The sequence below is a fragment of the Puma concolor genome, chromosome B4 (genome assembly GCF_028749965.1).
Source record: "Puma concolor isolate L17-30 chromosome B4, mPumCon1.1.hap2, whole genome shotgun sequence".
Lineage (NCBI taxonomy): Eukaryota > Metazoa > Chordata > Mammalia > Carnivora > Felidae > Puma > Puma concolor.
The window spans coordinates 24,114,971-24,236,866 of record NC_141673.1 but is presented as its reverse complement, the minus strand read 5'-3'; the positions used below and the strand labels follow the sequence as shown (position 1 = coordinate 24,236,866).

Sequence of the window (121,896 nt, the reverse complement as noted above, 5' to 3'; positions counted from 1 at the left end):
TGGTTTTGAATATTTTTATACTTTTTATTAGAAAAAGGTCAACGTCAAGAAAATATATGGTGGCAATATGTAGTACATTAAACATCTTGAAAGCCATTTACAATTGAAAAAGTATTCTGGGATCAGTATAGATTTGGTTCAGTCTCCTTTACATGATTTAAATCAGTAGCTATGGAAACTCCTACTTGAAGTTTATTGTAATAAGCATGAAATGCTAACCTCTGTCATCAAAGGAAGATTCAGCTGTGCTCAGGGTGGTGAAGGGAGCTAATAAGGCATCTTAGAAGGGTTTAAAACAGAGGTCAAAAGCAAAGGTTCCAAGAACATTTTGAACACTTTTTATTAATATAAAATTGAACATACACATAAATGTAGAGAGGATGATATAATGATCCTGAGGTTCAGTTAGATTCAAGTCCAGTCTTTAGGCAAGACTTTTTCCTGGGTAGTGCTCTTGCTTCCTGTTGCTTCATATCATGAAGCCATAAGTTCTGGTTGTCCCACTTGAGGTGATGCTAAGATCTGTGAGTGGGGACAGGTGTATCAGTCTCATTCCTCCGTTATGAAGTTTCTGTCCCTTGATGATTGTTGTCTAGATCTGTTATTTCACTTAAGTGCTTGGAAAAGGTGACTTTCTAGTTCTCTCATTCCTTCTGCATTTATTAGAAGAAAATTTCCAAAAAAAGAAATTCCTTCATTGACTATTTGATTACCCTGAAACACATAAAATACACCATAAAGTACAGAAAGGGCAGAATAAATATCTCATTCATTCCTTTTATTTATAAGGCTTCAGAATCATTTTTTTGGGGTCCCAATAATTAGATTTGTGGCCACCTAACAAATGGGACCTGGGGATTTATTTTTAAACTCTGTTTGCTAAGGTCACTGATGAGATGCTTTTGTCCCTACCGCCCATTCTAGAATTATATTATTTTTCTTGGTTAACTGTAACCCTCTTACTTCCCACACATACCCTTCCTTCAACAAAAACTAGTTAAAATTCTCAAACAGAAGTGACAGTAGAGATGTTGAATTGAAGGAAGAGTTATGGTTTTCATGTTCTTTCTTCAAGTATTTTATGATTTGGGTTTAATGCAAGGACCTCCCAGACCTGACATTGCAAGGGTAGGTTTAAATATAAATTCTTGATGTTGAGAGGTGATGTATGGTCTCCTTCTTTCCCTGTGGCAGGCCTATTGTAAGGATGTGCACATGCCTGTGATATATGGACAGGGAGCTGCTATAGCAGGAGCATCTCTCTGCATTGGGCCTCATGCATCCTGGTAAGGATGTACTTGGTGTTGCCAGCATGCTCCATCAAGTATTTTAGGAAGTAACAATAGCATGCTTCTATGGAAGGCTTCCATCATACTGTAAAATGTACTGTTAAATAGGTCTAACCCAAGGAATCATTGGCAATACTAACACTGGGAAATGTACTAACAACATTGGTTAGTACTTTATTTTGGGGATTGAGTGGCCCAGGGGGAAAAAGAATTATTTGAAAGAGAAAATAAATGTATTTATTTGTTTTTGCTTTGCCTCTTTTTTCTCATCCCTTGGGCTTCTGAATTCAGTTTGGTGACCACAGAATAGTAGGAGTAAAAAGCTTCTGGGATTTGGATAAAAAGTTTCGTGAAATTTAACTTTTAGAAGCTGTTTGTGTTAAAACCTTTTGGGGAACAGGACTAAAGGCAATACCAAAGAGACCTTGGAGGATAGGCTTGTGGGGTGAAATACAGAATTCCCAGCCTAAATTTGAAATTCAGAGAACGATTACATTTTTAGTAGAAGTATATCTCAAATATTGCATGGGATATAATTCTACTGAAAAAAAAATTACTCATTTATCTAAAATTCAGCTTTAACTGGATGTCCTGTACTTTCATTGGCTGAATCTGATAACTCTACTTGGAGGGCAGAGGGAACAATCTGAGAGTTGTTTGTGGTGCTGTGTGCTGAGCCTCCAGCCCTTTAATTATCTCAGGAAAACTCAAGGGAGTGCTAGTAATGACCATGAATATTCCTATACCATGTGCTGCTGGTATTCATCAGAGCAAAGCCTGCTGTTCCCTAATAGGCATACTTTTTAATGTCCCCCTTACTTTAGAAAAGTGAATATCAATAGGCATAACATTTTCTGAGGGTTAGAAGACCCCAGGCTAATCAGTCTTTCTCACTGAGCATCTTAGTTATATGAGATCCTAATCTGGGAACAGCAAAACACTAGGAGCCAGAGCAGTTGTCTTGAGCTTTAACTGGGTGAAATGGATGTTAAATAAAATTTTGTTTAACTTGTTCAGACATCCAGTGAAGAGGCCAGTGTGAAACTTGACTTGCATTTTTCATGACCTGATTATAGAACTAGAGAAATTAAAGGAGGTGGGAGTATCTATTTGTTTTAAATGTTGTTGCAGTAAATAGACCACATCAAAGCCTATATTTTTGGTGATCTTGAGGAATTTATACCTAGGATTTCTTTGTACTTTCAGCAATGTCTAGAGGTGTTCCTTTTCCTTCCTTACAGCACATGTTGATTTTTGTAGTATATGTAAATCTGAAATAGAAACAGGGAGACCAGCCATTATCTGTATATGATGTTGAATAATTCTCAAAGAGGAGCCTTACTTGTAAGATAAAAAACTTGGGGCGCCAGGGTGGCTCAGTTGATTAAGTGTCCGACTTCAACTCAGGTCATGATCTTGCAATTTGTAAGTTCGAACCTCTCATAGGGGTCTGTGCTGACAGCTCAGAGGCTGCTTCAGATTCTGTTTCTCCCCCTCTCTGTGCCCTTCCCCCACTCGCTCTCTGCCTCTCTCTCTCTCTCTCTCAAAAATAAATACACATTAAAAAAAAGAGAACTAAAAGTTTACACAGTTGAGCATGCAGGACTTAATGGTTTTATCTGTCTTTTTGTAAATGGTGTTTCCTTTATTTCAACCTTCTGTCTATAAGCTGCCATTTTTGTAAAACATGTATGCAGGTTCAGCTTCTATTGATTGGTCCAGGGATGTTACTTGATTAAAAACTGGACCAGTCATAATAGACCTTTGTCCTTAACCCTTTCTTTTTTTTTTTTTTTAATTTTTTTTTTCAACGTTTATTTATTTTTGGGACAGAGAGAGACAGAGCATGAATGGGGGAGGGGCAGAGAGAGAGGGAGACACAGAATCGGAAACAGGCTCCAGGCTCTGAGCCATCAGCCCAGAGCCTGACGCGGGGCTCGAACTCACGGACCGCGAGATCGTGACCTGGCTGAAGTCGGACCGACTGCGCCACCCAGGCGCCCCTGTCCTTAACCCTTTCTGTGATCACCTGAGGTGTCTCCAGTATTCTTCCAAAAAAAAAAAAAAAAAAAAAAAAAAACCCAATAAATTTCTGTTTTACTCTAAACCAAAATATTCAAGTTGGATTTGTAAAATTTGCAACCAAAGGAGTCCCAACTAATAAAACCCAGAACTAAATTTTTACAAAATACAGCGTATAAGCCTTTTGGTTGCTTTAAAAAAAATAAACAAAAACAAAAAAAATTAAAGCCCAGCCTCCCCTCAGTCTACTCTTGAAAACATTCTGTTTACATTTATTTTAATGCTGGCCCACCCCCAGGAATTTTTTTTGATCATTCTTTTGGAGTTCTTTTTCTTTCAGTAAACTATCAGATTTCACTATTTGTACTAGTCTCATCACACTTAATTCATATTGTATTATATCACAGTTATTTTTGTTCACCTTTTTCTTTTGTACTTGTGAGTAGGGACCAATCTTTTATTCATTTTAGTAGTGCTTGCAATATCTACATTGTAAGTCAAAAAATTATTCATCCATTTGTTAAATGGATGAATACATATTCTATTGGTTATTTGTTCTTAAGGGAATGTAATAGAGGTTTGGGTTGTTCTATATCCCAGAAAAGCTACTTATGATAAATTTTTTTTTTTTTTTGTTACTTAGAGATGTACACATATGCATGTGGTGTATTTAATACAAAATAGAAAAACTCATTTTTAAAAATCTGATTCAAAAGGCAGTAGAAAGATATGTCTGGCTTGTGGAGAAAGGGAGTATTGCTCATCTACGTTCTCTGTATGCTCTGAGAAGGCCAACCTCCATCAGTGACAGAAGACACAGAGGGGCAGAGGGAACTTAATTGTCATGGGCCATTAGAGCCAGTGAAAAAGATTCCCAGCCACATCCTTGAGTTGTTTCTGGGAGGAAAGCAGAATGAGGCTCATCAATGGAGTTGGGCTGTGGAATGGATTGGATTCCTAAAGGAAGCCATACTGGAGGGAGGCACAGGAGGGACTTAAGTAAAATCACCCAGAGGGAAGACATCTGGAGATTATCCAGAATACAGTGGCTGGAATGTCAGAGAGAGCATGGCTCCAGGTATAAATACCTTGATGGTCCCTAACCCAAGCCACTCATGCTGGCATATTGTGGTGTATAGGGAAGAATTGTGTCTCTGGGGCCTGTGAACTATTCTGTGGGAAAACCCTTAAATAGCTTTTTATGGGAAGTAGAAGGAACTGTTTTCTTGGCCAGAGATGAATGCTAGAAGTTGGCCTTTCTCAAGAGGCTGGCAGAGGTGAGGATAGCTGTAGGAAAGCTCTGGATGGAGATAAGGAGAGTGAGGTGAGGAGGAGAGGGGCTGTGGGGCTCATTTCCATGGCCATCTTCCTTCCAGTTCTCCTCTTCTGTCCATCCTAGAATCAAAGAGAGGACAATTGGGAGAGTGATTCCTGGAAAAGTCTAGACTTAGTAATAATGAAGCCAGCGAAGCTTTATAGGCTAGTTTATGGTAAACATGAGATAGTATATACCACTTACATAGTATTACAGTATATAATATTGTAGCATATAGTATTATAGTATATAGTGTTATCATATTATAATAAATACAGTAAACACGACATGTTTGTATTCACCTGGATGAAGTTAAAGGACATTAGAGTGGCATGTATATGAACCATTAACTATTTCCAATTATCTGACAGTGTAATTTTTCATTGTCATCAATAATATGGCTATGAATTCATTGTATATGTAAATCTCTGTCCTTATCTGATTATTTGCTTAGGATAAGTTCCTGGAAGTAAAGTTAAATCTAACAGTATAAATAATTTTGTGGGTCTTGATACTCACCACCAAGTTACTCTTTAGGAAGGGTGTACTAATTTATATATCAACCCAAAGTATATAACAATTCCTATTTCAATGATAGCATTATGACCCTCAAGGGTTATCATGAAAATACAAATCTTTGCACAGGTGAAAAATGCGTATGTTATGAATTTCCTGTATGCTTTTTGCTCTATTAATATTTTTTGGGAAGGAAAAATATTTCCTCCACCATTCTAGGTTCTTTTGGCTAGCCTATTAATTAAATTGACATAGATTAACAAGAGAAAAACAAATTTAGTTATGTATGTATGGGAGCCACCTAAGAATATGAGACCCACATATGGTCAAGCAGTTGAGGCTTGTATGTCATCATGTGCTGGAGAAGCAGGTAGGGATCTGAGGCTTCAAAGGGGAGGAAGGCAATTTACAGAAAGATGAGAAGAGAAAATATTTGGTAGCAAATTTTTGCCATGCAATACAGACACAGTGGGACACAGAGAGGAATTTGATCTCCGAGCCCTGCCAAACTCCCTACAGTTGACCACATCTAGCATATATTCTTTGTAGTTATCTGTGGTAATGGTTTTCTTTCTGGACCAGGCCCTCTATCTAAATTCTTCTAAGAAGTTGAAGGGAGGTAAAATCTCTTTCTGAGTCTTTGAGCCTTGATTGACTTCAGCTCAAAGTAATCTATGTGCCAAAGTAACACATTTTGGGAAAGCTTGTTCTGAACCCCTTCAGTATGATGTATTATATTAATAAAATTTCCTTTATTGTACTTCTTAGATAAACCATATTTGTTTGTGGTAGAATTGTTTTTAAAAAAGAGAAACTTGATTTCCTTTTTATAAAAGAAGTATGTTGAGGATAGAAAATACAGGCAAGCAGAAAGGAGAAAATAAAGATTACTTATAATCCTACCTCCTGGAGATAACCACTATTAAAGTTTAGGTATGTACAGTTGATTCTTGAACAATGAAGGGCTTAGGGCTGCTGACCCCCTACACAGTTGAAAATCTACATATAACTTTGAATCTTCAGAAACTTAACTACTAATACCTTACTGTTGACTAGAAGCCTTACTGATAACATAAACATTTGACACATATTTTGTACATATGTATTATATCCTGTATCCTTACAATAAAGTAAGCTAGAGAAAAGGAAATGTTATTAGGCAAATCATGGGGAAAAGAAAATACATTTATAGTGCTGTATTGTATTTAATGAAAAAAAAATCTGTATGTAAGTGGACCAGTGAAATCCAAACCTGTTTTGTTCAAAGGTCATCTGTATATGTTTAGTCTGTTTTTTAATGAATACATCTCAATGGTTTTCAAGCCTGGTTTCACATCATAATCACCTGTGTTGCTTTAAAAAAAATACAGATGACCAGACCTCATGTGTGGAGATTCACATTCAGTAGGTACTTTCTTAAAACACTTTCTACCACTGTGTTTAATGGTATTGCACTCACCATGCCTTAGAGTTTTATTTACCCACCTTCTCTGGGTCATGTCATCAGCTGTCAACTTTTTGATAATCTGTTGAGAAGTAACAATTCCTACCCTTACTTCAGATGGGTCTACCAAGTATGAGAACCCTATATCCCAGCAAGTATTCCCCAACTCAACATGGTGTGCTACAGGTCCCCCAAACTCAAAATATCCAAAACTCATCTCATTACTTAATAGCAAAAACTGGTCATTACTTCAGTAGTCCCAGTAATTCAACTGTCTACCCTCTAATTCATCTCAATCCACACAGCCAGTCAGACTCAAAGATAGTTCCAATTATCCTTGAATTCTGTCCTTGTGTAATCCATGTCCTTGTAGAATTCCCTCCCCTTGAGTATGAGCTTGCCTAGCAACTTGCTTGTACCCAATAGATAGCATGTCATTTCCATGATTAGGTTATAAAAATATATTGTGGCTTCTTTCATGCCAGCACAGTCTATCCTTGCCAGCTTTACTGAAGCAAGCTGCTATGTTGCAGAGGAATGTTCTGTATTGCAAGGAACAAAGACCCTCAGTCCAACTGCTGCTAGGAACTAAATCCTGTCAAAACTGCATGAGCTTGAAAGCAGACTCTTGTCCAGTTGTAACCTTCAGATGGGACTCTTGCCCTGGCCAACACTTTGACTGTAGCCTTGTGTGAGACTGTGAAGCAGAAGACATGCCTGGATTCCTGAACCATTGAAACTGAGATAAAAAATGTGTTTGTACTAGATTGGTGGTAATTTGTTATACAGCAATAGATAACTAATATACAATTAATCCCCATGTCCTGTTGTTTCAGTTTCCTTGATATCTCTCAAATATGATGTACTTTTCAAGTCTACAGCCAGCTGTCTAGGTCAGTCATGATCTTGAATCCCCTGAATTGTTATACCACCTTCTCACCCTGTTATTAATCTTGTGGCCTCCATTCTTTCTTTTTTTTCCCTCTTCATTTTGTCTTTTCAAAATCATCTTTCACAATGGAAATTGGATCATATTCCACTGCTTAAAAATCCTTCAGTACTCTTTGATTGTTCTTGGGTTGAAGTTCAGAGTTTTAAGCATGAGTCACAAGGTTCTCTATGACTTGGGGCCCTGCTTGCCTGTTTTTCAAGTCCTAACTGCATCATGTTCTCTTGGTTCTTGGCTTAACCTTGCTGCTTTCTCTGCTTGAAGTGCTCTCTTACATACTTCCCCCCTTGCCCTGACTCCAGATCTTTCATGTATTGCAACTAATTTTTCACATGCAAACAATTTCCTTTAGTAAGTCTTTCCCAATTGTGGAAATCTGATCTGGATGCCTATGTGGATTATCTGCTGGCTCCATGTTTTTCACCTATTTATCTATCATTGCCATCACCTATTTATTTGTCTCATGTTCCCTATAGACTAAGCTTTGGAGCACAAGGATCAGGCTATTTAATTTCCTAGTTGGTTGGTAATAAATATTTGTTGAATAGATAGATAGATAGATAGATAGATAGATAGATAGATAGATACCAGTAGAGGATCTTTGTTCTCTAGGTTTGGTGAAACCTAGAAACAGAGACCAGTTTTCTACATGCACCATGTCTGGATCAAGCTATGACTTGATACTTACAACCAGTATCCAGCCCACCAGATCTCTGACACTGTGTCAGCTTTCTGCTTTTGTTGTTAAATGGATCCTGGGGCCACATTCTTTCCAGTGTTAATGCTCATGAGGGATGAAATGGAGTGCATTTGGCTCAAGGTTGTCCTAAATCCAGCCCAGGCCTCCAGCTTAGGAATGTCAATAAGCTTCAGCTGGGGCTTCCTTCACTTACATCCTGGGTTTGCTGCTCTTTCTTAGGTAGGGGCTGTGTGAATGGAACACATTCTGGACCTTCTCTCAATATCTTTATCTTTATTAGATGAGAATGTTTTTATTTATTTATTTATTTTTTTTTTTTTTTGATTTATTTTTTTTTTTTTATTTTTTTTTTATTTATATATGAAATTTATTGTCAAATTGGTTTCCATACAACACCCAGTGCTCATCCCAAAAGGTGCCCTCCTCAGTACCCATCACCCACCCTCTCCTCCCTCCCACCCCCCATCAACCCTTAGTTTGTTCTCAGTTCTCAACAGTCTCTTATGCTTTGGCTCTCTCCCACTCTAACCTCTTTTTTTTTTTTTTTTTTTGTTCCCCTCCCCCATGGGTTTCTCTTAAGTTTCTCAGGATCCACATAAGAGTGAAACCATATGGTATCTGTCTTTCTCTGTATGGCTTATTTCACTTAGCATCACACTCTCCAGTTCCATCCACGTTGCTACAAAAGGCCATATTTCATTTTTTCTCATTGCCACGTAGTACTCCATTGTGTATATAAACCACAATTTCTTTATCCATTCATCAGTTGATGGACATTTAGGCTCTTTCCATAATTTGGCTATTGTTGAGAGTGCTGCTATGAACATTGGGGTACAAGTGCCCCTATGCATCAGTACTCCTGTGTCCCTTGGATAAATTCCTAGCAGTGCTATTGCTGGGTCATAGGGTAGGTCTATTTTTAATTTTCTGAGGAACCTCCACACTGCTTTCCAGAGCGGCTGCACCAATTTGCATTCCCACCAACAGTGCAAGAGGGTTCCCGTTTCTCCACATCCTCTCCAGCATCTATAGTCTCCTGATTTGTTCATTTTGGCCACTCTGACTGGCGTGAGGTGATATCTGAGTGTGGTTTTGATTTGTATTTCTCTGATAAGGAGCGACGCTGAACATCTTTTCATGTGCCTGTTGGCCATCCGGATGTCTTCTTTAGAGAAGTGTCTATTCATGTTTTCTGCCCATTTCTTCACTGGGTTATTTGCTTTTCGGGTGTGGAGTTTGGTGAGCTCTTTATAGATTTTGGATACTAGCCCTTTGTCCGATATGTCATTTGCAAATATCTTTTCCCATTCCGTTGGTTGCCTTTTAGTTTTGTTGGTTGTTTCCTTTGCTGTGCAGAAGCTTTTTATCTTCATAAGGTCCCAGTAATTCACTTTTGCTTTTTTTTTTTCTTCTGTCAGGTGTATTTATTTTTGTATCACAGTGTGTACATTTTACTACCCCTATTAATATTTGTAACATACTTCTTTTTTTTTTTTTTTTTTTTTTTTTTTTTTTTTTTTTTTTTATTTATATATGAAATTTATTGTCAAATTGGTTTCCATACAACACCCAGTGCTCATCCCAAAAGGTGCCCTCCTCAGTACCCATCACCCACCCTCTCCTCCCTCCCACCCCCCATCAACCCTTAGTTTGTTCTCAGTTCTCAACAGTCTCTTATGCTTTGGCTCTCTCCCACTCTAACCTCTTTTTTTTTTTTTTTTTGTTCCCCTCCCCCATGGGTTTCTCTTAAGTATCTCAGGATCCACATAAGAGTGAAACCATATGGTATCTGTCTTTCTCTGTATGGCTTATTTCACTTAGCATCACACTCTCCAGTTCCATCCACGTTGCTACAAAAGGCCATATTTCATTTTTTCTCATTGCCACGTAGTACTCCATTGTGTATATAAACCACAATTTCTTTATCCATTCATCAGTTGATGGACATTTAGGCTCTTTCCATAATTTGGCTATTGTTGAGAGTGCTGCTATGAACATTGGGGTACAAGTACCCCTATGCATCAGTACTCCTGTGTCCCTTGGATAAATTCCTAGCAGTGCTATTGCTGGGTCATAGGGTAGGTCTATTTTTAATTTTCTGAGGAACCTCCACACTGCTTTCCAGAGCGGCTGCACCAATTTGCATTCCCACCAACAGTGCAAGAGGGTTCCCGTTTCTCCACATCCTCTCCAGCATCTATAGTCTCCTGATTTGTTCATTTTGGCCACTCTGACTGGCGTGAGGTGATATCTGAGTGTGGTTTTGATTTGTATTTCCCTGATAAGGAGCGACGCTGAACATCTTTTCATGTGCCTGTTGGCCATCCGGATGTCTTCTTTAGAGAAGTGTCTATTCATGTTTTCTGCCCATTTCTTCACTGGGTTATTTGCTTTTCGGGTGTGGAGTTTGGTGAGCTCTTTATAGATTTTGGATACTAGCCCTTTGTCCGATATGTCATTTGCAAATATCTTTTCCCATTCCGTTGGTTGCCTTTTAGTTTTGTTGGTTGTTTCCTTTGCTGTGCAGAAGCTTTTTATCTTCATAAGGTCCCAGGAATTCACTTTTGCTTTTAATTCCCTTGCCTTTGGGGATGTGTCGAGTAAGAGATTGCTACGGCTGAGGTCACAGAGGTCTTTTCCTGCTTTCTCCTCTAAGGTTTTGATGGTTTCCTGTCTCACATTCAGGTCCTTTATCCATTTGGAGTTTATTTTTGTGAATGGTGTGAGAAAGTGGTCTAGTTTCAACCTTCTGCATGTTGCTGTCCAGTTCTCCCAGCACCATTTGTTGAAGAGACTGTCTTTTTTCCATTGGATGTTCTTTCCTGCTTTGTCAAAGATGAGTTGGCCGTACGTTTGTGGGTCTAGTTCTGGGGTTTCTATTCTATTCCATTGGTCTACGTGTCTGTTTTGGTGCCAATACCATGCTGTCTTGATGATGACAGCTTTGTAGTAGAGGCTAAAGTCTGGGATTGTGATGCCTCCTGCTTTGGTCTTCTTCTTCAAAATTACTTTGGCTATTCGGGGCCTTTTGTGGTTCCATATGAATTTTAGGATTGCTTGTTCTAGCTTCGAGAAGAATGCTGGTGCAATTTTGATTGGGATTGCATTGAATGTGTAGATAGCTTTGGGTAGTATTGACATTTTGACAATATTTATTCTTCCAATCCATGAGCAGGGAATGTCTTTCCATTTCTTTAAATCTTCTTCAATTACCTTCATAAGCTTTCTATAGTTTTCAGCATACAGATCCTTTACATCTTTGGTTAGATTGATTCCTAGGTATTTTATGCTTCTTGGTGCAATTGTGAATGGGATCAGTTTCTTTATTTGTCTTTCTGTTGCTTCATTGTTAGTGTATAAGAATGCAACTGATTTCTGTACATTGATTTTGTATCCTGCAACTTTGCTGAATTCATGTATCAGTTCTAGCAGACTTTTGGTGGAGTCTATCGGATTTTCCATGTATAATATCATGTCATCTGCAAAGAGCGAAAGCTTGACTTCATCTTTGCCAATTTTGACGCCTTTGATTTCCTTTTGTTGTCTGATTGCTGATGCTAGAACTTCCAGCACTATGTTAAACAACAGCGGTGAGAGTGGGCATCCCTGTCGTGTTCCTGATCTCAGGGAAAAAGCTCTCAGTTTTTCCCCGTTGAGGATGATGTTAGCTGTGGGCTTTTCATAAATGGCTTTTATGATCTTTAAGTATGTTCCTTCTATCCCGACTTTCTCAAGAGTTTTTATTAAGAAAGGGTGCTGGATTTTGTCAAAGGCCTTTTCTGCATCGATTGACAGGATCATATGGTTCTTCTCTTTTTTTTTGTTAATGTGATGTATCACGTTGATTGATTTGCGAATGTTGAACCAGCCCTGCATCCCAGGAATGAATCCCACTTGATCATGGTGAATAATTCTTTTTATATGCCGTTGAATTCGATTTGCTAGTATCTTATTGAGAATTTTTGCATCCATATTCATCAGGGATATTGGCCGGTCGTTCTCTTTTTTTACTGGGTCTCTGTCTGGTTTAGGAATCAAAGTAATACTGGCTTCATAGAATGAGTCTGGAAGTTTTCCTTCCCTTTCTATTTCTTGGAATAGCTTGAGAAGGATAGGTATTATCTCTGCTTTAAACGTCTGGTAGAACTCCCCTGGGAAGCCATCTGGTCCTGGACTCTTATTTGTTGGGAGATTTTTGATAACCGATTCAATTTCTTCGCTGGTGATGGGTCTGTTCAAGCTTTCTATTTCCTCCTGATTGAGTTTTGGAAGAGTGTGGGTGTTCAGGAATTTGTCCATTTCTTCTAGGTTGTCCAATTTGTTGGCATATAATTTTTCATAGTATTCCCTGATAATTGTTTGTATCTCTGAGGGATTGGTTGTAATAATTCCATTTTCATTCATGATTTTATCTATTTGGGTCATCTCCCTTTTCTTTTTGAGAAGCCTGGCTAGAGGTTTGTCAATTTTGTTTATTTTTTCAAAAAACCAACTCTTGGTTTCGTTGATCTGCTCTACAGTTTTTTTAGATTCTATATTGTTTATTTCTGCTCTGATCTTTATTATTTCTCTTCTTCTGCTGGGTTTAGGCTGCCTTTGCTGTTCTGCTTCTATTTCCTTTAGGTGTGCTGTTAGATTTTGTATTTGGGATTTTTCTTGTTTCTTGAGATAGGCCTGGATTGCAATGTATTTTCCTCTCAGGACTGCCTTCGCTGCGTCCCAAAGCGTTTGGATTGTTGTATTTTCATTTTCGTTTGTTTCCATATATTTTTTAATTTCTTCTCTAATTGCCTGGTTGACCCACTCATTCGTTAGTAGGGTGTTCTTTAACCTCCATGCTTTTGGAGGTTTTCCAGACTTTTTTCTGTGGTTGATTTCAAGCTTCATAGCGTTGTGGTCTGAAAGTATGCATGGTATGATTTCAATTCTTGTAAACTTATGAAGGGCTGTTTTGTGACCCAGTATATGATCTATCTTGGAGAATGTTCCATGTGCACTCGAGAAGAAAGTATATTCTGTTGCTTTGGGATGCAGAGTTCTAAATATATCTGTCAAGTCCATCTGATCCAATGTCTCATTCAGGGCCCTTGTTTCTTTATTGATCGTGTGTCTAGATGATCTATCCATTTCTGTAAGTGGGGTGTTAAAGTCCCCTGCAATTACCACATTCTTATCAATAAGGTTGCTTGTGTTTATGAGTAATTGTTTTATATATTTGGGCGCTCCGGTATTCGGCGCATAGACATTTATAATTGTTAGCTCTTCCTGATGGATAGACCCTGTCACTATTATATAATGTCCTTCTTCATCTCTTGTTACAGCCTTTAATTTAAAGTCTAGTTTGTCTGATATAAGGATGGCTACTCCAGCTTTCTTTTGGCTTCCAGTAGCATGATAAATAGTTCTCCATCCCCTCACTCTCAATCTAAAGGTGTCCTCAGGTCTAAAATGAGTCTCTTGTAGACAGCAAATAGATGGGTCTTGTTTTTTTATCCATTCTGATACCCTAAGTCTTTTGGTTGGCGCATTTAGTCCATTTACATTCAGTGTTATTATAGAAAGATATGGGTTTAGAGTCATTGTGATGTCTGTATGTTTTATGCTTGTAGTGATGTCTCTGGTACTTTGTCTCACAGGATCCCCCTTAGGATCTCTTGTAGGGCTGGTTTAGTGGTGACAAATTCCTTCAGTTTTTGTTTGTTTGGGAAGACCTTTATCTCTCCTTCTATTCTAAATGACAGACTTGCTGGATAAAGGATTCTCGGCTGCATATTTTTTCTGTCTAGCACACTGAAAATCTCGTGCCAATTCTTTCTGGCCTGCCAAGTTTCAAAAGAGAGATCAGTCACAAGTCTTATAGGTCTCCCTTTATATGTGAGGGCACGTTTACCCCTTGCTGCTTTCAGAATTTTCTCTTTATCCTTGTATTTTGCCAGTTTCACTATGATATGCCGTGCAGAAGATCGATTCAAGTTACGTCTGAAGGGAGTTCTCTGTGCCTCTTGGATTTCAATGCCTTTTTCCTTCCCCAGTTCAGGGAAGTTCTCAGCTATTATTTCTTCAAGTACCCCTTCAGCACCTTTCCCTCTCTCTTCCTCCTCTGGGATACCAATGATGCGTATATTATTTCTTTTTAGTGTATCACTTAGTTCTCTAATTTTCCCCTCATATTCCTGGATTTTTTTATCCCTCTTTTTCTCAGCTTCCTCTTTTTCCATAACTTTATCTTCTAGTTCACCTATTCTCTCCTCTGCCTCTTCAATCCGAGCCGTGGTGGTTTCCATTTTGTTATGCATTTCGTTTAAAGCGTTTTTCAGCTCCTCGTGACTGTTCCTTAGTCCCTTGATCTCTGTAGCAAGAGATTCTCTGCTGTCAGCTATACTGTTTTCAAGCCCAGCGATTAATTTTATGACTATTATTCTAAATTCACTTTCTGTTATATTATTTAAATCCTTTTTGATCAGCTCATTAGCTGTTGTTATTTCCTGGAGATTCTTCTGAGGGGAATTCTTCCGCTTGGTCATTTTGGATAGTCCCTGGCGTGGTGAGGACCTGCAGGGCACTTCCCCTGTGCTGTGGTGTATAACTGGAGTTGGTGGGCGGAGCCGCAGTCAGACCTGATGTCTGCCCCCAGCCCACCGCTGGGGCCACAGTCAGACTGGTGCGTGCCTTCTCTTCCCCTCTCCTAGGGGCAGGATTCACTGTGGGGTGGGGTGGTCTGTCTGGGCTACTTGCACACTGCCAGGCTTGTGATGCTGGGGATCTGGCGTCTTAGCTGGGGTGGGTAGGCAAGGTGCACAGGGGCAGGAGGGGCAGGCTTAGCTTGCTTCTCCTTAGGTGATCCACTTCAGGAGGGGCCCTGTGGCAGCAGGAGGGAGTCAGATCCGCTGCCGGAGGTTTGGCTCCGCAGAAGCGCAGAGTTGGGTGTTTGCGCGGAGCGAGCAAGTTCCCTGGCAGGAACTGGTTCTCTTTGGGATTTTGGCTGGGGGATGGGCGGGGAAGATGGCGCTGGCGCGCACCTTTGTTCCCCACCAAACTGAGCTCTGTCGTCCGGGGGCTCAGCAGCTCTCCTTCCCTTTGTCCTCCAGCCTTCCCGCTTCCTGAGCAGAGCTGTTAACTTATGACTTCCCAGACGCTAAGTCGCGCTTGCTGTCGGAACACAGTCCGTCAGGCCCCTCCGCTTTTTGCAAGCCAGACTCGGGGGCTCTGCTTGGCCGGCGAGCCGCCCCTCCGCCCCGGCTCCCTCCCGCCAGTCCGTGGAGCGCGCACCGCCTCGCCGCCCTTCCTACCCTCTTCCGTGGGCCTCTCGTCTGCGCTTGGCTCCGGCGACTCCGTTCTGCTAATCCTCTGGTGGTTTTCTGGGTTATTTAGGCAGGTGTAGGTGGAATCTAAGTGATCAGCAGGACGCGCGGTGAGCCCAGCGTCCTCCTACGCCGCCATCTTCCTCCGAGCCTGAGAATGTTTTTAAAGTTTTGCCTTATGAATGCTATTCTTCCCTTCCAGGGCTTACTGATAAAGGATGTCCCCTGGTTTCATTGGGGAAGTAGGGAGGAAGAAATTAAATGACTGTGCTCAATGCCATTTGACCTGAAAAGAAATTGCAATTATTTAAGCTTTACTTTTTAACTCTGGAATGCTCACCAAAGTCTTCTTATACATGATTACCTGATTTCTAGGTTCCTATTTTTAATTCATCTTTCTTCATAGGAATGTATCTTCAGTGTAGCTTTAGATTTCTTCCATTTCTGAGAATGTTTTTAACTTTGCTTCAGACATGGATAACAAGTCAGTGGAATAGAAAATATTTAAGGTAGTAACTTTTTCTGTTCAAAGTCTGTAGCTATTCATCTGTAGTCATCTGACCTTTGCCATAAAGAGAAGTCTGAAGCCAGCCCAATATTTTTCCCTTGTGGATCACCTTTTTCTTTTTTTTTTCTATCTGGTGGCTAATGTGATTTTTTTCTTTATTATTGTAATTAAACTTTTTATTCTAAAACATAATATCAAGGAAGCCTTGGTGGCTCAGTCAGTTAAGTATCTGACTCTTGATATCAGCTCAGGTAGTGATCTTGCAGTCGTGAGATCAAGCCCTGCGTCAGGCTCTGCGCTAAGCATGGAGCCTGCTTGGGATTCTCTCTCTCTCCTCTTTCTGCCTCTCCCCCACTTGCTCTCTCTTTCTTTTTCTCTCTCAAAAAATAAATAAGTAAACATTAAAAAAAGACTTTAAAATGTAATATCACTTCTTCATTTTTTTCTAGAATGTAGTAAGCCCACTTGGTCTGTATAGGCATATTTCAGAGATATTGTGGGTTCAGTTCCAAACCTCCGCAGTAAAATGAATATCCCAATGAAGTGAGTCAAATGAATTTTTTGGTTTCCCAGTGCATATAAAAGTTATGTTCATACTACACTGTAGTCTATTAAGTATTTAATATCATTATGTCTAAAAAGAAAGCACATACCTTCGTTAGAAAATACTTTATTGCTAAAAATGCTAAGCATCCTCTGAACTTTCAGTGAGTCATAATTTTGCTGGTAGAGGATCTTGCCTCAGTGTTGATAGTTACTAACTGATCAGCGTGGTGGTTGTAGAAAGTTGGGGTGGCTGTGTCAATTTCTTAAAATTAGACAACAGTTAAGTTTGTTGCATTGATTGACTCCTCCTTTCATCAGTTATTTCTCTGTAGCGTGTGATGCTGTTTGATAGCATTTTACCCACAGTAGAACTTATTTCAAAATTGGAGTCAGTCCTCTCAAACCCTGCCATTGTTTCTTTAACTAAGTTTATATGATATTCTAAATCCTTAGTTGTCAATACTCTTTACACCATCTCCACCAGGAGTAGATACTATCTCAAGAAACCACTTTGCTCATTCATAATAAGCAACTCTTCATCCATTAAAGTTTTACCATGAGATTTTAGCAATTCAATCACATCTTCATGCTCCACTTATAATTGTAGTTCTCTTGCTGTTTCCACCACATTTTTGCAGTTACTTTCTCCACTGAAGTCTTGAATCCCTCGAGGTCATCCATGAGGGTTAGAACCAACTTCTTCCAAACTCCTATTAATGCTGATAATTTTGATCTCTTCCCAGAATCACAGATGTTTTTAATGGCATCTCCAATGGTGAATCCTTTCCATATTTTCAATTTATTTTGCCCACATCCATCAGAGGAATCACTATTGATAGCAGCTATTGCCTTACAAAATGTGTCTCTTAAAGAGTAAGACTTGAAAGTTGAAATTACTCCTTGATTGATGGGCTGCAGAATGAATGTTGTGTTAGCAAGCATGAAAACATCCATCTTGTTGTCCATCTCCATCAGAACTCTCGGGTGATCAGGTACATTGTCAGTAAGCAGGAATATTTTGAAAGAAATCTTTTCTGAGCAGTAGGTCTCAACAGTGGGTTTAAAATATTTGGTAAGCCGTGTTGTAAACAGATGTGCTGTTGTCCAGGCTTTGTTGTTGCATTGATAGAACACAAGCAGAATAGATTTAACGTAATTCTTGAGGACCCTGGAATTTTCAGCATGGTAAAAGAGCACGGGCTTTAACTTAAAGTCACCAGCTATATTGGCTTGTAACAAGAGAGTCAGCCTATCCTTTGCAGCTTTGAAGCCAGGCATTGACTTCTCCTCTCTAGCTATGAAAGTCCTAGATGGCATCTTCTTCCGACAGAAGGCTGTTTTGTCTATGTTGAAATCTGTTGGTTAGTGGAGCCACCTTCACTAATTATGTTAGCTACATCTTTTGGATAACTAGCTGCAGCTTCTGTATCAGCACTTGTTGCTTCATCTTGTACTTTTATGCAGACAGCTTATTTTTTTAAACTTCATGAACCAATCTCTGTTAGCTTCAGACTTTGCTGCTGCCACCGCTGCTTCTTTAAGTTTATTTGTTTATTTTGAGAGTGAGAAAGAGTGTGAGAGGGAAGGGGGCAGAGAGAGAGGGGCGGAGAGAGAGTGGATCCCAAACAGGCTCCATGCTGTTAGTGCGGAGCCCAGTGTGGGGAACCATAAGATCATGACCTGAGCCGAAATCAAGAGTCAGAAGCTTAACCAACTGAGCCACCCAGGTGCCCTCCAAACTTTTCTTCTGTAGCTTCCTCAGCCTTCACAGAATTAAAGAGAGTTAGGGCTTTGCTCTGGATTAGGCTTTGGCTTAAGGGAATATTGTGGCTAATTTGATCTTCTACTTAGAAAACTAAAACTTCCTCTGTATTGGCAATAAGGCTGTTTCACTTTCTTATCATTTATGTGTTCACTGGAGTAGCTCTTTTAATGTCCTTCAAGAGCTGTTCCTTTGCATTCACAACTTGGCTACCTGGACCAAGAGGCCTACCTTTCAGCCTATGTTGGCTTTTGACATGTCTTCCTGATTAAGCTTCAATCATTTCTAGCTGTTGCTTTAAGCTCAGAAATGTGTGATTCTTCTTTCACTTGGACACTTAGAAGACTCTGAAGGGTTATTAATTAACCTAATTTCAGTATTGTTGTGTCTAAGGGAATAGGGAAACCCTAGGAGAGGGAGGGGAATGGGGGAATAGCCAGGTGGTGGAACAATCAGAACACACACATACCATTTATCAATTAAATTTACTGTCTTATATGGGTGTGATTGGTGGCACCCCAAAACAATTACAATAGTAACATCAAAGATCACATGATCATAGATCACCATATCAAATATGGTAATAATGAAAAGTTTGAAATATTTTGAGAATTACCTAAATGTGACACATAGACACAAAGTAAGCAAATGCTGTTGGAAAAGTGGCACTGATAGATTTGCTTCATGCAGGCTTTAGTTTATAAAAAACACAAAATCTGCAAAGCACAATAAATTGAAGTGCAATAAAATGAGGTATGCCTATATACTCAAGTCATTTTTTCTACCTTTGGAAAGTAATTTTTAGTCATGTATTGTTGCTTCTGTTTCATTTATATGGGTTTCCTTTTCAGATACACTTATAAATTCTTAGATGGAATCTCCATGTCAGTTGTGAATTTTTTTTTTTTTTTTATGTCTGAAGACTGCTTTTGTGCAGAGAAAAGGGCTATGTTTTTATTCAAGGTTTTAATTTAATATTCATTTATTAAATTAAATATTTATTAAATTAAATTCATTAAATTTATTAAATTAAATTTATTAATTAAATTTAATAAATATTAAATTAAATATTTATTAAAGGTACAGTTTTTTTTTTTATAAATCTGGCTTCTCTCAAATCTTTAAGTTCACCTTACACACTGTATTATTTGATTTATGAATCTAGTAAATTTTAACAATTGCTTCCAAGGGAGCCTTTGAATAATGTTTGATCAATTTAAGTTGAACACATTCAACTCCCAAGCAGGTCCCTTTACAACTTAGTTAATAAAATCCCCTTAAGTATTAAAATCCATTTATACATTTGATACATTCAGTTCTCTTTTTAAGCTTTTCAGATGCTTGACCTACTAGTCAAACCTTAACAACTCCAATAAATCTAATAAGTTAACCTTAAATAACTAATCATATGTTCTCCTAACCATTCCAGTACTTTTAAACTTGATTAAATTTTCTGAATCTTCCCACTTAAAGGTAAAAGTCTAAAATCCATTACTCAATTACACCTTTTAAATGGAAATCCCAAGACTAATCTGTCATATTCCCTGATATGCCACATTCTCTTAAATATTAAACCTTTTTATATACCACACACATAAATATTGTCCCATGATTAGAAACCTGTCCCTACATTTCCCACAAAAGTATTAATTCTGCAGGTTTGATTTATTTTATCATTTCGACATTTAGTGCAAACCTTCCTGGAGGGAAAATACCTATACCCACTAGATTGAAGTATCTAAAATAAATTAAGGTTGCCATTCCAAACAAGTTGGAGTTACCATGTAGGGAGAACTGGATGCTGAGCATGCTTATTGGCCAGAGATTTTTGACCAGGATGCATAAGGGCCTGGTGTGACAACATAGTATTATTGTTATGACAACAGGGGACTCCCAATCCATTGCCTGTAGATGAAGTTGGCTGCTTCTGGTTGAAATTATGTAATGCACTTTCCTCTTAGGACTACCTTTCCTGCATCCCACAGGAGTTGGACTATCATGTTTTCACTTTCACTTGCTTCCATGTATTTTTTTAAATTTCTTTTTTAATTTCCTGGTTAACCCAATCATTCTTTAGTAGGATGTTCTTTAACCTCCATGTGTATAAGGGCTTTTCAAATTTTCTCTTGTGATTTATTTCAATGTTCCCTAGTTTTGTGATCTGAAAATTATGTAGTTCTTCCTTTTGATTTGAGTAGGTGGGATCCTGCAGTACCCTCACCCCCCCAAGGATTGCAACTAATTCCAAAACTGCCTGTTTGAAGTTTGCATTTCTTTGGCTTCTTTAATTATTTTAATGTATTTCTCTTCATCTTTAAGGCCATGTATATAATTCAGATTTGAATAACAGCAGTAACACAACAGCAACTGACTTATGGGGCATTTGCTCTGAACCAGATTCAGTATTTTGTGTGACATAACTCTTTCAGTCCTCACAGCGGTCCCATGAGGAAAGAACTATGATTATTCCCATTTTATAATTATAATTTTAATTTTTTTAGGCAAAAAGAAATAAAGCAACTTGACCAAGGTTGCATAGCAATGAATCCAGGATTTCAACCCTGGCAGTGTCTCTCGGATGACTCACCATGAAATGCCATTTATTTCTCTGTTGTAGCTCAGACCAAATGAGACTTTGTATCCAACTCTTTACAGAGGAGTGACCTCTCCAAATTCAGGTTATGCCTATAGTTTTGTAATACTCCTGGTAAGGTTGTAGTTAACTTCCTTCCCAACTTCTTTGTTGCCAGATTGAACTCTTGATTTCATTTGCAGGATCTTCATGCAATGAGAGCAACTAGTAGGACTGCATTGTGATCTCTCCTAAATTGTCTGCATCTGTTATCACAGATGCATGTTGATCATGTGCTATTGTTTGCCTAACCTTCTTATCTGTCATTGGTAGAGAAGGCAGTACTCATGTTCTCATCTCTTTCTGATTTGATTTTCTGGAGTGTGAATTCCACTCTTCACCAGGTTCAATGTGTGTTTAAATTTTATTATGGCAATTTTAGTTTTCTTGCAAATCTTCCTTGGGTCATCCAGCTTCTTTTGCACTTAATACACTGTTTTCAAAACTCATCCTGTTGTCTTTTATTCTTGACCCTTTCTCTCCTTGATGGCCTCTTGTCTGGGTGTCCTTAGAGGGCACAGCTTCTTGGACAGTATCCAAGTGAGGTTGCCAAACTAATTCTTAGAATTCCTTCTGATTCCTCTAAGGAAAGAATTTTCAAGACTGTGCTCTTCCTCTGAGATCCTGGATATTTTCCCACCTTTTTCCATGTGATTTTTCTGAGCATTCTTGGGGAAAAGAAGAGTTCTTCCCAGGGTGCAGCAACAGAAAAGGAAGTAATGCAACATTCACTGTCTAGTTCTTGCCTTACTATTTTCTGGGAGTATTAGTCTGAGGAAAGTGGTGGATAGAGATTGGTGAGTTGGAAGAGGTGGGGAAGTAAACTGCATCTGGCTCTTCAGGCTTGCAGTCCTTCAGACCAAGGTCTCTGAGGCCCTGCAAGCATACATTTCTAATCATGTTTGTGAGCCATATGTTTATTTGAAATACTTCTTAGAGTCTAGTGGTAAATTGTCTATAACTCTTATTTTTTTATGGTGGTATGGTTTTATATTTTTCTTTGACTGTATATGTATTTTAGTAAGGAATCAGGAAAGGCCATATCAAGGGTTGCCAGCCAGGCTCCATTTAAATCACAAGTATTTTGCTATATTCTTGGAGATCTTTATGGAATATGTTGGATATCCCAAATGACTTATTTCCTGGATTTTATAATGGACTTGGATTTATCTCAATCTTTTTTCTTTTTACCTGAAAGATAATGTTAAAAATCTTGTATTTATAAACATCCAGACCTGAGTATTATTTACTTTTGGTTACTCATTCACGGAAATCCAAGCAATGTATGTGACTTGAAAAGACACACATGAAATCTTTAGCTCACCTGTTATGATAGAGAATAGAACAAAGAATGCAACATTAGATTCTATAAGTGTAAGAAATAACGAGAGGACAGTTGGCCAGAATGAGAGGGTAGGGAAGGGAGTATTCTCGAAAAGTTCTTTAAAATCCCACCAGAAAAACGCCATTAGCTTTTCATGGTAGACAGTAGAGTCTAAATCCCTTTGTCTGGCATTCAAAGCCTCCTACCAATTGTATCCCATCTGCTTTCGTAACCCTGTCTCTTATCACTTTCCTATGTAGGCCCTGCACTAAAGACTAAACTCGGTTGAACTTTGCAACAAATGGTAGTGTTCTCCGCCCCCGACATCTTGGCTCACACTCTCCCTTGGTTGAATGCTCTCCCAGGGTACCAGAGTCTGCTCATTTCCAAGGCCCAGCTCTTGAAACACTCCAGCATTTACGGTTCAGCACTGCCTTATTGCAGCTCTCTGGGTTCTTTTCTTATCTTTCACCTTGATTGTACTTTCCAGTCTGACAAGGACCCCACATTGTATTCATGTGGTCCTAAAGCACAGCAATGTGACCTGCACGGAGTAGGACCACAAGGAATAGATCATTTGATTGAAAAGAGAGTTATAGTGAGAAGGCAAATGAAAGGGCAAAAAAATAATAAAATAAAAAGAGAGACAGGGCAGGGGTGCGTGGGTGGCTCAGTGGGTTAAGCATCCAACTCTTGATTTCAGCTCAAGTCATGATCTCATGGTTCGTGAGTTCGAGCCCCACTTGGGGCTGTTTGCTGACAGTGTGCAGCCTGCAGCCTGCTGGGGATTCTTTCTCTCCCTCCCTCCCTGTCCCTACCCCACTCTCTCTCATGAGCTCTCTCTCTCTCTCTCTTTAAATAAATAAACATTAAAAAAAAAAAAAAAGAGAAGTAGGGCAGACCAAAAATAGAGATTATAGAAGAAAAAAAGGAAAAGGCAGATAGGGAGGAGTGAGATACACAGATTTAACTTTCTTTAATTCAAAGATACATATCTTCTTTTCGTTGAAATGCTTGTTAGCATATGAGCACCTTCAGCATTGGAGAAAAGAACTGTCTACTTATATTTACACATTTCGAAGCTTATATTGGAAATAAACATTTATTTTCCCACGGAATACCACAAATTTTGTATTATGTCACAGAATGTGTTAAGATTTTTAAAAGGTATTTTGGAAACTCCAGGACGTCTGTCAATTTTCCTTTTATTCCTGTGAGTCTCTTGGACATTCACGTTCTATCATTTTTGCCTGATCTTTGTTATTTGAGAGATTAGGCCTGTCTCATTTCATAGTACGTGGAAGATTTTATTTGAGACCAGCATTTATTTCATGATGTGGACATGTTTTTAAATCAAAGCTATCATTTTCAAGTATAGCCACTTTTTGTTTTGTTTTAATTGTTCATGGTGGGGATTATATGGAGAAGAAACCAAAAGTAAAACTGCAGAAAATCATCAGGAAGAAATGAGTGGCTCTTGATCGCAGCTCATAAACTGTTCTTGTTAAATCTCTAGAGCTTTAATTTTGAGCTCAGGCATCTCAGAAGCTTGCTACAGCCAGCTTAGGCTGTGGGTCGTCATGTTACCGCTAGTCCAACACTACCTCATAACAGCTTTCCTCGCGCCAGATGAAATGAAGGCTAAATGTGATTTCTAGGCTACTTTCCACTTTTGCTTACTCTCAGCTTCTAGTCAGTAAGAGACGTAAACATCCTGAAGACTCTGTGATGCATGTCACGCCTCTAATGGGTAGAAGTGACTTTAAGACTTCTTCAGGGGCGCCTGGGTGGCGCAGTCGGTTAAGCGTCCAACTTCAGCCAGGTCACGATCTCGCGGTCCGGGAGTTCGAGCCCCGCGTCGGGCTCTGGGCTGATGGCTCAGAGCCTGGAGCCTGTTTCCGATTCTGTGTCTCCCTCTCTCTCTGCCCCTCCCCCGTTCATGCTCTGTCTCTCTCTGTCCCAAAAATAAATAAACGTTGAAAAAAAAAATAAAAAAAAAAAAGACTTCTTCAGTTTACATCATTCCCTTGTGGGAATGAGTCTTCAGATTTTTCATCTGGGTCCACTGCATAGTGACAGATATTAAGGTGGTGATTCTGGGATCTGGTTGGCAGCCATGTTTCTTCCCTCACTTCTGGGGAAAGGTATTTTTGGTATATCTGGAAGGTGTATCTTGCTGGGAGCTCCGTGAGAAGCCATTGAGCATGGCATGTGGTGGAAAAAGCTTTCAGTGTTATGGTCAATTCAGAATGAAAGAAACTCCTGCATTACCAACAATTTTGGCATTGGAAAACCATGTTAGAAGATGAGAATACAGCAGTGCAGATGGAGGGTGGGAGAGGAAGAAAGATATTTCAGACAGAGGCATCAGCATTTATAAAGACCCATGGAGAAGTGAGAGTGTGGGTAGACCTGGTGTGCGGTTTGGAGAAATGGAGAAGATGGGTCAGGAGAGATAAAACCCAGGAGCCTTGTAGTCCAAGAGAAGAAATTAGCACTTTGAGTTTCAGAAAATGAGAGCTGGCTGGCTCTGTGAAATGGGAGTAATGGTAGAGTGTACCTGAGGATTCAGTTTGGTAACCACAGGCTGGCACAACATTTAGAAAGGGCTTATGTCACAACTGCTGCTCACCTATACAGAGCCTCTGTGTGAGTTAGAAGTAGGTCCTGGTGGACGATGTCCCAGTTATCTGTTGCTGCCATAACTAGCCGTTCCAAAGCAGAGTAGTATAAACAACCATGTTAGTATGCTCTTAGACACTGTGGGTCAGGAATTTGGACAGGGGCCACCAGCAATGGCTTGCCTCTGCTTTACAATGTCTGGGGTATCAGGGCACCTGGGTGGCTCAGTTGGTTGAGCATCCAGCTTACGATTTTGGCTCAGGTCATGATCCCAGGGTTGTGTGATCAAGCCCCATGATGGGCTTTGTACTGAGCATGGAACCTTCTTGGGATTCTCTTTCTCTCCCTCTGCCCCTCTCCCCTGCTTGAGTTCCATTTCCCTCTCTCTCTCAAAAAAAAAAAAAAAAAAAAAAAAAGGGTTATCAGATGGAGAGAGTGGAAGGCTAGGTGTGACCCAACAGCTGAGTGTCATCGGGAGGTGTCTGTACATGCATGTTTGCGGGGTGATGCTGGCTATTTGGCCAGGGCCGTAGCTGAGACTGTCAGGCAGAACACCTGCATGTGGCATCTCCGTGTAGCTATCAGGGAATCGTAACTAGGTTCCAAGAGCGAATATGCCAAAAGGCAGGAAGAGGAAGCTTGCACTGTGTCACTTTGAATTTTCTATTGATCCAGCAGCAAAAATCTTAGATTCACAGGGGATGGACCATAGATCACTTGTTAGGAGGAGTATCAAAGAATTTGGAAGTCATTTTTAAAATTGCCACTTGTTGGGGCGCCTGGGTGGCGCAGTCGGTTGAGCGTCCGACTTCAGCCAGGTCATGATCTCGCGGTCCGTGAGTTCGAGCCCCGCGTCGGGCTCTGGGCTGATGGCTCAGAGCCTGGAGCCTGTTTCCGATTCTGTGTCTCCCTCTCTCTCTGCCCCTCCCCCGTTCATGCTCTGTCTCTCTCTGTCCCAAAAATAAATAAATGTTGAAAAAATAAAAATAAAAAAAAAAATAAAATTGCCACTTGTTAATTAGAAAAAGATGCTCCTCCAGGCAGACATATCCCTCAGGCAAGGGAAAAAAAACTACCCCTTTCTCCAAACACATACTGTCCCACACCACGGAACACAGGTTGGATTCAGTCGCACTTGTCACCTTCGCTGGGAGCCTTTGTACAGTTCACAACCTGCATAACCATACATAGAAGCCTTGGGCTAAGTGAATCTTAGGTACACTTCCTCTGTCCTACTCCTCAAAATCAAAAGGAAAGCTACCTTTCTCCATGCAACTTTCAGCCTTGCTCCCTACATCTGTTTTTTCCCCGTTGTGATTGATTCAATTTACTTAATATTTTTTTTTTCCTGTGGCTTATGGTGACCCTGGGCTTTGGTTGGTCATTTTAAAAAAGACTTATATTGCTTATCGCTGAATATTCTCTTGTTTTCTACTTGGTTCCTACACTCCCCTCCCCCCACCCAATCCCTTTTCAGAACATGCTTCGAACAATACAAATAACAGGCCTAGTTTCAGTGATTTGAATTTTCTCTCTTAGATCCTTTTGGGGGCAAGTATTTTTAAAGTGCTAATCCTCTTTTCAGAACTTCCAAATTTTAAATTTTTATCAAGTTAGAGAAGTTAAAAAGTTTTTTAATTAAATCACACATTATAGTATGTTTGAACCTTTCCCTAGATCTTCCCTGAAGCAACTGGCATTAGGTGAAAGTGGTCAAGGAAATGAGTTTAAGATAATGTGTACTGGTGAGAAATGGTTATGGAGGTCAAATTAATTGAGCTATAAATAACTGAAGAATGAGGAAATGGGCGGCTAGGATAGCATATTCATGATCCTACTGAAGAAAGAATGGGAAGGTATGAAGAGAATTAGGAGCAGAACACCATCCTGTACCAGCCACTAGCTGACCCTGTTAGGCACGGACAGCTTGGATATTGCACAGGTGGTGGTGGAAGTCGGAGCGGAGGGAGAAGGAATGGAGGCATCATTTGGGGAGGAAAGGACATTGGGGAAGAAAGCGTATACTGAGGGATTGATTAGCAGTACTGCACTCTAAATTAGTCTCTGATTATTTCCTGATTATAAGTTATCCAAGGTCTGGAATTGGGTCATGTACTTTTTTTTTTTTTTAATTTTTTTATTATTGTATCCAGAGCCAACACCAGACCTGTAATAAGACCATTAAAATATAGACTAAAATTCAACAGTGATTTCTAACCATCGGGCATTGCAGTGAAAGTGTTTGTCTTTATTCTTTTGTGGATCCTCTTCTCTCTCCTTTTCAGATTAGGAGTTCTTGATCAGTGTGGTGGGAGGACATTAAGGGAAAGGAAAAATGACTTTAGGAGTCATAAATGTAAGTACTGGCTCTAGATGGTCTTAGAATCAACTGAATATTCATATTCTAAGGTCATTGAAAAGTCACAAATACATTCTGTTTATTACATATAAATTGAAAAGAACTGTTTTTATAGCAAATGGAAAAATTTGTGCAGAAAACATTTCATGCTCCTAAATGCTGACTTTTGGAAAATCCCAGATGAAATCAGAATGACCTACTATTTTAAATGGGCTCACTGGGAGTCAGCATAAGCGTTCTACTCTCCTGAGCCCTGGAGCCAAATTTCAGCTTCCTGTAAGTATTCAGTTACTTCATAACACCAGAGAAACTGCCTTCCTGGGCCTGCTCTTCCTTCTAGGTGCAGAAGGAAGATTGGTTTGATCAGGGCCTAAAGTTGCTAGTGAGATGATAGCAACTGAGGCAGGAGAAATCCTTTGTTGTCTTGGTCTGGTTGTCTGCCTAAGGGTTGCAGAAGGGACGATGAGATACTCTTATTTAAATTGCCCTCCAATGTGAATTTCAAGGCATGACCTCTCTTTTAATTCACTTATAAGACTATAACACTGTTAGATTATTTGTCTACTGGATGACTCTGTCCTAATAGATCCATTTTTTTCCCTGCACACTTTTTTTTTCAAACCCACTTTAAAAAATGTGAAAAAGACTACTGATTTTTATTTTTTTTTAAATTTTTTTTTAACGTTTATTTATTTTTTTGGGACAGAGAGAGACAGAGCATGAACGGGGGAGGGGCAGAGAGAGAGGGAGACACAGAATCAGAAACAGGCTCCAGGCTCTGAGCCATCAGCCCAGAGCCCGACACGGGGCTCGAACTCACGGACCGCGAGATCGTGACCTGGCTGAAGTCGGACGCTCAACCGACTGCGCCACCCAGTCGCCCCAGAAGACTACTGATTTTTAAAGCTCTGTCTTCTCTTCAGTTGGATGCACCATTTTCAGTGGGTAAAAAGCACTTTTGAGGGGTATGATATTAATATAATACCCTATCTTATCCATTTGAGGCACCATCATTTTATGCGCCGTTAAGAAAAGAAAAAAAACAAAACCCTGCCAATTAATTGTGAGATATCAGATGCCATCAATTATAAGATGCATTCTGATTTCTGAGATATTAAAAGGCAAAAAAGAATGTCTTAGACTCAGTGAAATAAGATACAAATATTTGGTTTTTTATCACTATATACATGCATTTAATTTTACAGAACTACAGTATTTCAGTGCAAATTGTTTATCCCCTCCCTCCCCAACTGTTGTTGCTATATCCATCCGTCCATTCATCTATCCATCATCTCATATAATTAAATTGTATAAAATAATGTATAAAGGTGTATATTGTATATAATCCATATTTATTCATATGATCATACAACCATGTGCAAACCTAGGCACACAAACACATAAATGTAACATTTTAGGAAGTTTGATCATTGTTTTATAATACTGTGATTTTATAAGCATTTTTTCTACATTTAGGTTTTATCCCAGTTGGTAGAGCTGTGATTCATTCTTTTTCATGGCCGTATAATATTCCACGATGGATCTACTATCATGGCCATGTTCTATTCCACAGTGGATCTGCTTTATGGATGCTTATTTTTCTTCCATTTTGTTGTAGTTGTCAGTGTTGGCACTTATTGGCTCTTTTACAAACAGTGATGCATTAAACATCCTGTACCACGTTCTTTTTTTTTTTTTAAATTTTTTTTTTCAACGTTTATTTATTTTTTGGGGGACAGAGAGAGACAGAGCATGAACAGGGGAGGGGCAGAGAGAGAGGGAGACACAGAATCGGAAACAGGCTCCAGGCTCTGAGCCATCAGCCCAGAGCCTGACGCGGGGCTCGAACTCACGGACTGCGAGATTGTGACCTGGCTGAAGTCGGACGCTTAACCGACTGCGCCACCCAGGCGCCCCATGTACCACGTTCTTATACGTTTGAGCTTTTATTTCCTTGGCCAAATCCCCAGGAGGGGCAAGTTTTCAGTCAAAGAGGTATATATTCTTAATAAATGTGGGCAAATTCTCTACCAAAAAAGCTGTTGTAGTTCACATTTCTTTTTAAACATACTTTTACCTTTGGGCACATTTTGTCCTCTTTAAGAAATGTAAAATAGACCTGTTTTAAAAGTTTAACAATAGTAATTATTTTTCTTTCATACTTTGTCAGTCAAATGAGCATAATGGACATTTAATTTACTTCCATTTACATTTCCTGTGCCACTAGGGAAGTTGAACATTTTTGAATACTTGTGGCATTAAGTCTTCCTAACTAATAACATGGACCAAATTTTAAGTGACATTGTATTAGCAGGGTTTTTTTTTTTTTTTTCTGTGATCTTATCACAATTTAGTATTGCAGTAAAGCTAGATTCCACTAGTGAGATTTCCTTCATTTTCTGTGCCCTAGAATAGTTTAAATAACACTGGCATTATCTGTTCATCAGAACATTTGCAGTTGTCCAGGTGTTTTGGTTATCCCAGTGATGGTGGGATGCTAATGTCATTGTGTACCTAGGAGCTAGGAATGGGTTAATGCCAAGCAATGTACAAGACAGTCCTATAATAATAAAGTATTCAAAAATACTGATAATGCCCCAGCTAAAAAAACACTGGGTGGCTCAGTCAGTTAAGTGTTCGACTTCAGCTCAGGTCACGATCTCACGGTTCATGGGTTTGAGCCCTGCATCGGGCTCTGTGCTGACAGCTCAGAGCCTGGAGCCTGCTTCTCCTTCTGTGTCTCCCTCTCTCTCTCTCTGCCGCTCCCCAACTGGTGTGCGCGCTCAGACACACACACTCTCTCTCTTTCCCCCCCCCCTCAAAAATAAATAAATATTAAAAATACTTTAAAAAAACAAACACTGGGTTTGAAAAACTCAGCTGAGAACCCATCAGATTTCAATGCTTCTTTCTAATGATAGCTTTTTAAAATTTTTTAACCTTTCAAACCTCTGTGCTAATGGATCTCTTTCCCTTAGGTTTAAAAGTACGTTCCCATAGATTTTGGTATGAAACATTCTTCTTTTCAGTTTGTAATTTTTCTTTTGATTCCTCTTTGGTCCAAGAATTTTCTTTAAAAAAATTTTTTTTTGAATATCTATTTTTTGAGAGAGAGAGAGAGAGGGAGCAAGTCAGGGAGGGGCAGAGAGAGAAGGAGAGAGAATCCCAAGCAGGCTCTCCACGGTCAGTGAAGAGCCCAACACGGGGCTCAAACTCACAAACTGTGAGATCATGACTTGAGCCAAAACCAAGAGTCGGATGCTTAACTGACAGAGCCACCCACGTAACCCCTGGTCCAAGAATTTTCTAAAAGTATGTGTCTTAATTTCCTAGTAGTTATACCTTTTTTGGAGGAAACTTTTTATTATTTGTTTCTAATTGTATCATTTTGTAATCAAAGAATGTATCATGTGTCTTTTAAAACTATATTAGAGGTTTGTGGTTAATATATTTTTTTTACAGATGATCCATTGATCATTTCACTCTCCAATCACACACACACACACACATTCTCTATTTGAGAAGATACTTTCTAGTTGTGAATTAACAGATTCAGTATAGATTGTTATTAGTTTGCAAGGCTGTCATAACAAAATACCACATATTGAGTGGGCTTAACAGATATTTCTTCTCCCACAATTCTGGAGGCTAGAAGTCCAAGATTATGATGCCAGCAAGTTTGGTTTCTTCCGAGGCCTCTCTTCTTGGCCTATTGATAGCCACCTTCTCATTGTGCCTTCATGTGGTCTTTTCTCTGAGTATGCATCACTCGTGGCACTTTCTGTGTCCAAATTTTCTCTTCTAATAAGGACACCAGTCAGACTGGGTTATGGCCCAACCGTATGACCTCATTTAATTTTAATTACCACTTAAAAGTCCTATCTCTATATACAGTTACATTCTGATCTTTTAGGATTAAGACTATGTGAATTTCTTTGTGGGAGGTGGGGGAGACACAGTTCAGCCCAATAACATAAGATTTATTAAGTAAAGCTTATAAAATTGAAGTATTCATTTTTTCTCTGATCTTATTTTTTTATAAGCTAGAGTTGGGTGATGCTCAAAAGATATATTGATATTTCAAGCTCAACTTACGTTTTTATCAAGGTCTCCCATTTCTAATAATTTTTGCTTTTTATGTTTAGCTTCTACCATATATGAAATTACAGTTATTTTATCTTCCTTATGACTTGTATGAAAACCTAATGACCCTCTATTTCCTTTTTAGGGCTTTTAACATTAAATTCCAATTTGTCTAATGTTAATGTCCTCTTTGCCTTTGTCCATACATTTGTACTCAGCCTTTCTCAATCACTTAGTTGTACAGTTGTTTCTTTTCAATTGCATAAATCAAAGTGTTCTCTTTTAATCCAGCTTGACAGTCTCATGCAGTGGGAGAATTTAGTCTAGTTTTAGTGTAATGACTTAATTTTATTTCTGTCTTCTTCCATTATGATTTGTATTGTTGTTCCACTTTCCCCTTATCCTAATTTTAATTCATTTGATCATCTTCTTATTTATTTGGAAGATCTACTGTACTATTTTGATCCTTTCTCTGTACTTACAATGTTACATGTATTTCTCTAGTATTATTTCCAAAATAAGACACTGTTTACTTTAATCTTAGCAAGCCCTTCTTCTTACCTTCTATTTGATGTCTCCCCTGACCAGATAGATCCTCATCACTCTTTCCTCTCCATAGTCCGTGGATGTTAATTCATCATCCTGTGAGTATGCGTGTTGCAGAGGAGAGGCCTGATACCTGTCTGATTTCTTTTTCCTTTGTGGCAAACTGTTTTGTTTTGCTTCTGTCTAGAAGTTTGTTAAATTTTCTCTTTATCCTTAGAATCCATAAATTTATTGGGATAGTCTTAAACCCTCCTTTTCTTATTAATCTAGGCTTGAACTGTGTCCTTTCATTCTGCAGACTCCAGTCGTTAACTAGTACAGAGAAAATTTTCCCTGTTATTTGTTTAAACACTGTATCTCTGTCCTCTCTTCCTGTCTTCTTCTAGGGTGGGGGAAAGCTAGGTTCTTGACTTTATCCTCCAAAGCTTTTGTCTTTTCTTGTAATATTTCTGACCTTTTATAATTTCTATGTCTTCATGTTTCTTTTTATTTATTTTTTTCCCAACAGCTTTGTGTTTTGAGATGTTTCTTATACTTGACTTCCAAGTCACTCATTTGGATCTTAACAGTGAACATCCAGTCTTCAAATTCATCTGCTAAATTGTTTATTTGTAAAATCATGGTCTTTGTTTTGATTTTCCTCCAGAAAGGTTATTTTTGCTCTTTGCTTTTATTGTGATTGCTATTACATATTTTTAAATAAAAAAACACATGTATTACATCATTATCATTTATTTTTCCTAGCCATTCTGTTTTCCTAGACATGTATTCTATTTGTTCTGATCTTACTCTCTCTGGCTTTAATATAATTTTTTAAAATATGTATTGTTCGTTCACGTATTTATTTTCCAACATCCTCAGCGGCCCTCAGATGTGGCTGTTGGAGATCTCTGGTGGTGGCAGTTCAGGAAGAGAGGGATAGAAGGCAGTGTGGTGTCTACATTCTGGGCAGTTGGTGTACCCCCAGCTTCCCACGGAAGCATCAAAAGAAGCCTCCTGCCCCAATGGTTTTTGATTCTGCAGGGCTGGGGACAGGGAGGACCAGGCCCGCATGCTTTGTAACTTCTTCACCACTTATCTCCTACTTCTTGTCTGAGGATCCCAGGCATGCTCATGGATGGGGCTTAGAACCTCCTGAGTTCTGTGAGCCATGCTGTCTCCAGCATCTTAGGAGTTGTGATCCTCATGCTAGGGCTCTCTCACATTTACCTCCTGTAGTCTCTTGCTCCTTTAGTCCCTGTGGGGAAAACTTGAACCATTTCCTTCTTTGAGGACTCACTCTGAGGGGATGCCTCACTTCTACCCAGTACTCCTTGGACCCAATAGAAACAGATACGCTGGAGTTGAGAGTATAGCCGTAACAGACCTTTGCAAGACCTTTGCTGTAACAGACCTCCGTATTTTCACAATCCCTAAGAGGCCTATTTTAAAGTGGTTACCTTATAAATCAGCAAAATCTTAGCAAAATTCAGAGTTTCCTAGCCTTTTAAATCAGGAGAAGTATTCAATCTAGGCTGATTCTTTGCCTTAATGCATACTGGCAATGAGAGCTTAAATGCTAAATGATGTTCTTTCTTTCACATGTGTGAGACAGAGGAACATTTATTGTAAAAGTTAAACAGAGTGACAGCTTGCTTTGGCTAATGTGTAAGAGTTCTTGACTGGGCTGCTTTCCTTTCTTCCATAATAAGTAGTTAATAGAAATTCACTGACCTGCAGTGCAGACTTAATTTATCGCGTATATCAAGTTGATTTAACAGGAATGGAATGTGGTGGAACAATAGCTTCCCTCTCTCCCCACATCTTGGTGATCCTCCAACATTTCCCCTGAAAAGAAAATCAGGTTTAACACCATGTAGAACCTTTGTGATTTTAAATAATTGGACCATGTTTGAAAAAAAGTATTTAATCAATGGCAATCATCTGTTTATTTGAAAAACTATTGGGTGGGGGAGGTGGTATTTGTCTTTAAATTTTTCGCTTGTAGGAAAAGCTAAAGTGACTGAGTACACTATGTACTTTGCACTGTGCAAAAGAAAAACTGAAAATCCTGAATTGCTTCTTTCTTGTGTGGTATGTTCTCTATTTAGAAAATCCTTAATTAATTTTGTGTGAAAGCAGACGGTCAAAGGATTTAAAGAAGCAGAAAAACATCTTGAATTCCCTACTGCTGGCAAAGTGGGGAAAGAGAAAATGGTAAACTGATTAACAGAAGTCATCTTGAAGTCTGCCATCATAATAAGATGTAAATAACAACAGCCACAAATCTGAACCACTTACAGAAGTTTGCACAGGATTTTTCCATTTTAAATGCATTTCTCCCCCAACTTTATTCTCCTGAGACATCAGCCATTTAAAAGCATGATATTGGAACTAACCCAGCATCACTTTTAATTAGCACAGAGATGCTAATTATACTTTTTCTGTGTGATGCTTAATGTGAGCTGTCAGGGCACTGCATTTTTCACATCAGCTGCAGTGAGGTACACATGATCACCAGACCCGTTTTAAAATTATAAAGGCCAAATACATCCAAACTGATTATTATTTTTTAACAGTAGGAATCTGCTAGAAGATACATGAAAATAATGGCATCAAAGTGAAAAAAGTGAGCTTTTTTCCAGACACAAGCATATTTTATTTTATTCAATATTTGTGGTCTGAGCAAATCAAATTTCTTGCCATTGCATCATTTAAAATACCATACAAAGCTTGACTTGAAATAAAGCTACACTTTTATGAAAAAGAGTCTGTTTTGAAAAGCAAATTCCCTTCCATTTTATAGGTTTAGGGCTTTGCGTTTTAGATTTTCTTAAAGGAAGGCCTACCTGTGTTCTTGACATGATTTCATTGTTAAAGCTGATAGCTCTAGGAATGCAATGAATACTATCCTTTAATAAAGTCTGTTGTGTGAATTTAATTAAGCACACATTTGATTAAATTTATTTTAATTATTAAAAGACAGTTAGATTGAATTCTTCCCAGTACTCAAACACATAACCCTCCCCTTGACCAGACGTCAAACACAAAATGAAACAAACACATCCAACTATAAATTCTAAGCCTTATGTTTTGCTAACATTTATCAGAATAAGGATGAGAACCTAAATGACGTTAAGGTCTATACTCATTGTGCAATTTATTATATAATTCTATCTAACAAAAAGGATTCATTCTACTTTAAATTATTTTTTAAAGTATTGATGTAATGAACACTGGAGTTAGCCAGAAATCTGGGAGGAGTAACTCAACAAAACTGTCTATTTTGGGGGGCACAAGTTTTTTCCTCAGCTAAAGTGAATCCTCTGTAATTTTAACTCACTTGGAGAAAATTCTGAATTATTTTCTAAAAGTCTAAATTGCAGAATATTATAAAAGAAATTGAATTTGATGGCTTTTGGTATACTTGGCCTACTGTATAACGATAATAACACAACAGTGATCACTGTAATGTTTATTCACTGTCTGCTATGGTCCTGGCACTGCACTGTGTGCTTTACATAAAAACCATACCAAGTAAGAGCCATTATTATCTGCATTTTATAACAGAGGACAGTATGGTGCTGGACATTATGGACTGGCTCAAGGCTTTGTAGCTAGCAAGTGGCAAGAGTGAGTCGCATCCAGGCCTGTCTGGTACTAAAGCCCATGTTAACCATTGCACTATATGATGAAATTTATGGTTTTGGTCATATGGTAGAAAGTCCTAGATGTATTTTTTTTTTCCATCCAAAATCAAGTTTCGTATGACTGCATGATCATGTTTTCACTATTCTCAGAAGGCCATTTCTTCATATCTATGGTAAAAGCAGATCTCTGTCCAGTATGCTTTGAATGCTGACTGCTATGGACTAAATTCCATAATTTGAGGTACTGCATTCCCCCCAAATTCATATGTTGAAACCCTAACACTTAATGTTATGATATTTGGAGGTGGATGCTTGGGGGGGGGGGAGGGGGTAATAATCTAATTATTACATTAAAAGAGAAAAAAAATACCTTTAGGACTTTCTACCATATCCCCCCAAACACATAAATGAGGTTGTAAGGGTAGGCCCCCATGACAGGATTAGTGCCCTTATAAGAAGAGGAAGAGAGGGGCGCCTTGGGCGTTCAGTAGGTGAAACAACTGACTTCAGCTCAGGTCATGATCTCATGGTTCATGAGTTTGGGCCCGTGTCGGGCCTTGTGCTGACAGCTCAGAGCCTGGAGCCTGCTTCAGCTTCTGTGTCTCCCTCTCTCTCTGCCCCTCCCCCACTTGCATTCTGTCTCTCTCTTTCAAAAATAAGTAAACATTAAAAAAAAAAAAAAAAGAAAGAAAGAAAGAAAAAGAGGAGAAGATACCAGGGCGCCCTCTGTCTCTCTACCATGTGAAGACCCAGCAAGAAGGTAGCTATCTGTAAGCCAGGAAGAGAGCCTTCTTTGGGGAGCCAATGTAGCCCACACCATGATCTTGGCCTTCCAAGCCTCCAGAGCTATGAGAAATAAATTCCTGTTGTATAACCCACACAGTATTTTGTTATGGCAGCCCCAGCTAACTAAGGCACTAATAAAGTGCAAATGAGTGGAATACAGAGGAATAGTCAATGCAGGATGTTAAATGACAAGAACATTAGTATAACAATATGAAACACTTATGAGTCCTATGTACTGGGCACTGGTCTGTGTGCCTTAACAGTGTAACTTGCTTGACCAGTCCTCATAGTAATCCTCTATGTTACTGTTATTAGTAATGTATAATATATAGTGTCTGTGTGTGTGTGTGTGTGTATATATGTATATGTATATATACATATATATATGTTACTACAGTAATATTATAGTAATATTACTACATATATATGTATATGTATATATAGTAATATTACTGTAACTAGCATCGTCTTCATTTTACAACTGAAAATACTGATGGACAGAAATGTTGAGCAACTTATCCCAACGGTACACCTCTAGGTGGAACCATAATAGAACTAGAATTCAAACTCAGGCAGTCTAATCCAGAACCTATAGTCTTTCTTTTTCTACCAGAGGGTTTTGTCAGTTTTCATACCTGTAAAATGGGGATAATGGCTGCTTTATTTGTAGGGTAAGGAGAAATAGGTGAGGTCATGAATGTGAAACTACTTAAAAAAGCAGCAAAACACAATATAAGGTATTATTATTTATTAGCATAAGTTTTCAAAATTGATAGTTAGCAAATTTATTTCTACCCTTGCTCCTTCAACAAATAAGTTGAGACAAGCTACAAAAAAAAAGGACATAAAAATAAGGCCAGAAAACCAGATTCAAGCAAAGAAGAAAGACAGGACAACAAATAATGGCAAGCCTTCTAATACCCAAGACAAAAGGTGAAACACAAGCTACATAGTTTTATCAATAAAAAAGAAAATAGAGTATTTTCTCAGGAGGAAGAAAGTTTATTTTTTTCCCTACCATTACATTTAAAAAGAAATTTCTCATGTTGGAGCTCCTAAGTGAACATAATGATCAGTGGTTTCACAGAGTAAGCAGTTTGATTGATTACAATATCATCAGTTTTGTTTCTCTCTTCTTGTCATGGTGGAGATATTAAGGAGCCATGAAACTTTCAAATTTGGTCAGCAGGAGGGAAATGTTGTAGAGTATAAGGATATAGATAATTTAAGACTGGATAATCAACCTTTAAATTGTCAGAAATTGACTATTTTTCAAAGAAGGCCTCCCAAGTGTGCCAGATAGATCTGCCATGGCTGTGACAATGCAAACCACCAGGTCATTTCACACTGATGCCATGTAGGGCATGATGCAGGATGCGTAATTGATGATTCGATGCGGTTTCTGCTTTTGGGGCCCAAATTTTAAATTAGACATAGCGTATTAGTGCAGAAAATGGATCAGAATATAGATAAGATATGCATTGTGGAATATTTAGAAAAATATAAAAATAAATAAAAATATGAAGTCAACATTGATCAAATTACCATCGTTGTTATCTTTTGGTGTGTATTTCTTTCTAGTCTCTTATTCTCATTCTCTCTGTAAGTAGACATATAAATATTGAAATGATATAGGTAGATATAGATGCACACATGTATTTATACACATGTCCAGAGGTTCAGAGATTCACATGGGTTATGTATCTTTCCCATGGTTTCAGAGCCAATAAGTGGCAAAGATGGAGCTCAGATCCATTTCTGTCTGATGCTAATGCCCCATTCTCTTAATCACTATTCTGTATTTTGAGTATGTCAGGTTTTTGAACCACGTTATTTTATGAAGGTAGAAGCATGCATTATTTAACACTTTGTACTCTTATGCCCTCCCCAATCACCTTGTATTGGGAGCACAGTTTCAGGTTATTAGTGTTTTTCTTTTTTTAAAATTTTTGATGACTTTTGATACTGTTTAGTATTCTGCCATGGACCATCATGTATTTAATTGTATCATTAGGGGTGGCTCAGCCGGTTAAGCATCCGACTCTTGATCTCAGCTCAAGTCATGATCTCATGGTCATGAGATAGAGCCCTGCATTGGGCTCAGGATGGAACATAGAACCTGCTTGGGATTCTCCCTCTCCCTCTCTCTCTCTGCCCTTTCCCAGCTCATGCTCTCTCTCTCTCTTTCTCTCTCTCAAAATAAATACTCTTTAAAAACTTATATCATTATTTAAAATTTTTAGGTTTCCAGTGTTCCCAAGTTGTTATATATTCCCCATAAAGCAGAGGTGAAAAGCCCTGCTTTTGTTTGTCAAGGAAGGCTTCATGGGAAAGGCAGGCACTAGGGATGATCAGTCAGACATACCTAGTGGAAGAAAAAAAAAACATGGCAGATCTGGAGAACTAAAAGTAGTTCAGTGTGGCAATATAGTATAAGAGATGAGGCTTTCTTTCCATATACATGCGTCTGAATTCCATTAGCACATCTTAACTGTGTGAATTTGGGTAACTTACTTGGCCTCTTTAAGGCTGGATTTTCTCATCTGTAAAATGAGTATTGCAATAAGGTTGTTGTAAGGGCACAGAGGTCTTTTTATATAGAACCTGGGGCCTCATTAGAACTCAAGAAATATTATTGTTTTTTTATCATTGTTAGTATGATATCAACCACTTTAGGGTGTATGTTTGGGGAATGCTGAGAGACAAAGCAGGGCAAATCCTAGAGATCCATAAATGTTCTGCTAGGGAACTTTGTCTTTATGTCACATGTATTCAGGCACTGATAGATTTATAAGCTAGGCAGTGCTGTGATAAGATTGAAATTGCAGTACGGATGCAAGACTCTAAGTAGGGCCATTGCAGTTGCAGGTGAGACATTAATTCATTAATAGTGGTATCTTAAAGGAGACAAGTAAGGGACATGTTAAGGTTAGAGAATCACTGGAACTAAGCAATTCTTTGGATCAAGGGGTGAAGGGAGGAGGGTCCAATATGATATGGAAAAAGTATGTGATGTTTTTGCCTGCACTGTGTTCCTCCTTTTCTCTCTCTCTCTTTCTTTCTTTCTTTCTTTCTTTCTTTCTTTCTTTCTTTCTTTCTTTCTTTCTTTCTTTCTTTTCCTTCCTCCCTCCCTCCCTCCCTTTCTTTCTTTCTCTCTTTCTTTCTTTCTTTTTCTTTCTCTTCCTTCCTTCCTTCCTTCCTTCCTTCCTTCCTTCCTTCCTTCCTTCCTTCCTTCCTGTTGTTGGTGTTGTTGGTGTTGTTGGTGTTGTTGTTGGTGTTGAAATAGTATCTCGGTTTTCCTCTGGGTGATCACTTCTTTCCCATACTCAATTTCCCATTTCCCTTTATCCAAGATGTGTGAGGATGACCCAACAGTTCCATATCCCTGGGCACAGTAAGGACTCAGGAATGAGTCAGTGAACTGAGTTGGTCCAGCAAGACCAGGACTCTTGCTAAAATTATTAGGAGGGAGAACCTCTTTCTTTTTGGGATTAAAACAAGATGGATATAAGCTTATCATACACAACCCAAGAGGAGCTAACACTGGAGAAGAGCTGAGAAGAAAAAGAGAGTAGGAGAGTAATTTTATAGTACTGCTTAGCTTTAGACTTCACACCTAAGTGATTCAATAAATTATGTTTTCTAGTCCAGCCAGCTTCAGTTGAATATCTTTACTTGAAACCAAATTTGAAATTCTAGCAAATACAGGTGATTTCCAGATTTTTTCATTGGGCAATTGGGTGGACTAACCACTATGTGAAACATAGAGTAGATACAGGTTTGGGAGAAAATGATCACTTTGGTTTGGAGCATGTTCAGTCTGGATTACTCACGGGGCAAGTAGGTGGAGATGTCTGATAGACACATGGCTACAGGTATCTGTAACTTAGGAGAAAGATCACAGCTGGAGAAAAAGGTTTGAATCCATCTGATTTTGTGGTTTGGAAAGTGTTTCTTTCTTTTGGAAGTTCTACTTTTGTGGTGCAAGGCTGATGCCATGGCAAGCGGTCAGGATATATTAGTAAACTAGAGGGAGAATGGCAAGCAAATCAATACCATGTGTAGGATTGTTTTGGAATGTGTTGTACATTTGATGTTCATTTGTATCATACTATTGATAGTAGCATTATAAGGTAATTAAGCCATCAGTTTTCCATCTCAGAAAAAACAAAATATGTATTTTTTTTTAATTTTTTTTAAAGTTTATTTTTGAGACAGAGAGAGACAGAGCATGAACGGGAGAGGGTCAGAGAGAGGGAGACACAGAATCTGAAACAGGCTCCAGGCTCTGAGCTGTCAGCACAGTGCCCGACGTGGGGCTTGAACTCACGGACCGCGAGATCATGACCTGAGCCAAAGTCGGTCACTCAACCGACTGAGCCACCCAGGCGCCCCCAAAATATGTATTTTGAAAGCATTCTGTGATTTTCTTTTTAGGGACACAGTAATGGATACCGTACTTTTATAAGACAGAGAATAACTGTAGTAAGCCTGACTGCTTTTATGGTAGAGGTACAGTAAATAGAGATGAGTTGGTATAAAATGACATTTGCTGTTTTGTAATCACTAGCTATTTAAATTAAATAACATAGCTGTTTAAATATAAAAAATGAACAGGTATGTCTGCCCTCATTCCTAAGTTGAATATCTAGCCAATAGCCATGGACAGTGTACATCAGGGCTTCGTTATCATTAGTCTCTGGATGTTTGGTATTTGAATCATCTGGGGAACTTCTTTTTTTTTTTTAATTTTTTTTTCAACGTTTTTTATTTATTTTTGGGACAGAGAGAGACAGAGCATGAACGGGGGAGGGGCAGAGAGAGAGGGAGATGCAGAATCGGAAACAGGCTCCAGGCTCCGAGCCATCAGCCCAGAGCCCGACGCAGGGCTCGAACTCACGGACCGCGAGATCGTGACCTGGCTGAAGTCGGACGCTTAACCGACTGCGCCACCCAGGAGCCCCTGGGGAACTTCTTAAATCCATAAGATTTTGGATTCCACTTCCCAAAGAGTCTGTTTCTGCAAGTCTGTGTGTTCAGGAACTTGTACGTTTATTAATAGGTGACTGATGGTTGGCCAGGTTTGGGAATTAGTTAAAGCTGGGAAGTTATGGATGTAGTCCCCAATCATGTGTCCTTGAGCTGGCTGTTTTGATTCTTTGCATCTTGCTTCCTCATTGTTAAAGTGAGAGGATTGGAATGATGATCTCTGAGGTGCCTTCCTGCTCTTATCATACCTTCATTTCATTCACCAACCAGTTCTTTTTTCCATTCGTATGTGAGTCTTACAAAGTGTTTCTCCTATTCCATAAAGGAGATAAGACAGATAAAATTCAAACCAGCATTTCAGCTGTCTTTTGACTGCCAACAAGATGACAGATTTAGGAGTGTCTTGGTTTAGTGATGTGTAGTAGTAATGATAGTGAGCTATGTTGTGTATAATTTAATCCTTAAGCATGCATACACCACTTAAAGTTATTTCTATACACGTAAAATGATAAAATTGCAGAATTTTCTTTAACTTTCTCTGTTTTGTTGTTGTATATTGTGCTATTCCCAAAGGAGAAAGTATAGTGATTTTTTTCTTCTTTCTTTTGAAAATCAAGTTCATGCAAAGTGACAGGTTTAGAACTTATTTCTAAATCAAAGAATGACCATTATAGGACTCGATCATACAAGTTACTTCCCTAACTACCATTTATTTGTGCTAAAATTGGCTACATTCCTGATGATAATTCTGCAAGACAGCAGTAGGATATGACTTGCCTTCCCACCGTTTGATATAAATCTCCACTGATATGAATTGAGTTCAGCTGCAGTGAACTTAAATGCTAATGTTGAAAACATAAGGCAGCCTGCTGTTTCATTTATACCAGAAAGTTTTAGCTTCTGCAGTCTTCTGTATCCCCCTGCTCCCACCTTAAGTTAGACCAAATTAGAACTACTCCATTTCTGTCTGAAGGGTGAAATGTGCAAGCATGATTTACATAACTCAACATGAAAATAGAAGAAGGAATTAATCATAAGGATTGGTGGCCCATTCTTGTCCTTGAAAATATACCACAACAGTCATGGGGAAACATTTGGTGGCATAGCATTTATCAGATAGCCAACCAGTATTCGTTGACTACTGACTCTGCCCGGTACTGTGTAAAGCATTCGAGGGTCTGCAAAACAATAATAGTCAAAATGATAGTAAGGGAATTTGTTGAGTGCTCACTATGTATCAGGCATGGAATCCTCAAAGCAACTTTATGATGTAGGAACCTGTTATTATATAAATTTTACTGATAGAAAAACAGACGCCCCAAGAGATTAAAAAAAAATGGCCCAAGGACTCCAGAAACCAGGATTTAAGCACAGGTATCCATACTCTTGGCCTCTTGATTTTCCCTAACTTTAAAGAGTTTACAACATAGTTTTGAACACAAGAAGCATAGCTCTTCTGGAAAAGGGTCGGCATTGCAAGGTCTGCGTAAAACAAATAGCATCAGGGTTTCTCCCCAGTCATGTGATGTCAACAGAGGTCAAAGTATAATTCTGAAGTGGAACATGGGCCAGGTTAAAGAAAAAAACATGAATGGGAAAGAAGAGTCAGTTCAATTGGACAACATTTATTCGGTTCATACCTACAACATTTCCCTCAAGCTTTTTAAGTTCATGTGTTTTTCTCATTGTACTTTTCCTGTGACTCAGAATCGATCTTTGGATACCCTAATATTAGGCACACCTGGAATTTTATATGATCAATATAGCTGATACTCTGAGTTTGAAAGAGAGAATGGGATGAGATGAGAAAGGAAGGTAGGGGCCAGATGGTGAAAAATTTGATCTGTATCCTAAATGTGGCAGTGGGGTGATGTGCTCAGAATTGGGTTTTGGCAAGATTATTCTGGATGTGGGATGGGGAATAAATTGAAGGAGATACAAGAATGATACACATGAGCAATGATAGTGGTTTAAACCTGAGTTGAGATGGAATAAATGAGACGTGTTTGGGAAATATCGAGATAGTGGAGCTATAGGATTTCTGGTTTATGACTTCATCATTCTTTCACACTGCCTTTGTCATTGCTATAGTTACTTACTTTTACATTCCCTTTTTAGTTGACAGTATTCTGGATAGTTGGCCTCTTGACTTTTGGACCCCATTTTTTCTTTTATTGACTTTTCTAATTTTTACCTTATTTTTACCTATTTCTTTTCTTTCTAACCTAACTTTTCAGTCTCTTTTTAATTACTTTGCTCCCTTTTAACCACCCATAATGGAGCTCATCAGGGTTAATTCTATGATTGCTTTCCTTCTCTCTCTATGGTGTAGTGTCTACAGTTTTTCCAGGTGATTTTATTGTCTGTATGCTGTTGACTCACAACTTTATGTGTCAGCCCTAGACTTCTCCTTGAAGTTATAGGCTCATTACCCCAACTGCTACTTGCAAAACCCATTTGGAAGCCTAACAGACATTAACTCCGCACATCTAAAACTTACTTATTGGTTCCCTACCTTTCTACAACCTCAGATAATAGCACTACTATCCACCCAGATACTCAGTCGAGAAGCTGGAAATATTCCTTGATTTCTCTCTTACTTTTGATGCCTAAATCCAATCAGTCAGGAAAACCTTTCAATTCTGCCTTCCAAGGTATCTCAGTATTTTTTTTTTTAATTTCTTTGTTGCCCCAACTCTAGTCCAGTCATAGTTATCTTTTAACTAGTTTTCTTTTTCTTTGTATTTCTTGCTTTCTTATTTGTACATTTACTTGTTTAGTAACTACTGTTTTCCACACTAAGCTATAAGTTTCATGAGGGCAGGGAATTCAGCTGTTTTGCTCTCCATGGCACTGAATACAGATGATAGATTCAATAAATGTTTGTGGAATGAAATAATAAACGGTCTTATGGTTGATTTAATGTGAGTGGTGAGAGACAGACAAAGGAGAAAAAGGTACCAGAAATCATTCCCAGATTTCTGATTTGAGTAAGTGGTTACTTGTTTATGCCATTTACCAAGATAGGAGCAACTTTGGAGGGAAGAAGTTAAGTTCCTTTATAGACATCCTTAAGTCTATAAGTTCCTTATAGACTTATAAATTTAAGATTCTTGCAAGGCACCAAGTAAAGAGATCTAATTGGCCTTTGGATGTATTGGACTAGAGCTTAGAAATCAGTTCTGATCTAGAGATATCGACTGCAAACTCATTAGCCTAAGGATGGTACGTGAAAGCTATAGAAGTGTCTAAGTTCGTTTAAGTGAGAACAGTGAGCCCAAGGAAACATCAACATTATGGAATCAGTAGAAGATCAAAAGTAGCCAGAGTGGTAGGAAGCAAACTTTAGAGTATGTGCTGTCAAGAAAAAAGAGAATTTCATGAAGGAGGGACTGGACAATAGTGTCATATGCTTCTGCGACATCAGAAAATTGTAACTGAAAAGTGACCATCGGCTTTAGCAATATGGGGGACAGTGACAATCTTGGGAAGCAGTTTCAGTGAAGTGTGAAGAAAAGGTCCAAATTTAAGGGACACAAGGAGTGGTAGACATAAGGAAGATGGCACAAAATTTGTTTTTTACAGAAAGACACATTGTCAACCGGAGGTTGGACAGGTTGATGGATTTTTTTTTTTTTTTTAATGTGGAAAGAGATGTAAGCATATTAAATGCTGTCCAGGAAGAGAGAGCAAGTCAGAGGTGGGGAGGAAGGAATGAATAGAGGGGAAGGGGATGGGAGAAAGAGGATAACACAGAATGAAACATTGAGAAGAGAGATAATAACCAGGAGAATCAGAATGTGGGAGAAGATAGAAACCAAAGTACAAGTAGGAGTGGCTTTCCACTGGAGTAGGGCTAGAACCTGTGTTCTAACCAAAAGGAGCAGAGGCCATGTGCACTTTTGACTGATAAGTAGATTTGGTCAAAACTGCAAGAGCTCCATCTAATGGCTTCCATTTTCTTTGTGAGGGAAGAATAGAGATCTGTTCTAGGACTACCCATTTTAGGGGCTTCCCTTCCTTGCAATGACTACCCTAAAATATTCTGTCTGGCCAAGTCCTCTTGAACTACTACCTTTCAGTGGTAGTCCAGAAATGAACCCATATGCTGGACTTACCTCTCTTAGTGACATTACTACTCTATGGAAGATCTTCAGAGAATTGTGACCAGTTTAGTGTTTTTGTGGACAGGCTTTCATCACTCCCATGACTAATATAAAGTTGTCTATTTATTTATTTATTTTTTTTTTAAATTTTTTTTTCAACGTTTTTTTATTTATTTTTGGGACAGAGAGAGACAGAGCATGAACGGGGGAGGGGCAGAGAGAGAGGGAGGCACAGAATCGGAAACAGGCTCCAGGCTCCGAGCCATCAGCCCAGAGCCTGACGCGGGGCTCGAACTCACGGACCGCGAGATCGTGACCTGGCTGAAGTCGGACGCTTAACCGACTGCGCCACCCAGGCGCCCCTAAAGTTGTCTATTTATTATTCTTTTGTTCCCTCTTCTTTTTTATGGCTACTTTGCATTTCACTTTCCTGTGTGTTGCCAGGCATGATAAGCTGGAGCAGAGATACTTGGTATAATGGTTTCAAATTATAATATCAGTACACTTTTGATGCCCCTAGATAATTAATGCTGAAATTCACAGCCAGCAGTGGTAACAAGAGTCAAAAACAACTCTTAAGAATAATGCAGTGTGCTTAATAATCGGTTCATTTTTTTTTTCTCTGCCTAGTAATCAACTTTATTTTTACCTGCTATGACAAAGACTGGTTGGGGAAAATTCTTATTATGTGACAGTCTCCTCCTTGACCTCATCCAAGTATGAAAGACATTTTATCTGTTCAGTGGGTGACTGGGAATCCCAGACAGTATTGTAGTCATGGCTTTTCTATTTCTATTTGGAAATAACAGTAACTACAATATCACTCAACTCTTTGGAGACCTGAGCTGCAGCATTAACAGTCATCTCACGTTGGTTTATTGCATGACCATTAAACAACTTTGAAAATCAGATTTTCACTGTTAATAATTAAGTAATTAGAGAGTTACGAGCTTTGACAAGAGTTCTTCATCTTTTGATCCCTACAGGGGAAATAAAAACAACAAAATGAAAGTTAATATACTGAAACCGCTCACTGGTTTTCAAGTCCTACAAATGTCCTGCCATTGAAATTTCAGGGAGCGATGGACCAAGCACCTCAAGTATGATTATTTTCCCTTTACTCTTCCAAACTTATGTCTTATTGGAGATATTCTCTGTCTTCTCCCAGAGATAAATATGTGTGACATTGGCTGGGCAACCCTTTGGAAATTTCCCACATTCATTCAGAGGTTTGCAGAATACTGAGAATCCGTTTTGAATGTTGATAGAGTCAGAAGAACGGTGAATGGGGTAAGAATTGAGCACTAGGAAATAAGAAAGACCTTGGAGTGTTATTTTGCCTTGAAGTAACACAAACTGATCTTGAAGGCTCCATGTCTTATTATCTTTCTCTTTGGCAAGTTGCTTAACTTCTCTGACCCTCGGTTTCTTACTTGTATAAAGGGATGATAATACCCGTTTTAGGGATTCCTGGGATTAAATAAAACAGTTCATGATAAGCTCCCAGCATAGGGTCCAGCAAATATAATTCTCAATATATATGAGTTTCTTTGTCCTTCCTTCTCAAAGTAAAATTTCTTTGCAACTCCTGAACACATAAAACTTCCTTTAAAGATTTGTTGCTGTCAGATGTACTCCTGTGACTGTCTCTCGCATCTATATCTTCCTTTCCATTCCTGTTGCCAGGAATGGCAGATTGATATCCCAAGTTCAGATCGAGATCCTTAGGATATGATTCCAGTTATTCGATAGGCCTGCTTTGAAGCCTTCAGTGGTTTTCCATTGCATGCCTGGAAATATCCCAAACCTCTTAGCTCAGGGAGGTGGGGCCTTCCATGTTTGAATCTTCTACTTCCCTTTCCAGCCTCTTCCCTGAGTTCCCTACACATGCTAATTAAATCATGCTATTCCTTTCTTTCTGAACATTGCTCATCGTCATCTGCTTCTTTGCCTTTTCTGCTTTAGAATCTCCTCTTCACCATCTTTACTTGATGAAGTCCTATCCTCAGGGAAGGCCATTGTCAGTGTTCTGCGCAGTCTAGGATGTACCCTCTCTCCTTCCCAATCCCACCTCAGAAGGATTTCTCCCTCTGAAAGCTCCCCTAGCATTTTTTCTTTATTTGACCATGTCTAGAATGTTCTTCCCCATCCTCCCAGCCTTATTATCTCCTATTCATTCCTAAATCATGTGTCCAACTGCTGGGTCTACATCTGTCCCCTGAGGTATATGCAGCCTTCAGGGCACTTCATGTTGTTAGTCTGATTATCCCATTAGTGTTTGTCACCCATTCGCAGGAGTAGAAGCTCTTCTAGGGGAGGAAGGGTGCCTGTTTTTCTCTCTGCTGTTTCCTCAGTGCCTGGCAGAGAAAGCACTCTATAAATGCTTGTTGAATCAATAAGTAAAGTATACTACTTGCCACATACTGCCTTTCTCTATAGCTATTTGTATCCATGACTGTCACATCTGTGTCACTGAGACACAGGGGCTGTGTCATATTAAACCTAATCAGCCCCACAGCACCTAGTTCAATGCCTTGTTGATCATAAGTGTTCACTATTTGTGTGGTAAAAACTGAGTGAACACAGAAACAGAGAGTCTTAGGCTGAAGCCTACTGCAGGCACTTTGAGTGATACAGCAGCTCTCTGTATGGGGCGAGGGAGACTAAGTCCCCTTCAGGTCTAGTAGGAGTCTTCTCGTTTTAGTAAACAAAACACTTGGCAGTGGCTTATGAAAACCTTGATTTTCAGATCTCATTCGTAAATGGCAAAATTTTTTTTTCAAGAAAAAAAAAACCATTCTTAAAGCAGAGGTTAAAGCATAAACCCTTTAAATAACAAAAACAAAAGCGTGCCCCTTCAGCCCCATGTTTCCAATGGAATGGGCTTTCTCTGGAGATATAATTTCCTGTGTTCACCATCTTTCTTTTAAATTGCCCAATCCATCAGGAGGGGGGGATTTGTGCCCCACCTGTGGCGAGACATTTTAAAAACACGAGACATTTGATTGCTATGTTTAGATTTATGGGGATTGAGATGACCCTGAAGATTAAATGAAGAAGCAACTGTGAAAAAGAAACCGAAACGGGGAGAAAATTGATTTTTAAGTTGAAGACATATTGGCGTTGAGAGGTTTACGTGAGGAGATAGGTCAGAATGATAAGGGCCAGGTAGGTCTGGGAGGGACACCCTGAGGGGAAGCCACGTTGTTTAATTGCTGCTGGTATAGATAGTCCCGGTTGACCTTCAGGAGGCTCTGAGAATGATGATAGTGTGAGACTTGGGTTTTAGAATCACATTTAGTGAACACCTCACCAGACCTACAGATGGACCTCGGATTTGATCTTCCTGATGAAGCTGAATTAAGACAGGGTAGAAGACAGATAATCAAGAGTGCCCATGAGATGAAATCCCTCAGAGTTATTTTTCAAAATGAGACAGCCAGCAAAAATACATTGCCTGCTAAAACAAAAGAAATTTAATCAGTGAAGATAAAAATATGATTTTTTTTTTCCAAAGGGGGGGAAAATGTCTTGGGAACTTTCCCAAAATATGTGAGTTTCATTAAGGGATATTTACTCCTGCATACCAAAGTTGATTTATTTCTGCTTCCTTCTAGGTCACTGGTCTCTCATCTGTTCTACATTTTGCACTGTAACATCATTCCTTTTTTGCCTTTTCTCCATCATGTTATGGTGACTTCAAAAACACCTGGACTGATTGTGGAACTTCAATGGCACCCAGTCACATTCAGTATGTTTTGAGTAATTGCTGTTTACTGTTTAACAATACTGTAGGATTTAAGCTATAGGTCCTGTCCTCAAGAATCTAAAGGACTTTTGAGGATACCAAGCACATACGTGAAATAATGAATAAGCGTTTAATCCATAGACGTTAACTTAATAGGAGCTCATGAGAAGGAAGAGGGTCCTTTGGGCCGGCCCATCATGGTAAAAGTACCTGAAGCAGATGGGACTTAGCACACTGGAGAACAGAGAAGTCATGGAAAGCTCAGTGTGGGGGGAAGTAGACTAAAAAGTCATGGAGCCCAAATTGAACATGGAGGTGATGAGTGGCCATTGAGGAGATTGACTTGATAAGACTAGAAATTCATTAGTAAGGAAAAGGGAGTATCAAGTGAAGTATAATTTGTGGACTTTGGGTAACTGTAGCAAAGGGAGTTATATGTTCTGAGAACATAATTATATAACTTAAATCATTTATATTTTGCATTTATGAATTTATGCGTAAATACGTGGATGGGAACACTGGATCCTATAATTGTGTTTCTTTGTTTCTCATCCTTGAAGCCATTCTGTTGATACCTGCCCCCCGCCCCCCACGCACACCTCACACACTATGCAAAGCACTGTGTTAAGCATAAAGCTCCATGCAATGCTTATAAATATGATTGATTTTTCAGGGGGGAGGGGAGATAGCATATTTTGTTCTGAGCACATCCTTCTTACTAGATAAATGCACTAAAAAGACTACTATATGGCCTTCTGCATGGGGGATAGAAATTACTAGATACAAAAATTCCATTAATGAATTCAGTGAGAACAAAATTATGGTAACTAAGTGGTTTAAACACCAGATTGTTCTTTAGAAATGTCCACTTAAAAAAAATGGACTAAGATGCTTGGGCAATTAAAAACATATCAGGAATGATATAAGAATATCTCCTGATATATAGGTAAGAGAGATGAGTAAGGAGAAAGAATTTGCATTTAGTTATATTATAAAAAGAATAATGAAGGTTATTCAAGCCCCGAATTTTAAATCATAGCAAACTAGAGTGATAAAGAATAAGAGAATAAAATTCAGTGGCTATGGAGGCAGCATGAATTATTGAATAAGGGAAGCACTGAACTGAGAATCTATAAAAATTTTGAATTCCTTGTGCAAATTCAGTTCCTCTGTTCTAAAGGGATTCTACAATCATCATCAACAACCTCATCATCATCACCACCACCACCACCATCACCATCACCATCACCATCACCACCACCACCTTTTCCAGCTAGTTCTTGGGTTATTTGCTCTCAGACCTCTTTCTTAAACTTTTCCTGTTCTACCCTGAGGAGCAGGAGGCCTGACTGCATTTGCAAAGGTCACATGTCAGCAAGCATTTTGCAGTGTTGTCAGGAGATTGGAGGGTGGGAGGAAGGGAGGAGAAGTCAGGTTATTTCTCTACCCAGCTCTCTGCCTTGGCTGCTGCTTCTCTATTATTCTAGTCATTTCAGACTGGCCCTATTGCTCTGGCTTTAGTTAGGTGACCCGGGCCCTGGGCTCTGGAACCACAAGCACCCCTCCTCTACTGGGCTTGGAGGAAGAGATTTCCTGTGTTGCTGAGCTCTCAGTTGCTTCATTGTTTCCTTTGGCTATTCATCTCTTTCATCATCTGTTCTATAAAATCCCCTCTTGTTAAATTCCCTCTGTTTTAAATACTGTTTTTCTGGTCTTACCCTGACTGCTATGCTGGTTTCCCATGGATAATGCAAAGAATGAAATAGTATAGTAGATCAGTCTTAGATATGTGGAGAAAGGCACTCATACATGTTCAAATAATAATTTTTATATGATACCTCATGAATCTAGAGTAATCATATTTAACACTACAGGCTTTCACAGAAGTATTACAAGGCTTACTCACGGGATAAAAATCTCCTGGTGGCTTGAAATTATCTCTAAGTATTGCTTTCTAGATTGTCATAAAATATTGATAAATTCCCAGGTTCTGGAATGTATCCAATGTATATAATGTGAAAGCAACCCAGATAAATGCTTCTCAGTGTTAAATTTATTTCAGCTCCTTTAATAGGGATACATGCTTATTTTTGTATGGACAAGTTATTGTAATACTTTCTCCGTTGCTTAATTGATTTGGCCAAAGAGCGGCACATCGTGGTTGTATCAGTGTGTACCTTTGTGAATCAAGTATATCTGAAAACAGTACTGCTAATACAGGTAATATTGTTAGAGCTCTGTTAGTCTGATATCCTTAAAGTCCTGATTCTTCTGGGAAGCCTTTTTGTATGTTGTTGCTTATAATGGGTGAACTTGCTTCTGGTCCTCTGGTACTTTGACTCCATATAATTTTTGTTACAAGTGTAGTTAAAAAAAAAATCTACTCTTATGCTGAAATCACCTGGGGTGGGGGGCGCTCCTTGTTAAAAACACAAATGCTGAGTCAGAACCTCTGGAAATAAGGCATAAAAACTTAAATTTTAGTACGATTTTTTTAACGTACTAGAGTTTGCAAAACGTTGGGTACCAATGAATGCAGAATTCCCATTAGTCTGTATTTTATCTCCTCAGTGAGATCAGTGGCTTCCAGGGGAAAGTTTTCTTCTGCTAATCTGTCTTCCCTACATTGCCTGTCAGAGTAATAAGCAATTAGTAAATGTGCAGTAAGTATTTGTAGAATTGATTTGAATTCTTTTATCAACCCAAATATGAGGAGTAATTTCTTAAGCATTATCTTAATGATAATGATTATTGTTGTTCTTGAAAACAATGAACAACACTGACATAATTATCTAGCAAAAGCAGGTAAATCTACATTGAAAGAATAGAATGAGCATTAATAGAAAATTTGCAAGCATTGATGAAACATATAAGGAAAACGATAATGGACATTATAAAACAGGAATTTAAAAAGAACAAATCATGCCAGAAGAATTTGATTGCTTTTTTTGATAGAGCTGCAAGATCAGTAGATAAAAGTGATGTGAAATTGTAGATGCAATCTATCTCAATTTTGGTAAAGTGTTTGATAGTGTCACATGAAATTTTCCATCTTGAATTAATTGAAATTGGCTTTGGTGTGAACCTCTTGTCTGCTAGATGCTACAAAATCTGCTAACACAAAATAATGATACATCTTGTGATGAGATATTTCAGAAATGAGAACTAAGTTTGCCTTCAGTTGCCATCTTAGTGTTTGATTTGGAGACTGTATTTAAAGAAGTCGGTGACATTTTCCGTTTGTGTTGCATTAAAACTTGTTGGAATCACTAAGGAAAGAGAAATTATACTCAGATGTGTTAAAATATCATAAATATTCATGTTTTATACCATTGACAAACTTTGTGCTTTTAAACATTCTACCAACTTGCACAGTTATGTTCACATATAGCCTTTTCTACACTGCGAATATATAAACATATGCCTATTTCAGACATATTAAGGGTTGCCAGATTTATCACATTAGAATACTAAATGCACTTAGAATTCATTCTCAAACACAGATGTATTAGGAGATCCTAAGAAGTAGTTATAAAAAATGCTTATTCATCTAGGGTTGCTGGGTCAATTCTTTTAGGTCTAACCTGCTTTTATGGACTGATAGAAGTGTCTAGTGTGAAGTATAATATGGCTTTCCAAGTAGGTATCTTTGGGTATGAATGAGAAATAGCAGATTGAAAAGGATATTGTAATTTTCCATTTTCTATAATTCTGAGGAAAGTGTTATCTGAATTTAAAAAATCATGTTTGTGGAAAGCGATGGGAATATTTAGCGATAAAGGATTTGATTCACATAGGTCAGAGAGATGAAAATAAATTAAAAAATAAATATTTATAGTTGATTAAAATGGTAACTCAAGGGATGTGGTGGGTTGAGGGGGTTATCTAATAATATCCAAAGGATATGAACACTGAAGAATTAGTTACCATGGTACATAAATATTAATGAATGGCATTAAGTAAATGAAAATTTAAAGAGAGTGATACCAGGGTGAGTTATTTTAATTCTAAAACTCTTCTGAGAAATTGTTGGGTATTTAAATATGTTAAATATATATATATATATTTTAGTATATATTTATGTATTTTAATATATTTACATTAGACTAAGACCCAGCATATATGCAGAGAGACTTTTAACTAGAGATAACAACTTATTTCTTATTTTCTCTCTAATTGCATTAATTTTGTATTTTTCTGTTTAAGAGAGCTAATGATAATCAACTTTAATTCAGTGTTAAGTGTCAGAACTTCACTAGGCACATTTGTGGGGATTAGCATTTTTACAGAGATTTTATGAATCCTCCCCACAACCCAAGAGGTATTCTTATCATCTTCATTTTATAGAGGAATCTGAGGCTTTGATAGTTAAATGACTCGGCCAAGGTCACATAATTTAGAAGCTGGGATATAAGCTGGGATACAGGCCTGCCTGATTCCTAAACCTGTGCCTTTATTTATTTTTTTTATTAGCGTTTTAATTTTAATTACAGTATAGTTAACATATAGTATTATATTAGTTTTGGGTGTACAATACAGTGATTCAGCAGTTCTGTATATCATTACTCGGTGCTCATCATGATAAGTATACTCTTAATCCTTTTTACCTGTTTCTCCTATCCCCCACCCACCCCCTGGTATGCTGTATTGTATTGTATTTTTCAAAGTTTTTATTTAAATTCCAGCTAGTTGACATACAGTGCAATATTAATTTCATATGTAGAATTTAGTCATTCATTACTTATATACAACACCTAGTGCTCATCACAACAAGTGCCCTCCTTAACATTGTCAATTTAGCCCATCCCCCTGCCCATCTTCTCTCCAGCAACCCTCTGTTTGTTCTCTGTGGTTAAGAGTCTATTTCTTGGTTTGCCTCTCTCCCCCCACCACGTTCATTTGTTCTGTTTCTTAAATTCCATTTACGAGTGAAACCATATAGTATTTGTCTTTCTCTGACTGACTTATTTTCCTTAGCATAATACTCTCTAGCTCCATGCACATCACTGTAAATGGCAAGATTTCATTCTTTTTTATGGCTGAGTAATATTCCATTGTAGATACAAGCCACATTTTCTGTATTGAAATATTTCTCTTTTTTATTTTTTTTTTATTTTTCTCAGTTTGTTTGTTTGTTTCTTTCTTTTACATCCAAATTAGTTAGCATATACTGCAACAATGATTTCAGGAGTAGAGTCCTTAATGCCCCTTACCCATTTAGCCCATCCCCCCTCCCACAAGCCCTCCAGTAACCCTCTGTTTGTTCTCCATATTTAAGAGTCTCTTATGTTTTGTCCCCTTCCCTGTTTTTATATTATTTTTGCTTCCCTTACCTTATGTTCATCTGTTTTGCCTCTTAAAGTCCTCATATGAATGAAGTCATATGATATTTGTCTTTCTCTGACTAATTTTGCTTAGCATGATACACTCCAGTTCCATCCACGTAGTTGCAAATGACAAGATTTTTTGATTGCTGAGTAATACTCCATTGTATATATATACCACATCTTCTTTATCCATTCATCCATTGATGGACATTTGGGCTCTTTCCACACTTCGGCTATTGTTAATAGTGCTGCTATAAACATGGGGGTGCATGTGTCCCTTCGAAACAGCACACCTGTATCCCTTGGATAAATACCTAGTAGTGCAATTGCTGGGTCGTAGGGTAGTTCTATTTTTAAATTTTTTTAGGAACCTCCATACTGTTTTCCAGAGTGGCTACACCAGCTTGCATTCCCACTAACAATGCAAAAGAGATCCTCTTTCTCTGCATCCTCGCCAGCATCTGTTGTTGCCTGAATTGTTAATGTTAGCCATTCTGACAGGTGGTGGAAGGTGGTATCTCACTGTGGTTTTGATTTGTATTTCCCTGATGATGAATGATGTTAAGCGTTTTTTCATGTGCCGATTTTTGCGTGCTGAGTTTGGTAAGTTCTTTATAGATTTTGGATACTAACCCTTTGTCTGATATGTCGCTTGCAAATATCTTCTCCCATTCTGTCAGTTGCCTTTTAGTTTTGCTGATTGTTTCCTTCTCTCTGCAGAAGCTTTTTATTTTGATGAGGTCCCAGTAGTTCATTTTTGCTTTTGTTTCCCTTGTCTCCAGAGATGTGTTGGGTAACAAGTTGCTGCGACCAAGATCAAAGAGGTTTTTTCCTGCTTTCTCCTCAAGGATTTTGATGGCTTCCTATTTTATGTTTAGGTCTTTCATCCATTTTGAGTTTATTTTTGTGTATGGTCTAGGTTCATTCTTCTACATGGTGCTGTCCAGTTTTCCCAGCACCACCTGCTGAAGAGACTGTCTTTATTCCATTGGATATTCTTTCCTGCTTTGTCAAAGATTAGTTGGGCATATGTTTGTGGGTCCATTTCTGGGTTCTTTATTCTGTTCCATTGATCTGAGTGTCTGTTCTTGTGCCAGTACCATACTGTCTTGATTACAGCTTTGTAGTATAGCTTGAAGTCCTGGACTGTGGTGCCTTCTGCTTTGGTTTTCTTTTTTCAAGATTGCTTTGGCTATTCAGGGTCTTTTCTGGTTCCATACAAATTTTAGGATTGTTTGTTCTAGCTCTGTGAAGAATGCTGGTATTATTTCGATAGGGATTGTATTGAATATGTAGATTGCTTTGGGTAGTATTGACATTTTAACAATATTTGTTCTTCCTATCCAGGAGCATGGAATCTTTTTCCATTTTTTTGTGTCTTCTTCCATTTCTTTCATAAGTTTTCTATAGTTCTCAGTGTATAGATTTTTCACCTCTTTGGTTAGATTTATTTCTAGGCATTTCATGGTTTTTGGTGCAGTTGTAAATGGGATCAATTCCTTGGTTTCTCTTTCTGTCGCTTCATTGTTGGTGTATAGGAATGCAGCCGATTTCTGTACATTGATTTTATATCCTGCAGCTTTGCTGAATTCATGAATCAGTTCTAACAGTTTTTTGGTGGAATCTTTTGGGTTTTCCATATAGAGTATCATGTCATCTGTGAAGAGTGAAAATTTGACCTCTTCCTGGCCGATTTGGATGCCTTGTATATACAAACCACATTTTCTTTATCCATTCATCAGTTGGTGGACATTCGGGCTCTTTCCATAATTTGGCTATTGTTGATAATGCTGCTGTAAACATTGAGGTGCATGTGCCCCTTTGAGTCATTTTTGTACAAAAGTATTTTTGTATCCTTTGGGTAAATACCTAGAAAGTTGTGGGGTAGTTCTATTTTTAACTCTTTGAGGGACCCGCACCCTGTTTTCCAGAGCAGCTGCACCAGATTGCATTCCCACCAGCAGTGCAAGAGGGCTCCCCTTTCTTCACATCCTCGCCAATACCTATTGTTTTCTGTGTTGTTAATTTTAGCCATTCCAACAGGTGTGAAGTGGTACCTCATTGTAGTTTTGATTTGCATTTCCCTGATGATGAGTGATGTTGAGCATCTTTTCCTGTGTCTGTTCAGCCATCTGTGTGTCTTCTTTGGAAAAATGTCTACCCATTGCTTCTGCCCAGTTTTTAACTAGATTATTTGTCTTTTGCATTAAACCTGTGCCTTTAATCATGATGCTACACAGACTTCCACAAAGACAATGGGGGCTTTGATTCAGTTCACAAAAGAGATTATTATTGTTTTAAACAGTAAACTTCATTGTTGCTTTTGAAATCCTTCAGTTTACTCAAATTTTATTTAAGCACAACTCTTTTTTTAATGTTCTATATATTTTAAACTTTTATTATGTTTTTTATTTAAATTCCAGTGTAGCTAATATACAGTGTTCTGTTAGTTTCAGGTATACAATATAGTGGTTGAAGCATAGCTCTTTAAAGGAACAGATCTGTGGGTAAAATGAGATCTATGTCTGCAGTTCTCAGATTTCCCCTGATGGTCAGAGACATCAGTAAACCCTACCTCAGTCATACTCTATATGGATAATTATGTGAGATTCATGAGCATAACATGCAATTTTTAAAAAATTCCTGTGGATGATCCTTCAGGAGTGGTGCTCCCAGGAATTGTATCCATTCCCTCAGAAGAAAATCTGATAGTTGAGCCTAGTGGAAAATATTTCACCCACAGAAGATCTGACTCTACTTCTCCTGCTCCTTTCTAATACCACTGTACACATAATGGTATTTTAGGGAAAAATGTATTAAAAGGAAAGAAGGGAACCTGGGTGGCTTGGTTGGTTAAGTGTGTGACTCTTGATTTTGGCTCAGGTTATGATCTCGTGGTTTGTGGGAGCAAGACCCACTGAGGGCTCTGTGCTGACAGCAAGGAGCCTACTTGGGAATCTCTGTCTGTCTCTCTCTTTCTGCCACTCCCCTCCTTGTGCACGCATGCTCTCTCTCCTCTCGCTCTCTCTCTCTCTCCTCTCTCTCTCTCTCTCTTTCTCTCTCTAAATAAATAAACATTTAAAAGGTAGGAGATTTTTTTTTTTTTAACCTCTCTGGTCTGAACTACTTCATAAAAATGAGGATAAGCAGTTCTGGTCTCAGTTTCTGAAAACTGAGTGCTTGGCTCCATATCTGAGCTTGAGGACATCTGCTTCTGTCTAATATTGAGTGAAGGAACTAGATTTACCTTCCTTCCTCAAATGTCTAGAAAGTCAGCCAACATATATGATACTGGATAGTTTTTAAGAGATTGGACATCATGTCATGATGGACAGTGTCCTTGAGATATGGGAAACAAATGAGGTGAGTCCTATAATTGCACTTGCTCACTGCCCAGAGAGCTTCCAGGCTAAGGTGTAGGCAGGGGGAAGCTGGGTAGATCAGGGCAGTCTCCCTGACTTGAAAAGACAGAGCTAAGAGTTAAGGGAAGGCAGGGCCAGAATTTATAGAGTAAAATATTGTAGAGAAGAAAGGCAAGGAGAGAGAGCTCCAGAATTCTGCAGAGGGTCCCTCTTGAGTCTTTGGCTGAGTAGTAGATAACCAGATCATTGATGAGAGGAAACTACCAAGGATAGGGAGGGAACTACCTGAAAGTTTTAGGGGGTAATACTAGGAGCTCACACAGGCCTGGGACCAAATCCTGTTTCCACCAGCCAGAGTATAAAACCTTATAATTAATGGGGTATCAGATGTCTGAAATTCTGAAAAATTTTGCCTTAGTTGAGGAGAATATTTAGCCCTTGATTAAACACTGCTCTGACCATCCCTGCAAAGCTTAAAACCAAGACCTGAAAGAATTGAATTATTCCTAAGTAACTTTACAGCATTCCAGAACACAGCTCAAGAAAAGAATACAAAAATATACAACATCCAGCAATGTAAAATTCATAGTAACTTCCAATAAAAAATTACCAAATCTAAAGTTGACCCCTTACCAGTGGCACCTTGAGTAACTATTCAGATTCTCTAATCCTCTGTTTTCCTTCAAAATAAAGATGATCATAGTACATTTCACAGAACTGTGAAGGGCAAATAACTTCATATAGGTCAAGGACTTAGTGCAGTGCATGGTATATATTAAGTGCTCTGTAGATAATAATCATATATTACTGTTACGGTTATTTGTGAAGAACTGAATCTCTTATGCAGACTTTAGGATTTCTGTTGAAGACCCTTCTGCTCATACATCTACATGTTCATGAAGTACAGAACAGTGCTTAACATTGTTTAAAGCCCCCTTCACTATGGTACACTTTGGTTTTTAGCAGCACCCCTCAATTTTCTGATGATTAAGTATTTGGGAATTTACTTAGGATAACAAGAATGTAAATAGTTTCTTGACAGACAAAAATCTGAGTTTTGTCAGTTACAGATTTTTATCTGATGGAAATAAAAAATAACAAAAAGAAAATACTGCCATAAAAAAATGTCATTATTTGAGAGCCTTTTCTGACAGGAAAAAGGGAGACCAAGATTGACCAGAAGCTTCGTCTGACTGCATCATATGCCAGAATCTCAGTCAGCTCTGTTATAACTGCCTCTCAGGACCTCTCATCCATCCAGCATCATCCTGTGGTCTCCCATAAGTTTTTTCTCTGTCACCAGTCTTATTTTAATCCCACCAGGATCATGGGACCAAGGTTGCAAGAAGTTCATAATGGAGCCAGTGCTACCTCAGTGCTGATGATCCCGTCTCTGATTCTGATCATTATGATTTGGAATATCTGTGGCCAGATCTATTAATTGTCTTCCTAGTGCAACTATATTTTTAGCAAAACAGAATAGAATCCATTATATTTAATTTGGTGCTATGGAACCTAACATAAAAATGTAAACTAATTGAAGCGATTTTAATTTAGAATGATTTGTTTCCTTTCATTTTAGTGTATGACTGTTAATTTGTAGCATTAAGCAGATTTCCAATACATTTTTTTAAATGTTTAAGGGCCCTACCCTATTATTTCCTTTCATGACCTTTCTTTCTTTGGTTATTGGATTCTTCATTTTATTGTATTTGTTTTTTAGATGCTGGCACACTGCACCTCCAAAGGTTGTTAGCATTTGTCAGCTCACAGAATGACAGTTCTATTCACTATAGGAGACAAGTCATTTTCTTCCTGAAGAAAGGGGAAGCTAATCTCCTCCCACAGTAACATGTTTTGAGAAACATAATGCAGTGGGAAAATGTACCAATTATTTCGCTGCAAATTGTCTCCATTCTGCTAGATAGACAGTCATATCAACATTTTCGGACATTTTTTTTCTTTTTTTTTTCTTTTTTTTTTTTTGCAGTTTTATAACATAACTTGCTTCCTGCAAAGTTAAACTTGATGTTAAAGAAAATGAATGAATGTTCCATGAACTGTATTAGTGATAATGTATTGCTGTGTGGTTCCGGCCAGCTATCATTGAAGATTTCATTCCTGTTGATAGCTTCCATCCAAGCCCTTTAGCAAGAATATTTGTTTTCTATCATACAGGAGCAGGAGTGGGAAAGGCACTGGATCAGTTACTTATTCTTCATGAATTCAGTATAGATAGAGGGTGTTTATTATATAGCCACTTCCCTCTGACCTCTTTAATGACTAGAGGGCGGTGGGAAGAAGGGAATAACTTCATTCTTGAGTCCATGTGCAAACCTGACTGTGCGTAGCTTTAGATTAGAGTATGACCTGAGTTGAAGTCCTGGCTTCAGCATATGCCTGCTGGGTGGCCTTGGACTAGTTGCCCAGCCTCCCCAAGGCTTACTTTGTGCATCTGTAAAAGGGAGATGGTCATTGTACCTTCTCCCTGTGGGGCGTTTTGGAAGATTAAGGGCCCAGCATACTCAGTGCCATACCCAGTACTCAGCAGAGGCTTTGGGTCTATGACCGCTGTGATCATGACTGTAGTCTTAGGCACATATTTCAGTTAAATGAGTTTAAAATGATTATAGCCATTTTTAATGTAAAATTAGCCCTGCATAAACTAAATTTGGTATTTTTTTCCCCAACAGAGTATATTGATACTGCAGACCTATTCAGTGTATGTAGAAGAGGCTATTACAGTTCCTGATACATCAGAAGTGTCTGGCCCGTGTTATTCCCCTACCATATCTGAAGGCAGGTGAAATTAAATAATGAAAAGTTTAGCTGTTTAAAAATTCAGGTGGGGCGCCTGGGTGGCTCATTCAGTTGAGCGTCTGACTGGCTCAGGTCATGATCTCATGGTTCACGAGTTCGAGCTCCACATCAGGCTGCTCACTGCTGTGAGTGCAGAGCCCTCTTTGGATCCTCTGTCCACCCTCCCCTCCCCCACTTGCACTCTCAAAAATAAACATTAAAAAATACAGGTAAAATTTTTAAAAATACATGTACAGTTTTCAAATTGAGATTAATAATTCAACCTGATAGCTGTAAAGTATTTGTCCTGCTGGGCCCACTTCAACAGTTAGATAAGATCTTAATTTCTAGAGATTGAGGAGACTTCTGTGGCTTATCTATTTCAACCATTGAGTTTGATAATTGAGAAAACTGAGATCTAGAGTGTTTAATTTTTTTTCAAGATTGTGTAATTTCCTATGAACTCAGATTTCTTCCAGCCTAGTTGAGCACTTTTTCTATGGTATTTTCCTATCACCCATTGGCTTTTTTGTAATTTTAGCATCATTTTTATGCAAACAGTGTGCACATCAGGGGTCTCATAAAAATAAAAGTAAGTTACCTATCCTTGCTTACTGTTTACCATATTAATTTGCCTTAGAATTCTTTGTTCAGTGAAGTTCTAGTCAAAGAGTTACAAATTTGGAATTACTGTTATCCAAATGGCTATTACTTTATTTTAATAATGTCTGTAATTTCATCGTTCTTTGCATGGTTTTTAACAGGAAAAATTTCATTTGCATGCCTGTGCATTTTCCCATCTTAAAAAGATAAAAATTAAGCTTTTCATAGATAATAACTCAAGGAGAAACCCAACCAGGTTTTAATTTGACAACATGAGTCACGTGCATGCTAGACTCACAGCTTGCATTTTCCCCCTTACTATGCAATTATCTGTAAATACTATATGTGCTGGGCTAAAATGCTAGGAAGTCTACAATTACATTAATGTAGCTCCTTAATTGCATGTAATGGGATTTTCAGGCTACTGCAACGTATCACATTTATCATATCCCTAATAAAATTACTCAATTTTTTTTGGTCAAAGATCTTTTTATTTACTCATTTAATTTAGCAGAACTTTAAAAATAATTTAATTCTTGAGAAATTAAATCATTTACAATGAAGGAGGAAATTATGCAGTCCAGGTTAAGAGCTGAACCTACTTAAGAGGCAGTTACCCAAAACCCCATGTCTTGTTGATGAGACACTTTTGTGCCCGGGGCAGCAAACACTTAACAAGTGAGTCATGCCAGGACTCTGCTTAGAAGATTCCTAGCTGTCCTTTGGAGAGGAATATGAATGCTCGTAACTCCTTTGATGTCAAAAACAGGTATCCCTTGATTATATAGAGTAGATATATTCCCCTCCAAAAGTTAGCTGCCTTTAAGGCAAATTTCTTCATGTTAGTCCCACTTGTATTGATGGCCATTAAGAAATTCAACTGGTATTTCAAGACCAAAGAGTCTCCAGCATTTATATTTTTGAGTTCCTAATAAGAGAAAGACACTGCTTTATAAGAAAAGGGATTTCAAAAGTCACTGAAAAATACCCATGCTGACCCTCAAAATACCAAACTCGGTTTAAACCTGTAGTGGAGAGGAAGGAGAGAGTCACGTACTAAGAAGCTGGATAAGCCAGAGGGAGACACCACAGGGGGGCAGAACCTGTGTGAGGTAGGCACAAAAGTGCCTAGTTATGTACTGACCTGCTTCCTCTCTTCTGTTCTTTCCTGTTCTTTCTCCTTGAATCTCTAACCTCATTGCACTTGTTTGTTTGTTCAAAGCTTTCCATTCTGATTTATCCAACCCTCTGGTTGAATCATCCTCTTCTTATAGTCTGGCTAGAGCCCTTGTGTACAAGTGTGGCAGCAGCCAATCCACTCTTTTTTTTTTTTTTTTTTTTTTTTCCTGCTTCTGGGGAAACCATGGCATAGAATGGAAAGTATGTGCTTGCTTTTTATCTCCCTGATCTCATCACCTCTGTATTCTGAGACAGTGGTAACCTCTGGCTGCTCTTCCAGGCTTAGTGGAAGCTTCCTCTGGCTTGTGGTCTCTGGCTCCTGAGAGTTTCATTTGTGTCCTGAACCACAAAATCGGTAGAGGAGTAACATCCTGTTCTAGCAGTGCTAAGCTCCTCAGAAAACATCTGGACAGTGATGCTTTGGTCAAGGAGCACTGGGAAAAGGAGAGAGAGAGAAAGGGGATAGGGACAGAAAGAGAGAAATAGTGAGTAAGTACATGTATGTTGAGATGTGGAGGACAGATGGTGATAGGGAGCTATTTAAAAGTAGAAAGTTTCTAATCAAGGTCTGATTCATACAAGTGCATTGAATACCCTCGGGGACGGTACAGCATTGAGGTAGCAAGCCCAGGTGCTTGAGCTAAGAGTTATACTCCCATACCAGTTCTTGTTGGCTGTGTCACTTTTGACAAATTAACTTATCCCTCTGTGCCTTGGTTTCATCATCTGGAAAGTGAAGGTAACAACCTTTATAGGGTTGTGGTGAAGCATTCTTAAGGGATAGAGGGGAAGTGTTAATACAGATGAGCCATTATTACTAGCAGCCCCAGAGTAGAATATCCACTTCGCTCTTTCTTATTACATGCCTTGTATTAGTTTTGGGGTCAAAATGAATAGACTTGGATTTTTAGCAAATGTAGGTAGTATCTCTTTGCTTCCTATTAACGTGTATACTGTCACTGAGAAATGCTGCTTGGTAGTCTGCTCTATCTTGAGAAATGTTTGCATTATATGCAGTATATATTTAACATACATGGGGGACAAGGATGCTCAAACACTAGAGGCTTTAAATTGTAGCATCTCTAATGATAAAAAAACTTTAAGCCTTTCTCCCCTAGAATTATGTCTGCATATTTTCTATGGACCACATGCTTTCCTTCATGAATTTTTAAAATAATATCTCAGTCACCCCAGTCTCTAATTCTAAGTACTTAATACCACATCTGCTAGTATTATATGGAGGTCAGATGGTGCAAGTCCTTGGATTTATCTTTATTTTACCAAGAACTTATCATTTAGGTCTTATTGGTGAACATAAGGGTGATGAAGTAGATGCTAGGAGAATTTCTTATGTTCAGTTTCTTACTCTTTGCCTTTTGTAGGGATTCATATTGTTAGTTAGACAAACAAAAAACAGTAGGAAAGCTTGGGATAATTTTTTTTCTCAAAGTAATGGAATTATAGTTTTGAAAATGTTGAAATAGGGTGTGATGTGTGGAGGAAAGCTCTTTGTGGCTGCCTGGAGAGTGTGAGAATGTTTAGGGCCAGTGCATTATTTGCTAGCCTGCCTGCCTGCTTGACCTGATGCATTGGCATCTGAGAGAAATGAATCTCAGGGGAGAATTTATTTGGGTCACCATAGCAACAGAAGGGGGGTGCAAAGATCGGTCTGGAAACCTATAAAGAATGCACACAAGTCGGTATGACAACTGCAATACCTACTTCGCTGAGTTTAAATGTTTCAGGGAAAGTCTAATATTTAACTTTTCCAGTGGCATTCAAACTTTTCTCTGGCCATTGGTGGTTAATGTGGCATGACTCAGACTTTGATGTCTGATGTCTTTTTAAGAAATTAGATTCCCGTAGGAATTCAGTGACTATTACATTTTGAGTCATAATACTCTTGTGGCAGTCTAGTAGGAGTAAACTTTTTCTTTTTTAATTATCTTGTTCTATCTTTTTGGTTTCTGACTAATAAAAAAAAAATGTTCTTTTTACTGATGTGTACTAACACCGGGTGCCCTTCTTTATCATCCCATTACTGAGCTGAACATTTTAAATGTCATTTAGAAGAACATCATATTGAGCTGCTCACAAAGAAATGCCTTTCATGTTGAGATTCAATATGGGAATTTAATTCAGTCTTGCACTGAGATACTGGAAAGATTAACAGATTATGGGATGAGAATGGAAATGTAAATGACAGATTAGACAAGTGGAGTAGCTGACGTCTTGAATTCCCCAATAAGAGACGGATGAGTAAAATAAGGCACATGTATTTGAATAAGAGCAGGTATAAAAGCAAATGATACACATTTGTTTGAAATCTCTATGCTAGAACTTGGGTGTTGGAATATGTAGATACATGGAAATCTGAAGAGGGTGAGGCTTCCAAAACAACAACCTTCTTCCAGCCTTTCATATATTTTTATCTTCACCTTGTCCCAAACTCAGTGTTTTTCCTATCTTGATTTCCTGCTTCAGTTTCTTGAGTTCCTTCATGGCATATACTTTTACTTCCTTCTAGGCACTGAGTAGGTTGACCAGTAGTTCTAGTTTGCCTAGGACTGCCACATTTTTGTTCTCAAAAGTCCCATGAAACTCCACAGTCCCAGTCATACCAGGCACGTTTGCTATCCCAGTGCTATGTGTTCTCTGCATATTTCTTCCTGCTTCCCACTCTCTGTTCCTCTCGGGGCTCTGTTCTCTGCCACTTTATGATTTGCAAATGGTCCAGACATGTACTACACAATATGTTAGCTACTAGCTACATGTGACTATTTAAATTTAAAACAAAGTAAACTAAAAAAGTCAGTTTCCCGGTCTCTCACTAAGTGCTCAACATGTGGGTCAGCACAGATACAGAGCATATCTAGGACCTGAGAACATTATGTTGGACGGTGCTGATCTGTATAGCTGAGAATGGAGGTAGCGGCATGCGTTGAAGTGTTCCCTACAATCTATGGCTTAGATATAATGTTAGCTGGAAACACAAAATGCTGAAAGAACCAAGTCATCCTTAGGTTCCACTTTCTTTGAATTTCTCCTTATACCAACTATGGAACATGTAATAAGGCTATCTGTCATCCTTATTGGGTCATTCGTCAAACAGGTATTGAACACCTGTGCTGAGATACCATGATGAATGATGACGTCTGCCTTCTAGTAACTTATGGTCGAAAATGAGAAGAGTTGTGATAGTTATCATATAAGAAGACTCTTCATGAGACACATACGAGGGGTTGATGTGTGATTGTGGTTGGTAGTCAGAGAGGGCTTTGCAGAGGAGATGATACAGAGCAAGGAAATGAAGAAGCAGAAAGAGGTCAATGCATGTGTGGTGAAGGGAACAGACATGGAGCTGGACTGTCTGGGTTCGAATCTTGCGTCTTCCCTCCCTCCACCAGTTTACTGGCTGTGTGGCTTTGGGCAAGTTTCCTAACTGATTTGTGCCGTTTTCATCATCTACAGAATGGAGAGAATAATAGTATCTGTCTCACAGGGTTGTAATGATTGAATGAGCTAATACTCACAAAGCTCATTGAATAAGACCTGGCACATAAAAGCTGTATAACTCTTTGTTAACTACAGTAAACAAGAAGGACACGTAATTAAGATGCAGAAGGTGATGAGTGAGATTACAATAGCATGGGAGGATTAGAGAATCACGGGCTTTCTAGAACTGTAGAGTTAAGATAGTAGTGGTGGCCATGCTGGAGGGTATGTGTGTGGGTGGGTGGGAAGTGGGGGGGGGGTATTGAGGAGAGAGGAGAGAGTAGACAGACCTATAAGTGGGGCATGCCAGAGAGTGGGGATATGATTCTGTAAGTAATGGGAAATTGTTGACTTTTTTAAGTAGTGGGGAGGGGGAGGAGATAAGATATACAGTTTACAAGGATCCCAGTCCAGTGGGCTAAGAGGATACATTTGAGAAGATAGAATATGAAGAGTCCTGAAAGGAAATTACAAATTTGAGAAAGATTCAGGAGGTTAAAAAAAAAAAAAAAATTGGTGGCGAATTGGCTTACTGGGAATGGGTAAAAGGGTGAAGTCCTGTGTAACAATATAGTGCTAGTTAGCCTAGTATACTTGAAAATAAGAAAAAAGGTTAAATTTGGGGGCTAATTTTAAAGACGGTTTAACCTGCCTCTAGAAGATGTTGTCACAAAAATATGCTTTTATTCTTACTTATTGCTCTATTGTAAACTCGTAAGTGGAGTTTTAATTTTTTTTAAGGAAGTTTTCCTGTGATATGGAGAAAGAAAAAGAGAGAATTTGAGGGTTGAAAGCAATAGAAAGTTTAACATCATTCTGTTATTCTAAGTTATTGCTTTGTCTCTGGAAAAGTAATAAAAGCTTATTTCCCTTATAACTTCATCTGTGTACTCAGGGCTGTCACATTAACCCTACATTAGTATTAGATTTTAATAAAGGACACAATACAGTAGGAAGAAAGATGTTTGCTAAATCTAGAGAGTGGGCCATATAATTTCGTTTTTGGAGGGTTTCTAATATTGTTTTCATTTTTTCATTGTCTTGAAAATGATATTTAACTTTGTCAAATAACTGCAACAGAAAACAAAGGCTGTGTTTGAATAGTACTTGGGAGGTGTTGCTAAACAACATAAGCCGGGGCTTCTGTTTCTTTACTAGTTTACTTCTTGGTAGCATTTTGGAGCCAAAGGGGAGTTGGATCCCTTGCTTGAAACAGAGTTCCTTACATTCATTTCTGGGCTGAGACGTGTTTTTGAGGATGATCTTTGCCAGCGTGCGCCTTTCTTTTCTCCTCCTATTCTTTACTTAGTGAGTTTGGTAATTCCATTTTATGACCTCATACGATCTCTGAGTCTCCAATGACTAATGAGCTTTGGTGCCCCCCCACCCCCCGCCCCTCCGAGCTGGTTCCTCATGCTCAGGAAACTCGACGCTGTCCTTGGCATGTTCTTTCTGAAGCCCTTCTTTCCTCATAGCTCTTTCTGTGGGTCCCAGGCTTCCCATCCCAGGTCATTCAAGCCCAGGTATTTCCGTGGATGGGGGATCTTTTCATCTCACCCCACTACCCCTGGGTATAGATATACTACGGCTCAGACCATTAGTATTTTTTGTTTCCCCTCTTCATTTTGCTTCTTGGCTTTAAGATTAGAAACAAAGGGAGAAGCATAGGGCTGCATATTTGTATTTCCGATAAGGCTTGTTGGAATATACGGGAGAGGCTGAAAATGTCTGGTGAAATGGAATTAAGCAATGGCCCGTGGACTTCATTTATCTGTGGAATACCCGTCTTATGGTAATAATAAGCAATTAATGGTTGTGAGATTATTTTGGCATTTTTCCAAAAATATTTCCCTTGAGTTTCTGATTTCAAGTGAGGTCAGTACTTCCATAATTTCCTTCCCATGGCAGGTTCCTTGATCCTTCATTAGTATCAAAATATAATAATGTTAGCGGCTAACATTTTGAATTGCTTCCTGTGTTTCAGACACTGTGCTAAGTACTTTATATTCATTATTTGTTTTAGTCTGTAATATAATCTCCTGAAGTATGTATAATTATTATCTAGACAAGTAAGGAAACTGAAGGTCAGAGAGGTTGATAGATTTATTAAAAGCTACCCAGCAGACAGTGGAGGAGCTAGGATTCTGATGTAGGTGGTCTGGCTCTAGAATGCATGCTTTTAACCAGTATTCTCTAAGTATTACTTTCCCTGCCAGCCACCAGCCTTTCCCACATACACCTTGCTTCCTAGGAAGTGCTACATATAGTAATGAAGCCTACAGAGATGTCACTCTTCAGGATCTTGCAGAAGTATGTAGCGTCTTGCAGAAACCAGACTTCCTTTGCTTTTCCTGTTAGTCTCGATGAGCATCTAAGTCCTGCTTCTCTGTGGATTCCAAAGTGCTCTTTGGAGACAGAGAAAATTGCCAAAACTCAGCACCTAAGTGTTGAGTTTCCACAAGAGTAACTTCTTTTTTAAGTTTAGTTATTTATTTTGAGAGAGGCAGAGACAGCAAGTGGGGGAGGAGCAAGGAGAAGGGAGCATCATAAGCTGGCTCTGTACTGTCAGAACAGAGCCCAACACAGGACTCGAACCCACGAACCACGAGATCATGACCTAAGTTAAAACCAAGAGTCAGACGCTTATCCAACTGAGCCAGCCAGGCACCTCATGAGTAACATTTTGATAGCAGTAGCTCAGACTCTTTGAGGAGCAACTCACAATATTTATCATCCCCATTTTTATAGGTGGAAAAAGGGACCCAAAAAGGCAAAATCACTTCTCCAGATTTGAGTCGCAAATCTTCAGAGGTGACAGAAGTGTGGCCAGGAGATCAAGGAATCTCAACTTTCTTTCAAAGTCCTCTAAGTTTGGGGATTATAGGATTCTTTTTTCTTCTTCAGCTTATATAATACCACCTGAGTATCTGACCTGACCTCTCCTTTTTTCCTGGGAGAGCTAATGCAGTCACAGCAACAGGTTCTCCTGTGGGCCCAGGTTGGTTGATTCATTTTAAAAACCGTCTTTTGTTGTGCTCTTTCCACTCAGGAAGGGCTCTCGCTTTTTCTCCTGTGTTTCCTCAGTCATGCTGCCTGCTTGCTGCTGAGAAAGGCCACGGAGTATTTTTATTCTGGTCATTCTCTCATTACCCTTGCATAAAGTAGCCACAGTCACAGTGTAAGGAGCATTTACAGTGCTTTGCAGTAGACTTGGCATTCATTCCTTTCTGTTTTTCCAAAATGCAGCGAAGAAACATCTCCTGATAGTCGGAGAGAATGGAAGCTGCTCACCCATGGGTCAAGTCCTGTTACAAAGAACGCTGCTGTGGCCAAACCACCACCTCTGTGTGATGAAAGGGCCTTTTGGCTAGAGCACCCACCTCTCAGAAAGCAACAGGACAACCATTTACAGCTTCCAGCTACCGTTTCATCTCCTTCCTTTCATCTTGATCACTTTCTGGAGCAGTATTGCATCTCAATATGTGCAATTCCCAGAGCCCCTTTCAGAATAGCTCTTACTCTCCCAAACTGCACGGCACTCCACAGAGCCCATCCCTGTCTACGAAGATTGCTGAAGCCTCCTTCAGCCCGTTAGATTCAAAGGCAGCTGCTTAGCCCCGCCACCGCTTCTGGTTCTGTGAGCCGCACCTTCATCCTGCCCTGGCCTGCACGCTCTCTGAGCACCTCACACAGTGCCTGGTATGTCATAGGAGCACACAGAGAAGTCGCCCACAGTGACATGGCCTCTGAGGAATGGCCTCAAACGGGCTGCCTGTTATTTCTCTGACAGCCCGTCTATACCTTCTCCTTCTCCCTTAAATACCTCTGGAGCTTTAGCCTGCATGTCTAAGCTCTCTGCCTATTTGTACTCTCTCTCTCTCTCTCTCTCTGGATTTATCATCAATATCCTCTAGCTACAGTTCTCTCTCTCAACCTCTACAGTTCCTCATTTGAGCACCTCTGCTGCTCCTCATCCCCAACCCACACACACACACACACAAGGAAATACACAGACTAAATACTCTTGCAGACTATGTCCACCCAAGGAGTTAAAAGTTTTCTTCCCTTCAGGAAGCAACCTTGTCCCCTTTTCTGATCACATAGTTCCCTCTTCTGTTGACAGATTATGTAAAACTGACTTACCGATTCTGAAGGACTTCGCCCTTCCAACCTCCTGGACCAATGGTCAGCAAATTGTTTTGTGAGGGACCGGATAGTAAATATTTTAGGCTTTGAGGGCTATACAGTCTCTGTGGCAACAACTCAACTCTATGATGTGAAGGCAGCCATAGGCAATGAGTAAATGAATGAATGGGTGTGGCCGTGTTCCAATAAAACTTTATTTACAAAACAAAAAAAAGCCAGCAGGCAGGATTTTGTTTGTGGACCATGGTTTGTTAACCTCTGAACCAAACTGTGTGTTTTTTTTTTACCCTGCAATCTTTGAACCAGTGAATGGGATTCCCAGAGTAATTTCTGTGATCGGGTCCAATCCAGACAGACTTCTATGTTTTTTCCACAGCACTGTTACCCCTGAACTCTTCTGGAATGTTTGCCCAGATACTTTAAAACTTCTCTCTCACCCTAGTTGAAACTCTCCACTGGGTTCTGCTTTCTACTGCTTTTTCAGATCTCTGTTGATTTAATCCTTAACAGAGTTCTTGCCTTAAGCAAGTTTTTCTGTTTAACTTCCTTGGTTCTTTATACCCTTTCAGCCATAGCTATGTTGCCTTAAAGTCACATCTTTGGTTTTAGGAAGCCAGATACAGATTTGTTTGTTTTTTGCCTCTCTTGCTAATTTATATTAAAAAGACAGTTTGTAATACTGGGAAAAGCATTGGCATGGTAGGTAAAGCATGGAGTCTAGAAGATCCATTGGTTCAGCCTCAATCCTTTAGTTGTAGACAACAGAATTCACTCTAGGTTGTTTAACCTGAAATGGCTATGTTATAGGGTGTTGGGAAATTTATATACTTTCCAGGCCTAGGAAACAAGTCTGCTTGCTATGCAGCCAGAAATAATGCAGCCAGCAGAAACATTCCAAAATCACAAGGGTCTTCTTTAGAGAAGACTCCGCTACCAACTCTGCCTTCCACTCATCACTCCTGTGAATTGAACACATAGGCTCCTCCACCACTGCCCTCAAAGAATGAAAGGCTCTGCCCTGTGCTTGCCAGAGAACCCTGTCTCTCCACTTGATGCTCACATCCACCTTCCTTGTCTTGCATGGGTGTATCTACTTGTCAAACCCAGGTCATATATAGAACCAGAGCTATAAGAGGGTCTGGGAACCAGCTCTCTAGTCTCCATAGTACAGAAAGGTACAATGGAAGAGAGTAGAGCGGGTTAATGTAAATAACCATTTACTGGCCACAACCTTGGGTGATTTAGGTTTGAATTTTCCTGTAGGTAAAAATGGGGATAAAAGTACATTTCTTAAGTATTTGTCCAATTATTTTCAAAACACCTAAGACATAGTAAGCCTCAATTAATGGCCATTATAATAAACAGACAATAAATGAGTATTTGTAACTATGTAAGAATACCACGAGCATGTTAAAGAAAGTTTTCCTTACGCTTAGAAGCCTACAAAAATAATAAGAATGGAGCATGCATGTCACCGTTATAATTTGAGTGTTCTCACTTGCTGACATTCCATCCTTTGGTTGGTTCACACGAATGTCAAAATACTCTTAACTCATATATTCACTGACTCCAGTGCCTTCAGTTTAACTCCAACCTCTAATATATACCCACATCTTTTTATTCCTAAAACATGACTATAAAATGTGTATGTGACCACTGTAGAAAAAGTGAAAAGTACAGAGTATAAAGAAGGTAAAGATCACAGGTAATCAGTGTTCATTCATGATAAAATAAAAAGATATTCATGGGTAGCCAGTTGAGGTGTTCATGGCTTGATGCTAATGGAATTGAGGGTCAGGTCCAACAGAAATTCGAGTACAGGCCACTGTGGGTGGTATTTGAACCTATGTTATTGATTTGTTTCTCATTAACAGTTGAGGAGGCAACTGTAATTGTCACCCTCATTTTACAGTGGAAGAAACCATGACAGGAGGAGACCACTGTGTGGTTTCCTAGTTTGCATCTTGAAAAGCCAGGATTCAAGCTTGGGTATTCAGACTCCCCAAGTCCACGTCTCTTTCCATTGTCCTGCACTTCCTCTTTTTTTATGAGTTGTGTCTCCCTGTGGTCGATCAGTCATGCACAGGGAGCAATTCCATTATGTTCCTACTGCTTATACTCTCACAGTGAGCCATTCTTACGCAATCTAAGATATAAAGAGTGAATTAGTATCACTCTGGCACTTTAGGACAACAATGTCTTGCCAAAGACTGTGCCATTTAGTTACTCAAAAATAACTTTGAGATGTTGACAAAATGACAGCACAGCAAAAAAGTCGTTTATTATAATCATGAAAGTGTGAATTTTGTTTTTTGACTACACGTGCTTAGTGTATCCTAGCATCTCAGTTAAATATCTTTTGAATTCAATTCACATTTATAACAAAGTATGTGACCTGTGGGAAAACATGTTTCCAAATTGTTTACTAGTAATTGGCCTATCCTCAGGAGTTATTTCCTGATATGTTGATCAAGTAGAAATAAAAGACAACAAAGGAGTATCACCTAATTTAAATTTTTGACTGTTTAAAAAGTTTTTTTTAATGTTTATTTATTTTTGAGAGAGAGAGATACAGAGGAGGCAAGGAAGGGGCATGGAGAGAGGGAGACAGAATCCCAAGCAGGCTCCACACTGTCAGCACAGAGCCTGGTGCAGGGCTCAAACTCACAAACCATGAGATCGTGGCCTGAGCCGAAATCAAGATTCAGATGCTCAACCTACTGAGCCACTCAAGTGCCCCTGTGTTTTTTTAAATGTTTTAAAATGCATTCCCACATGATACTTGAGTTTATAAGTGGGTAAAGTAAAAATAAAAAGGATACCCTGGATATGTGCAAGATGCATCGATATGTCCCTTTTACATGTTCCTTGTAAGCTGAGCCCCATCCTTTTCCTTTCCGTATTTAGTGACAGTACATTCAATAAGGTGTCTAAGCCCTGGTGTTAAACCTACACAAGTAGCTCACCATGTATAAATCTGTTCTCAACGGACTCAGTCTCACCAGAGTTAAAAACAAAAATGGAAAGAAGTCACCCTGTGTCGCTGGTTGATAGAGGACGGACCTGATTGATTTCTAGGGACATTGGGTCCCATACCAGGGCTGTGGGAAGCAGAGCTGATTCTCTAAGTGCATCATCAGTCCATGAGATCTGGCAGAGCTAAAAATAGCCTCTGTGTGCCTCAAGTCTAGTCTGTGTGCACTGAGGATGCGTCATCGTCAAGAGAAAATGGCGTGGCTGCCAGGGCAGCAGTTGGGATGCTCTACCATCAAGGCATCTCCTCTCCACTCTTGGTAGGACTGTTTGATTTCCTGTGCTGGATACTCACAGAGCTAGGATTTCTTCTGGAATGCCATATCATCTTAGTCTCTCTAAAGAAATCATTCTTACGAAAAGGCAACTCCTCCTTTAGGAAACTAAATGTCAGATATTTCAACATTTCTTTCTCTCTTGTCGTAGATACATTTATTGTTTTCTGTGAAATTTAATTGCTTTGCTCCTTAGCTAGCTTTTTCCTCATTACATTTCATACAACTTAAAGAAAAAAGGTCACTCAGGGCGCCTGGGTGGCTCAGTCTGTTGAGCGTCTGACTTCGGCTCAAGTCATGATCTCGAGGTTCACGAGTTTGAGCCCCGCGTCAGGCTCTGTGGCGACAGCTCGGAGCCTGGAGCCTGCTTAGATTCTGTGTCTCCCTTTCTTTCTGCTCCTCCCCCACTCACGCTCTGTCTCTGTCCCTCAAAAATATAAATAAACATAAAAATAATTTTTAAAAAAGGTCACTCACAAGACAGAGTGGAGGAGGCAAAAAGGTGTCAGTTTTCTCCTCTCTCACAATCACCTTCTAGTCAACAAGTGTCCTCAAATATGGCTTTACATTCCACACGGTTGTAGAATTCCTCAGGTGGAAATTTTTCCAAGTTTGGGATCAGTTATCATGATCAATTTTTTTTTAATTTTTTAAAATGTTTATTCATTTTTGAGGGAGGGAGGGAGAGAGGGAAGGAGGGAGAGAGAGACAGAGTGGGGGGGGGGGGAGGGAGGGAGAGAATTTGAGCCGGGGAGGGGCAGAGAGAGAGAGGGAGACACAGAACTTGAAGTAGGCTCCAGGCTCTGCACAGTCAGCATGGAGCCCTACATGGGGCTCAAACTCATGAACAGTGAGATCATGACCTGAGCCAAAGTTGGACACTTAACTGACTGAGCTACCCAGGTGCCCCTGTCAGGATCTATTTTAAGTACAAGCCAACAGGATCTTTTCTTCCTTGACACGGTGCTTTACTTGTGTTGTTAATAAAATTAGGAAGTGTTTACAGTTGCCAAGTTCTTTAAATTTAGTTGGTGGTAAAAAATAGCAATTAAAGATGAAAACCCACTTAGTTCTTTAATTTTTGGGGGAAAAAACAAATTCCAAATGGGAGCTTAGTTATTTCTCTAGGTTTAAACTCTGTCTTTAAAAACATGACACTTATAAGCTACTCCTAGCACCCTCATTTTCTTAGAGTAGGCAGGTGGGCATATTTGTTTTAATTCTAGAGCTGTGGTTCCCAGCCTTGGCTGCGTGTTAGAGTCACTTGGGGCACTTTACCAAATGTTGGTCACACCATCATAGAGTCCCATTCGGTTGGCTTGGGGTGTAGCCTTAGTGCTGGATTTATAAAGCTCCCTGGTGATTCTGTTGTGCCGCCCAAGTTAGGAACCACTGTTCTCGAGCATAGCATAGCACATCGGTTGGATTCTCAGTTTATAGCTATTTAAATGGACTCTTGCAAACTTATGTACAAAAGGAATTTGTTAAAACATAAAGGGAAGCTCACTGATTGAAAGGAGGAGCTATGTTACCAGGTCTCAGAGAGTACAGAAACCAGGACAACCATGGCAACGGAGGCAGCATGAGCTAATGGACAACCTCCTTAGGCACTGCTTGGATGAATCAGCTCCAGCCATTTTCTGTCCTTGAAGCTCTGCTTAAGGTTCTAATACCAGGGAGAGAAAGATGTGCTAAACTCTTAATCCCTATCCTTAGCCAGGATAGGATGGGATGGGGTAGTTCCCCATAGGAAAATTGATTTGCTCTTCTTGGAAGGTGGCACTGTAGTTTCTTGGCAGGCAACACCAACAGATGTCCCCACACCCTGAGACCATTTTGCTTTGGATGGGGAGGATGTAAGGAACATTCCTCTCAGAAGGCAGTTGGCTTAGAATCAGACTCCCTTGGTGTCTGCTAATTTGTTCATGTAGTTATTCATTCATTCAGAAAATGTTTATTGAATATCTATACTATGAAAGTCACTCTATGAACGTCAAGTTGGGGAAGTAGTTGATGCTTTTAGGGTGCTTACAATCTCATAAGGGTAAGAAACATGCAAATGTAAGCATGATATGCCAGGCATATCTCTAAGCATTACTCCATAGAGTAAGACCAGCATCAAACAACTGGTATTTGAGTGCCAGTAATTTGTTAGACCTTCGCCAGTGAAAATAAGATGAGGGACCATCAAATGTCCCTAGACAAGCTTGATTCTTTCACTGGTTACCCATGGCTGAAATTTCTCCTCTTCTGACTGAATCTTTTCCTATTGTTTCTCAGTCTCTTGAACTACTCAGAACTGCCTTCATTCTCCTTGCTTTAGGTGGATTTTCTGGATATAACCTCATGTCTGACTAACTCAAAATCCTTACCAACATTACTACTTTTTTCCTGAACTACTATTCTGACATACACCCACCTTATTGCTTTGCTTTGTCAAACACAGTCCAAAAAGACAGGCTCTCTCCTTGACCTTGGGCATAGTCATTTTTTATTAAGCATGTTGAATATGCTAGATGGTGGGCAGAAAATATATTCTTAAAACTTCTGTCTGGCCTTTTAGGCTTATGTTCTAAACCCAGAAATGGTCAGCTGACTATTATGTTAGACCTGTAGTGTGTTTGGGTATATTTTTTCTAATTTCATATTTAAAGTATGGTATAAACCTGCCAGAGCTATCAATGCAGCAGTAATGACAACTAAGAAATCAGAATATATCTGATTTTTAATTAAAATACAAAACTAAAGGATCTAAGTAACAGTAATAAAAACAATGACTGGGGCATCTGGGTGACTCAGTCAGTTGAACATCCAACTTCAGCTCAGGTCATGATCTCATGGTTCCTGAGTTCAAGCCTTGCATTGGGCTCACTGCTGTCAGCACAGATCCTGCTTTGGATCCTCTGTCCTCCTCTCTCTCTGTCCCTCCCCCACTCATGCATGTGCTCTCTTTCTCTCTCTCTCAAAAATAAATAAACATTAAAAAAATAATGGCTAATGTTTATTAAATGCGCATTCTACCTAGTCCTTGGCATATAGTAAATGCCTCATAAAAACTGGTTGTAGTTTTGTGGGGTTTTTGTTGTTGTTGCTGTTACTGTTATGCGGTCTGGCAGGCATTTTATATATGCAAATACAAAGGTTAGTACTCTGTATTTCCAAACTTATTTAGTCCTTACAACAATCCTATGACATCAAGGTACTCTCATTAGCTACATTTTACAGATGAGGATATTGAGTTATATAGAGAGTAAGAACTTGCCCAAGGTCCCACAGTTAAGCTAAGTGCCATAGCTGGGGACTAAACTCAGGTAGTGTGGCTCCATTTTTTTTTTTTTTTTTGATCCTAAGATAGTTGTTGGTTATTTTTAATGATATAGTGCCTACATATGGTTGCTTCATAAATGTTTGCAGAAAAAAAAAGAATGAATGAATGGTGAGTTCTATAGCTGGCTTTTTATAACATGCTCCCTACCACTGTGTTTTGGAACAGAAGAATTTAAATTTATTTTTCATTTTAATTAAGACATAATCATGATGACAATTTATATTTAAAAAACTACTCTATGCAAAGATTATTACACTTTTTGTTTTTTTAGTTTTGATTTATTTATTATTTTTTCAGCTTTATTGAGATATAATTTTGATAAAACACTGAAAATGTGAGTAAGGTATATAACATGTTGACTTGATATGCTTACATAGTGCTAAATGATGACCACCATAGTTTTAGTAAAAACCTCCATCAGTCTTGTAATTACCATTTTTTTGTGGTGAGAACATTTGAGATTTACTCTTTTAGCAACTTACAAGTATATACTAGACTATTACTAGCTGTATCACCATATTGGATATTAAATCCCTAAAACTTGTTAATCTCATAACTGCCTATCTGTACCCTTTGACCAATATCTTCTTCATTTCCTCCATTCCCCTGCCTCTGGTAATCATCACTCTACTTTCTGTTTCTCTGAGTTCAGCTTTTTCTCAAGTATTTGGTTAATGTAGTTTCTTATGATTTGATTAGTTTGAATCACTGAGCTTTGCTTATCTTCAGAAGAATAATGATCTGTTTGGCCACTGTAGGTAGATAGGCCAGTGCTTCGGGAAAACACAGCAATAACTAAGACAGGAGATGGGGCTGCTTCATTGTTGTTGCTTTCTGATTCTTTTTCCTTTGCTTGCTTTTTCTCCAGGCTGGAGATGACTGTCCCTAAAGTTAATTCCTCAATTGTCCTTGCACTGTCAGATGTCTTTCTCTACTGAAGGATTTCCTTAATCCACAGTGGTTCTTTAAGTGGCTGTCTTGATAACACCAAATGTTGTCTGGCAAGTGAATGACCTTACCTGACTATCCCCATATATTGTCAGAGGAGACTGTGAACTTTGTTTTGGCCTTAATTTTAGGAAACCGAATCCCAAGGCACATACAACAACATGAAGACCTGTCCTATTTCCTGGTCCTGCACTTTGTCTAGAGACTAGTAGAAATTATTGCTCTTTTTTATTTGTGTTGATTTACCTATTTTTGGAAGAGCTACTTATTTTTTTTTAAGCCACAGAGAAAGAATGCCAGTAAACCAATACCTGGGTGAATCACGGATTGAAAGTAACCCTGCTGGGGATGTTACAAAGATGCTGCTGTCTCTTTTAACCTAGGAGATGCTGAAGGCAACTATTTACTATATCTCTTTGTAAAGCTTTGCCCTCAGTTTCAGTTGCAATGTGGCAAAACAAATGTCTGTGATAAACACAGGGTTCTAGTCTGGGACAGCAAGAACCAGGTGCATTCCTGAGTGTGGTTTCTAAAAGATCGTCAGTCTTAGAGTCACAGTTAGCCTGGCTCCTGTGCTGGAGCAAGTGTGCGGGCAGAGCATGCAGCTGGGGCAGCCAGGATGGTGGCCGTGGGTGGTGGTAGGTGAACCCATACCTGTCACTGCCTAAAATTAAAGAAAGAGAAACTCCCCAGGCATGTGGCTTCTCAAACAATCTGAGGCTAGGAGAGAGACATCACGCTCTGGCGAGGGTGAGTTGGAGGAAATGACCTCTGATCTAGATCTTAAAAAAGTGGGAGTTGGCTCAGCAGAGTAGAGGAGAGCATTCCAGGGAGGGTTGCCTGTGTAAAGATTTAAAAAGGGAGGAAGAAACTCAGTGGTTGATGTAACCATGTGTGGAGTAAGGTGGGAGAAGTAAATAAGGACCACATTACAAAGGCCTTCTTTCCCCCAAATGAAGGTTTCTTATTTATCCTGAAGGCTCTAGGAGGGAGATAGAAAAGTGACAGGATTGGATTTTCATTTTGAATCTTCATTCTCATGTGAAGGACAGGTTGGAGGTGGCTGGGAACTAGAGACAGGAAGACCAGCTTCGAAGAGGTAGCAGGATGAAGAGGAGGGGGTTGGTTGGATTTAGGGGATATTGTAGGACATAAAAATCAATAGAACTTGGTGAGTTACCTTACTTGAATGCAAGAGAATAAGGATTTCCTCAGGATGGGAGGCTGGGTGAATGGTGGCACTGGTTTTTAAGAGAAAGGCTACAGGAGGGGAAGCAGGTTTGGCAGAAAAGCATACACATACGTCTATCCCTAGAAGCTGACAAGATGTATCTACTGAGCTATTTTTTCAACTCCACCTTACCTCCTGTACATACGTAAGGTACTTCAGGTCTCCACCTTGGTTGCTGCAGTCCACCGGTCCCTGTTAAGATTGTCACTACTGATTCTCTCGTGAATCATTCCAAGACCATGGGAGCTTGAAAGCAGAGACATTTCCCATCTTAGAATGGCTTGAGATTCAGTCTCTTTCGGGCTTGAGCCTTAGAAACTGGAGAGCCAAAACAGTGTTTCTGTGAACTGGCCTCTTGGAGAGTAGGCTGGTGGTACAGCTGCCAAACTATAGTCAAACCACTGGATCTAAATGGTCAGGGTCTTTGTCCTCTCAGCCCCGTCACACAGAACCCCCTCACAACATGGGACAGGCTCACTCATTCCTGCTTCTCTCTCCTCCTTCCCTCACAGATTTCCTGCAATAAGGGTACACATCCTGTGCTTTTGGCCACCCTTGGGCCCCTTATAGACCCCAAATTTTATCATTTCCAAAATTTATCCTTCAGTGTGCAGAGTCTTTCACCAGGTTAATGAGGTGTCAGAAACGATTAACAGAAAATTCTGTGGTTCTTGCCTTGACCTGCAGAGTCCTTTCCAGCAGAGTATCTCCGAGGGTGCCCAGACGATGTTTCACGTGTGCTCATAGGGGTCCTCCTGGTTTCCTGTTCGACTGATCACCACAACTAGCCACCATTGCTGCTCTTGCTGGTGTCCTGCAAGTATTTCTGGGAATATTGATGTCTGTACAGAGGGAACTCTAAGAACTCCTGATTCAGTGCTATGATGGTTAAGTGTAGGTCAGCTTTGCTAGGCTGTGGTGCCCAGTTGCTTGGTGAAACACTATTCTTTTTTTTTTAATTTTTTTAATGTTTATTTATTTTTGAAGGAGAGAGAGATAGAGTGTGAGTGGGGGGCGGGGGCAGAGAGAGAGGGAGACACAGAATCTGAAGCAGGCTTCAGGCTCTGAGCTGTCAGCACAGAGCCCAACGCGGGGCTAGAACCCACAAACCGCTAGGTCATGACCTGAACTGAAGTCAGACGCTCAACCGATTGAGCCACTCAGGTGCCCCTTTTTTAAAAAAAATTTTTTTTAATGTTCATTTATTTTTGAAGGAGAGAGAGACAGAGTGTGAGTGGGGGGCAGGGGCAGAGAGAGAGGGAGACACAGAATCTGAAGCAGGGTGAAACACTATTCTAAATGTAGCTGTGGAAGTATTTTGTAGATGTGATCAACATTTACAATCGGCGGACTTTCGGTAAGGTGGATTACCTTCATAATGTGGGAGGGCCTCATCCAATCAGTCGAAGGCCTGAAGAGCAAAAACCGGTTTCTCGGAGACAAACACATTCTGCCTCAAAACGATAACACTGAAATCCTGAGTTTCCTGACTTTCTACCTGCAGTCCTGCTCTGTGGATTTCGAACTTTGAAGCCTGTCACAATCACATGAGTCATTTCCTGAAACTGTCTATCATTCTGTCTATCCCTTCCATTGGTTCTGTTTCTCTGTAGAACACAGACTGATACACATGTCTATGCCAAGGATACTCTCAGCTTTCTTAGTTGTTTAGGGTTCCAAAGAATCGTGGCTGTATCTGCAAGGAGAAGGCCTGTAGCTGTATGGAAGGCTGAGACCCCATCTGCCTTGTTTATCCATGTGTCCTCAGTCCCTAGCAGAGTACTTACACTTTGAGAGTTCGTTTTTATTTGGGGAGCTGTAATGAGATAGTACATGCAATGTAATCGGTACTAAATAAATATTTGAGGATTGGCACATTGAGACAGACCCTTCCTACTATCCCCTTTTCTGGTCGCTTTCCCTAGATCCAGCAACCCAGATGTAAATCAAGTAGTTCTAGTCCTGCCTACAACCGGCACGCTCAGATCAAGCCCAAGCACCACTTTAGGCTTTCCTGAGGGAGTAGAGCTATGCAGTCCTTTCCTTCTCTGGCTGGAATTCATCCTCCACCTGCTGCCTTCCCACACATTGTGGTCATACCGAATCCAGCTCATCTGTCTCATTTTGCATTTCCATTATTTTTTCCCACTGATCTGTCTCCCCAGAAAGTATGGAGTCCTGATATACATATTTTTGCCTTCCCAGTACCTCAAATAGCATCTGGAGCTTCTTAGATGCTAAGATAATTTTTCATAAAGAAAGAATGGATGGAAGGAAGGAGAGAAAGTAACCTGAAAGGATGGGAGAAAGGAAAGAATGAAAGAGGGAAAGAAATACGGAGTTAGAGACACAAATCCCCAGTTTTAAGACAACCTCTACTCTCTCTTGTAATTGCATTTGGTTCTGTCAGATTCTGTGGGTAACAAAGTTTCCCTCATCTGGCAAATGAAGTACTTTGAGAATCCTGCTAGTTTGAAAACTTTAGTGCTATACAGAAACTAGTACTTTTGTGGCTTGAGGGAATAGAAGCTAACTTCAGATCTGAGAATTCATCTCATTGAACCACAGAACCCTAAAATTATTTCTACACTCACAGTCTGGATCAGACACCTAATATTGTAATGGAAAGTAATCATATTGCATGATATATTTTGACTAATGAATGTGTGGGAAGCCCCCTACTCCGCCAGTGACTGCAATGCACATGGCTTTTAATATGGCTAAGTGGGACTGATGCTGATGTGCAGAAATCTCATGTTAGAATTGTTGTATTTGCAGCCAGATCCTAGAGAGACTCAGACGGAAGAATCTACCACAATTAGAATGTCAAATCACACTTCCCTCTTCACATTGCATTTCTAAAAATAAGATAATGAAAATATGTATTTGTGTGGGAGAGGGCTTATTGTAGAAAGCTGCAAATAAGGCTCAAGAAAATGTGCTCAGAAACCCCATTCAGGAGGCAGCTTTCACTGCAGGGAGCTTCTGTGCCATGAAGAAAGCTGCATAATGTGCTCTGTGCACAAAAAGGTAGCAGCCAAGAATGCTGACTGTGTTTCTAAGCCTCTAGAATAAAAAGGCATGCAGACAACATTGTTTTACCAGTTAAGGCCAGTTTTTTCTTCTCCCTGTCATCTGACTTCAGGCATTCTTTGAGGGGTTGGTGAAAGACTTAATATGGTCTATTAAACCCTGCTGCAGCTTTTAAACCTTTAAAATAGTTTGTTATTGAAAACTTTGGTGGAATGTGATAGAAGGCATCTAAGGAGTCCAACGGATTTCTCCCATACTTTCTTTTTTTTCCAGGTTTCTATTGTACAGATAAAACTAAAAATAGGAAAAAGATTTAGGATCTTTACTATTGGCAAGGGAAAGAATCAGCTGGTCTGTGATGATCAGTCCTGTAAGAGGGTCTTCCTCAACAATGAGGATTCTCTGAGTAATCTCTCTTCTGGAATGCATTCAGTCGAAGGAGAGGTTTGAAGGCACCTATCCTCTTAAGATTTAGTTTTCTGGGCACTTGGGTGGCTCAGTCAGTTAGGGGTCCAACTTCAGTTCAGGTCACGATCTCACAGTTTTTGGGTTCAAGCCGCACATTGAGCTCTCTGCTGTCAGTGCAGAGCCCTCTTAGGATCCTCTGTCTCCTCCTCTCTCTGCCCCTCCCCAACTTGTGTGTGCATGTGCTCTCTCTCTCTCTCAAAAATAAATAAACATTTCAGGGCACCACGGTGGCTCAGTTGGTTAGCATCTGACTTCTGCTCAGGTCATGATCTCGTGGTTTGTGGGTTCAAGCACCCTGTTGGGCTCTGTGCTGACAGCTTAGAGCCTGGAGCCTGCTCAGATTCAGTGTCTCCCTCTTTCTCTGCCCCTCTCCCATTCACATTCTCTCTCTCTCTCTCCTCCCCCTCTCTCTCTTTCTCTCTCTCTCTCAAAAATAAATAAACATTAAACAAAAAGATTTAGTTTTCATTTGGGGAGTTGTAATGAAATAGGATCATTTTCAGACCAGGAATAGACATTTGGATTCCCCTTTTCTAACTTTTCTAAGATTATGGATACTTTAGGAATATAAAAATTCTCTGACTTAAGTGAAAATGGAAGTGAAGAAACTATTCATTTGGATTCAAGTGGAGACAATATTACTATTTTTTTAATAGTTAAGCACTTACTCAGAGATAGTCTAGGAACTAGCTGTAAGTTGTTGAACTCCTTGCTGTTCTGGAGAATACTGACAGGCTTTTGAAGATGCAGGCTTTTCATTACTCTCTGCATTTCAGTGTTGCTATTTTAGATATTTTTCTCCTACCTGAAAAAAAAATCATTTTCGTAATTTTATTTTTTAGGAAAAAATCTTCATATTTTAGAAATATTACTTGCTGGGAATGTATTATTTATATTTTTGGAGTTTGCTTATCTTAAAATATCTTAATGTTCCTTTTATTTTTGAATATTGAAATCTTTGTTATTGTCTTCCAATACTTTAAAGAAGTCATTCCATTGTCTTCTGCTTTTCATCATCTCTCATGAGAAGTTAGCAGATTATCCTATTGTTGCTCTGTTACAGATGAGTCTTTTCTCTCTGCCTACTTTTAGGATTTTTTTTTTTCATTTTCTTTGGTTTTCAGAAGTTTGACATGATATAGCTAGATATATTTTTTTTTTTGTATCAACTTCATTTAGAGTTCTGAGAATGCTAGGAACTGTGAGTATGGTCTTTTGTGAGTTTGGGAAATTTTCAGTGATTATTGGAGTATTTTTCTGTTCTATTGTTCCCTTCCTTCTGGAATATCAAATACATATATGCTATACTTGTTATACATATATTTATGCTTTTTTATGAATTTTTTATTCTTTTTCTCTCTGTTCATCATTTTGGATATTTTTATGAATCTGTCTTCCAGTTCAATAACTTTGTCTTCTTCTGTATTAAATCCATTCAATAAATTATTAATTTCAGTAACTGTATTCTTGAGCTCTAGAATTTTCATTTGACTCTTTCTTATACGTGTCATTTTTAAAAAATTCTCCTTCTTTCATTTATTTAAAACTTTTTTTCTTTGTTTTCTTGAAGTTATAACACATAGTTATCCTGAAGTGTTTTTTCCTGTTAGTTCTAATATCTGGATCTATATAAACATATTTCCATACCAGTTTTTCTTTGGGTTTTTAGATATACTGTTTAATATCTTGGCATGTCTACTAATTTTTTAATTAAATGCCAGTACTTGTGTAGAAAAACATTGTGGTTGGCTTCCAGATGTTATCTTCCTCCAGCCAGAGGTTACCCTTTATTCTTCTAGGCCAATTTGGAGCTGATTCTTAATCCAAGTAAAAAGTGTCTTTGAATTTTGGTTTTAGTCTACTTCTGGTGCACCCCCGCTCCCAAGGCCTAACCTTCATGAGAGTTTGAGGAGTTCACTGGGTCCCTCACCCAAGCGGGGCCTCAACTCTAATCCTTCCTTCTTAACAACTGAGATGCCTAAAAACTCAACTCTGCTTTTCATTTTATCTGCTTAGCTTCTAAGCCTCCTACCCTCATTTTAGAAATTGGCGTGTGTTAAGGTAAAAGATGACTGTGTATCAGGCTTTGTTCTCTATTCCTCCCTTGTCACCAATAACTTAAAATCTCAAATTTTGTCTCTCTAGCTTCACAAGACAGTAAAAAACTCTGCTTGTTTATCTGTCCCAAGCAGTGGCTTTCTGTGTGGGCACAGCTTAGATTTGCATGCTCTTACTGTGAATCCAGAATCATCAAAACAGTTGCACAATGTCAGTATGTCTTTTTCTAGTTCTGTCCTTTCCAGAGTCTTGTACCCTTTAGCTCTGGTTGTGTCAGCAACTTGCAGATGCCTTTACGAATTTTTTGTTTGTTTAGTTTTTAATTTTAAATGATAAGTTATTTCTGAGAATGTTGACCTTCTATCATGCTGGATTTTTTTTCAGGGAAGAACTGTTTGTATCAGGATCTGAGATGATTCAGATACCGTTTGAGGCATGGGGAGTACAATGGCAAATGGAGTTGATAAATTCTTGGGGTAGATTCTATTTTGTATAGGAATAGGGTCCTAGTAGGGGTTTAACTGCATACCCCTCAAAAAGATATGTTTAAATCCTAACTTGCAGTACCTCAGAAAGTGACCTTATTTGGAAATAGGGTCATTGCAGGTATAATTAGTTACTGTGAGCTTATACTGGAGTAAGGTAGGTTCCTAACCCGGTATGACTGCTGTTCTTATAAGAAGACAGCCAAATGAAGACACAAGACCTAGAAGAATGCCATGTGAGGATGGAGGCACAAATTGGAGTGATGCACGTACAAGTCAAGGAATGCCAAGGATTGACAGCCAACACCAGAAACTGGGAAGAGTCAAGGAAAGATTCTTCCCTATAGATATCAGAGAGTAGTGACCTGCTGACCCCTGGGTTTTTATTTTATTTTATTTTATTTTATTTTATTTTATTTTATTTTATTTTATTTTATTTTATTTTATTTTATTTTATTTTATTTTATTTTATTTTATTTTATTTTATTGAGAGAGAGAGTGCAAACGGGGAGAGGGGCAGAGGAAGAGAGAAATGAGTCTTAAGCAGGTTCCACGCCCAGCACGGAACCTGATGTGGGGCTCGATTTCATGACTGTGAAATCATGACCTGAGCCAAAATCAAGAGTCAGACACTAATCAACAGCCACCCAGGCACCCCAACACCTGGATTTTTTACTTCTAGCCTCTAGAAGCTCTAGGAAACAAATATAGGTCTCTTGTCTTCAGAAGTCAGAGAAACTACTCTGAATAAGAGAGAATTAGGAATTTCTGCGAGATAGAGAAAGGAGGGCATGGCTGGGAGTTAGAGACACAGCAAGTTAGAAATAGTGGCTTCACACAATGCTTCATATTGTCAAGAATGTTTGTGACTTCTAAATCTTTGGTACATCCTAGAAATGGTGATCGATGCAACCAGAAAAGGGCTCAAGAGCAATGTCCAGGTAATTGAGAGCAACAAAACCAGGTTAACATAAATGGGTATCAGAGGGCAGAATAACCTTGGAACTTCTAGGCCCCTGGAATTCACAGAATTCTTAGGGAGAATTTTGAAATTCTTCAATGAGAGTGAGGAGGATTAATTTTAAGAAATTTTACCTTGAGCCCAAGCGTCATGGCATATGGGTTATTAATGCATTCATTTAGTCAAAATTTGTAGCCATTTAGTTCCTTATTTGCTATATTCTTGAGTCATGTTTTTAGAAGGTTGCTTTTGTCTTGTAGTTATTTTTTCAGGCACAGTCGCCAACTAGATGACTCAGGACAGGCTGGTTATACAGCGGTAATAAATTTACCCTGAAACCTCAGAGGTTTTAATAAAGATTTATTTATTTTTCATCTACTATCTAATGTGGATAGTAATGGGGGGTATTCTGCTCTATATGATCACTCATGGACTTAAGATGATGGAGACTCCACTGCCTGGGTCATCAACATTCACTATGGTGGGTGACTAGAGAACATAGAAAATTGTGTACCAGCTTCTAAAGTTTTTGGTGCTCAATTGACACAATTACTTTTGCTCATAGCCCATTGACCAGAGCTAGTCATATGATTCACTTCACTGCAAGGCAAATGGGGAACAAATGAGAACACATAGAATATTTTCATAAATGATGATTGTCTCTGCCACTTCACCTTAGCCTGTTACTATCTCCATTGAACAGATGGGGACATTTGAAGCATAGAAAAGTTAGGTAATTTGCTCAAGGTGACATAGCTAGTGAGCTTTCAGAGTCAGGACTCAAACCCAGGCAATCTGCATTTGTAAGCACTGTGCTATTTATTATATGTAGAGGAAAGAATGGTCAGTTTGCTTTGAATTTTGGTCTTCCTAGTGCCCCTTCCCCTTTCTCCCAGAAAAAAAAAAGGGGGATTTCTTTATCCTTCTGTTCCCTAAAGTAAGATATCAAGAACTGTTGAGTGAAATGTGTTTTTCAATCCTTTTTGGAAAATAAACAAAATAGGTTATTTTCCATGACATCTTTCTTAACGAGCTTAATCTCTTCAGGCTGCTATATCAGAATACCATTGACTGGGTGGCTCTAACAACAAACATTTATTTCTCCCAGCTCTGGAAGGCTGGGAAGTCTAAGATCAAAGTGCCAGCAGTTCCAGTATCTGGTGAAATTTCACTTCCTGTCTCATAGACAGCAGCCTTCTCACTGTGTCCTCAGATGGCAGGAGTGAGGGAGCTCTCTGGGGTCTCTTTATAAGGAAACTAATCCTATTCACAAGGGCTTCACCCTCATGACCTGTTTATCTCCCAAAGGCCCCAGCTCCTAATACCATCACATTGGTGATTAGGTTTCAACATAATGAATTTTGGAGCACACAATCTATGTCACTAACTAAAACTGATCTTTCTTTTCTCTGAACCCTCACTGCACTTGGATTGCATTGCAACAAGGAGGAATTGGGAGAGATTAACTTTTCCATAATCCCGTAATCCTATAATATCCATTGGCCTTGCTATCATACACACAATACACATATACCTCTTGTATAATTGGCACGTCCTCCGTCTTATGTGTAGTGCTAAACAAACATGGTTTCTAACTTCCCTTCTAAACATGTTGTGTCTCCTAAACCACTTCTGTGTAGAAATTCTAGGCTACTGTTCACACACTTGGAGTTTCACTCTTTCCTTAAACAAATAGCTTTGAGTGCATACCTTGTGCTGCTTACAGTATAGCAGCAAGTAAGACGCATATACATGGTCCCTCTCTACATGGAGTAAAGGTGGGATCAATAAATACACAAAAAATGGTATAATTACTTGTAACTTTCCCTGGTCGATTTCTTCAAATTAATTGTGAATTTCTTGAAGGCATTAGGCACGTCTTATACTGGTTGGGTCCTTGCACCATGCTTGGTTGAACTCTCAGTAACTCTTGGTTGATTATTAATTATCTGACCATCTGGACTTCAGAAGAAATTCTAGGTTTGAGGACTTCTTGGCAGAAGGAGTTCTCTGAGGCTGACACTGATTTCTCATTTGGCTCTAACTTTTCTCTATTTTTTCCCTTAAGAAAATAGTCAAGATTTTGAGATTGGTTTATGATGTGGTCAGAGGTTTATTTATTCTCTTAGAGAATCTGTGTTCACCCATGAAATTCAAAGTATTAGACTGAAGTCAGAGGTGCTGTTTTCTATAATTGACTAAAGCTAAACTGGTGAGTAATACAGTCTCTGATGCAGGTAATAGTGCTGAGCTGGCACAGTGCGGGCTCCACCTCAGAGCAGTAACTTGTCTAAAATAAGCTAGTGGGTTCTTTTAACCAAGTTAAACTCTCCCCTACTTTCTGACCCCTGACAGGGCAGGTTTCATCTTATATTCCAAGACGACATCACTTGTGTTCTCACACTCGGGACTTGGTTAGAGGAACTTTTATTGGACTACAGCCTCTCATACTGCCCGGAATTCTCTTGTCTTGTTACTTAATAAGGTTAAGGGCTGCATTGATCTTAAAGTGACCACATGGCCCCAGTCCTAGCAACCTGCTGAGAATAAGGCTGGAGCTTTGGCAGAAAGAGCTGTGCCTCTTAACTGAGAGAATGGGCTTATAGTACATCCTAGAAAGGAGGAAGCTGGCAGGAAGAAAATAAGGTCACAACCGCCACTATTCTCCTTTTTATGCCAACCAATTATTGATATAGTTTAAGAGTCTCTTCCTTGAGCAAAGCAATTTCCCTTTACATCATGCTGCTGAGACAATGGAATGTTTCTTGTATGTTCACACAGATCACTGCATTTTGGGCCCCCTTTGCTTTTAAATTAAGGGTGTGTCCTGATGAAAGGAAGCACTTGCCTCCTAGATTGTGGGGATCACTGTCACATGTTTTTTCAATATGGATGGGGGACTAGATCGACTATGACCCTGTTAGAAGTTTTTATGTTCGATTCATAGTTAAGACTCTTTCCATTGTCAAGAATACAAATGGAAGTCTGTGGTTCTTTTGTCAGTATTGCTTGTTTCATGTAAGCAAGAGTCAGTGTATAGATGTGTTGTTAAAAATCTGAACTACCTGGAGAAAGTTTTTTTTTTTTTCCTAACTTTATCAATTCCCTATGACTATTATAGCAAATTACTGCAAATTGAGTGGCTTAAAACAACACAAATGTATTATCTTATAGTCTGGATATCAGAAGTCCAGAAGGGGTCTCACTAGGCTAAAAGCAAGGTGTTGGCAGAATGTATGCCTTTTTGGAGGCTGTAGGAGAATCTGTCTTCTTGCCTTTTCCAGCTTCTAGAGACCATCTACATACCTTGGCTCATACCCCTTTCCTCTGTCTTCAAAGCCAACAACACTGGGCTCAATCTTTCTCACACTGTCATCTCGCTGGTTCTCCTTGGTCTTCCTCTTTAAGGACTCTGAAGATTACAGTGCCCCACCCGGGTAAACTAAGGCACTTTCTTGATTAAGATCAGTTGATAGCAACTTTAACTCCATCTGTACCCTTAATTCCCCTTTGCTAAGTAACCTAATACATTCACAGGGTCCAGAGATTAGGTTTGTGGACATCTTTGGGTGGGGGTGGGGGGCATTATTCTGCCTACTAGAGGAATTAGGAGGTGGTTTTTTGTCTTTTAAAATTTGATTTTGGTAATTCCAGGACCTGCACCATGATTGTGGGTTTTTATCTGTCAGATAAAGAATCTTTAAATTTAAATCTTCCCAAAGTCTTTACTGGTCCCAATTCAGTGTAACTTCACAATATTCTCAATTTTGCAATGTAAGCAATCAGACACAGGGGTGGATTATCAACCACCTATTTCATGAGCTTAGAAACTGCTGGTGAATTGCTTATTGATCATGTATGACTGTGACATGATTGTCTTTGCTTTATTGCACATCTTTGCAGTGCTTACGAGAAAGGATCAGATCCAAACTTGTTTCCGATGTGATTTAACATTCCCAGACCACCTTCCCCAATAGGCTGCTTCTTCGAATATCTGGTATTCTTCCAGACACACAGACTGGAGACTTGGGTGTCATCTTTGACAGTCCAAAGTGTGTATTTTAGTTTCCAGGGCCCTGACACACAGGATTCTGAGAACACAGAACTTCTGAGTCACTTGCCCTTATTCTGGTCTTTCACCCCTCTATCCATCCTGCTCACTCCAACTGGAAGAAATTTCCCAAGATAACTGTTTCACAAATAATGAATCCTTGTTCCAGTACTTACTAGCTGTGTGACCTTGCAAAATTAATTTTCTTCTCTGTGAGAAACAGATGAACTGGAGCTAATACACAGTATTTACCTGTAGGGTTGTTGTGAAGATGAAATTTAATACATGTTAGGTACTTTGAACAGTGTGAGGCATATACTAAGCACTCAACAAACATTTGCAGATATCATGATGATGATCATTATTATTATTAATGGATCAACCAGTGTGCATGCCTCTGCTCCTGCCCACATGGTGCCTCTGGCCCAGTCATCTTCTGTGGAGAGACTGACCTCTCCCCAGTCTTCTTCCCCTCCAGCTTCCCCCTACTTACTACCCACCCACACCCCTTAAGACCAGGAGCTCTTACCTGCTCTTGAGTGAGGACAGGTGAGAAACTAGCATTTATTTCATGAAGCCTTCCTGCTGTATCCCCTCTGGTTCTAAACTTCTGAAAGGCCAGACTTCTAAAGTCTAAAGACTTTAGAAGGCCAGGCCTTCTAAAAGGCCAGACTTTGAACCTCAAAAAAGCTTCTTCTCTTCTTTTTTGTTCTGACAACCTTCCTGAGTTTGAAGCTTTACTGTTTGGCCTGAATGGGGAAAGTGCCAGAGTGTAAATGAGGAAAATACTAGGGATCCCCCCTACCCAAACACATACATGAACACACACACACCTGTTAAAGTATTAAAATAGCACCTGGTGTAAGAAGAGCTTTGAATAACAACAACAAATATTTATTAAGCTCTTTTTTGTTCGGCACTGTGTTCGGCTCATCACCCACCTGTTCCATCTCACTTCTGGCTACGCTTTCATGGATCCTCTGCCTGTGACCTCCACTTTACTCCCTGACCCTAGATTTGCATTCCCACCACTGAGACTTTGCTTCTGCTGTTTCTGCTGTTTGGATTTCCTCCTCTTCCTTGTCTATTTACCCATGCCCTCTCCATCCTTTATGGCCCATCTGTAACCCTGACCATTCTAAAACCCGTAGATCCTCCTTCAGCCAGACACTGTGAGAGATACAAGTGAAGTAAAAGGAAAGGATCTTGCCATTGAAAAGCTAACTGAGGATAAAAGACACAACAGAGAAAACCCCACAATACTGTTAAATTCTGGGGTAAAAATCATAATTGCTGCACAGGTATCCAGAAGTCATAGTCAAATGACCAGTTATAATACCAAATCAACACATGTATAGAATTGACCAAATCCTTTCATCCTTGAAGCAGGTTTCTTTTAGGAGTTTATGAACCCGTTCTGGTTACTATATAAATTAGTTCAGGAGCTTCCCACTTTCAGTAAATCTGATATATACAAAACAGGATTTAGAAAACACTTTAGGTCATGATTATTTCCACCAAAATACTTACCATAACATTTCTTCTAAGGAGCAAGCAAAGCTTATTGGCTAAATAGATGTAAAACATGATTTGATTTACATAATGGTTTATTTGTACAGAATTTCAGGACAGATAGCCGTTGAATAAAAATGAGGCAAACCTGTAACTACTCTACGAAATAGCCTGGGGTTTCATGAGTTAATGCAACTCCCTAGTAGTAAACTTAATTCCTTCCCAGGAAGAAATGTGAATTGAAGTTTCGGTTGAAGATATTAACAGAGTATGTCCAAGAGATAATTAAGTGCTCATATTCATCAATTTGGTTGCCCTGGGCGGGGAGTCTCACCTCCATTTTCACTTATTTATGACTTTATTTATGAATAATGAGTCATTACAAAAAAAGTGTTTGAACCAACAGAAAGGAGATCTTGAAATTTAGATTGAGTCTGTCTCTAGAGCAAGGATTCTTAAATGGGATACTCAAATCATGGGTGAGTTGTAGGGAGTTGTCAAACACTGGAGAATGTAAATGAAAAACTGTGTGTGTATGTGTGCTTTTTGGGAGGAGAGGACCAGAACTCTGAACAGATTTTTCAGAGGGATCCATGATACCCTGTTTAAAAAGCCATTCTTCATTCCCCATGGATGAGCTTCAGGAAGTTCCATCAACTTCCTTGATTTGTATCAAAATCTTACATATCAAATATACCTGGGACAAAGCCAAGTAGGTACCCAAACTCTTAACTGCCCCCCCCCCCCCACTGGCTTTGCTTTGCTTCGCTTCTACTCCTTCACCCTTCTCTACTCTGGCATTAACATTTGCCTATTTGGATTCTGAGAACTTGACTTTATATGAAGTTTCATTAAATACATTTTCTTTAGTATTGTCATATGACTAAACTAGAACAATTTAGTAACAAGTTCGATGCCTTTATTGAAGGGAAAACAGCCCATGGACTGGAGGAGCACAGTGCCTCATAAGCAGTGGAGCAGTCTTCTTGAGGGATTTTGGGCAAGAGCGGGTTTTATCGAAAGTTAGAAGAGGCAGTATGGAGGCAGGGCATGATTGGCTCAGAAGTCAGGGATTTCCTAATAAGGTGAGCAGATCCTATTTTCTAGGGTACAGTAAGCTGGCTAACACTGAGTAGGAGTTTTGTGATTGATGTTAGATTTCCTAGATAGTGAGGGATTTCTTAGTGCAGGCCAACTTAGGTGTAGATTTGTGATGTGAGGCCTGCATGTTGTGGGTCCTGATATGCACATAAACTTTTATCAGTGTAGATGTACTTTGTGAACATTCAAGTGTCTTGAGTGGGATTACCGTGTGGTCTTTCTTGAAGTTGTGTATTTGTTGTGAATTGTACAAATTTATCCTTTCAGAGTGGTCATTTAGTTTTTGTCTGGGATATTTTATATGGCACGGACCTTCTGGTGTCAATTTAGTAAGCGTAAGATTATTTGTATCATTGTTATTGGTTATTACTACTTTACTGTATTTTTTTCTGCATTAAAGGTTGAATTAACAATACCATTTGTGTACGTTTTTGTAAGCATTGTCTAAATCATAAGCTAGAAATAGCTCCATAAAAGACCTCAGAGGGAACAGGGGAACAACCATATTGTAGAATAATTAATGAAGAGAAAACACCTTGTTAGGTTATGTTGTGATAATGAATGTTAACTATTGAGGTAATTAAGCCTATTGTAATGGGATTTGAAGTTGTTTTAACATTAAGTGCCTATCAATTTGGAGAATGGAAACACAAAACTTTTCCCCATTGAAATTGATTGTAATAATATTTTTCAGAAATAGCCCTACAGATTCCTTTTCAGGAACATATTATTCTCCAGTAGATGGTATGACTCTTTTGTTCTTGTTCTGTCTAGTCTCTTTTCCACTGTTAACTGACCTATGACTATATTTACCTCCACTAGTTTTAGGGAAAATGCAATGTATGTGGTAAACATTCTGCCTTGTCATCAAAGGTAGGTGACTTTTTCCTGTTATACATACACAAACGCACACACACGCACACACACACACACGCACACGCACACACACACAACTTATGCTGTAAATGTGGGTACCAAAGGAAAAAATGAGGATCAGTGATTGCCTTATAGAACTTTATGTAAATTTTCCCTTCCTATAGAATGTCTCAATTTTCCTCAACATTGACCAGAAGTGCAAAAAGACCTCTGTAAGTCTGTTGGGCATGTGTATGTGAGTGTGGTGTATGTGTTGGGGGGTGGTTCACCTGGAGGGATATTGAGAAGAGACAGAAAGATTTCTATTGGTTTGGCAGTGCTACAGAAAGATTTTGATAGATGCTGTTTACTGTTGTCGAAGATCCGACTCAAGCCTTCTGGAGAAAGGTCATTAGTGACACCCAACAAATCATTTTTATGTTGTAGCTGATGTGAAAGTCAAATGGAAATTCTTTTTAAAAGTCAATCAGAGCAAGGCTTACCATAAGTCTGGTTAAATTACCTTTTCTCAAATTTACCAGTGTATGGGCTAAAAAGCCACGACCAAGACAACAGAAATAATGAAAGAGAAAAAATCCAGCTTCAGTAAACACTGTGGGGATGAGGGCCTGGAAGAGAAATGTTTTTCAGGGCAACACAGGCTTTCCAGAGCCAGGACAGCACAGCCCCCTTCAGCTTCATGTCAACAATGTGAACACTTAGCACAGAATGCTGCCGGCACTGCCGGATGAAGCCTGGTAGGCAATGACTGCCAGCTCAAGCATAAAGACCAAAGGGAATGGAAGTTCGTGATTAGGAAATTGAAGACTGGCTGAAAACTTGAGATTTCCTGTACTTAGCTGGGGGACTCATGAGAGATTGATTAGAATGCACACCAAGAGGCCAACTCTTTTGTCTCTACTGCTCTACATTGGACTGAAGTGGTGGGGTGCATTCCTGTGCCATTATTGGATTTGTCTCTGAAGACTTAAAGCATTCAAAAGTAAAATTCCATTAATCTGAGAGGTCAGGAAGGGCAGGAGAAGGCATTATAGGTTTAATTTCCAGTTCTGGGTGACTTCCTAGTACTTTACCTCCATCGCTCAGTACTTCATCCATAAAAGTGGAGGAAATGTTAAAAAAAGAAGGCGGAGGGGGGGAGGAGGAGAAGGAAAGAAAAGATAAAGGAAATATTCATCAGAAACAATGCAAATGAAAAAAAGTAAATATCCTAAATACTTCTAAAATAAGTTAGTGAAAACGAACATTGTTAATATCATTTTGGTCAACATCATACAGACGTTATTGCTATAAATAAGAAACAAAAATAAGACAAGAAATTGTGTACAGTAGTAAACTATGGTTGTTACCATAAGAAGTTTCTGATATACGGAGAAGGAGAAGTTGGGGTTCTACCATAGTGTTGAATCCACACAGTGAAATCCACATATCTAAAAGGAAAAAAAAAAAAAAAGAGAAAGGACCAGATTCATTTGGGTAGAATTGGGATGCCAACAGATTGTCTACTGTGCGTAACTTGTGCCAACAGATTGTCCACTGTGCGTAACTTGGGTGCTCCTTACAGGTATGTGTGTAGCAAGCTGGGTTACATGTTGCTTCCATATCTCTGGGAGTCCTGATGACAATGAGATGCTTTCCTCTTCACCATTGTGAACTCCTTCCACGTTAGCCCTTTGATTAATTCTGCCAATTTTGTGTACTGCCGGAGTCATTTTGATTTAGTGACATTTAAAATCCATCTCCTGTATTTTCCTCCTCTTTTTGTCTAAAGTCAGCATAGCTGATCTCTTTGATGTACAGTTGCCCTGTGCTTCTGAACTTCAGAATCCCACAGAGAGCCCTGATGTGGTGCATCTGACTTTCCTAATTCAGAAGAAGAAGGCAGAGCTGAAGCACATCTGTAATGGAAAACCTTTTACATAGTAAATATGAATGGCCCTGTTCTCTCCTAGGTCACATTTCATATTTAACATCAATTTCATAAGTCAGCCTTCCTTTCTCTTCTTTCTATTTGATACTTTCATATCAGGATTCTTTCTGATCATTTCCAGCTAAATCAGTTCACACATTGGTGATGGCACAGTATTGTTTACATTCCAACTGCATGTTTATAACAGGGATATACATTGTCAGAATGCTAGAAAAAATGAAAAGGTGAGAATAGAAGGTATGTGTTCTTCATAATTATGTCCCTAATGCTTATTGTTCCTGCCTAGGTTTGCCCAGCACCTTTCCTGCTGCATATTAGATATAAATGTGTATTTTCCCCAAGAAGTAATTTCATCTATGGGTGAAAGCGCCAATGAGCAAAATGCATAAGAAAACCCAGGTTTCCCAAATCAGTTTTTTAAATTGGGTGTTTCTGACTTTTAGGTGAAAAAGATATTGGTAATATGTTTTGTAATAAGCATCTAAGCCAGAGAAAGCCGTTCTCTCCAATTTGGGGATCCTCTCTGTTCACTCCATGTTTCTTGCCAGTCATTATAAGCAATGGGAAAAATTTTCTGTCTTCATTTGGTCAGTAACACTATCAGCACTGTCTAGTGTTACATTTTCTTTCTCAGGCTTTTCTTTTAATTTTTAAGAGTGATTCCATCCTGCTAGTTCCTTACATAAGAGACCCTGGAGTCATCCTATGCTTTTTTTTCTTTCCCCTCTCATTCCCATGTCCGATGAATCAACACACCCTATTGACACCACCTTCAAAATATTGAGAATACCACCTTCTTTCACCATCCAGGGTTCAAGCCACCACTGTGGTTTGTCTGGATAGTCACAGTGGCCTCTTGATAGGTCTCCATGAGACTTTTCTCTGAAGCACGACAGCCAGAGTGACTCCTTAAAACCCTCTTGAGTCAGATCATTAAGCCTCTCTGCTTAAAAACATTTATGGCTCCTCATCTCATTCAGAGTAAAAGCCCAAATCCTCGCAGTGGCCTCAGATCTGGTCCAAGTCATTTCTTGGACTCTATCTCGGATCTGCTCTTCCTCCCATGCTTCTTCCTGCTGACCACACTTATCCTTGCAAGGCCGTGAACATGCTGTCCCAGCCTGCACTTGCCATTCCTTCCACCAGGATGCTCTTCTCACACTTACCACCATGTCCCAGACTGCCTTCAGGTATTTCCTCAGATGTTGCCTTCTCCAAAAGTTCTTCTCTGATAACTATATTTATAGTGGCTGTAAATTCCTGACATTCCCATCCTGGCTTTATTTTTCCTTGTATCACTTATTGTCATGTGACTTGTATTTTACTTATTTATTGTTAATTGTGGGTCTCTCTCCCTGGAAAGGGAACTCTTTAAAACCTGAGGGCTTCATCTGCTCTGTTCCCTGGAACTCAGCAGGGAACTGACTCGTATTTGTTAAATGAACGAATGAACACTTTCCCACTGTTTTGACCAAGCTGCAATGTTTATCTCCATTAATCTGCCTTTTAATAAGCCAAATAGACTGATTTTATATATGTATGTGCATATATATATATACATATATATTACTTTTATATATATACATATATATGGTATAGCTTAATGATATGATTTAATATGTATTTAAAAGTAGATGACAGAAAGAAACTCTAACAGATCTATACTCCTCAAATGAATGTAGCTCTATATGTAATTACTTTAAATTTCATGGGAATCAAACTTATTGATCTAGAATCGCATGCTTCTTTATCAAATTGCCTTAAAACCATTATTCGTACTCTGTTACCTCCCTGAGCCCATCTATTCATATCCCTCATACTTAGAAGTCTAGGGAGATAGTCACATTGCCTGGCTGTGAGGGAGAAAAAAATGCAAGAGGTTTGGAATGTGGTAGAAAAAATGGTTATGGTAATACAGAGGTGGAGTAAATCAGGTGTAATTGATCATTTATTATATGTAAAGGACATTCAGTTTTTGAAAATTATTGTAATGTGCAAACCCTGGAAGATGTTAGTTAAAGCATCATGTCAAAGGTGAAATTATAAAAAGGACTGTGTGAAATCTCTTCTGAATATTTTTTGGCATTACTGATTGAAGAAACTGTAACAATATTTCTCATAAATAGTAGTGACTACAGAAAAGCCAGACCTCTTCAAGAGTGGACTGCTCTCAAAAGCCCATTAAAATAGCATTTCAAAGTCCGTTAATAAGCCTAATTAATGGCGTCCTATTTCAGTATTAATGACACAACTCTGACATGGTCTTTGGCTTTGTAACAACAGAATACACAAAGAACAGTGGGATGTGAAAAATAAAAGTGGACAGTGCTTGCCCCTGTTATTCAGCTTAAGAAACTTTGAAATCACTTGAGTTTTATAGCTGAAACTGCTTTCATAGAATTAGTTACCCCCGTGAATCGATTTCCTTTACCTCTAAATTGTTATATAAATACATTTATGTATTTATGCTTATGTGAATATTGGAGTATAATGAAAGATGATGAATCTAGTAAAATGCTTTATTTGGTGTAGAAGTGTTAGGTGCTCTACAGTCAGCAGAGTCAGGTATTTTTATCTTATTTAACTTGTAAAATTATTGTCTGGACACATAGTATTTTGGGAAGTCCATTTTATTTACCTTTATAAAACACTAATTTATAGTGCCTATACAATGTCAATCTATCATTTTCCCCTTTATTTAAAATAATGCTAAATTTGCTGGTTTTAGTCTACTGTGATTTAAAAAAAAAATCTTTGTAAAAACAGATATAGAAGAATGCCTTTTTTTTTTTTTTGCATTTTTTAAAGTTTTCCATCCAAATCATCACCAACTAATACTAGACAGGTTTACACCTGCCCATAATATTTTGCAGTTTAGGGTACAATGGCTATTACACATCCATCTCCTGTACTTAGGTGATTAAATTTATGTCACAAAATGTGCGACAGCAATGGACTTGTGCATAGAAAAGACCTACAACATTATTGACGACCATTGGAAACCCTGAGAGGTAGTGTTGCATTTAGAATTTGAAAAAGAGAGAGGAGGGGATGCTATGGGATGGATTTCAAAATATGTAGCCATTTGAAGCACATTGAATTGGTTTTCTGCAATCCTTGTTTATTTCCTCATAATGCTCTTCATAAGCATTGACGTGTAGAGCCAGTGCTTTTGCAGATATGAATTTTTCTCTTTGCAAAACAAAAATATTTTAAGGAATTGCTAGTAAGGTAAAATGGAGAGTAGCCAAACAGCTAGGGTTCTGAACCTATCTTTGCCACTTACTAGAAGTTTGACTTCGGGCAAGTAGACTAATTTATCTTTGCCACCATTACTTCCTCTGTACAATAGGAATGCTAATTGCATCTACCTTAAAGTCTTGATATAAAGAGTAAAAGAGCAAATATGCCTGAAACATAGCTCTATTAAATGAATGAATGTTTGCGCTTTGGATTCAAGGTATCAAGATTTGAATCTTTGTTTGAATTATTAGCCATATGATAAGCTATACAACATTTCTTGGCTTTGGTTTTCTCATCTGAAAGATCAGAGGAATCATTTCTATCTCATAGAATTGTTGTGCAGTACCGAATGAAATGTTGTTTTTCACTATTAGAGGGGAAAATTTATATATTTAATTCTCTGTACTTTTGGAAGAATATGGGAAAATGGTTCATTTCTATTAGTGGGAATATAAATTGGTACCACTATTTTGGAGGACAATTTGGCGACATCTCCTGTCCTTTTAAATGCACGTACCTTTTTTTTTCCAGGAATCTTACTTCTTGAAGTTTATCTTACTGATAAGTAAAAATATATGTGCAAGGATACTTATTATACCACTGTTTATGATAGTAAATAATAAATGTTAATCTTTACAATGGAATTATGTAGTCATGAAAAGGAATGAGATTGATACACAGAAATGGAAAGACATCCAAGAATTATTATTATATTGAATAGTTGAAGAATAATAAATGATAGGCATCATGTATACACACATGCATATATATGTGTGTATACACACATATAGTTAAGTATATATAGACATAAAAATATGTAGTACCTTGTGTGTAACCAGCTTAATATGCTTCACTAACTTGGTACACAGATGAATATATCTCTGTTGTTTTTCCCACTAATTGCTTGTGTCCACCTTCCCTAATGAAGTGATTTATGCAGTGCAAAAGGGACACGTCAGTCCAGCTCCCAACACCAGGGGGCGCCAGCACAGCAGACTCTTCTCAGCCCTCTCCTGGACTTCTCATTTCCCCTCTAAGAAGTACTGACTGGTCCTGGCACCAGCTGCCAGGTGACACTCACTTGTCCATGCTGTTGGAATGCCTCACTCCCCCAGGATCCTGAGAAGCTGTGATGGCCCATGTCTGTGCTGTGGAAGGATAGCTGCTTTTAGTTTGCACCCACAGGCTCAGTCCTTATTCTCCAGATCAAAGGCCAGTCTTAGCCACGTTCCCTGCAGGAGCCATTCAGTGGAGACCCTTGGCCCTGCTGGTGAACTGATAGCCCTTTTCCCTCCTGGTGAGGCCTCCGTATCCTTTCCTTATGGAACCACCCAACCAGTTTCCCTAACTTCAGGCAGAAGTTCGACTCTGCATTTCCTCTTTCCCAGAAGACAATAGAGACAGAGGTCTTTTCCAGATTGATCCATCTTCTCTTCACTTTCTGCATACCAAGGATAGGAATGGCTTTTGCTAAATTGCACAGGCCTGAATTGTCTCCTTACACTCTCATCCTAGGGGACTCTTGTGTCTGCCGGCCTTGCATTTGCCTAACTACAAGCAACTTTTTCTTTTCAGAATGAAGAGCTCTCCTTCAAGGTGACTTCTGGATCTGCCTTTTCAAACAGGTGACAACTTGGGGGATATGGATACTTATCCCTGCCTTATGATGCATTCCATTTATTTAGAATGTGAATATTTCTCATGCACACACATTTTATATTTATTTTTTTGTCGATGCCTGTATGTATAGAACCTTTCTGGAAGAACACTCAAGAAATTATTTTTCTGTTTATATGAGGGGTAAGAATGGTGTAAGGGGGAAGACTTCTATTTTCTACCTTATCCCTTACTGTTTTGCTTTGATTTTTAAAAAGTTACTTTGTAATAAAAATTTTAAAAAGGCAAAGATAATTTCAAAAAATGAGAAATGAGAAAATATATTTCCCAGCATATGACAAATATTTAAAAATGATTATTTCCTTTCTCTAGCTGTAACTGGCAATTTGTCACCCTGTTATCTGGACAGGAGAGGCTGAGCAGGTCTAACATGTCCAATATTGAGCAAAGTGTTTCTTCATGACAGAAATATGAGAGAAGGGTCAAAAAGGACTTGCACTGTTTCAAAGTCGGCCAGTGTATATGAGTATTCTTTATCACAGTCTTTGCATACAGGGCTGCCATGTACAGCTCTGTAGGATGTGCACTGAATAAAAGTGTCCCACCAAGGGATATGTTCATATAACAGACATAGTAAATTGGTATGTTTATCACTGCCTTTACCTGGAAGTTAAAAAAAGTATCCTGTTCAATAAAAATTATTATATTATGACAATTTCATACAGATGGAAGTAAAGCACATGGGTGCTGTAGAGGAGGTCTGTCATGACCCACTGCCAGAGTGATCATCTCCAACAATGATGTAGAAGTCCCATTGTCTGCTCTTCTCTGACTTCCATTCACTTTCTTAGTTGTACTGTCATCTGCCACTGAATCCTTCTTCTGTCAGAGAAGGAGAAGAAACCAGAGGACGGCATATACTTTACTCTTCCCTGAGCCCTTTCCTTCTCAAACAAGGTACATTCAGAATTAGTGGATGCATTTATTGTCATTTTCTGTGAACCAAGATAGAAGCTCTCCTGTGGTCCTTGCCTGTATCAGAGTTCTCTTAAATAAGATGTAAGTGAGTTTAAACAAGGTGATATTTTCGTACCTTCAGACACAAAATCTTCTACTTTCAAATTATTGTTGACTTTGAATGACAAGGAAGCTCAGTAGGATTGAGAACCTTTGCTTGAGTTTATCATTTAGTGTATTTGTCAAAACATAAGACACATTGTTAGGACACTGCTTAGAACTTTCAAAGCATGTTATTTTAATACATTGCTATGTATTAATATTTGTGTATGTTGTTTAACTTTCGGGTAATTTATTTGTAATAGAAGCATTGATAGTTGTGCTTATGTCTTCATTGTGCAAATTTTGGTACTCAGGGTCTAAAAGACAAAATGCTACATGAATACCTATATTTTATGCATTAAAAGGAGTACAGTTCCAAGAGTCTGCCTTGCACAACTGTTAGTCTTATACAGGTACAACAGTTTAGTACTCTGGTAACAAGGCCCCAAAGTAGGATATTAAATAGATATGAGGTTATATCAATTAAGACTCTCAGTTGTAAGGGATAAAAACTTAAGTTGAACAGGCTTAAGCATAAAGGGAATTTATTGGCTCCTACAACAGAATAGCCCAGAAGCAGTGAAGGTTTCAGGACTGATTTGATCCAGAGGCTCAAACAGTGTAACGAGGACATAATCTTTCTTTAGGTGAGTTTCATTCTCAGGCTTTATGTGCCAGTAACGCAACTGTAAAAAGCTCTTCTCCCTCAGTCTTATTGCATCTCTGTAAGACTAATCATGCGCCCATTCCTGAATCAATTACTGTAGCCAGAGAATATGATCTGTGTGCCCAGGAATGAATCACATGCCCAAACCTGGAGCCATGGGGGAGTCAACTCTTCTGTAAATTCATGGTCTGAGATAGGAGGAAAGGTTCGTTCCCCAAATGAATGTTGGGATGTGGGTAACAGAAGAAAAGGCACAGGGAAGCAAAAAGAAACAGTGCCCACTTCAAAGGTGGAGAAGTCTAACAGAAGGAGGGTGGATAGTCTACATTTCCAGATGAACATTTCTCTTTAACGTGTATAAGAACAGAAATAAAGAACAGCATCTTGGGCATGCCTCGGGAATGTGCAGTGACATCACTGGTTATGTATGTCCTTCTGTTATGCATTCGTTGTTCATTAGATTTACTTAAATCTTAGTGACCTTTTTGTCTAGATCTGATGGAAAGCACTTACAACGTTTTTTTATTTTTAAAATAATTTCCCTTTTTAACTTCTTTATTTTTTAATGGAAACATTTGCTTTCCCACCCTCCCCTCTCCCGCAATGCCCCTGCCCCTGCCCCATCCATCATATGTTTCTGTTGAAAACTTGGAAAAATCCCATAAACTAAAAAGAGGTGAACAAAAACCACTCAGACTCAGCAACCTAAATATTTTCACTATTATCATCTTGGCATATTTCTTTTTTTTTCTGTTGCTTTATTTTGCATCAGAAATTATATGAATGATTTGGAAGGATTAATGAAATAATGATAATTCTCGGCTAGTAGCTTGGTATCTAGATATAAAGATTCAGATATAAAATGTTTCAAGAGCATTTAATGTATGAAAACAAACCTCAAAAGACAACTGCATTTTCTGATGCTGTGTTCTATCCTGCAGGCAAGACATTATTCTTTTTCAGGATATGAAAGGTTATTTCAGTGATATTGGCTTAAATCAAAGAGTCAGGTCAATCTGTCATATGTCCCTGAGTTTTCCAATCAACAGGATTTACAATATTATTAATCACATTTTTATGTTATTTTATCAGCTGTAGAGGTTCTGGATAGGGACCCTGTGAGAATATACAGTGTGTCATACATTTTTAATACACTTGATATTAGACCTTCCACAGACCTCCTTTCCATTCATATTGGTATATTCTTATATTAAATCATTTTTCGAATAACATGAAAGTAAAGCAGGCAGAATTCTGCTTTTACTTCTCTTGATGCTCATTCCTCCTTTGCAAATGGGATCAAAGGTAATGAAAGGTTGCTTAAGTTATGTTAGCCTTGGGCCCTCATAGCCCAGTTTCTCATACTCATGAAGGGCACGGCTCTCTTTAGTTACTGAACAAGATACAAGTTCCTGTGTTCTTTTTTTTTTTTTTTTTTTTTTTTTTTTAACGTTTATTCATTTTTTTGGGACAGAGAGAGACAGAGCATGAACGGGGGAGGGGCAGAGAGAGAGGGAGACACAGAATCAGAAACAGGCTCCAGGCTCTGAGCCATCAGCCCAGAGCCCGACGCGGGGCTCGAACTCACAGACCGCGAGATCGTGACCTGGCTGATGTCGGACGCTTAACCGACTGCGCCACCCAGGCGCCCCAAGTTCCTGTGTTCTTTAGACAAAATCCTGTATTAATTCCTGATGGCTCAGACCTTCCTTTCAATTTTGAATTACTATTCCTAGGGTTTGGTGACCATTTAAGTAGAGACCATAAGTCATGCATATTTAGATTCATCTGTGGCAGTATTCTCTGGGTGCTACTTATGCTCAGAATATCTCAACTTCATTCCTGTACCTTGATTTTTATGGCTACCTACCTGAATGCTATCTCATTCCTGTTTGTTTAAGGCTTGGTTCCTTGAACAAATTCCTACGTGTTCAATCCCTTAGTATTACAGAATGTTAAGTTGAAAGTATCCTAAAAGGTACCTAATCACGGAATTTGTAAGCTACCAGCATTCTCTTTCTTTCCTCTTCCAACTTCTCAGTATATAACTTCATCATCACCTACTTAGCCAATCTATAAGGTTCAAAGTCACCTTTGACTTCTTTATCAGCCTCTTCTGTCAGCCCGCTGCCAGCCCCAAACCAGTTGGTGTGAAGTTCTGCCAATTTCATTGCCATAGTGTCTATCCATCTCTGTCACCTACCTGTTTTTCCAGTGCCGTGTCTGATAACAGTGCCCACTCTTCCAGTGGGGAACCAGACCACCTTCATACTAAATCCCTGTGGTTCAGATAGAGCTGACCCAACTTGTCTCTCAGTCTTTAAAACATTCATTGTCAATCCATGGGCTTTGTAGGACCTTTGAGAAAAGGCACTCCTCTTTCACTGGGGGTGCTAGTTGGAGCTGCTTTTGACCATTTTTCCAGCCTTGATTAGAGCCTGTCTGAAAGCAGAGCTAGGGAGAGTGAGAGGGAATTCCTAGAGACATGCAGAGGTGCCTGGATCCTACTGCATCAGCCTCCGGATTGATTATAGTCCTTTTTTTCCTTAGTTGATGTGAATTTGGTTTCTGTCATTTGCAAGACAGAGTCCTAACCAATACAGAGCCTATGAGCATGTAAATATACCCAATTTTAGTGAAAAATCCTTCCTTGATCCTGTGTCTTGCCTTCAGCTGCTGTCCTTTTCTCTCATCTCCTTCATAGCCACAACTCTTAAGGAGTAGCTTACCATAGTTTTCACAGCATCCAGTTTATGCAATTCACTGCACTCTGCCTTCTGCCCATTCTGCTCCTCAACCCCACCGACATTGCTTTTCCCAAGATCCCAAACTCTCTCCTTAGCAACGGCTCCTGAGTTTGCCATGCTTATTTACTCTGCTGGTGATGTTTGATACTGAAGACTGTTTTCTCCATCTTCATATTCTCTCCATTTTTCCTGGCTATTCTCCTGCCTCTCTGGATATCTTTCTCAGTCTCAGCCTCCTTTGTGGGTTTTTAATGTCTGGGATCCTGAGGACTCTATCCCAGGTATACTTTCCTTCTCACTCTACACATTTCCCCCTGGGTGATCTTGTCGACTTCAGTGACTTTAATTACCATCAAAATATTGACGATCCTGTATTAGTCAATATTCTCTGGATTTCAATAGACATAGACCCCATACAAAGTGGCTTAGGTTTCAATAAAAAGAAAAAGATAATCTCTTGGTTTACATATTGGAAATATACAGTGCTTGACCTGCATCAAGTCTGGCTGTATCTGTGTGCTCATACCATAGCATCTGAGTCCATTGCTTCTATCTCTCGTGCAAGGTTTCCTTCTGCCCATTTAGAAATCCCGGTGGAGAATGAGAGTTTTCTTCCCATCTCCAGGCATGACTTTGATTGGTCCATCTCTGAACCTATCACTATGGCTAGAGTGATGAGTATTCTGATTGGCCAGATCTAGATCACATGGAGCAAGGGGATGGTGTTAGCCCCATTTTAACTATGCAAAATAAATTCTCTGTGGCAAAAGGTGTCCTGTTACTAAAAAAGAAAGAAGGAGATATTGGGCAAAATGACTCCCAAGGATAGGATTTCAGTTTAGATCTCTTTCCCAGGCAAGATTGCTGTATAACCAGCCACCTAATTGACAACTTTTCTTTCTCAGAGGAGGTTGTTCTTTCTCCCATGATTACTGTTTTGGGAAATTTTTTCACTTCCATGCACATGACAAGACCAGTATCATCCTTGGTTCTTGCTCCCCTTTCCCTCCATATCAAAAACCCAAGTCTTGTCCATCATGCATTGTAAATATCTCATGTGACAATTAAGGAGAGCCTAGAAAATCACAGAACACCAGTGCAGCCATTTTGGAACCACACATAAACACTAGCCCACCTCATTTCTTGTTTATATAAGAAAAATAACCCCTATTTGTTTAAGCCACCATCATTTGTATTTTCTTTTCCTTGCAGCTGAAAGCATTCCTAATTGATACAGTGCCCCTGCTATGTGCTCTAATCTGTACACTAATCTCATCTCATATATCATTTATATTTTATTATAATTTGTTATCTAATTTTTTGTCTTCTTAGCTAGAAGGCAAGCAAACTTTAGTGTGTATCTGTCTTGACTGCTGCTGTACCTCCCAAACCTAGCAGAGTGCCAAAAAACAGAGTGCCAGAATAAATCTGATAAAACGGAACCCACATTTTTAGCTGAAGTTGTGTAGTAAGTGAACCTCTAAAGAAGAGACATCAGTAATCAATTTCCCATAGTCTTCACCATTTATATTTTATCCCTGTCACTGATGCCAAGTGTCAGTGGCCACATCAACTGTGCGTGTACTGCTGTCTAGCTTCCGGTAGAGAACAGTCTTTGTACCTTTGTGACTACAGGTAAGTAATTAAGGTGTAGCTATAGGTATGTGATTAATAAGTATTTGTTAAATGAATATGTGGCTTGTACCAGGTCCTATACCATCAGTAGTCTCACTCCCTAGGATACTAGAAGCAACTTAAAGGAGGCAAATGCTAATTAGAAACCAGGTAATTCTGGTATCTGGGGTTACACTATGGAAGTGGCAGAAGGCTTTAAAAAGCTAACTTCTGCTTTTACCCATGCATTAGGTCTTAGCTCAAATATCACTTTCTTAGGAGGCCTACCTTAAACTTCCCTTTTCTTTGGGGTTAGAAATTCAAATGCAAAACAGGTAATATAGATGAGTATGACGAGATGATTTAAGCAGAAGAGCATCTTAAGCTGTATTCTTCCAGCACAGACACTGTATTTGCATTAAAAACATGGAGAAGTTCATCATTTCCATAAAGAAAGAGGCTATTTTTCCTGAAATGAGCTGCTTTCTCCATCTTTCTCTTACTTTCTCATTTTTGGTAGTTCAGTGCAAAGACAGTGTCCTCTATAGGAAGTTAGTCAGCAGGGTAAGCACAGTGATGGTGGCCACTAACAATTAGCCTCAATGTCAGGGACAAAGTGTAAATGATGAGGACTTTGGGAAATTTGCTATTGATGCCTCTTTTTCACGGGTTTATCTACTAACTCAGCTTTGGCTGGAAATGTGGGTCCAGTTTTGCCAGATCTGATTTTTCAGAGAAGATTTTTATGTGGAACCTATCCATTTTAAAGTTTGGGTCAAATTAAAACAAACAAGTAAACAAAATAAGCTGTGCCAAATATAGCTGGAGTTCAGATCTGTCCATGGCTCCTGAGTTTGCAACCTCTGTTCAAAGAATCAAACTCTGGCAGCCATTACTTAACACACTTGACAGAGTAGGTGATGAGCATAAAGATGAATGAAGTGTTGGTCTTTCTGCTTCTAATTTCTTCTCCTTTCAGTCTGTCTTCTATGTAGTTGACAGAATGATATTTATAAAATCTAAATCGGGTCACGTTGTTCCTACTTAAACACCAGAACTTTCCTTGTCATTCATTACCTTTAAGTTAGAATGCAAATCAATTAGCATGGTCTTACCTGACTCTTGATCCACCCATGTATCTCATGGTCCAGGCACGTTGGCCTACTCACCACTGCCTTGGATAGCTGAGTTTGTTCTAATTTTATTCTTACAATTCCCTCAGGCTAGAATGCTTTTCTCCTCATCACAGCCATATTAAATCATGCTTATCCTGCAATTCCATATTAGTTGTAACCTCCTGTATGAAGCCTTTACAGACATATGAGACAGAATTAATGGCTCCCTCTGTCTTCTCACATCACTTTTTCTTATGTCACTGATGTAGCATGGGCTCTGTTTTAATATAGATCTATTTTTAACTGTCTGCCTCTCCAGTTATGTTATGAAACACTCAAAGATAGGGGCCAGATTTGTATCTCTTCTTGAGTAATCTCTTGTATCTTACTGCTACTTTGCTTTTTAAACTTAATTTTTCATGGGCCTGTCAATGCCTTAGCTTCCCAATTAAGTTGGAAACTCACTAGGGTAGAGATTGTATAGCTCATAAGACATCATTCTCTGGTGTACCTAGAGTACATGTTACATAATTATCTTTAAAAGTGTCTGAATGATTGCATCAAAGTCTTTTGGAAAAGAATGAAGATGCTATGTAAGACCAGTGATATGCTCTGTTCTCTTTAAAGTAAATTTATTCTAACGACCATTAAACTGGGCTTGTTATTTTTAATATAGTCCAATTTCATTTTTTTAAAAAACTATAAAACCAGAATTTTAAGTTTTCTAAGGAAATTCTATATTTGTTACATTCAAGTACATGAAACAACAGTGCTTTTGAAATCAGCCCACCCATACTCCATATAACTGTTTTATGAGTGATTAAAAGTTTGCTGCCTTTTGGGCTTAAGAAGACAAAATTTGGCCGTCTGGGTGGTGGCTCAGTTGGTTAAATGTCCGACTTCAGCGCAGGACATGATCTCATAGTTTGTGGGTTCGAGCCCCATGTTGGGCTCTGTGCTGACAGCTCAGAGCCTGGAGCCTGCTTCAGATTCTGTCTCTATCGCTCTCTGCCCCTCCCCCTCTCATGCTGGTGTTCTGTCTCTGTCTCTCAAAATTGAATAAATGTCTTAAAAATAAAAAGACCAAATTTCACCTTTGTTTGCATTGTTCATTTGCTCAGCAATGAATACTTTGTCCCATCTTCTGCCCACATTCAGTACAAAGGCAAATATCATCAGGATATGATTGCTTCACTATGATTATTACTACTACACTGGAGACTCATATCTGTGGTGTCCCTGTTGAACCATCCTATGACATATTCTAGTGTGGATCCATCTTAAAGTAATACATAATGTCTGTTATTTAGGATTCTTTGGTTACAAGAAACAGAAATTGGCTCTGCCCGATTTTTATTAGATTGTCAGGTATCTCATAGAATCAATGGGCTTGATCTTCCTAATTCTTGAAAATTCTGACTATATGTTATTTTCATGTCTCTTTTTCCTTTAGATAAATATCATAAGAAACTTAACCTTAATTTTGAGTGTAGCAGAATATCTCGTCGTCTCCTTAATTGGAGAACCTCAACGAGAAATAGCTATCCCATCATAACCTTGTGCTCCTCAGCCCTGACTTTCTTCCTCTTTGTTTTGTACTCCATGGAAAAAATGAATACCAGGAAAGAAGACTTCTCCATTCTTTTAATAGGCACAATTGCATTCCAGACTGTAAGTGAGTTTCAATTCAAGACTAGTGGAAGGTCAAACTCAGGATATTAATGAGAACCATATTTTTTCTTCCTTGGTGGCTATTAAAATGATAGATGCCAGTGGAGTGGGCTAGAGGAAACCCACTCAAGACCTTGAATGTTACCGTACATCGTTAAATCTCACACATACACGTGTCATTTTACATGAGCTGTGTAAGTGCAGCCAAGCTAAGGCCATGGCTGCTTCCTTGTCCTGTCTGTCACTGTGCTGTCAAATCCCATGCAAACAAAGAAGCTTCCCTTATTATTTATTCCATGAGGAACAGTGAGGAAGAGCTGGAGCCAGATCTTGGTGGATGCGTTCCTGGGCTGGGTTCAAGCCAGGTCAGAAGGGCAGCAGTCAGGCAGCAAAGCAAATTATCCCATGCAGAATGCTGGCCTGAAAGGTGATCTGCAGAGGTGGAGCTCTGTTTACCCAAATGGTCTTGATCTCTGAATCTTACCTTTCTGTCAACTGTTCTTATGATTGGTGACAGTTTTAAGGGCTGCTGCTTTACTAGACAGTGGTTATATTTGGTATTTGAAATTAGAGTGGGGAAAAAAAAAGGAAATGTGTATTAGGAGAGTCAGAGTGAGAAAGTGGAGAGAAAGGAAGAATTTGGATAGGTGGTTAACATGCCATGAGTCCACTGTCTAAGTTGATTCATCATTTGTTTACTCAGTCAACCTTTATGGAACACCCTTATGTGCCAGACACGTGCTAAATGCTGCCTGTGTCAGTGGTCCCCAGGGCTACCTGAAATTTGGTGATTCACTGGAAGGACTCACAGGGCTCAGAAAAGCTGTTACATTTATGTTTATGGCTTATTATATCAAAAGATACACATTAAAATCAGTAAAGGATAAAAGCATGTGAGGTGGAATCCAGGACAGACCAGTTCAGGTTTCTAGTTGTCCCTTTTCAGAGTAGTCAGATGGTGCTTAGTTCTCCGCACAATGATGTATGACAACATATGTGAAGTAATATCAACCAGGAGAGGCTCAACTGAGCTCTGTGTCCAAGCCTTTTATTGGGGGTCAGTCTCATAGGCATGGAGCACCACATAACTGATCTTAGCTGCCTGCGTCTCCAGCCCCCACAGAGGTCAAATTGATACCGTGGGATGCAGGGCCCAAAGCAAACAAAAACAGGCACTCACTGTAAATTACATTATTGGCATGAACTATCCAGTGTGGCCCAAGACTCCAGATATACAAAGACACTTTATCAGGCAGGATATCACAAGGCTTTAGAGGTTATCTCCCCAAAGCTGGTCAAGGGCCAGTTCTTATTCAAGACAAGTGGAATGTGCAGGGTTCAACACCCCAAACCTGCTGAATTAACCCTTTACTGCACACTGGGGATGGAGCTCTTTCTCCCAAGAGCCCGGAAGTCTCGTTATACAAACAAATACACATACAGTAACACAGCCAATACTGTATTCTGTTACTTTGACCTAGCTTCATTTCTTTATTTTCAATAGCTAGAGTATCTGTGCCTGTAGCTGCTATAGTTACTGGGGATAAAACAGTTTTCTAACCATCACCCCTGCTCTCATGGAGCTTCTGACTCTAGCTGGAGGGGGTAGACCATAGGCAGATATATTAATAGATATATCACATATCAGATCTTATGAAAAAAGTAAAGCAAGGTGTAAGGGGGAGGTAGTGGGAGATGGGGATATGGAGGCTGGTGTTTTATGTGGGGTATTGAGAGTAGGTCCCACCAACTCTCAATAGGAGAGTGAGGAGGAGCTGGGTTACAGAGGGGTTGAGGCCTGGATGGAGAGATGGGAAGACTTGAGAAAGTATTGAGAAGAGGAATGGCATGGTCTGCATTATGTTTCCAAAGGATCTCTTTCGTGCCTGTGAGGAAGATAGACTTTAGAGAGCAGGAATGAAAACAGATGAGATTGGGGGAAGCACTAATGTAATGAGGTGGTGGCTTGGACTAGGCTTATGGTGGCTGAAGTGGGATGGTTAGAAGGAGTCCCAGTCTGTATCAATCTCAGAGGTAGAGCTGCAGGATTTTCAGATGGAATAGATGTGGAATGTGGAGGAATGAAGGAAGGAGTAAAGATGACTTTACTAAGATAAGTAGTTTCTCAGTCTGAATTGCCCAATAACCTTTAACGTATAAAATATTTACCTGGTGCTTTAGGATGAAACACCTAAAGATCAAATGTAATTAACACTTAGGTGGAGTTTTATGATTAAGAAAATTTTATTTAATTGTTGAGCTATGACTTGGTATATGAATTAATACTTCCATTTTATAGATGTGACATAATGCCAGGAGTCAAGTTCTAGGCATTAGTGAAATCTAGCAGGCATGATTGGTTCAACCCTACATCTTACCTTTTCATGTATGACATCTTTATTCTGTTAGCCTCTGCATCTTTAGAATGCCTTTGGCTACAGGTAGTAGAAAGCTGAGTCAAATTAGCTTAAATATTAAAAACATTGCTTATGTTACATAATTTCAAGTCCAGAGATGGGATGAGATGCAGTTATGGTATGATCAGGGCTTAAAGACGTCATTGAAGACCCAGGTTCTTTCTGTCTCTCTAATTTTTAACATGGACTCCCTGATAGCACTAATTTTCCTTGTGGTTGCAAATGGCTGCCAGTGGCAATCTGGGCTCCATGCTTTCTTGTTCAAGGGAAACTTAAGAGGGAAACTTATCCTGCAAATGTGGGATCAAAGTCTTTCTCATTAGTCTTACTGGAGCACCTTACCATCCCAGGATCAATGGCTGCCACCAGCTAATGTCATGCTCCAATTGGCTTTACTAGGCAGGATCTATCCCTGAATCTGGGAAGGAAATCACCATCCTCTGACTCATGTATGTGGCAGGCAATGGGCACAGTTAAAGCAAAGGTCCTAAAGAGCATGCCTGGAACATTCCAGAAATGACGAGATTAGAGTGGCTGAAAAGAAATGAATTGGGGATTGAGTAGTAGGGAATGAGGTTAGAGGGTGAGAGAGGCCGACAATGTAGGACCCTGTCATCTAATGAAATGGGAAGCTATTGCAGGGTTTTGAAGAATGGCATGAGCTGACTTATATTTTAAAAGGATTCCTTTGACTGTTGTGATAGAAATAGATTATAGGGGGCAAAGGTAAAAGTAGAGGGACCTACTCAAAGGCTAATGCAGTTATCCAGGCAAGAGGAATTGGTGGCTGACACAAAGGTGGTAGCAGTTGAGGTTGTGAGAAGTGACTGGATTCTAGATATACTGTGAATGCAGAGCCAACAGAATTTCTCAAAAGATTAGATGTAGAGTGTGAAAGAAGGAAAGGTCAAGGGTGTCTCTACTGTAAGATGGAATTACCATGAACTGTAACGGAGATTTAGGTAGAATAGGTTTTAGAGTTCTGTTTAGATATGCTGATTTTGAGATGTCTTAGATGCCAAAGTAGGAGCACTAAGTAGGCAGCTTGTTGTTCAGAGAAGTCAAGGCTAGAGATATAAATGGGGACCTGTCTGCATGCACATGACATGTAAATCCATGAGATTAGGCAGGAGCATGGAGGGAGCCAGAGTACATGAAGAAGAGGACCAAGGACTGAGCTCAGAGGCACTTTACATTTATAAGGTTATGGAGGAGGGGGAGGAACCAAGATGTGACAAGTGACCAAGAGGAAACTTAGGAGAATGTGGTGCTCTGGAAGCCAAGAGCAGAGGGGGCAGCATAGAGGCAGAAGTCATGAAGGTGCCACAGGCCACCATGGGGAGGTCTTTGATGACCCCGACAAAGTGCAGTAGAAGGAGCAAAGTCCTGATTAGAGTGGTTTGCTATCATTATCGTTATTTGACTCATAAAACCACCTTTTAAAGCTCCTAACGTAGCTACTCAAGGCATTGAATGTTGGTAACTGTGTATACAGAGCTCTCTATCCCCCAAAACTCAGGCATTACAATTCTACATATCATTTTACCCCCTTTCTATTGGAGTACTCTCCTTTTGGTGGAGAAGCTTGCACATATTGCTGTGGGCAGTAGGTTCTTCTTGATATCCAAAATATGAACAGAAAAGATAGATAAATGAAAGGTTTCTAATACTGAGGGCTAACATTAAAAAAAAAGTTTTTTTAATGTTTTTTTTTTTTTTTTTTTTTTTTTTTTTTTTAGTTCCAAGAGACAGAGCGTGAGCGGGGAGGAGCAGAGAGAGAGAGAGAGGGAGACACAATGCGAAGCAGGCTCCAGGCTCTGAGCTGTCGGCACAGAGCCCAATGCAGGGCTCTCAAGCTCACGAACCGTGAGATTATGACCTGAGTCAAAGTCAGACGTTCAACTGACTGAGCCACCCAGACGCCCCAGTGAGGGCTAACATTTATTAAGAACTGTGATAAACACATGGACTCTTCCATTTGGTAACCTAGGCAATAGATACAACTATTGTTCCCATTTTAGACACAGTGTAGCTAGGATTAGAGAAGTTATGTTACCTAGCAAAGTTTTCATTGCTTCTGATGGTAAGATGGCAGACCTGTGATTTGAAACAGGTCTTCTTTATATAATTAGTTCTCCTGATATTATGAAATTTGAATCGCAAAATTTAGTTTATGTAAAATGGATGGTGCCTAATAAAATTGTAAGAGCTACAAAAACCCCTGTTGAATTTTATCGAACTGAATTACATTATTGGGAATATTGAGATACCCAAGCCGTGCCCAGCTTGCAGTATCCTTTGGCCAGCTAACCGTTTTCCCAGTTGAGGGAGTTTCCTCCCTTCTCCCTATTGCACCAGGCAGGCACGATTTCAGGTTGCCTGGTTTAAAAGCAATTATACCTCTAGAGAATCTTGCTGCCTCTGATTTCTAAGTGCTGGCTGTTTATAGAATTACTGCTCAGATCCCTTTAGTTCGAAATGAACATGCCAATGAAACTGAAATGAGAATCTGCACTTCTAAATTGGATTATCGGCTTCCCTGGTGTACCAGTTTGCACCATTCCTCCCTCAGCAAAGTTGCCAGTGATTCTCAGCAGTTTAGTTTTACGGCGTGTGCTGGATGGCTGGAGCTAGGTGCATCTAGTTAACTTATTAGTTATGCTATGTCTTGGGGATGACTGTTGCCACAGTAACAGACCAACAGATCTTCCTAACCTTTTTAAATAGGTTCTAAACCTTTTCAAAAAAAAAAAAAAAAAAGAAAGAAAGAAAAGAAAACTATATTGAGAGGAGGATAAAATCCAACTATACATTCTAAATTAGTGTGCTTCTGTAGGGGAGGAAAACTTTTCCCTTCTTGCCTTCTAGGTTCTTTGGCTGGTCTAATAAATAGACATAAACAGATTAACATGGGAAAAAACAAATTTAATTTTGTATACATGGGAGCCCCAAATATACAGGCACAAAAGAGGTGACCAAAGCAGGCAGCTTTTATATGTTTCAAACAAAGAAACAATAATTTGAAGAACTGACAAAACAAAGGGGTTTGGGCTTGGGGTAGCTAATTAGTGAAGTAGTAACAAGGTTTGTTTATATAGTTTTCTCAGCCCTGAAATTCCTATCTCTGGTGATAAGGATGTCTCTCTACTTCCTGGTATAGAGAAGGTGCATTTCACATGAGAGATTTATTTCCTGCTTTCGGGGGTCAGGGGGAGAAGAGAGGGTCAGTGTGTACTTCTTGCACCTGCATTTCTTAAGTAACTTTAATTCAAAATAATCAATATGCCAAAGTGGCATATTTAGGGGTGGCATATTTTGTTCCTCTTCACTCCAGTGCAGAAATTCTTAAAAACCCAACAAACAAGAAAACAGAATTTTCTGTTGCTTTTTTCCCCTCTTTCTGCTTGGAAAACCCTTGTCTGCATAAAACAGAGCTGAAATCAATACGGCTATTTTGAGGCAGCAGTTCATACAGCATGTTTTCATTGTTAACTATTTTTGTTTGGCACTAGCATAATTGACTAATGTCAACAGAGCTGGGTTAGTGTTTATCAGTTAACTGCTGCTACAGAATTGTACGGAGGAGACAACACAATGCAGTGTTTTCATGAACTTGATAAAAAGAGTAGGTGGGTGGCTTAATTTCCCCCGAATAGAGAATTAAAGGAATTAACAGACTTTATGGAACACAGTAAGATTAGCTTTCAGGTAAACCAGGCTTGGGTCTAATTTCAGACAAATTACCTTTTCATTTCTAGAAAAGGATTTAACTAAAGGACTTGTTGAGGATGCTTTTTTTTTTTTTTTTTAATACGTTTCCTGTGAAGTACTTTATATTTATAATTAAATACTAAGAAAAAACTCACTATATTCCCAGGATTTTGAAAAAAAAATATGGAAAGACACTGTGGCCTGATGCCAAAGTTGAAGAAACCAAACATGTGGATAGATAAGTGGCCTGAAAGCTGGACCCCAAGATCATGTGGAGAATAATTTATGCTCTTGTGTGGTCAGAGGGAAGGATGCTGCTGGATGCTGATGATCCACATACCATCTTGGCCATCCTCTTGATTGGCACATACTCTTTAGGGAGCAATTTGCCTTCCCTGGCAAGGGAAATAAAAATATGGCAACACATTGGCAGCTGCTAATGAGAACGAGGAGGCCAAATGGGAAAAATGGAATATGTTATATTTACTTAGCTGGTTTTAGATTGGCTTTAAAAGATACTGTGTATCAAATGCCGCTTACCCTTCCAGAATAGAAAATGTTTTCCTTCCTTTAAAAATAGGAACTAAAGCGAAGGGGTCTATGCTCACTAGTGAGCTTAGATTTACCCCGTGACTCACCACACCTCTGCTTGCTTACCCTGTTTTGCCTACACACTGAAAGGGATGAAGCCCTCGGCTCAACCCTGACTGCGCATCAGAATTGCCTGGATAGCTTTCAGAAATCTTAAAGCCCACATCAAATTAATCAGAGTCTCCAGCGCTCTTATTTAAAAAAAAAAAAAAAAAAAAAAAAAAAAATCCAAGGTGATTCTAATGTGCAACCAAAGTTGAAAACCATAGGTTTCAGGATCACACTCTCCTGGCTGCCCAAAAAGGGCAGGACAGGTGGAGGTCTTCATTGTGTAGAGCACCCACTAATTATGGGGAGAAAGCATGTTTTGTAATGAGAATCAGAAGAAAATACTTCCCATGTACATGATGTACAACTATTTTAATTAGGAAAATACTTTTAAATGGAGATAAAGTCTGGGCAGAAGAGGCGATAATGACAAATGCCATTTGTTAGCACTTAACTTTGTCCAAGGGGCGTGAACAGATACTTTTATGTGATGTGTCTTTCAGTCTTCATAGCAAATCCTATAAGGTAGCTGGATTTATCCACTTGACAGATGAAGAAATACAGTCTCGGGGAAGAATAAGTGAAGCTTACACAGCTAGCGGATCTGGAGCCAACATCTGGCACTGAGAGGTTCCCATACTGCTTTCGTGATAACTCCCTGCTCTTCCCGCAGCCTAACTTTAGAGAGAAGCTGTGCAGTCCTCGGCTTCCTCTATTTGAGCATCTCTCAAAGCCAGAGAAACACTGGTGCCATTCTGCATTCTTCATGTTATTTGAAATTGCCTGTTTTCCTCCCTGTTGGTCCCTCTTCACTTCTATTTCATTTTCCTATCGTATCATATTTCTGCTCTTTTCACTTTCCCTGCTAAGGCCAATATTAGAATATTTAAGTTGTACATTGCAAAAGCTGTTTTCTGGCACATTGAATACTTTTTTTTTTTTTTTTACCATTATTTTCATACATTCCCTCACAACTCACGTTTCATTAAACGGATGGGGAACTGAGGGGAAGCAATCTCATTGTTTCTCTCTGTGAGAACGAATGAAGTATTTTCCCCAATGTAAGAATTTGACCATACATCTCCCATACTGTAAAACTTTGCTGTTACTGAAAGGCTCCACACTATAAATGAGGGACAAAAAGCAAAAGACCAAATTCCTCCCACACTGTTGGTTTCTGTAGTTGGCAATTTGCACACCCTGGGTAAGTGCCTGCTGTTTGCGTTTGTCTGGGAGAAGCACACTGAAATGCTATGGGTATGCCCTAAAATGATGATTTGAAGAGTGATGTGAAATCGAGGTGGGTCCTTGTGCGAGACTTGATGAATAATGCCTTTGTCTGCAAATGGATGATTAGCCGCAACTGAGATTCCTGTTTCCAGTATAGTTCAGGAGAAGACCTATTACAACACCAATAAGCTGCATCCATTTATATAGCATTGTGGCAAATATAATTGGTGAGTTTTTCATTTTTCCATGTTCTTCTTTCCCCTGACTTATTTATGAGTGTTACACAGTAATGAAAGAGATAGGCTGTAATGAACAACTGCTATGTGGGACATTTTTCCAGTGTTGCTAAGTTTCTTTTCTTTTGGACAAAATTGTACCTTTCTTTCTCCCCCTGCTCTGTATTTTGATGAAAAGAACCCCAGAAAGTTGACTATCCATAATTAATACATGTTTACCATGCCAAATGATTTCTTGCTAGAGAAAACAGTGGCAGGAAACAGTAAAAGAAGGGCTTCAGTTCTGTGACTCTCAATTAGCAAAGCCACTTTAGTTACCTATGTAGAGGGCTGGTATCTTAAATAGCTGTGATTTGAAGTAGGATATCACAACTGAGTTTATTTGAGTTGGATTTCCTGGGATACTGAAGGCATTTACTGCATGTCTTGGTTCTTTTCTTTTCTTTCTTTTTTTTTTTTTTTTTTTCCTTTTGACATAATTAAAAGGTACAGGCAAAATGGAAACAGATCTGAAAAAAAAATAATTACACCAGCAGCTACAAATTTGAAAAGCCAAACCAAACAGTACAGTTTTCCAATATGGCAATTCCCGTTGGCATTCCTACAAAAAGATTGATATTAGTCACCATTTTGGAACATTAGCTTATTTGTACTTTCTACATTGAAAAAAGTTCAGACATTTTTGATGGAAATCAGAGGTAATGTATGGCTTGCCTCAAGAATGATAGTTTTGTATCTGTTCCTAGAAATCATTAAGCCTCATCTTCTCTCTGCTATATAACCCCATGTTGTGCCAGAGCCATAGAATTTTCATCCTGCTCCTTTTTATTTGTGGTATTTATGCGTTTTATTGATTATGTGACATAATAAAACATAGCAAGTCAGAGCCGTATGTGCTATATATTTTGTTCAACAGCGATACAGAATGTTAGGGCTCTGCTCTCCACTTGGAGAAACATCTTGCTGGGATATAAATAGATTTATAATGACTGCTAGGCTATGTGCCTGCAAAATATCCTGGTAGGTAGCTCATTATAGAGCTAACATCATTAATAAAATAGCTGAAAAATTTCACAAGTACAGGAATATCTTTTATATCAGTAGCTGTAAGGAAAATACCTAGCGTATGCATAATTTGAGACTCATTTTAAAGCTATAATTTATCATCATTATCTACATATTATAATGGCAAAACAGGTTTAATTGCTTTTGACTGGACTGGCATGATGATGAGGAAAAAAGTTAGTAGCAGATGGCCCCACTGTCAAAACTGCGTCTCTTAGCCCAAAATAAAGTAACAGACTGAAGAGAGGACGTTTCTGGTTTCTAGCTCCAGCTTATCTTGATAAGTATGAATTAGCATTTTATGGTATTATAATTGTCTAGAGAAAAGTAGAAATAGTAATTATTTACAGAAGGCTAAAATAGCTGTGAAATTTAACTATAGCAGGTTTAAATTGTCTAACATTTCTGGATTAACAGAAGTATTTACTTTTGGTGTGATTTAGTAGCTTTCCAAAATATTTCCATTCCAGCTTTACAATATTAAATTGCTGGCATGTGGACACTGTAGAGTGTGTCCTGTTGGTATTGCATCATATTTATTCTTCAGATCCTCCTACGCGTTCTCCATTTTGTTAATCATATCAGTGACAACAATTATTTTGTTTGGAATAACCAGCCTGTATGTGAAGAAATAACTTATCCAGTGACCCTTACAGATACACCCTTTTTGTATCTCACTGTGTTTGAAATTTCAGTATAGCTACATCAGTTACAACATGAAAGGGTCCTCCTATTTTAAACACAACACAGATGGATAAATGCGATTTAAGAAAAAAAGTCCCACCCTACCCATCATCGAGTTCCTCAGCAAATCAAAGAATTTAAGATCAAATCATAAGAATTCAAACGATAAAATTGCCAAAAATTAAGTCTTCTTCTTTGTCTCGTAAGACTTTGGTGGCCTGAGAACACAATTATCAGGTGGTAGATTACACTGTTGGCTGGTCAATGCAAGTAAATTAACTGCTTCAGCTGATAGAAGAGAAATGCCAGCTGTAGCAACTTAAGTGAAGGTGACATGCTATCTGCAAAATAATGTGAATTCGAAAGTGCAGTTTAACCCCAAAGTAAAGAGAAAAAAAAAGAATGGAGCAATCTGCCAGACTAAAATAATGTGCGACAGAAAAATTATTCGGAAAGGGAACTGGTTATAGAGATACAGATTTATTATTTGGTTGCTGTCATGATAAATTTGCCTCAGCTATGCCCATACATGTTACAGTATTCATGTCTGAGATGAGTGGAGATGTTGCAAAAGGCTTTGCACAATTGAAAATTCATTCTGAAAATATAAATGAATAAATGCTTTCTCTTAAGAGTCTGTACGCACACACACACACATACGCGCACGTGTGCATGTGCACGCACACACATGTATATTTTGAATTTAAAATGGTCAGTTAGTGGATTGAGATGCCCACACAACATAAGGGATTTGGGAATATAAAATGAGGTTATTATTATTGTTACCTATTTGTATAAATGGTTTAGAAAGCCATTGCAATGGCCATAACGTGGTTATTTCTGATCTACTACTACCAAACAGTGACTTTCGACCCTAGACACTATGTGGATCAACATTAATTATAAGTATTGCTCATTGCTTGTTAGTAACATATTTAACCTAAATAATTCAATTGAATCTAACCACATTTTTCTTGGTTTTGTCTTCACATATAGCAATTTCTCTATTGTGTGATATATTCATCATGAAGTAGACTTAGCTAAATGTTATGAAAAGCAAAGGATTGAGAGGACATGTAATTACTTTTGGTATAGGAGAGAAATGAGATAATTCTCTAGCTGGGGTTCCTGGAGCCTCTCATGCTTGGGAAACCATAATTTTTTGGCATGTTTGGGGAGAAGACTCACAGTTTGTTTGATAGACTTTCATTAACAAATCATACTACGATCTTCTTTTCTACTGATCTGTTTTCTCCGAGAAATTTGGCACATATGGCTCCAGTCTGGACAGTTCCAATGATAAGAAGCTTGCTTCTGCACTTTGAAGTTTTCTGTTGAATGATTATTGTCATTCCTTAGCAGAATTTATCTTCTAGTCGTTCTTTGGTATCGGCTTTCCTTGTGGAACTGTCTGAGGCACCTGTGGCTCCACCATTGTCTTCGTCTCCTCACCCTTTCATTTTAACTAAACATATATCCTGACTCCTCTTTTTTCAGTCACTTTTGCCTGTAACACAAAGGTATTTTATGTACCTCCCACCTAAAACACTGTATTTTGCATTAAATGCAGGGGATGAAAATTAAAAAAAAATCTTTTTTTCTCGATTCATTTTAGGTTCCTTGACTGGGCCATTGCAAATTGGACTGAGAAAAGACAGATCAACAGGAGAAAAACAAGTTTATTAACACATGCATCACACATACATGTGGGAATACTCAGTGATTAATAACTCAAAAGAGTAGTTAGAACTCGGGGCTATATAGCGTCTTAATAGAAGAACAATAAAATTACAGAGACGTGACAAGAAAATGGAAGAGGACTTAGAGCTTCTAGAGGCAGCAAATTGTGGGGAGGTAAATGTATATGGGGACTCTAATAGTAGATAAAGGCTAGTTAGTAAGATTTGTATGTGTAGATTCATTCTTGGTGCCATCTTGTCTCTGTGTTAAGGCTGTCCCCTGCCTGATATGGGATTTGAGGGAAAGGGTGGTAAGGAAAACACCCTTCAAAAGGAATTTATGTTCTGTTTTCCAGTAGATAGGAGGAGAGTAGAAAGCTAGTTCCGTATCTGCTTTTTCTCAATTCCCTTCAGCGCAAAACAGTCAAGATGCCAAAGTGGCATATTGTGGGTGGCATATTCTCCTACCCTTCACAAGTGATAGAATGACAAACTATATTCTACATGTGTATCTGTGTCCATTTCTGGACATCTTAAACTTTGGTTTCCAGGCATCAAGAAGATCATTTCAGGTATATTCAAACACAGTATTTTGTGGGGCATGAATCCACAGTAACAGCATTGTTACCTCCCTCATCATCTTCATTGCTTCATCCTTACCACATAAATTAACTGACAGCTTATAATATGCATACACTACCTCAGTATGTATGATCACATTTGAATCAGCAGCTCAGGGATGTAGATGCTTTTATGATTCCCCAATATCAGGAAACCAAGGCTTACAGGGTGAAAGTGCCTAAGGCTACACAGTAAGAGTGACTTCAGATTCCAGCCCATATCACTTGGACTCCAAAGTCTATGCTGTTAACGACTAACCTTTGCTGTTGTTTTAGAATTTCAGAATTTGGGTTCCTTATCATTAAATGTAATCATATATTCTTAGTCCATATACAGTTTTTGGTGTTACCATCATCCTGGAGCTGTGGTTTTTGGTGTTACCATCATTCTGGAGCTATGATTTTGTTTCTTTTATTTGTGAAATATATGCATGTATGTAACTTATCAATTCACTTTTATTTAGACTCTTTACAAAATCGAAAACAGTTTTTAATGTTTATTTAT

At 39.0% G+C, this 121,896-nt stretch overlaps 1 long non-coding RNA gene across 1 annotated transcript; it reads right to left on the bottom strand.

The window, feature by feature from the left end:
* Positions 1–3,906: 3,906 nt before the first annotated feature.
* On the bottom strand, positions 3,907–70,257 carry LOC147578969 (uncharacterized). The gene is made up of 3 exons (XR_015253097.1): positions 70,085–70,257; positions 33,632–33,745; positions 3,907–4,706 (listed from the first exon to the last, which is right to left on the bottom strand). It is a non-coding gene; the product is annotated as an uncharacterized LOC147578969 (long non-coding RNA).
* Between the last annotated feature and the right edge of the window lie 51,639 nt (positions 70,258–121,896).